Source organism: Pseudophryne corroboree, chromosome 9 (genome assembly GCF_028390025.1).
Source record: "Pseudophryne corroboree isolate aPseCor3 chromosome 9, aPseCor3.hap2, whole genome shotgun sequence".
Taxonomy (NCBI): Eukaryota; Metazoa; Chordata; class Amphibia; order Anura; family Myobatrachidae; genus Pseudophryne; species Pseudophryne corroboree.
Window position 1 is genome coordinate 135,684,661 of NC_086452.1, and position 144,179 is coordinate 135,828,839.

Here is a 144,179-nt window from a genome sequence, read left to right on the forward strand (position 1 = left end):
ACTTACATATCACCCACTTGCAATTTGCCTTGACCAACAGGCATTTGGGCATGAAAATGGTGGTAAAGCGGGCACAGATACCAGATTTCATCATTTTGAATAAGAAGCTGTAGCTGTGCAAGGGTTAAACAGCGTTGGTCAAAAGATTTGACACTTGAAACTCACACAGGGTGGTCACTTACATATCACCCACTTGCAAGTTGCCTTGACCAACAAGCATTTGGGCATGAAAATGGTGGTAAAGCGGGCACAGACACCAGATTTCATCATTTTGAATAAGAAGCTGTAGTTGTGCAAGGGTTAAACAGCGTTGGTCAAAAGATTTGACACTTGAACCTCACACAGGGTGGTCACTTACATATCACCCACTTGCAGTTTGTCTTGACCAACAAGCATTTGGGCATGAAAATGGTGGTAAAGCGGGCACAGACACCAGATTTCATCATTTTGAATAAGAAGCTGTAGTTGTGCAAGGGTTAAACAGCATTGGTCAAAAGATTTGACACTTGAACCTCACACAGGGTGGTCACTTACATATCACCCATTTGCAGTTTGTCTTGACCAACAAGCATTTGGGCATGAAAATGGTGGTAAAGCGGGCACAGACACCAGATTTCATCATTTTGAATAAGAAGCTGTAGCTGTGCAAGGGTTAAACAGCGTTGGTCAAAAGATTTGATACTTGAAACTCACACAGGGTGGTCACTTACATATCACCCACTTGCAATTTGCCTTGACCAACAAGGATTTGGGCATGAAAATAATGGTAAAGCGGGCACAGATACCAGATTTCATCATTTTGAATAAGAAGCTGTAGCTGTGCAAGGGTTAAACAGCGTTGATCAAAATATTTGACACTTGAAACTCACACAGGGTGGTCACTTACATATCACCCACTTGCAGTTTGTCTTGACCAACAAGCATTTGGGCATGAAAATGGTGGTAAAGCGGGCACAGACACCAGATTTCATCATTTTGAATAAGAAGCTGTAGCTGTGCAAGGGTTAAACAGCGTTGGTCAAAAGATTTGACACTTGAACCTCACACAGGGTGGTAACTTACATATCACCCATTTGCAGTTTGTCTTGACCAACAAGCATTTGGGCATGAAAATGGTGGTAAAGCGGGCACAGACACCAGATTTCATCATTTTGAATAAGAAGCTGTAGCTGTGCAAGGGTTAAACAGCGTTGGTCAAAAGATTTGACACTTGAAACTCACATAGGGTGGTCACTTACATATCACCCACTTGCAGTTTGTCTTGACCAACAAGCATTTGGGCATGAAAATGGTGGTAAAGCGGGCACAGACACCAGATTCCATCATTTTGAATAAGAAGCTGTAGTTGTGCAAGGGTTAAACAGCGTTGGTCAAAAGATTTGACACTTGAACCTCACACAGGGTGGTCACTTACATATCACCCACTTGCAGTTTGTCTTGACCAACAAGCATTTGGGCATGAAAATGGTGGCAAGGCGGGCACAGAACCAGATTTCATCATTTTGAATAAGAAGCTGTAATTGTGCAAGGGTTAAACAGCGTTGGTCAACAGATTTGACACTTGAAACTCACACAGGGTGGTCACTTACATATCACCCACTTGCAGTTTGTCTTGACCAACAAGCATTTGGGCATGAAAATGGTGGTAAAGCGGGCACAGACACCAGATTTCATCATTTTGAATAAGAAGCTGTAGCTGTACAAGGGTTAAACAGCGTTGGTCAAAAGATTTGATACTTGAAACTCACACAGGGTGGTCACTTACATATCACCCACTTGCAATTTGCCTTGACCAACAAGCATTTGGGCATGAAAATAATGGTAAAGCGGGCACAGATACCAGATTTCATCATTTTGAATAAGAAGCTGTAGCTGTGCAAGGGTTAAACAGCGTTGATCAAAATATTTGACACTTGAAACTCACACAGGGTGGAAACTTACATATCACCCACTTGCAATTTGCCTTGACCAATAAGCATTTGGGCATGAAAATGGTGCTAAAGCGGGCACAGACACCAGATTTCATCATTTTGAATAAGAAGCTGTAGTTGTGCAAGGGTTAAACAGCGTTAGTCAACAGATTTGATACTTGAAACTCACACAGGGTGGTCACTTACATATCACCCACTTGCAATTTGCCTTGACCAACAGGCATTTGGGCATGAAAATGGTGGTAAAGCGGGCACAGATACCAGATTTCATCATTTTGAATAAGAAGCTGTAGCTGTGCAAGGGTTAAACAGCGTTGGTCAAAAGATTTGACACTTGAAACTCACACAGGGTGGTCACTTACATATCACCCACTTGCAAATTGCCTTGACCAACAAGCATTTGGGCATGAAAATGGTGGTAAAGCGGGCACAGACACCAGATTTATCATTTTGAATAAGAAGCTGTAGTTGTGCAAGGGTTAAACAGCGTTGGTCAAAAGATTTGACACTTGAACCTCACACAGGGTGGTCACTTACATATCACCCACTTGCAGTTTGTCTTGACCAACAAGCATTTGGGCATGAAAATGGTGGTAAAGCGGGCACAGACACCAGATTTCATCATTTTGAATAAGAAGCTGTAGCTGTGCAAGGGTTAAACAGCATTGGTCAAAAGATTTGACACTTGAACCTCACACAGGGTGGTCACTTACATATCACCCATTTGCAGTTTGTCTTGACCAACAAGCATTTGGGCATGAAAATGGTGGTAAAGCGGGCACAGACACCAGATTTCATCATTTTGAATAAGAAGCTGTAGCTGTGCAAGGGTTAAACAGCGTTGGTCAAAAGATTTGAAACTTGAACCTCACACAAGGTGGTCACTTACATATCACCCACTTGCAGTTTGTCTTGACCAACAAGCATTTGGGCATGAAAATGGAGGTAAAGCGTGCACAGACACCAGATTTCATCATTTTGAATAAGAAGCTGTAGTTGTGCAAGGGTTAAACAGCGTTGGTCAAAAGATTTGACACTTGAACCTCACACAGGGTGGTCACTTACATATCATCCATTTGCAGTTTGTCTTGACCAACAAGCATTTGGGCATGAAAATGGTGGCAAGGCGGGCACAGAACCAGATTTCATCATTTTGAATAAGAAGCTGTAATTGTGCAAGGGTTAAACAGCTTTGGTCAACAGATTTGACACTTGAAACTCACAAAGGGTGGTCACTTACATATCACCCACTTGCAGTTTGTCTTGACCAACAAGCATTTGGGCATGAAAATGGTGGTAAAGCGGGCACAGACACCAGATTTCATCATTTTGAATAAGAAGCTGTAGCTGTACAAAGGTTAAACAGCGTTGGTCAAAAGATTTGATACTTGAAACTCACACAGGGTGGTCACTTACATATCACCCACTTGCAATTTGCCTTGACCAACAAGCGTTTGGGCATGAAAATAATGGTAAAGCGGGCACAGATACCAGATTTCATCATTTTGAATAAGAAGCTGTAGCTGTGCAAGGGTTAAACAGCGTTGGTCAACAGATTTGACACTTGAAACTCACACAGGGTTGAAACTTACATATCACCCACTTGCAATTTGCCTTGACCAGCAAGCATTTGGGCATGAAAATGGTGCTAAAGCGGGCACAGACACCAGATTTCATCATTTTGAATAAGAAGCTGTAGTTGTGCAAGGGTTAAACAGCGTTGGTCAACAGATTTGATACTTGAAACTCACACAGGGTGGTCACTTACATATCACCCACTTGCAATTTGCCTTGACCAACAGGCATTTGGGCATGAAAATGGTGGTAAAGCGGGCACAGATACCAGTTTTCATCATTTTGAATAAGAAGCTGTAGCTGTGCAAGGGTTAAACAGCGTTGGTCAAAAGATTTGACACTTGAAACTCACACAGGGTGGTCACTTACATATCACCCACTTGCAAGTTGCCTTGACCAACAAGCATTTGGGCATGAAAATGGTGGTAAAGCGGGCACAGACACCAGATTTCATCATTTTGAATAAGAAGCTGTAGTTGTGCAAGGGTTAAACAGCGTTGGTCAACAGATTTGACACTTGAAACTCACACAGGGTGGTAACTTACATATCACCCACTTGAAAGTTGCCTTGACCAACAAGCATTTGGGCATGAAAATGGTGGTAAAGCGGGCACAGACACCAGATTTCATCATTTTGAATAAGAAGCTGTAGCTGTGCAAGGGTTAAACAGCGTTGGTTAACAGATTTGACACTTGAAACTTACACAGGGTGGTCACTTACATATCACCCACTTGCAGTTTGTCTTGACCAACAAGCATTTGGGCATGAAAATGGTGGTAAAGCGGGCACAGACACCAGATTTCATCATTTTGAATAAGAAGCTGTAGCTGTGCAAAGGTTAAACAGCGTTGGTCAAAAGATTTGACACCTGAAACTCACACAGGGTGGTCACTTACATATCACCCACTTGCAATTTGCCTTGACCAACAAGCATTTGGGCATATAAATAGTGGTAAAGCGGGCACAGACACCAGATTTCATCATTTTGAATAAGAAGCTGTAGCTGTGCAAGGGTTAAACAGCGTTGGTCAAAAGATTTGACACTTGAATCTCACACAGGGTGGTCACTTACATATCACCCAATTGCAATTTGCCTTGACCAACAAGCATTTGGGCATGAAAATAGTGGTAAAGCGGGCACAGATACCAGATTTCATCATTTTGAATAAGAAGCTGTAGCTGTGCAAGGGTTAAACAGCGTTGGTCAAAAGATTTGACACTTGAAAATCCCACAGGGTGGACACTTACATATCACCCACTTGCAATTTGCCTTGACCAACAAGCATTTGGGCATGAAAATGGTGGTAAAGCGGGCACAGACACCAGAGGTCATCATTTTGAATAAGAAGCTGTAGTTGTGCAAGGGTTAAACAGCGTTGGTCAAAAGATTTGATAATTGAAACTCACACAGGGTGGTCACTTACATATCACCCACTTGCAATTTGCCTTGACCAAAAAGCATTTGGGCATGAAAATGGTGGCAAGGCGGGCACAGACACCAGATTTCATCATTTTGAATAAGAAGCTGTAGCTGTGCAAGGGTTAAACAGCGTTGGTCAAAAGATTTGATACTTGAAACTCACACAGGGTGGTCACTTACATATCACCTACTTGCAATTTGCCTTGACCAACAAGCATTTGGGCATGAAAATGGTGGTAAAGCGGGCACAGACACCAGAGGTCATCATTTTGAATAAGAAGCTGTAGTTGCGCAAGGGTTAAACAGCGTTGGTCAACAGATTTGACACTTGAAACTCACACAGGGTGGTCACTTACATATCACCCACTTGCAATTTGCCTTGACCAACAAGCATTTGGGCATGAAAATGGTGGTAAAGCGGGCACAGATACCAGATTTCATCATTTTGAATAAGAAGCTATAGTTGTGCAAGGGTTAAACAGCGTTGGTCAACAGATTTGACACTTGAAACTCACACAGGGTGGTCACTTACATATCACTCACTTGCAAGTTGCCTTGACCAACAAGCATTTGGGCATGAAAATGGTGGTAAAGCGGGCACAGACACCAGATTTCATCATTTTGAATAAGAAGCTGTAGTTCTGCATAGTGATGAGCGGGTTCGGTTCCTCGGAATCCGAAGCCCCCCGAACTTCACCCATTTTACACGGTTCCGAGGCAAACTCTGATCCTCCCGCCTTGCTCGGTTAACCCGAGCGCGCCCGAACGTCATCATCCCGCTGCCGGATTCTCGCGAGATTCGTATTCTATATAAGGAGCCGCGCGTCGCCGCCATTTTCACTCGTGCATTGGAGATGATAGGGAAAGGACGTGGCTAGCATTCTCTCAGTTTGTTCAGTGTGCTGCAAATATCTGTGCTCAGTGAGCTGCAAATATCTGTGCTCAGTGTGCTGCAAATATCTGTGCTCAGTGTGCTGCAAATATCTACGTTCTCTGCCTGAAAAACGCTCCATATCTGTGCTCAGTGTGCTGCAAATATCTGTGCTCAGTGTGCTGCAAATATCTGTGCTCAGTGTGCTGCAAATATCTACGTTCTCTGCCTGAAAAACGCTCCATATCTGTGCTCAGTGTGCTGCAAATATCTGTGCTCAGTGTGCTTTATTGTGGGACTGGGGACCACCAGTATTATATAGGAGGAGGACAGTGCAGAGTTTTGCTGACCAGTGACCACCAGTATTATACGTTCTCTGCCTGAAAAACGCTCCATATCTGTGCTGCATTGTAGTATATAGGAGTACAGTGCATCATTTTGCTGACCAGCAGTATATAATAGCAGTACGGTACAGTAGGCCACTGCTCTACCTACCTCTGTGTCGTCAAGTATACTATCCATCCATACCTGTGGTGCATTTAAGTTTTTGTGCGCAGTATATATATATATATATATATATATATATATATATAGTAGTAGGACAGTGCATAATTTTGCTAACCACCAGTATATAATATATAGCAGTACGGTACAATAGGCCACTGCTCTACCTACCTCTGTGTCGTCAAGTATACTAGCCATCCATACCTGTGGTGCATTTAAGTTTTTGTGCGCAGTATATATAGTAGTAGGCCATTGCTATTGATATATTACTGGCATATAATTCCACACATTAAAAATTGTAGAACAAAAATGTGGAGGGTAAAATAGGGAAAGATCAAGATCCACTTCTACCTCGTGCTGAAGCTGCTGCCACTAGTCATGGCCGAGACGATGAAATGCCATCAACGTCGTCTGCCAAGGCCGATGACCAATGTCATAGTAGAGAGCATGTAACATCCAAAAAAATAAAGTTCAGTAAAATGACCCAAAAATCTAAATCAAAATCGTCTGAGGAGAAGCGTAAACTTGCCAATGTGCCATTTACGACACGGAGTGGCAAGGAACGGCTGAGGGCCTGGCCTATGTTCATGGCTAGTGGTTCAACTTCACATGAGGATGGAAGCACTCATCCTCTCGCTAGAAAACTGCAGTGCCACTCCTAGATGGGCCAGGTGTTTGTGTCGGCCACTTGGGTCGCTTAGCTTAGCCATCCAGCGACCTTGGTGCACCTCTTTTTTTCTTTGCATCATGTGCTGTTTGGGGACAATTTTTTTAATCTGCCATCCTGTCTGACACTGCAGTGCCACTCCTAGATGGGCCAGGTGTTTGTGTCGGCCACTTGGGTCGCTTAGCTTAGTCACACAACTACCTCATTGCGCCTCTTTTTTTCTTTGCATCATGTGCTGTTTGGGGACAATTTTTATAATCTGCCATCCTGTCTGACACTGCAGTGCCACTCCTAGATGGGCCACGTGTTTGTGTCGGCCACTTGGGTCGCTTAGCTTAGCCATCCAGCGACCTTGGTGCACCTCTTTTTTTCTTTGCATCATGTGCTGTTTGGGGACTATTTTTTTAAGTGCCATCCTGTCTGACACTGCAGTGCCACTCCTAGATGGGCCAGGTGTTTGTGTCAGCCACTTGGGTCGTTTAGCTTAGTCACACAGCTACCTCATTGCGCCTCTTTTTTTCTTTGCATCATGTGCTGTTTGGGGACAATTTTTTTAATCTGCCATACTGTCTGACACTGCAGTTCCACTCCTAGATGGGCCAGGTATTTGTGTCGGCCACTTGGGTCGCTTAGCTTAGTCATCCAGCGACCTCGGTGCAAATTTTAGGACTAAAAATAATATTGTGAGGTGTGAGGTGTTCAGAATAGACTGGAAATGAGTGGAAATTAAGGTTATTGAGGTTAATAATACTATGGGATCGAAATTACCCCCAAATTTTATGATTTCAGCTGTTTTTCAGGGGTTTTTTTGTAAAAAAAAAAACACGAATCCAAAACACACCCGAATCCGACAAAAAAATTTCAGGGAGGTTTTGCCAAAACGCGTCCGATTCCAAAACACGGCCGCGGAACCGAATTCAAAGCCAAAACACAAAACCCGAAAAATGTCCGGTGCACATCACTATGCACAACAACAGCTTCTTATTCAAAATTATGAAATCTGGTGTCTGTGCCCGCTTTACCACCATTTTCATTCCCAAATGCTTGTTGGTCAAGGAAGATTGCAGGTGGGTGATATGTAAGTGACCACCCTGTGTGAGTTTCAAGTGTCAAATCTTTTGACCAACGCTGTTTAACCCTTGCGCAACTACAGCTTCTTATTCAAAATGATGAAATCTGGTGTCTGTGCCCGCTTTACCACCATTTTCATGCCCAAATGCTTGTTGGTCAAGGAAAATTGCAGGTGGGTGATATGTAACTGACCACCCTGTGTGAGTTTCAAGTGTCAAATCTTTTGACCAACGCTGTTTAACCCTTGCACAGCTACAGCTTCTTATTCAAAATGATGAAATCTGGTGTCTGTGTGCACTTTACCACCATTTCCATGCCCAAATGCTTGTTGGTCAAGGCAAATTGCATGTGGGTGATATGTAAGTGACCACCCTGTGTGGGTTTCAAGTGTCAAATCTGTTAACCAACACTGTTTAACCCTTGCAGAACTACAGCTTCTTATTCAAAATGATGAAATCTGGTGTCTGTGCCCGCTTTACCACCATTTCCATGCCCAAATGCTTGTTGGTCAAGACAAATTGCATGTGGATGATATGTAAGTGACCACCCTGTGTGGGTTTCAAGTGTCAAATCTGTTGACCAACGCTGTTTAACCCTTGCAGAACTACAGCTTCTTATTCAAAATGATGACATCTGGTGTCTGTGCCCGCTTTACCACCATTTTCATGCCCAAATGCTTGTTGGTCAAGGAAAATTGCAGGTGGGTAATATGTAAGTGACAACCCTGTGTGAGTTTCAAGTGTCAAATCTTTTGACCAACGCTGTTTAACCCTTGCGCAACTACAGCTTCTTATTCAAGATGATGAAATCTGGTGTCTGTGCCCGCTTTACCACCATTTCCATGCCCAAATGCTTGTTGGTCAAGGCAAATTGCATGTGGGTGATATGTAAGTGACCACCCTGTGTGAGTATCAAGTGTCAAATCTGTTGACCAACGCTGTTTAACCCTTGCAGAACTACAGCTTCTTATTCAAAATGATTAAATCTGGTGTCTGTGCCCGCTTTACCACCATTTCCATGCCCAAATGCTTGTTGGCCAAGGCAAATTGCATGAGGGTGATATGTAAGTGACCACCCTGTGTGGGTTTCAAGTGTCAAATCTGTTGACCAATGCTGTTTAACCGTTGCAGAACTACAGCTTCTTATTCAAAATGATGAAATCTGGTGTCTGTGCCCGCTTTACCACCATTTTCATGCCCAAATGCTTGTTGGTAAAGACAACTTGCAAGTGGGTGATATGTAAGTGATCACCCTGTGTGAGTTTCAAGTGTCAAATCTGTTGACCAATGCTGTTTAACCCTTGCACAACTACAGCTTCTTATTCAAAATGATGAAATCTGGTGTCTGTGCCCGCCTTGCCACCATTTTCATGCCCAAATGCTTGTTGGTCAAGGCAAATTGCAAGCGGGTGATATGTAAATGACCACCCTGTGTGAGTTTAATGTATCAAATCTTTTGACCAACGCTGTTTAACCCTTGCACAGCTACAGCTTCTTATTCAAAATGATGAAATCTGGTGTCTGTGCCCGCTTTACCACCATTTTCATGCCCAAATGCTTGTTGGTCAAGGCAAATTGCAAGTGGGTGATATGTAAGTGACCACCCTGTGTGAGATTCAAGTGTCAAATCTTTTGACCAACGCTGTTTAACCCTTGCAGAACTACAGCTTCTTATTCAAAATGATGAAATCTGGTGTCTGTGCCCGCCTTGCCACCATTTTCATGCCCAAATGCTTGTTGGTCAAGGCAAATTGCAAGTGGGTGATATGTAAGTGACCACCCTGTGTGAGTTTCAAGTGTCAAATCTTTTGACCAACGCTGTTTAACCCTTGCACAGCTACAGCTTCTTATTCAAAATGATGAAATCTGGTGTCTGTGCCCGCTTTACCACCATTTTCATGCCCAAATGCTTATTGATCAAGACAAACTGCAAGTGGGTGATATGTAAGTGACCACCCTGTGTGAGTTTCAAGTGTCAAATCTGTTGACCAACGCTGTTTAACCCTTGCACAACTACAGCTTCTTATTCAAAATGATGAAATCTGGTGTCTGTGCCCGCCTTGCCACCATTTTCATGCCCAAATGCTTGTTGGTCAAGGCAAATTGCAAGTGGGTGATATGTAAGTGACCCTGTGTGAGTTTCAAGTATCAAATCTTTTGACCAACGCTGTTTAACCCTTGCACAGCTACAGCTTCTTATTCAAAATGATGAAATCTGGTGTCTGTGCCCGCTTTACCACCATTTTCATGCCCAAATGCTTGTTGGTCAAGACAAACTGCAAGTGTGTGATATGTAAGTGACCACCCTGTGTGAGTTTCAAGTGTCAAATCTTTTGACCAACGCTTTTTAACCCTTGCACAGCTACAGCTTCTTATTCAAAATGATGAAATCTGGTGTCTGTGCCCGCTTTACCACCATTTTCATGCCCAAATGCTTGTTGGTCAAGACAAACTGCAAGTGGGTGATATGTAAGTGACCACCCTGTGTGAGTTTCAAGTATCAAATCTTTTGACCAACACTGTTTAACCCTTGCACAGCTACAGCTTCTTATTCAAAATGATGAAATCTGGTGTCTGTGCCCGCTTTACCATTATTTTCATGCCCAAATGCTTGTTGGTCAAGGCAAATTGCAAGTGGGTGATATGTAAGTGACCACCCTGTGCGAGATTCAAGTGTCAAATCTGTTGACCAACGCTGTTTAACCATTGCACAACTACAGCTTCTTATTCAAAATGATGAAATCTGGTGTCTGTGCCCGCTTTACCACCATTTTCATGCCCAAATGCTTGTTGGTCAAGACAAACTGCAAGTTGGTGATATGTAAGTGACCACCCTGTGTGAGTTTCAAGTATAAAATCTTTTGACCAACACTGTTTAACCCTTGCACAGCTACAGCTTCTTATTCAAAATGATGAAATCTGGTGTCTGTGCCCGCTTTACCACCATTTTCATGCCCAAATGCTTGTTGGTCAAGACAAACTGCAAGTGGGTGATATGTAAGTGACCACCCTGTGTGAGTTTCAAGTGTCAAATCTTTTGACCAACGCTGTTTAACCCTTGCACAGCTACAGCTTCTTATTCAAAATGATGAAATCTGGTGTCTGTGCCCGCTTTACCACCATTTTCATGCCCAAATGCTTGTTGGTCAAGGCAAAATGCAAGTGGGTGATATGTACGTGACCACCCTGTGTGAGATTCAAGTGTCAAATCTGTTGACCAACGCTGTTTAACCCTTGCAGAACTACAGCTTCTTATTCAAAATGATGAAATCTGGTGTCTGTGCCCGCCTTGCCACCATTTTCATGCCCAAATGCTTGTTGGTCAAGGCAAATTGCAAGTGGGTGATATGTAAGTGACCACCCTGTGTGAGTTTCAAGTGTCAAATCTTTTGACCAACGCTGTTTAACCCTTGCACAGCTACAGCTTCTTATTCCAAATGATGAAATCTGGTGTCTGTGCCCGCTTTACCACCATTTTCATGCCCAAATGCTTATTGGTCAAGACAAACTGCAAGTGGGTGATAAGTAAGTGACCACCCTGTGTGAGTTTCAAGTGTCAAATCTTTTGACCAACGCTGTTTAACCCTTGCACAACTACAGCTTCTTATTCAAAATGATGAAATCTGGTGTCTGTGCCCGCCTTGCCACCATTTTCATGCCCAAATGCTTGTTGGTCAAGGCAAATTGCAAGTGGGTGATATGTAAGTGACCCTGTGTGAGTTTCAAGTATCAAATCTTTTGACCAACGCTGTTTAACCCTTGCACAGCTACAGCTTCTTATTCAAAATGATTAAATCTGGTGTCTGTACCCGCTTTACCACCATTTTCATGCCCAAATGCTTGTTGGTCAAGACAAACTGCAAGTGGGTGATATGTAAGTGACCACCCTGTGTGAGTTTCAAGTGTCAAATCTTTTGACCAACGCTGTTTAACCCTTGCACAGCTACAGCTTCTTATTCAAAATGATGAAATCTGGTGTCTGTGCCCGCTTTACCACCATTTTCATGCCTAAATCATTTTTGTTTATTGCAAAATGTCATGTAAATTGGTGTAAGGGACACTATTTGAAGTTTATGCAATGTTAACTTAGTGATCTATCCTTATTTAATTTATTTTAATATAATAATTTCTGAATAAGAAGCTGGAGCCGAATAAGAAGTGAATAAGAAGCTGGAGCCGAATAAGAAGTGAATAAGAAGCTGGCCGAATAAGAAGCTAACTTCAGCCTCGTCATTCTTCAGACCATTACAGCTGATTGTGATTATTGAAAAGTATAGAGGGTTATGCTGTCTGTCTGAATTTGGTTAAAAAAAACACAATCATGAAGTCAGAACCGGTAATAAGATGAATATTCCTTCACCTCTAACCACATTATTCCTGTTTCAGAAACCAGGACAGTTTCAAATATGCTCCTGATGCACTCCAATAGGGAGATTTATCATATCTTGGAGAGAGATAAAATGGAGAAGTTGCCCATAGCAACCAATCATCTTTTAGCTATCATGTTACAGGCTGTCCTAGAAAGATGACAGAACTTGATTGTTTGCCTTGATTAACTTCTCCACAAGATTTGATAAATCTCCCTACAAATCTTGTTCCATTCTGACCATGTTACCACTGGTGTATCTACCATGGGTGCAGTGTGTGTTGTGCATATGGGCCGCTGGGTCCAGCAGGGTCCCACACTGCACACCGTGCACCCTTTTCTTCTCTACATACCTCTCCTCAGTCCAGCGTCCAGCTAGATCCCTGCAAAATCACAGTGGCAGTGTGTGCTAGTGCTCAGAGCACAGATCAGTGCTGTCAGCTAGAGGAGAGAGGAGGGGACTCAGATGAAGACTGCAAACGGACACCTTTCCCTCATGGTATGGGTGTGGATCATTGGCTCAACCTGGAAAAGGTTGAAAGGGTCTAGGTCATCCCCAAAATTTTGACATACACAATGTCAACATGGGAAAAAGGTCAACATGGACAAAAGGACACTTCGGAAATGTGGGATGTTTTAAAAGGGTTGCTGGATAGCAATATTCATAATTTTATTCCCATTGGCAGTAAATGCAGGAGTGTTAAACTCAAACCGATGTGGCTTAACAAGAAGGTAAAGGCAGAAATGGATAAAAAAAAGCTGGCTTTCAAAGCATTTAAATCTAATGGAAAGGAGGAGTCTTTCAAGTATTACATGGAATGTAATAAGAAATGCAAAAAAGCAATAAGAACAGCTAAAATGGAAAATGAAAATCAAATCACTATAGAGAGTAAAACCAATACTAAAAAGTTTTTTAAATACATAAACAGCAAAATGTTAAAAAGGAGAATATAGGTCCATTAAAAGATGAATTAGGAGAATTGATAAATGATGACGAAACAAAAGCGGAAATACTGAACAAATTCTTTTCATCAGTATTCACCAGTGAAGAACTGATGGTGGGAGTAGAGCATAACAATTGTGATAGTAATGTTTCATGGTTAGATACTTGTTTAAGTGAAGAAGTAGTCAGGGAGAGACTAAGCAAAATTAAGATTAATAAATAACCAGGTCCTGATGGACTTCACCGGAGGGTTCTTATGGAGCTTAGTTCACAACTAGCACGACCACTATACTTGATTTTCAATAGTTCAATTAGATCAGGCATGGTACAGAAGGATTGGTGCATAGCTGAGGTAGTGCCATTATTTAAAAAGGGATCCAAAAATCTTCCGGGAAACTACAGACCAGTTAGTTTAACATCTATAGTGGGGAAAATATTGGAAGGAATTCTAAGGGACGTCATACAGGAGTATCTAAAGTCCGCTAGGATTATTAGCAAGAACCAGCATGGGTTTGTGAGGGACAGGTCATGTCAGACTATCTTAATTAGCTTCTACGAGGAAGTGAGCAATAATCTTGATCAAGGAAAAGCAGTGGATGTGGTCTTGGTAGATTTTGCAAAAGCCTTCGATACAGTTCCTCAAAGGAGACTGTTGATCAAATTAAAGGAGATTGGCCTAGGACAGTGGTTTCCAAACATTTTTGAATCACGGCGCCCTAGAGTATCAGAATTTTTTTCAAGGCACCCCTAGGCCAAAAATGTCTTATTGAGAAATTTAGAAAGAAATATTAAATTAAGTAGATTGTGTTCATATGTCATCCTTAGGCTCAATTGTGTGGTGAAGGACAAGATTTGCTTCTGTTTGTCCCCATTTTTTTATGACTGACAATTACTAGCACTAGTTTTGCCTATTATATTGACCATAAATAATTTGAATTGGTCCTGGACCACCAATCCAAGGCACCCCTGCAAGTGTTGCGAGGCACCCCAGGGAGCCACGACACACAGTTTGGGAACCACTGGCCTAGGATATTTGCACATGGATAATCAGCTGGTTGGATAGCAGGGTACAGCGACTAGTGGTCAACGGGAAGTCCTCAACCTGGTACCCAGTAGTCAGCGGAATACCACAAGGGTCCGTACTCGGACCACTACTGTTCAACATATTTATAAATGACCTAGAAATAGGCCTGGAAAGCACAATGTCAATCTTTGCAGATGACACTAAACTGTGTAAGGTAAATAATTCAGAATTGGATGTGGAGTCCTTCCAGAATGATCTATCTAAACTTGAACTCTGGGCGTCTAAATGAAAAATGAGGGTCAATACAGACAAATGCAAGGTTATGCATTTTGGGACTAAAAACAAACTTGCATCCTACATATTAAATGGGGAACGCCTAGGGGAAACAGAGTCGGAAAAAGATTTGGGGGTATTCTTTGATAATAGACTTAATAACCATACACAATGTCAAAACGCAGTAAAGAAGGCAAGTAAGGTGCTAGCGTCCATGAAAAGGGGAATTGAGACAAGGGACTTGGATGTAATCATGCCGCTGTATAAGGCAATGGTACATCCGCACCTGGAATATTGTGTTCAGTTTTGGGCACCATTGTATAAAAAAGACATCAGTGAACTCGAAAGTGTTCAAAGGTGAGCTACTAAATTGATTAAAGGCCTAGAAGGACTGGACTATAAGGAAAGACTCCTTATAGTCCTGCAGCGACTATAAAGGTCCTGCAGCGAAACGCGTCAGCTGCCACCCTGATCACCGTTGCTTTGTTGCTGAACCAGTGCACGGACCATACTGGATGCCCAGAGTTTGCTATTTGGTGGATTTTAACAGGCGTACTTAGGACCATCTCGCAAGTCAAGCTCCGCATACCGGTGAGGATTGAAAATATGCTACCAACTCCCAATTGAAGGATCATCTATGGGATATTTCTCCCTCCAGCGGCCTAAGAAGCGGTAATAACCCTTTTCAGGACTGTGAAATCAGCTCCTAAGCCTGTATATTCTGCCTAAACTGGTGTCCAGTTATTTAAAAGGAACGGACATTTCTGGTTCACTTATTCTGCCGGTGGTCACATTGACTTTTAATTGGTTATTAATCAGAGTTATTAATAAATTTTTTAATCTGTTTTCATTCAATCCATCTAATTTTTTAATTTTTAGTATTAATTGAATTCAGCGCTGCTATTATTGGTTTTCTTTTTGTGTATGCTTAGGTATCAGGATTGACTAATCCTGTTATATAGCAGCAGCATTAGAACAACAGCCCATATTGCGCCCGAGCACCGTTCTTGGTATTTTCCAACGATGGGCAATTTGCCTCTATTCTACCCCAAATACTATGTTACTAAAAGTCAACATTAGTTTTTCCCCTTTTTGTGTCATTTACTCCAAAACAAGACCGGGAACACCAATTAGTTACAGCACAGGTTACTATTCCCAATTGTAGGCCACGTGGATGGTAAAGTATGAAAAAGTAGAGAAATAAATATATTGTGAAAAACTCACGTTGACCAAATGCTGTGTTGATCATTGACATATCGACCTTTTGACCATATTGACTTTTAGTGGTCGACCTATTGACTGTCGACCTTAGTACTGTTAACCTAACATTTGGATCCCTCATGGTACACCCCTGCATGTTACACTTATTCACCACTCAGACCATTCCCTTTTCCAGCAGGACACACCTTCTCTGACATCCACAAATGATGACTCTCCTATCTAAAATCAGTCGTTTTCAGAGATATGTATAATTATTTACAAATACTAAGTAGCCAATATCGCCAGTGACAAAATAAAGTTGCCAGATTTATATACAGTACAAAACACTGATAATTATCAAAACAAAACATAATTTGTAATGGGGCAAGACAAATTCAGGGCCATCTAAATGTATGGGTTTACTGCACAGCTGCCCAGGGCTATAAAATCTTGGGGCCTTCAAGCAGGAGTGGGCTGGTGCATAGCCAGATTAAGGAGGGAGGAAGGTGCATACTGTACCTTGGGGCTCCCTCTATCAGGGGGTCCCCCGACCAGAGTACACTGACATCACTAGCTCTCCCTCTTGTACAGCAGCAGAAGCAGGCAGCCTGAATGCAGTGCTTGCAGCAGAAATCTCAGGGCCCGCTACAGTGACATCTCTAGGGCCCAATCAGATTTTTTTTTATATATATATATACAATTTACTAGGTATTTAGACCTTACTGCGCTCAACCCCTAGGTGTTGTATGCTTTTATGTGAATGAACTAGTGATGTGCACCGGAAATTTTTCGGGTTTTGTGTTTTGGTTTTGGGTTCGGTTTCGCGGCCGTGTTTTGGGTTCGAACGCGTTTTGGCAAAACCTCACCGAATGTTTTTTGTCGGATTCGGGTGTGTTTTGGATTTGGGTGTTTTTTTTCAAAAAACCCTAAAAAACAGCTTTAATTCATTGAATTTGGGGGTCATTTTGATCCCATAGTATTATTAACCTCAATAACCATAATTTACACTCATTTTCAGTCTATTCTGAACACCTCACACCTCTCAATATTATTTTTAGTCCTAAAATTTGCACCGAGGTCGCTGGATGGCTAAGCTAAGCGACCCTAGTGGCCGACACAAACACCTGGCCCATCTAGGAGTGGCACTGCAGTGTCAGGCAGGATGGCCCTTCCAAAAAATACTTCCCAAACAGCACATGACGCAAAGAAAAAAAGAGGCGCAATGAGGTAGCTGTGTGAGTAAGCTAAGCGACCCTAGTGGCCGACACAAACACCTGGCCCATCTAGGAGTGGCACTGCAGTGTCACGCAGGATGGCCCTTCAAAAAAATACTCCCCAAACAGCACATGACGCAAAGAAAAAAAGAGGCGCAATGAGGTAGCTGTGTGAGTAAGCTAAGCGACCCTAGTGGCCGACACAAACACCTGGCCCATCTAGGAGTGGCACTGCAGTGTCAGGCAGGATGGCCCTTTCAAAAAATACTCTCCAAACAGCACATGACGCAAAGAAAAAAAGAGGCGCAATGAGGTAGCTGTGTGAGTAAGCTAAGCGACCCTAGTGGCCGACACAAACACCTGGCCCATCTAGGAGTGGCACTGCAGTGTCAGGCAGGATGGCCCTTCCAAAAAATACTCCCCAAACAGCACATGACGTAAAGAAAAAAAGAGGCGCAATGAGGTAGCTGTGTGAGTAAGCTAAGCGACCCTAGTGGCCGACACAAACACCTGGCCCATCTAGGAGTGGCACTGCAGTGTCACGCAGGATGGCCCTTCCAAAAAATACTCCCCAAACAGCACATGACGCAAAGAAAAAAAGAGGCGCAATGAGGTAGCTGTGTGAGTAAGCTAAGTGACCCTAGTGGCCGACACAAACACCTGGCCCATCTAGGAGTGGCACTGCAGTGTCAGGCAGGATGGCCCTTCCAAAAAATACTCCCCAAACAGCACATGACGCAAATAAAAATGAAAGAAAAAAGAGGTGCAAGATGGAATTGTCCTTGGGCCCTCCCACCCACCCTTATGTTGTATAAACAGGACATGCACACTTTAACCAACCCATCATTTCAGCGACAGGGTCTGCCACACGACTGTGACTGAAATGACTGGTTGGTTTGGGCCCCCACCAAAAAAGAAGCAATCTCTCCTTGCACAAACTGGCTCTACAGAGGCAAGATATCCACCTCATCCTCATCCTCCGATTCATCACCCCTTTCACTGTGTACATCCCCCTCCTCACAGATTATTAATTTGTACCCACTGGAATCCACCATCTCAGATCCCTGTGTACTTTCTGGAGGCAATTGCTGCTGGTGAATGTCTCCATGGAGGAATTGATTTAAATTCATTTTAATGAACATCATCTTCTCCACATTTTCTGGAAGTAACCTTGTACGCCGATTGCTGACAAGGTGAGCGGCGGCACTAAACACTCTTTCGGAGTACACACTGGAGGGAGGGCAACTTAGGTAGAATAAAGCCAGTTTATGCAATGGCCTCCAAATTGCCTCTTTTTCCTGCCAGTATACGTACGGACTGTCTGACGTGTCTACTTGGATGCGGTCACTCATATAATCCTCCACCATTCTTTCAATGGTGAGAGAATCATATGCAGTGACAGTAGACAACATGTCAGTAATCGTTGGCAGGTCCTTCAGTCCGAACCAGATGTCAGCATCAGCAGTCGCTCCAGACTGCCCTGCATCACCGCCAGCGGGTGGGCTCGGAATTCGTAGCCTTTTCCTCGCACCCCCAGTTGCAGGAGAATGTGAAGGAGGAGATGTTGACAGGTCGCGTTCCGCTTGACTTGACAATTTTCTCACCAGCAGTTCTTCGAACCTCTGCAGACTTGTGTCTGCCGGAAAGAGAGATCCAACGTAGGTTTTAAATCTAGGATCGAGCACAGTGGCCAAAATGTAGTGCTCTGATTTCAACAGATTGACCACACGTGAATCCTGGTTAAGCGAATTAAGGGCTCCATCCACAAGTCCCACATGCCTAGCGGAATCGCTCTGTTTTAGCTCCTCCTTCAATGCCTCCAGCTTCTTCTGCAAAAGCCTGATGAGGGGAATGACCTGACTCAGGCTGGCAGTGTCTGAACTGACTTCACGTGTGGCAAGTTCAAAGGGTTGCAGAACCTTGCACAACGTTGAAATCATTCTCCACTGCGCTTGAGACAGGTGCATTCCACCTCCTTTGCCTTTATTGTGGGCAGATGTATAGGCTTGAATGACCTTTTGCTGCTCCTCCATCCTCTGAAGCATATGGAGGGTTGAATTCCACCTCGTTACCACCTCTTGCTTCAGATGATGGCAGGGCAGGTTCAGGTTTTTTTGGTGGTGCTCCAGTCTTCTGTACGCGGTGCCTGTACGCCGAAAGTGGCCCGCAATTCTTCTGGCCACCGACAGCATCTCTTGCACGCCCCTGTCGTTTTTTAAATAATTCTGCACCACCAAATTCAAGGTATGTGCAAAACATGGGACGTGCTGGAATTTGCCCAGATGTAATGCACGCACATTATTGCTGGCGTTGTCCAATGTCACAAATCCCCAGGAGAGTCCAATTGGGGTAAGCCATTCAGCGATGATCTTCCTCAGTTGCCGCAAGAGGTTTTCAGCTGTGTGCGTATTCCGGAAAGCGGTGATACAAAGCGTAGCCTGCCTAGGAACGAGTTGGCGTTTGCGAGATGCTGCTACTGGTGCCGCCGCTGCTGTTCTTGCAGCGGGAGGCAATACATCTACCCAGTGGGCTGTCACAGTCATGTAGTCCTGAGTCTGCCCTGCTCCACTTGTCCACATGTCCGTGGTTAAGTGGACATTGGGTACAACTGCATTTTTTAGGACACTGGTGAGTCTTTTTCTGACGTCCGTGTACATTCTCGGTATCGCCTGCCTAGAGAAGTGGAACCTAGATGGTATTTGGTAACGGGGGCACACTACCTCAAGAAATTGTCTAGTTCCCTTTGAACTAACGGCGGATACCGGACGCACGTCTAACACCAACATAGTTGTCAAGGCCTCTGTTATCCGCTTTGCAACAGGATGACTGCTGTGATATTTCATCTTCCTCGCAAAGGACTGTTGGACAGTCAATTGCTTACTGGAAGTAGTACAAGTGGTCTTCCGACTTCCCCTCTGGGATGACGATCGACTCCCAGCAGCAACAACAGCAGCGCCAGCAGCAGTAGGCATTACACTCAAGGATACATCGGAGGAATCCCAGGCAGGAGAGGACTCGTCAGACTTGCCAGTGACATGGCCTGCAGGACTATTGGCTTTCCTTGGTAAGGAGGAAATTGACACTGAGGGAGTTGGTGGTGTGGTTTGCGCGAGCTTGGTTACAAGAGGAAGGGATTTACTGGTCAGTGGACTGCTTCCGCTGTCGCCCAAAGTTTTTGAACTTGTCACTGACTTATTATGAATGCGCTGCAGGTGACGTATAAGGGAGGATGTTCCGAGGTGGTTAACGTCCTTACCCCTACTTATTACAGCTTGACAAAGGCAACACACAGCTTGACACCTGTTGTCCGCATTTCTGTTGAAATACTTCCACACTGAAGAGCTGATTTTTTTGGTATTTTCACCAGGCATGTCAATGGCCATATTCCTCCCACGGACAACAGGTGTCTCCCCGGGTGCCTGACTTAAACAAACCACCTCACCATCAGAATCCTCCTTGTCAATTTCCTCCTCAGCGCCAGCAACACCCATATCCTCATCCTGGTGTACTTCAACACTGACATCTTCAATTTCACTATCAGGAACTGGACTGCGGGTGCTCCTTTCAACACTTGCAGGGGGCGTGCAAATGGTGGAAGGCGCAAGCTCTTTCCGTCTAGTGTTGGGAAGGTCAGGCATCGCAACCGACACAATTGGACTCTCCTTTGGGATTTGGGATTTCGAAGAACGCACAGTTCTTTGCTGTGCTTTTAACGCAAGTCTTTTCTTTTTTCTAGCGAGAGGATGAGTGCTTCCATCCTCATGTGAAGCTGAACCACTAGCCATGAACATAGGCCAGAGCCTCAGCCGTTCCTTGCCACTCCGTGTCGTAAATGGCATATTAGCAAGTTTACGCTTCTCCTCAGACGCTTTTAATTTTGATTTTTGGGTCATTTTTTTACTGATCTTTTGTGTTTTGGATTTTACATGCTCTGTACTATGACATTGGGCATCGGCCTTTGAAGACGACGTTGATGGCATTTCATCGTCTCGGCCATGACTAGTGGCAGCAGCTTCAGCACGAGGTGGAAGTGGATCTTGATCTTTCCCTATTTTTTTAACCTCCACATTTTTGTTCTCCATATTTTGCGTACAACTAAAAGCCACCACAGGTATACAATGTAGATGGGTGGATAGTATACTATTATTACTTATACTTATGGACGACGAGTGACGACACAGAGGTAGGTACAGCCGTGGCCTACCGTACTGCTGCTTATATATATAATATACTGTATAACGGACCTGGTGGACACTGTCAGCAGACTGCTAAACTAGTATGAAGAAAGAAAAAAAAAACACCACAGGTATACAATGTAGATGGATGGATAGTATAGTATTATATTACTTATGGACGACGAGTGCACTGACGACACAGAGGTAGGTACAGCCGTGGCCTACCGTACTGCTGCTTATATATATATAATATACTGCATAACGGACCTGGTGGACACTGTCAGCAGACTGCTAAACTAGTATGAAGACAGAAAAAAAAACACCACAGGTATACAATGTAGATGGATGGATAGTATAGTATTACTTATACTTATGGACGACGAGTGACGACACAGAGGTAGGTACAGCCGTGGCCTACCGTACTGCTGCTTATATATATATAATATACTGTATAACGGACCTGGTGGACACTGTCAGCAGACTGCTAAACTAGTATGAAGAAAGAAAAAAAAACACCACAGGTATACAATGTAGATGGATGGATGGATGGATAGTATAGTATTATATTACTTATGGACGACGAGTGCACTGACGACACAGAGGTAGGTACAGCCGTGGACTACCGTACTGCTGCTTATATATATATATAATATACTGTATAACGGACCTGGTGGACACTGTCAGCAGACTGCTAAACTAGTATAAAGAAAAAAAAAACCACCACAGGTATACAATGTAGATGGATGGATATACTATAGTAAGTATAGTATTATATTACTTATGGACGACGAGTGAACTGACGACACAGAGGTAGGTACAGCCGTGGCCTACCTTACTGCTGCTTATATATATATAATATACTGTATAACGGACCTGGTGGACACTGTCAGCAGACTGCTAAACTAGTATGAAGAAAGAAAAAAAAAACACCACAGGTATACAATGTAGATGGATGGATATACTATAGTAAGTATAGTATTATATTACTTATGGACGACGAGTGAACTGACGACACAGAGGTAGGTACAGCCGTGGCCTACCGTACTGCTTACATATATAATATACTGTATATAACGGACCTGGTGGACACTGTCAGCAGACTGCTAAACTAGTATGAAGAAAGAAAAAAAAAAACACCACAGGTATACAATGTAGATGGATGGATAGTATAGTATTATATTACTTATGGACGATGAGTGCACTGACGACACAGAGGTAGGTACAGCCGTGGCCTACCGTACTGCTGCTTATATATATATAATATACTGTATAACGGACCTGGTGGACACTGTCAGCAGACTGCTAAACTAGTATGAAGAAAGAAAAAAAAACACTACAGGTATACAATGTAGATGGATGGATAGTATAGTATTATATTACTTATGGACGACGAGTGCACTGACGACACAGAGGTAGGTACAGCCGTGGCCTACCGTACCGCTGCTTATATATATATAATATACTGTATAACGGACCTGGTGGACACTGTCAGCAGACTGCTAAACAAACTAGTATGAAGAAAAAAAAGTACACAGGAGTGTTTTTCAGGCAGACAAACGTATACTGGACTGGTGGTCACTGTCAGCAAAACTGTGCACTGTACTCCTGCTATAACTGCTCCCCAGACCCACAATTAGGCAGTGTGAGCAGAGCAGTGCACTCAGCACAGATATATCATGCAGCAGTGCAGCACACTGAGTGAGCACAGATATGGTGGAGCGTTTTTTTCAGGCAGAGAAACAAAGGATTAAACTCACTGGTGGTATAATCAAAACCCTGCACTGTACTCCCTAACAGCTGCTCCCCGTCCCCAATCCTCCCCACAATTATAAGTAACTAAGTTCTACTATAACGGAGAGGACGCCAGCCACGTCCTCTCCCTATCAATCTCAATGCACGTGTGAAAATGGCGGCGACGCGCGGCTCCTTATATAGAATCCGAGTCTCGCGAGAATCCGACAGCGGGATGATGACGTTCGGGCGCGCACGGGTTAACCAAGCAAGGCGGGAGGATCCGAGTCGCTCGGACCCGTGTAAAAAAAAGGTGAAGTTCGGGCGGGTTCGGATTCCGAGGAGCCGAACCCGCTCATCACTAGAATGAAAAAGGTTACTATCCCAGTGTGTAATTAGGAAGGATTCCCGTATGTAACTAAATACTTTTTATTTATATGGCAAGATAGTTCCGTATATTTCAATACCAGGATGAATTAATAACAAGTATGCATGCACAAACCAATTATAGTTCAACTAGAGGAGGATATTCCCTGAGTCCTCCGCTGTTAATACTGTCAGTCTGATACAAGTGCTGTATATATGAAAGATGTACTTTATGTACATTAATGATCACATTCTTGTAAATCCTGTTGTTTTATACAAAGTCTTAAATAGGTGATATTCTTTCACTCCTTAGATGATAATTGGTGCCAGTTAATGAAACAGAGAACAGTCTCCCGTAATTGTGTGGTGTCCTTTTAACAAATGAAGTCCATGTGCTTACCGTTGCAGCCGTGTAGATGAGAGGTCCGGGTGCGGGCAGATAGGATTTCACAGTGGCTCCGGACTGGTTCAGCTGCAGGGAACATGTAGGCTACCTTGGTTTGTCCTGGCACGGGGCTTCCTGGGGGCCTCCTTTGTCCGCTGTGCTGGCCATTTGTTTGGTGAGGGAATGCACTGATGCGGGCTCCAGAGAGCCCGTTAACAGACACACCTCTCCACTAACAGATACTCACCTGCAGTCTCCCTTCCGCTGCCCGTCCGACCTTCTCCCTCTCCAATTCTGGTCACATTGCTGCACACCCGACGCCGGGGCTTTGAAGTTGTTCCTGAGTTACTTAGTACCGCTTTTCCGTTGTTGTGTATATCTTTATGTCCCTCCAATGCGTTTAAGCCTGTTCGGACTTCCTCTAGGAGTCTGTGATTCTGCATACTGTACCTTGGGTCTCCCTCTGTCAGGGGGTCCCCCGAACGGAGTACACTGACATCACTAGCTATCCCTCTTGTACAACAGCAGAAGCAGGCAGCCTGAATGCAGGGCTGGCAACAGAAATCTCAGGGCCCAGTACAGTGATATCTCTTCTGGGGCCCCGTCAGATTATTTATAAATAAATATATACATATATTAGCTCAACAGAATTTTCTGTGCTAAGAAACTGTTAATAAATACATATATATTTATTTATCTATACATGTATATAAAAATGTATATCTCTCCTTCCTTTCCCACACACCCCACAGTCTGTCTCTCCCGTATGACTCCACGCTGCATTCCCAGCTCTCCCACCCCATTCCATAGCCCTGTATCCCCTCACAAATCCACTGTTACCCCGGGTAGATACTTCCTGCGCTGCACTTCCCAGTATCCAGACCTGAGCACTGCACAGTAGGTGCCATGTGTCCCTCACACCCCACCAGAAGAGGCCAGCGCAGAGCATGGGAATCCTGGCCAGTCGGACTGCTGCCATGTCCTATAACAGCCTGCAACAGAGCTGGGCCCGGAAGAGCGGGCGCACACTCACGCTGCACAGTCACTGTGTGTGAGAGGTTCCTGTCACTCTGAGGCTGTGCTCACACCGCCTACAGCTTGCTGCCCTATTTGAACATGACAGCTCACATCCCTGCCAGGCACTAAGTAGTGCATCCTTGGGGCCCCTCTGATCCTTGGGGCCTGCTACAGGGGTCCCCTTTGACCCCCCCAGTTGCCGGCCCTGCCTGAATGTGAGCAAGACCGTATGGAGTACAGGGAGAGACACAGGAGTATCAGGTTTCCTGAGGTACCAATGGAGCTTTCCGACCAGAGGAGAGATAGATACCAGGTTACACAGGACCCTGACACCTACTCCCTGCCATTGTGTATGGGTGATGTGTAACCTGTTATCTAATGAGAGCTTTTGGGTCTAGAGAGAGAGAGAGGTACACAGAGAGTCTTCCTGAGTCCTGTGCCAGTGTGTAAGAATTACAGAGGTTACTGCTATTGCATTTTTGCAAGATAAATTATAGCTTTTATTTCTCTGTGTATGGTAAGGTTGTTTAAGTTGTCTCTGTTCCACTACAGGAAAACTTTATATAATAGTTGTATCTCAATTAGGTTAAGATAAAGATGCTGTGCCTAGGCGCTCTCCTATTCTATGTATGGGAGAGTTTCTCTGTGCACTCCCTGCGTGACTAGGTGGACGGATCACCTAGTCACATGTCTGCGATGGAGCCACCTCAGATGAGCGCGGCTCCATCTGTATAAACATTGCCCAGGCATTATAAAACTATAAGTTTAAATATAATATACACCATTGGTTTAAATTTAATATACAACACAATCCATACATCCCAACATGGCCCATTCCAGGAGGGGTAAAATGCTCTCTACCCTCTTAATTTATGATTGCAATCACCTGTGTTGAAATACCTTTTTTATCAATTAAATAGTTCAACACAGGAGACGCCAATCATAATAAGAGGGATGTCTAGGTAGAGAGCATTTTGTCGCTCCTGAAATAGGTTATGTTGGGAGGTATACACAATCTAATAAACATTGTCCATGCCTCAGGCCCCCGCAAGGCTTAATCTGGTCATGAGCTGGTGCCTCCTGAGCTTCTTGGGAGGCAGGTGGAGAATGCTGCCCGGCCACTCAGTTTGTGAATTGTACACAATCAGAGTGGCAAGTGAGTGGCGGGCAACATACTGATTGGTGAATGACTGGAAGCATGTAGAGAGATGACGCCGGACCCACATGAATGGGTTGGTAGGAGCCCTAGGGTGTTGCTTTGTTCAGGGTCTACAATGCTGTTAAGACAGCCCTGGAAAATGTCTCAATCTTTCATTAATTAGAAACCAAGATATCCATATGGATTTTCCTGGTACTGTATAGGTAGCACAATACTGGTTATTGCTGCCAACTTGGAGCAGCTGAGACGTTAGATACAGACAGGGTTTGTGTACATGGTACACTAACCTTTCCAGTTCTTTGAATAAGGACATTTATGTATTGTAGGCAATATGTGCCAGAAGACAAGTCCTTGTTTGATGTTATTTTGTGCTATGTTTACTTTTAATTGAAGTTTTATGGTTGGAAAATTAAAATTAACTCTTCAGTACCACTGTCACACTTTTAACCATTCCAAGGCATGTGCATTGACTCTATGGCACTGCCTGCTATTATAATTAAACATAAATAACCCTACTTGGCAGTTTGCATACTTCACTATTTAATGTATAGCTTCTCATGGGATGGACTGTAGTTCTACTGTATGTTGTACAAGCAGCTTCCTCTGTTGTTCTAAAGTATACACTTTGCATCTCCAATGGGATCTGTGAAACTTTGGGATTTAGCCGTCTGTTTTCATGATTAATCCCTGATTACTGGTATAGAGACTCTTGCTTAGATGTAAACCTTAAAGATACAGTGTTTCTTCACTTATACCACTGCATCCTGTCCATTTTCACCAAACTTTAGAAACTGCTATTTTCAGTGGCGGATTTCTCACTAGGCATATGCTTTAGGTGGCCACCCCAACCCCTCACAGATACAGACTGAAGTAACCATATGCCCTGGGAGGAACAATTTCTTAAGAGATTCCCTGATGCAGAGAAACCACATATAAGTAAGGAAGACTCTCAGTAAACTGGCCTGTACCTTCTGGGGACCTGGGGATGGGGGAGCTCGGAAACATGACTGCTCTTGGCCGCATGATTTTTGTTACTGCACCTCACCCCTTTTTATATAGCAATAGCAGCACCAGCAGAGAAATGAGGGTGGAACAGAGGCACATTAATGTTGACCCCTTAATCTGCCACCAGGTGAGTTCTTTCACACTAAACCTTGCTTTTTGCACTGAGCATTGTTATGATGAAACAGTTAAAGACCTTCCCCAAACTTTTGTCACAAATTAAGAAGCACACAGATCTCCAGAGTGTTATTCTCTGCTGCAACTTTAAAATTTGCCTTCACTAGAACCAAGAGGCCCAGAGCAAACATGAAAAACTTTCCCAGTCCATTATTCTTCATCCACCAAGCTTTAAAGTTGCACAGTATGCATACTCTTCTGGTACCTGCCAAACCTAGATTCATCATAGACATTACTAATTAAAAAAAAAAAATCATTATTATGGTGTTGTGCAACATATCATCAAAGCTAGCCATGTTCTCTAACTAACTTTCACATATTCTTATGCTAATAATACAGTGAAAATTAAAATATATATATATTAAAAACATATTTAAGCTTCACTGATATGTTCATTTTAAATCTTTGGAATCTGCCACTTTGGCTGAGATACTCTACATACCTCTGTAAAACTACAGCAACATTTCCTATTCTTATTCCATAGATGCATCTTCCACTACTCTCTATCTCTCTCTCTCTCTCTTTCTCTCTCTCTCTCTACATGTTCCCATCTTGCCCACCTCCTCAATCTTTTCTTATCACCAGTAAATGTATCCCCTGTGTTCATGTACCGACCGATCTCTATCCTCCATTTTGCCTCCAAACTTTTTGAGCGTATGGTCTACAACTCACTTACTGCCTTTGTTTCCTCACACTCCCTGCTTGACCCATTTCAGTCTGGCTTACGTCATCTCCACCCCACTGAAACCGCTCTCATGAAAATCTACAATGACCTCCTTGCTGCCAAGTCCAAGGACCTCTACTCTCTGCTTATTCTCCTTGATCGCTCTTCTGCTTTTGACACTGTGGACCACCCTCTCCCTCTGCAAATTCTTTACTCCCTTGGGCTGCATGATACACATGATATCCAGGGTCTACAATGATTTAAAGATGGCCCTGGTAATAAGTGGAAATTGCAACTATGCTCTCTACATCAACAACCTCATTCACATGCACTATCTCCCACCCACTTTGCTCTGCCATAGACTGCTGCCTCTCCTCCTCCCATACACTCCTCCAGGATTTATATCATCATGTTTATTTCCTCTGGCAGGAGAGATAAATGTGGGTGTTATTGCCCTTTCAGACCTTCCAAAAGCCTCCAAAGTTTTAATTTAGTCTTAAAACCTACATCTTTATCAAGACATGGCAGTCTCTTCTTCCCCACCAGAATGTAGGCTTTCACAAGCAAGGCTCTCTCTCTCTCTTTGTCTTCATGTCCACTCCCATCTTTTTCACCTAATGGGGCAACATTGCAAATTTTGGCTCGCAGAACATAGAAGTGCGTAGGAAACAAGGCTCAAGACAGACTTATTCCCTGCCCACCTCCCACTGCAGAGAGGTGAAGTGCTTAAATAAGCGTCTCCAGGAAAGTGCACATGAGGTAAGTGCAGGTGGAGGATAGGAGAGATATCCGTACCAGTTAATGCCAAGTCCACTATGCTAGATGTTGATGATATTATTAATAACAATAATAACAGCAATAATAATAATAATAATAATAATAATAATCTATGAAAATAATGCATATTAAAATCTGCAAATATCTATGGGTCAGTGGCGTAAGTTCGCCTCAGGTCGCCTGGAGGCATGATAAAATGTTGGTGACCCCCCCCCCCCCGCTCTATACATATAGGAATATATATCTATATATATATATATATATATATATATATATACACATATATATGAAGAAGTGGCACTCACGGGACATGATTGATAAAAATAAGACTCAGGACATGGCTGTCAAAGATGGAAGATACACATACACACACACACACACACACACACACCACGCCTCATTCAATTACACACACACACACAAACACACACACACCTGGGGCAAACGCAGGATTTTTAGGGGGGGAAGGGGGGGTTCCAGAATATTTTATATATATATATATATATATATAAGGAATGGTTCTCTGGTTAGGATTGCTGCTCCTGTCCGTGTTGCAAAAAGAACCAGGCGGCACTCCGGGATTTTTAGAAAAGCCAAATGTGTAATAATCACAGCAAATACATCAAACAAGCATAGTGGTACACCGACGTTTCAACGCCCTGACGGCGTTTTCCTCAAGGTGCTATGCTGTACGTGAAACACAACAAACTAAACAAAAAAACACTGGTAAGTGACATGCCTTAAATAGGTGAACGGTGTGGTGTAAGACAGCCCCCGTCTGCCCCATGCTGGCGTCTCCCTGGGTCCGGACATCATCCTCCGCTGCATTTCCGGTCACGGCTGGCGGCGTGCTGACGTCACCCGCCCCGTATTTGCTCCATGTCTGGCTGCAGTTGTCTGTCCGTTGCCAGGGACGCCGTCACCTGGGGGAGGGCCGGAGGCTGAAAAAAGTAAACAACGACGTGTAACAGAGTACTGACATATGTGACTCGTGCGCGCTTCCTGCGCTATGGGTGAACGTGCCCTTTTACACTCTAAGGTTACTAACATGGGTACTAAAAGAGATTTCACCAAACCACTAACCAATGATGATTACAGGTCATAGTCGACATAAGGTGAAAGCTGTCCCTAACGCAAGGGGAAATACTTATCTTAGTTGTATGTATGTGAACGCTAGAAGCCTTACTGGTAAAAAGGGCGAACTAGAAATACTAGCAGCAAGCAATCAGTATGATATTATAGGCATTACTGAAACTTGGTGGGACGAATCTCATGATTGGACAGTCAATCTAGAGGGCTATACGCTGTTTAGGAGAGATAGACTAAATAAAAAGGTATGGAGGGGTGTGTCTTTACGTAAAGCCGTTTCTAAAACCTGATATACGGGAAGGTATTCTGGAAGGGACTGTAGACACTGTCGAGAAGTTATGGGTAGAAATTGCATCAGGGATAAATGAATTAAAAAGTTGGTATTGGGTGTATGCTGTAGGTCGTCTAGTATTAATGTATCTGATGAGGAATTGTTACTGAAGCAAATTGAAAGAGCAGCAGGAGTAGGTGACATAGTAGTGATGGAAGATTTTAACTATCCAGAGATAAACTGGAAAAATTATTCATGTGACACTGGTAGGGGTAATATGTTTTAAAATACACTAAATGATAACTACTTAGTTCAACTAATTGAGGAACCAACTCGGTACAATGTAATTTTAGACCTGGTATTAACAAACAATGGGGATTTAGTATCCGGTATTATAGTAGGGAAACCCATAGGAAACAGCAACCACAATATGGTCACATTCAATATCAGTTTTCATAAACAGTCCTATACTGGCTCTACTAGGACTCTAAACTTTAGCAAAGCAAATTTTGAAAATATGAGGGTATTTTTCAGAGATATTTAATGGGAAGGTTTGTTTCTAGGAAAAAATACTACGGAGAAATGGGACGTACTAAAATTCCTGCTAGCTAAAAATACTCTCAAATTTATTCCTACGAGCAGCAAAAAAAGGAATAAAAATCATAAACCGATGTGGCTTAACAAAAAGATAAAGGAACTTATGGGCAAGAAAAGTCGAGCATTTAAAAAATACAAATCTGACGGGGAAGCGGAGTCATTTCAGCACTACAAGGACTGTAACAAAATATGCAAAAAGGAAATAAGAGCAGCTAAAGTAGAAATTGAAACAATTAGTAGCAAAGGAAAGCAAAGCGAATCCCAAAAAATTATTTAAATACATTAATAGCAAGAGATTAAAAAAGGAGAGTATAGGCCTTTTAAAAGACAAGTTGGGAGTCTTAAGCAAAAATGATAATGACTTAGCTGACACACTAAATTAGTTTTTTTCAACAGTATTTACTAGAGAGGACCCAATTCAAGGACTAACACATAATCTCAATAATGAGAATATCCCACTTATAGGTACTTATTTAAGCGAGGAGGTAGTCTGTGACCGATGAAAACATTTAAAGATTAATAAGTCACCGGGTCTCGATGGAATTCATCCAAGGGTTCTAATGGAGCTCCACTCTGAACTTGCAATACCGCTATTTTTGATCTTTAAGGATTCAGTAATATCATGTATGGTTCCCAAAGACTGGCGTATAGCGGAAGTAGTGCCTATATTCAAAAAGGGAAGTAAAGCTGAACCAGGTAATTATAGACCAGTCAGTCTTACATCTGTAGTGGGGAAAGTATTGGAAGGTATCCTAAGAGATAGTATTCATAAGTTCCTTGAAGTCAATAAGGTCATTAAAATGAATCAACATGGATTTGTGAAGGACAGATTTTGTCAAACCAACTTACTTGGCTTTTATGAAACAGTAAGTGCAAACTTAGATCAGGGTAAAGGGGTGGATGTAATTTTTTTAGGATTTGCGAAAGCTTTCGACACAGTACCACACATGAGACTTATCTACAAGCTACAAGAAATAGGGCTAGGAAGCACAATATGCACTTGGATCAAAAATTAGTTAGATAACAGGGAGCAGCGTGTTGTGGTTAATGGATCTTTTTCAAATTGAACTGAAGTGTTAAGTGGTGTGCCCTCGGCCGGATTAACAATTAGGCGGATGGAGCTGCAGCTCCAGCCATTCCCCCCCCCCCCACACACACCAAAATAGGCCAACAGCATTCTGCTAAACTGGTGTATATCAAATTTTTTCCATGCTACAGCCGCTTCAAGTCCCCCCTCCCACCACCACAGCCATCGGAGGCACCCCGACCCTCCCCCCTTCCTCTGTCAGCGCATCCCCCGGAGAACTTCCTTCCTCCACTAGGGCAGCAGCCGCCAGTGCAGCAGACGGAGGCACCCCTGACCCTCCCCCCTTCCACTGTCAGCGCAGCCGCTACCGACCCCCATTCCTCCGCTAGGGCAGCCACGAACCACTCCTCCACCAGCTAGTGCAGCAGACTGAGGCCCCCTGACCCTGTCCTCTATCAGCGCAGCCGCCGGAGCCCTTCTTCCGCTAGGGCAGCCGCTGGAGCAAATTTCACCCCCCGCCAGTACAGCAGCCGGAGGCCCAGCAGAGATGCTGCCGCATGACCCAATAGAGCTCCATGGAGGCAGCCCAGCTCAGATGAGGTGACTCACTTATGAATTGGTAGCCTGTGTATGTGTGTGTGTGTATATATATATATATACATATATATATATATATATAGTGCAGACCAGGTTCAACACGCCTGTGGTGTTCAATAGTACTGTAGTTGCACTTAAAGAAGTCCCTGGATGCCTCCGGGGGGTGTATGTATATACACGGCATGTGTATATTAGTGATGTGCACCGGAAATTTTTCAGGCTTTTTGTTTTGGTTTTGGATTCGGGTCCGCGGCCGTGTTTCGGATTCGGACGCGTTTTGGCAAAACCTCCCTGAAATTTTTTTGTCGGATTCGGGTGTGTTTTGGATTCGGGTGTTTTTTTACAAAAAAACCTCAAAAACAGCTTAAATCATAGAATTTGGGGGTCATTTTGTTCCCATAGTATTATTAACCTCAATAACCATAATTTCCACTCATTTTCAATCTATTCTGAACACCTCACACCTCACAATATTATTTTTAGTCCTAAAATTTGCACCGAGGTCGCTGGATGGCTAAGCTAAGCGACACAAGTGGCCGACACAAACACCTGGCCCATCTAGGAGTGGCACTGCAGTGTCAGGCAGGATGGCACTTCAAAAAAATAGTCCACAAACAGCACATGATGCAAAGAATAAAAGAGGCGCACCAAGGTCGCTGTGTGACTAAGCTAAGCGACACAAGTGGCCGACACAAACACCTGGCCCATCTAGGAGTGGCACTGCAGTGTCAGACAGGATGGCACTTCAAAAAAATTGTCCCCAAACAGCACATGATGCAAAGAAAAAAAAGAGGTGCACCAAGGTCGCTGGATGGCTAAGCTAAGCGACACAAGTGGCCTGCCTCGAACACCTGGTCCATCTAGAAATAACACTGCAGATTCAGACAGGATGACACTTCAAAAAAATTGTCGCCAAACAGCACATGATGAACAGAAAAATGAAAGAAAAAAGAGGTGCAAGATGGAATTGTCCTTGGGCCCTCCCACCCACCCTTATGTTGTATAAACAGGACATGCACACTTTAATGAACCCATCATTTCAGCGACAGGCTCTGCCACATGACTGTAACTGAAATGACTGGTTGGTTTGGGCCCCCACCAAAAAAGAAGCAATCAATCTCTCCTTGCCCAAACTGTCTCTACAGAGGCAAGATGTCCACCTCATCAGCATCATCCGATTCCTCACCTCTTTCACTGTGTACATCCCCCTCCTCACAGATTATTAATTCGTCCTCACTGGAATCCACCATCTCAGGTCCCTGTGTACTTTCTGGAGGCAATTGCTGGTGAATGTCTCCACGGAGGAATTGATTATAATTCATTTTGATTAACATCATCTTCTCCACATTTTCTGGAAGTAACCTCGTACGCCGATTGCTGACAAGGTGAGTGGCTGCACTAAACACTCTTTCGGAGTACACACTAGAGGGTGGGCAACTTAGGTAAAATACAGCCAGTTTGTGCAAGGGCCTCCAAATTGCCTCTATTTCCTGCCAGTATACGTACGGACGGTCTCACGTGCCTACTTGGATGCGGTCACTCATATAATCCTCCACCATTCTTTCAATGGTGACAGAATCATATGCAGTGACAGTAGACGACATGTCAGTAATCGTTGGCAGGTCCTTCAGTCCAGGCCAGATGTCAGCACTCGCTCCAGACTGCCCTGCATCACCGCCAGCGGGTGGGCTCGGAATTCTTAGCCTTTTCCTCGCACCCCCAGTTGCGGGAGAATGTGAAGGAGGAGCTGTTGACGGGTCACGTTCCACTTGACTTGACAATTTTCTCACCAGTAGGTCTTTGAACCTCTGCAGACTTGTGTCTGCCAGAAAGAGAGATACAATGTAGGTTTTAAATCTAGGATCGAGCACGGTGGCCAAAATGTAGTGCTCTGATTTCAACAGATTGACCACCCGTGAATCCTGGTTTAGCGAATTAAGGGCTCCATCCACAAGTCCCACATGCCTAGCGGAATCGCTCTGTTTTAGCTCCTCCTTCAATGTCTCCAGCTTCTTCTGCAAAAGCCTGACTAAGGCTGGCAGTGTCTGAACTGAATTCACGTGTGGCAAGTTCAAAGGGTTGCAGGACCTTGCACAACATTGAAATCATTCTCCACTGCGCTTGAGTCAGGTACATTCCCCCTCCTTTGCCTATATCATTGGCAGATGTATAGGCTTGAATGGCCTTTTGCTGCTCCTCCATCCTCTGAAGCATATAGAGGGTTGAATTCCACCTCGTTACCACCTCTTGCTACAGATGATGGCAGGGCAGGTTCAGGACTGTTTGGTGGTGCTCCAGTCTTCGGCACACGGTGGCTGAATGCCGAAAGTGTCCCACAATTCTTCGGCCCACCGACAGCATCTCTTGCACGCCCCTGTCGTTTTTTAAATAAATCTGCACCACCAAATTTAATGTATGTGCAAAACATGGGACGTGCTGGAATTTGCCCAGATGTAATGCACGCACAATATTGCTGGCGTTGTCCGATGTCACAAATCCCTAGGAGAGTCCAATTGGGGTAAGCCATTCTGCGATGATGTTCCTCAGTTTCCGTAAGAGGTTGTCAGCTGTGTGCCTCTTATGTAAAGCAGTGATACAAAGCGTAGCCTGCCTAGGAACGAGTTGGCATTTGCGAGATGCTGCTACTGGTGCCGCCGCTGCTGTTCTTGCTGCGGGAGGCAATACATCTACCCAGTGGGCTGTCACTGTCATATAGTCCTGAGTCTGCCCTGCTCCACATGTCCATTGTTAAGTGGACATTGGGTACAACTGCATTTTTTAGGACACTGGTGACTCTTTTTCTGAGGTCTGTGTACATTTTCGGTATCGCCTGCCTAGAGAAATGGAACCTAGATGGTATTTGGTACTGGGGACACAGTACCTCAATCAAGTCTATAGTTGTCTCTGAATTAACGGTGGATACCGGAACCACGTTTCTCACCACCCAGGCTGACAAGACCTGAGTTATCCGCTTTGCAGCAGGATGACTGCCGTGATATTTCATCTTCCTCGTAAAGGACTGTTGGACAGTCAGTTGCTTACTGGAAGTAGTACAAGTAGTCTTCCGACTTCCCCTCTGGGATGCCGATCGACTCCCAGCAGCTACATCAGCAGCGCCAGCAGCAGTAGGCATTACACTCGGATGCATCGGAGGAATCCCAGGCAGGAGAGGACTCATCAGACTTGCCAGTGACATTGCCTGCAGGACTATTGGCTTTCATGTGTAAGGTGGAAATTGACACTGAGGAAGTTGGTGGTGTGGTTTGCAGGAGCTTGGGTACAAGAGGAAGGGATTTAGTGGTCAGTGGACTGCTTCCGCTGTCATCCAAAGTTTTTGAACTTGTCACTGACTTATGATGAATGCGCTGCAGGTGACGTATAAGGGAGGATGTTCCGAGGTGGTTAACGTCCTTACCCCTACTTATTACAGCTTGACAAAGGCAACACCGAAGAAGTGATTTTTTTTGGTATTTTGACCAGGCATGTCAATGGCCATATTCGTCCCACGGACAACGGTGTCTCCCCGGGTGCCTGACATAAACAAACCACCTCACCATCAGAATCCTCCTTGTCAATTTCCTCCCCAGTGCCAGCAACACCCATATCCTCATCCTAGTGTACTTCAACAGTGACATCTTCAATTTGACTATCAGGAACTGGACTGCGGGTGCTCCTTCCAGCACTTGCAGGGGGCGTGCAAATGCTGGAAGGCGCAAGCTCTTCCTGTCCAGTGTTGGGAAGGTCAGGCATCGCAACCGACACAATTGGACTCTCCTTGGGGATTTGTGATTTAGAAGAACGCACAGTTCTTTGCTTTTGCCAGCTTAAGTCTTTTCATTTTTCTAGCGAGAGGCTGAGTGCTTCCATCCTCATGTGAATCTGAACCACTAGCCATGAACATAGGCCAGGGCCTCAGCTGTTCCTTGCCACTTCATGTCGTAAGTGGCATATTGGCAAGTTTACGCTTCTCATCAGACGCTTTCAATTTTGATTTTTGGGACATTTTACTGAACTTTTGTTTTTTGGATTTTACATGCCCTCTACTATGACATTGGGCATCGGCCTTGGCAGATGATGTTGATGGCATTTCATCGTCTCCGCCATGACTAGTGGCAGCAGCTTCAGCACGAGGTGGAAGTGGATCTTGATCTTTCCCTATTTTAACCTCCACATTTTTGTTCTCCATTTTTTAATGTGTGGAATTATATGCCAGTATCAATAGCAATGGCCTACTACTATATATACTGCGCACAACTGAAATGCACCACAGGTATGGATGGATATTATACTTGACGACACAGAGGTAGGTAGAGCAGTGGCCTTCCGTACCGTACTGTTATATACAGTATACTGGTGGTCACTGTCAGCAAAACTCTGCACTGTACTCCTCCTATATAATATACTGGTGGTCCCCAGTGCCCACAATAAAGCAGTGTTAGCACAGATACAGTATATGCAGCACACTGAGCACAGATATGGAGTGTTTTTCAGGCAGACAACGTATACTCGTGGTCACTGGTCAGCAAAACTCTGCACTGTACTCCTCCTATATAATATACTGGTGGTCCCCAGTGCCCACAATAAAACAGTGTGAGCACAGATATATGCAGCACACTGAGCACAGATATGGAGTGTTTTTCAGGCAGACAACGTATACTGGTGGTCACTGTCAGCAAAACTCTGCACTGTACTCCTCCTATATAATACTGCTGCTCCCCAGTCCCCACAATTAAGCAGTGTGAGCACAGATATATGCAGCACACTGAGCACAGATATGGAGTGTTTTTCAGGCAAACAACGTATACTGGTGATCACTGTCAGCAAAACTCTGCACTGTACTCCTCCTATATAATATACTGGTGGTCCCCAGTGCCCACAATAAAGCAGTGTGAGCACAAATATATGCAACACACTGAGCACAGATACGGAGTATTTTTCAGGCAGACAACGTATACTGGTGGTCACTGTCAGCAACACTCTGCACTGTACTCCTCCTATATAATACAGCTGCTTCCCAATCCCCACAATTAAGCAGTGTGAGCACAGATATATGCAGCACACTGAGCACAGAAATTGAGTGTTTTTTAGGCAAACAACGTATACTGGTGGTCACTGGTCAGCAAAACTCTGCACTGTACTCCTCCTATATAATATACTAGTGGTCCCCAGTACCCACAATAAAGCAGTGTGAGCACAGATATATGCAGCCCACTGAGCACAGATATGGAGTGTTTTTCAGGCAGACAACATATACTGGTGGTCACTGGTCAGCAAAACTCTGCACTGTACTCCTCCTATATAATATACTGGTGGTCCCAAGTGCCCACAATAAAACAGTGTGAGCACAGATATATGCAGCACACTTAGCACAGATATGGAGTGTTTTTCAGGCAGACAACGTATACTGGTGGTCACTGTCAGCAAAACTCTGCACTGTACTCCTCCTATATAATATACTGGTGGTCCCAAGTGCCCACAAAAAAACAGTGTGAGCACAGATATATGCAGCACGCTTAGCACAGATATGGAGTGTTTTTCAGGCAGACAACGTATACTGGTGGTCACTGTCAGCAAAACTCTGCACTGTACTCCTCCTATATAATACTGCTGCTCCTTAGTGCCCACAATTAAGCAGTGTGAGCACAGATATATGCAGCACACTGAGCACAGATATGGAGTGTTTTTCAGGCAGACAACGTATACTGGTGGTCACTGTCAGCAAAACTCTGCACTGTACTCCTCCTATATAATATACTGGTGGTCCCAAGTGCCCACAATAAAACAGTGTGAGCACAGATATATGCAGTACGCTTAGCACAGATATGGAGTGTTTTTCAGGCAGACAACGTATACTGGTGTTCACTGTCAGCAAAACTCTGCACTGTACTCCTCCTATATAATACTGCTGCTCCCCAGTGCCCACAATTAAGCAGTGTGAGCACAGATATATGCAGCACACTGAGCACAGATATGGAGTGTTTTTCAGGCAGACAATGTATACTGGTGGTCACTGTCAGCAAAACTCTGCACTGTACTTCTCCTATATAATATACTGGTGGTCCCCACTGCCCACAATAAAGCAGTGTGAGCACAGATGTATGCAGCACACTGAGCACAGATATGGAGTGTTTTTCAGGCAGACAGCGTATACTGGTGGTCACTGTCAGCAAAACTCTGCACTGTACTCCTCCTATATAATACAGCTGCTTCCCAGTCCCCACAATTAAGCAGTGTGAGCACAGATATATGCAGCACACTGAGCACAGATATGGAGTGTTTTTCAGGCAAACAACGTATACTGGTGGTCACTGTCAACAAAACTCTGTACTGTACTCCTCCTATATAATATACTGGTGGTCCCCAGTGCCCACAATAAAGCAGTGTGAGCACAGATATATGCAGCACAATGAGCACAGAAATGGAGTGTTTTTCAAGCAGACAACGTATACTGGTGGTCACTGGTCAGCAAAACTCTGCACTGTACTCCTCCTATATAGTATACTGGTGGTCCCCAGTGCCCACAATAAAGCAGTGTGAGCACAGATATATGCAGCACACTGCGCACAGATATGGAGTGTTTTTCAGGCAGACAACGTATACTGGTGGTCACTGGTCAGCAAAACTCTGCACTGTACACCTCCTATATAATAAACTGGTGGTCCCCAGTGCCCACAATAAAGCAGTGTGAGCACAGATATATGCAGCACACTGAGCACAGATATGGAGTGTTTTTCAGGCAGACAACGTATACTGGTGGTCACTGGTCAGCAAAACTTTGCACTGTACTCCTCCTATATAATATACTGGTGGTCCCCAGTGCCCACAATAAAGCAGTGTGAGCACAGATATATGCAGCACACTGAGCACAGATATGGAGTGTTTTTCAGGCAGACAACGTATACTGGTGGTCACTGGTCAGCAAAACTTTGCACTGTACTCCTCCTATATAATATACTGGTGGTCCCCAGTGCCCACAATAAAGCAGTGTGAGCACAGATATATGCAGCACACTGAGCACAGATATGGAGTGTTTTTCAGGCAGACAACGTATACTGGTGGTCACTGTCAGCAAAACTCTGCACTGTACTCCTCTTATATAATACAGCTGCTCCCAAGTCCCCACAATTAAGGAATAAGCACAAATATTTTTGCATCAAGATTAATAAACGGAGAGGACGCCAGCCACGTCCTCTCCCTAACATTTCCAATGCACGAGTGAAAATGGCGGCGACGTGCGGCTGCTTATATAGAATCCGAATCTCGCGAGAATCCAACATCGGGATGATGACGTTCGGGCGCGCTCGGGTTAACTGAGCCATACGAGAGAATCCGAGAATGCCTCGGACCCGTGTAAAGTTGGTGAAGTTCGGGGATGTTTGGTTTCCGAGGAACCGAACCCGCTCATCACTAGTGTATATACAGTATGCACTGTATATTGGATGTCTATGTATGGAAGGGTATGTATATGTTTATTAGGCAGGGGTTGGTGTGCATATATGTATTTTAGTGGGTATGTGTATATACAGAATGTTGTATAAATCAGAATATGTGCATGTACAGAAGGAGTGCATATAAGTATATTGGGGTTATGTGCATATGGGAAGGTGTGTATATATGAGGGATATGTTAATGTACATATATTGTGTAAACACATATACACAGTATATTGGTTGTGCAGGATATGTTGATGGACCTCCAGCCCAAGCCCATATGACTGGGGGAGGTGGCGAGCAGGCTCTGGCCCACTGAGGGGAGGGAGAAGTTGAGCAGGGTATATAGGACTCAGGGCTTTGGTACCCAGGATGTGAGCTGGAGACTCTAATCCATGGTCGGCCAGCCCATTAGGCAATGTATGCATGTGTGTACAGTGCCAAGCCTGCAAGGGTGCTATCTCCCACTGCCGGTCGGATTATACACGGCACTGCTGGCTCCTGGGCCTCACAGACCACATAAAGTGGACACAAGCAGCGCAGAGGTACTTTTTCATCTGTGGGTGCAGGGGCTGCCATGCTGGCAGGTGTCTCAGATTGCTCTGGGCTGATGAGGAAGCAATGCTTTGTTAGCTGTGTGTGTTCGGATGTTCCCATGCACTTGCAGTAAGTCTCTTCCACAGCATCCTCCTGTAAACACACCACCATCTCAGTGTGAGAGCTGCTGTGCTACTGCTGCTGGAGCCCGGGCACTTATTCGCCCGCACATGCTGCCCTCACTGCTTCCAGGACCTGCACACACAGTGACCCCTCCGCTGCCAGGCTTCATTTATCTAGATACACTGGGACAGAGCTCCCTGACACTATCTCCCTGTCACCCCTGCCTTCCCAGTCGCCCACTATCTCCATGTCACCCTTGTCTCCTAGTCGCTTACTATCTCCATGTCACCCCTACCTTCCCAGTCGCCCATTATCTCCATGTCACCCCTTGCCTCCTAGTCGCCCACTATCTCCATGTCACCCCTACCTTCCCAGTTACCCACAATCTCAATGTCATCCGTCTCCCCAGTCATCCACTATCTCCATGTTACCCCTGTCTCCCCAGTCACCCACTATCTCCATTTCATCGCAGCCTCCCCTGTCACCCATATCTTACCAGTCACCCTCTATCTCCCTGTTACCCACTATCCCCCTGTCACCCCTGCCTCCCAAGTCACCCACAATCGCCATGTCACCCCAGCCTCCCCAGTCACCCACTATCGCCCTGTCACCTCTGCCTCCCCAGTTGCCCACTATCTGTACATCACCCCGTCCTCCCCAGTCTCCCACTACCCTGTCACCCAAGTCACCCAATATCTCCATGACACCCATATCTCCCCAGTCACTCGTATCTCCTTGTCACCCACTATCTCCATCACCTCTGCTTCCCGAGTCACTTACTATCTCCATATCAAACCAGCCTGCACCAATAATCTCTGATCCTGATTAGAAGAGACGCCAGGGCAGTGAATGTAACAGGTCCAGGTTTGTTATGTTGCAGATGTTCGGGGAAGGGGGAGCCAGGTGCAGCTGCCGATAATCATCTGTATGCAGCGGATTAGCGAGAGCTGCTGTCTGGGATGTTGATGGTGGAAGTTTGATAGTGGGGGTGGCAGGCCTTTGATTGTTGAATTGTAACTACATGCATGTGTGCCAAGAATGTAACATGTGTGTAATACGGTTTGATCATTGTATGTTTATTGGTGCTTTTGCAGTGCATATTGATGTGTTTAAGGTAGTTGCAGAACGCAATGGGGTACAGTCTATTAACATCATGGGGATGTAGCTCCCAGATAAAGTGCCTGGAGCTATTCATTACTTGTGCGGTAAGCCTGCATCAACTAATGCCTCTGGGCTAGTCGCGGTGTTTCCCATTTTTGTCTATTTTTATTCCGCACTTTCTTTTTCTCCTGCTACAGTCTTTATATACAGTACCCCCTTTCTCTCTTCTCCTTCTCTGTCTTGCTACTACCCTCCCCTATGTCCCACCTACCTCTCAGTCTTCTTCCCCTTCATTCAGTCTCAGTACCTCCTCCATTGGCCTGTGCTAATCAGATGTCATGCCCTAGTCGGACATTGCTTGAGACCAGTATTCTAATAGAGGAATACATTGTATAATAAGATTTTATGAAGCTTTTCAGTACAACATTGTTTTAGTGGTAATACATCATATAGTGAATAAATTTTTACCTCAAGTATATTTAAAATGGACTAATATTTGTCTGTATTGCAAGTGTATATAATGCACTGTGTGCCTGATCCTGAGTCACATGCAGTGGCGGAGTCAGAGCTGGGGATGCAGCACTGTCCAAAATTCAAATAGAGGAGCTGCACCAACTGCCAATGAATCTCGGCTGGTGGTGTTTGGCAGCGTTTGGGGTGGCAGTTGGTGTGACTCCCGTATTTGAATTTTGGACTGTCCTGCAGCCTCACATCTGGAGCTGCTACTGGGCGCACGCAATGCAGCTGTTCAGTGTGTACGCACAGAGGTACAGTTGGAGTTGAGACGCACAATATCAGAAATGTCTTGGAAATGTGCTGTGCGTTTCTGGGCAATGACTGGGAGGTGGTTATTAAAGTATTTGCATACACAGATGCTTTATTGTACACATGGAGGCTACACTCAGAATGAAAATCTGCATGGACTGGTGCAAGTTTAGATGGTGTGACCAATGGTGGCATCTAAAGAAGCACCAGGCAGTATTACAGAGTCTATAGACACTGACATTGGGTGACTCAGTCCTGCACACCTTAACACAGGGAAGGGCTTTGTAGAGGCATTTGCATACCGTTCAAACTACACATTTTATTTTTATTTAATATTTTATTATTATTATTATTATTATGTTTTCATGTTTTGCACCTTGCACTTTGTTCAATGCTAATTATTGGAAACATTTTACATGTTCAAGTATGTTTGTGGTAAAGCACTTTATAATAAAAAATAGTTGCATTTTATTAATAAACTATAGTTTGTGTTTTTTGTATGCAATGGTCAACAATATAACAGATTGTGTATACTTTATATAAGACAGGAGGGAGGGCGCTTGAGATGGCTGAAGGTACACAGTAGCTATGCCCTCTACTGTGCTATCCACACCCCACAGATGTCCTTGGAGTGTGTAGACCACACCCTAAAATCACTGGTCACCTTTTTCCCCATATCAGTAGTCACACCCCTGACATGCTGATCACAACTGCTGCAGAGTAGATACAATATAATAGGCCCTTCATAAATTTCAGCTCCAGGCCCATGTGAACCGTAATCTGGCACTGGGTGTGCTACAAGGCTCAGTATCACTATTGTTCAATATTTTCATAAATTACCTAACAGAAGCTCTAGAGAGCATAGTGTCAATTTTTGCAGATGACACCAAATTGTGTAAAATTATAAATACGGAGGGGGATGCTGAGTCGCTTCAGAACGACTTAGTTAAATTAGAAGCATGGGCAGCGAAATGGAGAATGCGCTTCAATACAGACAAGTGTAAGGTGATGTACTGTGGTAACAAGAACAAAAATAACACCTACATATTAAATGGGGTGAAATTAGGGGATTCTGTACTGAAAAAGGACTTAGGTGTCCTAATAGACAGCAAACTAAGCAGTAGTATCCAAAGTAGGATTGCAGCAAAGAAGGCTAATAAGATATTAGCATGCATAAAATGAGGAATTGATGCTAGGGACGAGAGTGTTATACTCTCGTTGTATAAATCACTAGTGAGGCCACACCTTGAATACTGTGTACAATTTTGGGCACCATACTACAAAAAGGATATCCTGGAGCTAGAAAAGGTTCAGAGGCGGGCGACCAAACTAATTAAGGGCATGGAGACGCTGGAATACAAGGAAAGGCTTGTAAGGCTAGTCATGTTTACACTGGAAAAGAGGAGACTGAGAGGGGACATGATCAACATCTACAAATATATAAGGGGACAATACACAGATCTTGCGCAGGACCTGTTTTTGGTTAGATTAACACAGAGAACTCGTGAACACTCGCTCAGGTTAGAGGAGAGGAGATTCCGCACAATACGGTGTAAAGGCTTTTTCACGGTAAGGACGATACATTTTTGGAATTCCCTGCCTGAGGGAGTTGAAATGGCGGACTCAGTCAACACCTTTAAGAATGGATTAGATAAATTCCTAATGGATAAGGATATCCAGGGTTATGGTGCATAGTCACGCACTATAGTTATTATAAAAAAGAGGGATAAAACGTAACGGTAGATATCAGCATCAGTCTAAATTTGATACCAAAAAATCCTGCATAGGAGACCACAAATAGATTGAACTCAATGGACAAATTGTCTTTTTTCAACCTTATATACTATGTTACTATATTACTATGGCTAGCGGGGTGGTGGTGGGTGGTATGGGCTGACTGCAGAGAGGGGGGTACTGGCTTGCGCCCGCATAGAATTGCAGGTGGTATGCTGTCTGCTGATACCAAGGGGGGTGGTCTGGCAGTAGTTTGCCCATTGCGAGTAGTGGGCTGGGGGTAGGTGTTGGCCAGCCTGCCACCCTGACGTGAGCGCCGTAATAAGCTGTCCCCACCTAGCGGCCAGCGCTCCCGCTAAGGTAGCTGATGCCTGTGGCTGCTGTGCTGTGGCAGCCTGTGTGGGATGAGTGGCGGGGGTATGGATGCTGCGAGTAAGCTGGGGTGGAAAGGGCTGGCCTAACCCCATGGTGTCCCCCAGTGCTGTGCTTGGCGGTGTGGGGATGTGGAGCTCCGGGCCCGGTGGGAGGAACAAGGTTGCCGGGGCCGAGGGGAGCGCTCGCTGCGGCAGGGGAAGTGCTGGAGCATTAGTGTGCCTGGGTTCCGGTGTGCTGAGCTCCTGCTCTGCCCCGCCGCACGCTAACCACGACTGCAGGGGGAGACCGAGGGACGCTCCGGCCGCCGCATTGAGTTGTGCCACGCGAGGGGGATGTTGGCCCGCGCTGGTGCATCGCAGGTGGAAGTGGACGGGGGGCTATCTGCTTGTATAAGGCACCTGAGAGGGGGAGCCTGCCGTCTTGGCCTGGGCCTGCTGGCTAGTATTGGCAGCAAGTGTATGTGAAGTGGTGCAACTGGGGGTTGTGCGGGATGGCCAGGGGCAACAGGGGCCTGGGATGGGTGTAAGAACATGTTTCTCTCCCCACAAGAATATTTTGCAGCTTCTCAAGATTTTTCAAGGCTAATGGCCCATATACATGGTGAGATTTGGGTTATACCCGAATCTCACTATGCGACAGGGGCTAGGTCAGCACATAGTCAGTATCACAAGCACACTCATTATGTGTTTGCAATACTGACTATGGCCCTCATTCCGAGTTGATAGCTCGCTAGTTGCTTTTAGCAGCATTGCACACGCTAGGCCGCCGCCCTCTGGGAGTGTATCTTAGCTTAGCAGAATTGCGAATGAAAGAATTAGCAGTTTCTGAGTAGCTCGAGACTTACTCCTACACTGCGATCAGCTCAGCCCGTTTCGTTCCTGGTTTGACGTCACAAACACACCCTGCATTCGGCCAGCCACTACTCCATTTCTCCAGACACTTCCGCGTTTTATCCTGGCACGCCTGCGTTTTTCCGCACTCTCCCAGAAAACATTCAGGTTCCACACAGAAACGCCCACTTTCTGTCAATCACACTCCAATCACTTCAACGATGAAAATTATTAGTTCGGACGTGAGTAAATCTACTAAGTTTTGTGCAAAATTACTTTGCGCATGCGCATTTTTGCCTTAATCGCTCCATTGCGAAAATCGGCAACGAGCGAACAACTCGGAATGACCCCCTATGTGCGATTTTGACTAAGTGTCAATTTTGACTATCTCTTCTATAGAGATAGTCAAAATTGACTTGCCTGCACAGTCTATCTATTCTTGAGATGCCGACCGCGTGGGACCGCGCATCGGGATTGCAGGGTAACTTTTACCTTGCGATCTGCACTTACTTTTCCTACGATTTTGACAATATAGTCAAAATTGTAAGAAAAATCTCAACGTGTATACACGCCATAAGGAATAGTACTAAACATTAAGCTCCATAGCTGAAGTAACCCACCAACCTGAACATTTCACCAGGGAGTATAATCACACAATTTAAGGAAAACAGTAGTAATGTTCCCTTTAATTGTTAGGATCAGACAATGCAGCAATCATTAATGGGGATTGTATTGCTCCAAAGACATTCCACGTAATCCTGATATCTACAATTTGCATTGTACTGTATCTGCAGCACAATTTGTGTAGTCCGTGGGACACAAGATTACAATTAAAGAATAGTCTGGCATAGATCAGAGTTTTTAGATCTTTAAAGACAAAGAACCATAAATATGTACCTTGCACAGCATGCTAAAGTCAGGACAGCACGGATAGCAAGCAATGTTTGTAATTGACTTAGGTATTCATTGTGTTCTTTTTGTTTGAATTTCAGGGTAGAAGTACATCTTGCACCACATAGTACTGTACACAATGCAAGTGATTGTCAGCACAGCAAAATCCACAGCATCTTATATACTGACACGTGGACATTTAAAAGAAGTTTCCAGTCCACTAGGAAGGGAAATGCTTATTTTAACCTTTTAATCACTGTAATTATGAGATATATGTTTGTCTATGTGAAGATAATTTAAACACATACAGGCATCTACTAGTTTATATTGCTTCACCACAACTATAGAGAATTGTTTTTGTATGCACCTTTATGCCCATACCTTTACATACTTGGGTAGCTTAGCTTAGTCATCCAGCGACATAGGTGCAAATTTTAGGACTAAAAATAATATTGTGAGGCGTGAGGTGTTCAGAATAGACTGGAAATGAGTGGAAATTATGGTTATTGAGGTTAATAATACTATGGGATCAAAATGACCCCCAAATTCTATGATTGAAGCTGTTTTTGAGGGTTTTTGAAAAAAAAAACTCAATCCAAAACACACCCGAATCCGACAAAATAATTTCAGGAAGGTTTTGACAAAGCGCGTCCGAATCCAAAACACGGCCGCGGAACCGTATCCAAAATCAAAACACAAAGCCCGAAAAATGTCCGGTGCACATCTCTAATACTAAGCTGGGGGAGGGACATGGGGCAAAATTTACTAATATTCGTGTTTGAGTCGGTTTGTGTAGTGTTTAAACTCGTTTTGTATCGGGTGCATTTTCATGCAACTTTTTGAATCCATATACGCAAAGTTACGAAGCAGTCGACTTTATGGTGTTCGTGTTTTCCGATGTCGATGCCAGTCTGTTTTTTTGGGCACATTTACGTCCGTCATTGTCGTTTGCGTTCGTGATTTTTTTTTTTTTTTGGGGGGGGGGGGGGTTTCTAAGTTAAACGCAGCAGGGTTTTTTTTTCCCGCGGCCGCATTTTCCCTTTTAGTTTCGTTTTTCATCCCCGTTCGTGATTAGTTGTGTTTCAAATGGTAGGAGTGTCTGTGCACAACCATATAAATACGCCCTAAACCGTCCGCACCTCGTGGGTTTAGTTAGTGGTGAGGAGGAGGGAGGTTGTGCTGTGGAGGTAGGTGAATTTGTGGTTTGGTGAGGAGTGTTGGTAGCGATTTCTGAGTGTGGTATTGTGTTTGAAAGTCATCTTGTCATTCTTGTTGTCTTGTATTTTGTGGTTTTGTCTCATTTTTAGTCCAAGTTATTTTTCTTTATAGTCCCTTGTCAGTGTTTGTGTGTGTGTGTGTGTGTGTGTGTGTGTGTGTGTGTGTATGTAGGTGTGTGTGTGTGTGAGTTGTGTAGTGGTAGTGGAGGAGTGTGTTGTTTGTCTATTTTTTTTCTGTGTTAACTGTTTAGACACACAATTATGTGTGATCAGAGGTGGGTGAGGTGGAGGGTGTGAGTGAGGGGGAGGAAGTCGGTCAGGTGGAGGAGGTGAGTGTTAGTGAGGTTAGTGAGGTGGAGGAGGTGGGTTAGGTTGCTGCAGCAGCCTCAAGTGATAGTGACAGTCAGAGTGCTACGCAGCCACGCACCACTACTACGACTGGGCGGAATGTAATGTTTAGTTTTGCTGAAAATGTGGCATTGGTGCGTGAGCTGATGAAGTATCAGAGGCAGCTATTTGGGCCTGAGTCTGCCAAGGTGCCAACACGAAGGAAGACGGTGTTGTGGTCGAAAGTTGTTGCTGCTGTCAATAGTGAGGGGGTGGTCAAGCGGACGGAGGACACGTGCCGCAAACGGTACTGTGACATAAAGCGACGTGTCAAGTCCAAAATGACCAAGGAGGCGAAGTCGGCTCGAAAAACCGGTAGTGGGCAGCCCTATATTGCAAGATATCTGGAGTATGAGGAGCCCATGCGGAGTGTCATACCTCCTGAAGTAGTCTCTGCAACCCATGTCCGGGATTCAGATAAGCCCAGGAAGAATGCTGAGCATGTGTATTTGCATTAACATTCTATGACCTTATTTTTTTTAACATTTTTTTTGGTAAAAATGTGTGTCATGTCACGTTGCATATTACTCCCATCTCCAGGTGTGTGTCAGCAAATAAATTGTTTTGGTTAATGTTTTATACAAAAACCAATGTAACATCTTACTTTATTGTATGTCATGTGTTTTTATGAAAGATATTTTGCATGTATAATTTGGACTTGGTGTGTCACTGAATTGTCCTGCAATAATGTTTTCCTTTTGGGCCTTTTTTTTTTAAATAATTGTGACTATGTTTTCTATTTATGTTATCCATGTGCAATGTTTCAAAAACAGTGGTTGTCATGTTAGAGGCTGGAGTACTGGAAAGTGGTTTGGAAACCACTTACATGTGTAATGTCATTATTACATAATGTTATTTTTTTTAAACACTATTTATTTGTTAATTTTTAGTTTGTATTTGTACCGTGACACCACACTGCAGTGTAATTTTTAAAATATTTTTACATTTTGGTTTGGCTCATATAGTGGTAATGTGTGTTTGGAGTGCCACATCACAGAGAAATTTATATATTGCATCTGTAATATTTTTCCTTTCAATACAAAATGAAGATGTGTGTGTTTTTGGTTGTTAATGTTTGTTTTTTTACTTGTGGCCTATGTCAGTGTCCTGTACATGTTTTCCTGTGTTGATTTTTCCATAGTGCATATGTCTATTGGACAATGTTTATTGTTTTATGTAATGTATTTTTTTGTTTCCGGCCCTTATGTTTTTATTAAAAATAAAGCAAGCATTTCTTAAAGAATAAATGTTTGTAAGCATAATGGGTGGATGTATCAACAATAGCATGAATATTTTTTTAATTATTTTTTTATACAGTGTTTGAAAAAAGCAGTACTACTCGTCGTCCAGTAACTCCTATCACATCTGATGATGATGACGCTGCGGAAGCAGGTAAAGTGTACATTGAAGTATAGGGTATGTTTGTAAAGGAATGGCCATAACAAAATTGCACTTTCATTAATAGTTCCATCAAAAGAAGTATGGAGCAGCAGAAGTGGGACTTCTGTAAGACATCACCACAAAAAACCTGTGGCCGAAAAGAAAGCAAGGACTGATGTCCAGGGCCAACCACAGCAGGCTACCCCTCCACGAAGATTATCGACAGTATGTTCTGTCCCCCCACTCCAAATTTTGGTCACACCTCCAAGATGTCATCCACACTCCCCTCATCTTGATTGTGAGTATCAAACTGAAAAAAATGTAAACAATTTCAGAATGTAATCAAACTTTTTCTTAACCGCATTAAGTCCAAACACATCAAAAACTTAGATACTTACCGCAGTAAGTAAAACCTGAAATGGAATAAAAGGAATATGGCCTTGACCAGTAAAGATATGTATGTCCACTTGAGCCATACAGTATCACATTGTGTGTAAGATGCTGCAACAAAAAATCATGTTTATTTTTAGAAAAAAGTAAGGTTGTTTTTCCAAATTTCACATGTGTGTTTGAGCTAACATTGCCAAATACATATAAAAACATTACTATGTTTGTTTTATCAAAGCTATAAGGTAACACATTATGGATTCCAATGTGTTTTTATGGTGGAGCATGTCTGAGCTACAATAAAACTAAAATGTTTGCTTTCACAATTAAGTAACCAGACACATTTGCCACAATCAGGCATATGTATGTATTTAAGTTATGAGTGATGATGTTGCTAGGCAGAATATTTGAAAGCAACAGTGAATGACATATGTTCCATGTGTAGTGATTTGTTTACATTTCTCAAACATATGGATAGCTAACAGAGATTTGTTTAACATTTCAGCTTCTAGTCCTGGTAACAGCATCCCTCCGCAACAACAGCAACACAGTGACATGGAGGAGACAATCATCTTAGAAATGCAGCCATTAAGCCAAGGAATCAGCCCCCCAGCACCTGTGAGTACACCACCACACCAAAGCACACCACCACCACAACACAGCCCAGCAACACCAGTAACACAAGGCCCTGATCAGGTGTTTTGGACCATTTGGGCTAGACAGCAGGCCACTAATGAAGATTGCCTGCGTAGGCAGACACAAATGTTTGCAAGCCTACCATGTCACCTCAGAAGAATAACCAGAAATATGAGTAGACAAAATAACCAAACAACCAGAATTGGCAATACAATGGAACTCATGCGTACAGACATTACACAGGTCATGGGCAACTTACAGTGCATAATGGAAGAACAGCACAGACTAATGGAAGAACAGCACAGACAACAGCAAAGGTATATGAACATTTTTCAAAACAATCAAAAGATTAATTAAACTTTATTCCGAATTGTAGACAATCAAAATGCTGCTACACGTGAACTCAATGCCACCCTCACTAACCTGAATGAAACACTCAGATCCATGCACCAACCGCAAACAAGCAGCAGTTCTGGTACGACTACTCCAAATATCACGCCAGACTCATCACCACCAAGATGCTCCACCAGAGCACGACAACATGACAGTGCTAAAGGCAAAGGGCAGGACAAGCAGCCACCCAAAAAAATTTGAAAAAAAAAACCCAAATTAGACATTTCTGATAAGTAACTCTAAATAGTTAGTAAGTGTATGTTTGACAAAATAAATATAACACTTAGCTCCTTGACAATTTATATAACATCATTAATTATAAGTGGTACAAACAACAACATAACATTTTGTACGCACAATTATTCGTTATCAACTGTTTTTGTATTGGAGGAGGGAAATGTTGATGGAGCCGCACATACATGTTAGCAGGAAGTAACCAGACCACTTGATTTTTTTCTAATCATTACTCTTTCTAGATTCCAATCATTCTCATATCCTGCACACACAATCATTGCCAGGCAGCCACATACATGTTAGCAGGAAGTAACCAGACCACTTGATTTTTTTCTAATCATTACTCTTTCTAGATTCCAATCATTCTCATATCCTGCAGACAATCCAAATTACAATGTTATTATTAACTCTTTTACCTTTCTTCTCTATACAACATTACAAGAATAACACAATTGAGTTGCGTAAAAAGCTTTCAATATGTTGGCATTGAATTTTTAAACAAACATTGACAAAATGAATGTCATTATTGTTGGGACATGTTTGTGTGTGTTAAAAATTAGTAAGAATGTTATTACACATGATGCAGAAACCAACAAATAAGAACTTTTTAACAAAAAAACAAAGAATGTGTATAATAATGTATATATGTGGTAAACTGTGTATTTACTTACAAATCAGCAAGTTTATGGCAGCAAACATTAGTAAATAAATTATTTTTGATGACAGTAAGTTTGTGTCCTTAAATATGATGGAGCATCACACATAGGGACACATGTATTCCTCAAGGCTAACATATTATATGTTGAGGAGTGTTTTTTTGGGACACAGGTTCTCAAACTCGACCCTCAGGACCCCACACAGTGCATGTTTTGCAGGTCTACTCACAGAATCTCAAGTGACATAATTAGCTCCACCTGTGAACCTTTTAACATATGTCTGTGAGTAATTCATACACATGTGCTTCTACTGGGTTACGTGAAAAACATGCACTGTGTGGGGTCCTGAGGGCCGAGTTTCTGAACCTGTGCATTAGGACGTTGCACACAATGATAAAGTAAAATACTAAATGGATTATGTGTGCTTGTAATAAATTAGCACTGCAAGTTTACGATCACATATCCAGACTTAATGCATGCCACTCAGAATCTGTTGTTTTGATTTTTAAATTACACACAATACACATGCCACATTTGTTTTGCATTGAGCGAGGGTATGTTTGTATGTGTCAAGGAGACAGACACATTCTGAGTAATGGTTTTGGCCAAAAAAAATGGCCAAACATCTATTTATGATTACACAACAAATGAAATAAGCAAACCATACTTACCTTAGAAATATCGAGTGATGAGCTCTTGCCTAACCTGCCTCCCTACATCTGTACTCCAAGTATCTCTAATTCCTCTGCTTGCTGGCTGCTTTCTTCATCCTCCTCCTCCTCCTCAACATGTGGCAGATGTTGTTGCAAACACATGTTATGAAGAAAGCTGCAGCAGAACACAATTTGAGTCACCTTCGAGGCAGAGCCGTCTTAACAGCCGTGTAGGCCCCTGGGCACAGCAATACACTGGGGCCCCTACCCACCCATCAGCGGTAGGTGTGGAGGTGCTATCAGCAGCAGCTTTGATGTCCCGCGGGGGTAGGGGGGTTCGATCTTTCGCTCAGCATGTAGGACCTGTAGAAATAATTTCTGCTACTTACTCATTTACTGCATAAATGGGGTGGGGAGGAGAACACTAAACTGTAGAAGGAGACATTGTGCTGAATGAAGGGGCCCTGGTACATGACTTCCAGGGTGGTAGGGGGTGTTTAATACACAGGGGAGGGGTGGATAGTGGAGTGGGCTTAATAATCATCATTTTCCGGGGGTCAGGGCAGCTTGCTTTACTGCAGACATCCTCAGTTCCTGGAAATAGATTTCTTAGCTTTAAAGGGATAAAAAAACTAGAGAGTCCCACCTTACAGCAGGTACTGGGTGCTTGGGGATCAGACTTCAGGAACCAGAGCAATCCACCAACAAATATATAAAACTGCATATTAGGCGTGTGGAGCTGGAGCAGGGACCAGCTGCTTGAAGGCTGATATCTCTGGTTCTGGGCATAGTAGAGAGAAGCTGCCTATGTCCACTGAAAGAAGAGAGTCCCAGCTTTTGGAGTGTTCAGAAAAACGCTAAGTCAGACAGAACCCAAGATATCTGGCTTGGAAGAACAATTAACAGGCTTGGATGGGGACCACTGCTTTGAAGTCGGATATCTCTGGTTCCCTAGGGCCGATTTTCAAAAATCTGGTATCCCTGGAAAGAGGGGACACTCAGCTATCAGCATAGGGCCCTTTTACTCCTGGGGCCCTTGGGCAAGAGCCCATTGAGCCCATACAAAAAGACGGCCCTGCTTCGAGGGACTATACAACAAAAGGCCACCAGACTTATCCAGACACCGAAACCTAGATTTCAGCACACCAAAACATCTTTCTATCACATTCCGCATGGACTTATGTGCATGATTGTAATTGTGTTCAGCAGGGGTATCAGGTCGGGACAATTGAGTTAGAAACCAAGAGAAACAGCCATATCCTCCAACACCTAAAAGACAGATATAGTAACGTGATTCATGTTAAGATACAGCAACACATAATTAACACACTGTGGGCCAGATGTATTAACCTGTAGAAGGCATAAGGAAGTGATAAACCAGTGATATATGCAAGGTAATAAAGGCAGCGGACAATATGTACCTAAATAGTCATTTACATATTGGAGCTGATTAGCTGGTGCCTTTATCACCTTGCACATATCACTGGTTTCTCACTTGCTAATGCCTACTACAGGTCAATACATCTGCCCGTGTATTTGGACAAACTATACACAGGCCTACACATATCAAATTACATACCCAGCAGCCATTCATCTGGCATTTGGCCGTCCTCAAACTTATCAAAGAGGGATGACTGACTGAGGATGAAGGAGTCATGGCAGCCCCCAGGGTAACCAGCAACAACACTCATTATTTTGAGATTTGCATCACAAACCACCTGCACATTTGTGGAGTGCTCTAGATGTCTATTTGTATATATGTGCTGCCTGCCCCTAGGTGGTCTCAGCTGAATGTGTGTGCAATCTATGGCTCCAAGCACATTGGGCATGCCAGCCAGCTCATAGAAATCTACCCTGACGGTATGCCACTGAGACTCCTGGGTAGGGAAGCAGATTGAGGCATCGATGTGGGGCTGCAAAAAAGCCAACACCTGTGTGTATATTTGAAAGAAAATTATACATGAGATTTTACGACAGAACTGGCCACCGAATAATTAAAACCAAGCAAAAACAGAGTGGGTAGTTAGGTATACATCACCTGTGTTAAGATTCTCGAAAATGAGGGCTGTGAGATTCCTATGACATCCCCAGACACAGCCTGAAAGCTGCCAGTAGCCATAAAGTGTAACACAGCCTGGAGTTTGTGCAGGCCTGAGACAGAGCGAGAGTGTGCTGTCTCAGCGTCTAGGCCCAGTTTAACAAGGTCATACAGACGGAAAATGTTGTTACAATTTAGACGGAACATCTGTATGACCTAATCATTGGAAAATGCGTTCAAGTTTAAATGCCCTCTAAAAAAACGAGGCCTGCGCAGCCTTCGCTGAACCTGTACAACCTGCTGACCATGTACAGTTTCTTGGCCCTGGGTACTTACAGGCTGATATCTGAGTCTGAGGAATCCCACAGCACACAAAAGATCACTGGCCCACAGTCCTGCTGCCATTTCTGAGTGTAGGTGTATTGACATGGGCCTAACATCCTTTTATAGGCATCCTAATTCAGGTGTGAGAGATTTTTTATTTGCAACACATGTAAACACGCCTGAAAAAAGCAGGTCTATTTTTTTGCCGCTTTTTTTATGAATCGCAAAAAAAATACGACCGCTTTTGAGCACTCAGAGACTAACACCCAAATACGAATGAATAGTAAATTCCCGTATTGTATAAAATAACAGCCGCGTTTGACCGATGGTCTATTCATTCGTATTTCGGAACGTTGTCATTCAAACCATTACAAATAGTCCAAACACTGCCAAGATTGGTGCTTAGTGAATTCACGGATTGGGACTTAGACAAAAAGACACAAATCGGCCAAACTCGGATTTTTAGTAAATACTGGCCATGGAGTGGTACTGTGGGGTGTTCTTTTCCAGCCATTTGAGATACCACTGCCCAAAAGCAATTATCTATCAAGAAAAGACTAATTGTTACAGATAAATCTTCTCTATTCAACGTCAAACCCTGTTTTTGGACTAAACAGAAAGATGGATTTAAAGAAATGGACACGTCATGACAGTTACATTGGATACATGTCAAGGATTCACAGTGCACAACTGTGAAAGACTGTACAACTGAGGTTGATAACAGAGGTACCAAGATCCAGCATTGATGGAAAAATGGATGATGACCAAAGCACTCACAAGCAGGGGTTAAAGTGAGCTGGCACGTTCTCCAGTTCCACTTGGAGATGGAATGCAGTTCAGCCTCCTCTGGTTCACCTAACCCGATGTGTGCCTGTCACCACAGGGAGATGCCGGGTGCCCGCCGAGATTAATTTACCAGCGGGTCCACAACTTCCTCTCCACAGTGGAAGCCAGCGTCAGGAGCTTACTACTGAGCTCCCTCTCCTACTCCGTGTGCGCTGTGGGAAAGACATCATGACATCTATCTCATAGTGCTGAGGAGCAGATGCCAGGAGGATCACAGCGGTCGTACGTGATAGCGGGGCTTGGTAAGTATGGTGTTTTTTTATTTTTAAGCATATTATATGTTTGAGTGATTAATTTGGTATCGGGTTATATCAGTTCAAGGTATAAAGACAGTATATAGGAATGAAACCTAACTGTGGTGATATATTAAGTAGAGATGAGTGGGTTCGGTTCCTCGGGATCCGAACTCCCCCGAACTTCACCTATTTTACACAGTTCCGAGGCAGCCTCGGATCTTCCCGCCTTGCTCGGTTAACCAGAACGCGCCCGAACTTCATCATCCCGCTGTCGGATTCTCGCGAGATTTGTATTCTATATAAGGAGCCGCGCGTCGCCGCCATTTTTACTCGTGCTTTGGAGATTGAACAGAGAGGACGTGGCTGCGTTCTCTCCCTGAAAAGCTCCGTAATCTGTGCTCAGTGTGCTGATAATATCTGTGCTCAGTGTGCTGCAAATAATCTGTGCTCAATTGGCTTAAAATATCTACGTTTTCTGCCTGAAAACGCTCCATATCTGTGCTCAGTGTGCTGCAAATATCTGATCAGTGTGCTGCATTGTGGGGACTGGGGACCACCAGTATATAATATATATACTTTTCTATAGCTTCTATACTGCTTGTCAGGACACATGTGTCACAGTTACACTGCTCTGTACTGATATATACAGTAATATATATACTTTTCTATAGCTTCTATACTGCTTGTCAGGACACACATGTGTCACAGTTACACCGCTCTGTACTACTACTGATATACAGTAATATATATACTTTTCTATAGCTTCTGTCAAAGTCAGAAAAATATCACGCTGCACGTTGCCATATATGCACCTCATGTGTGTGCACGCTACATATTTAATCAAAATAATGTATTTTATAAGTTAATATTCCCCTGAGTCCAGCAGGTATCAGTGGGTCTCAAATGGCTCTTTGACCTTAGAGATTCCCCAAACAATAGTTTGCATGTTGGGAGGGCTTCACATCTTCATATGCATAGTTAAGCACAGGAATAGTAATTGAAGATTAATTGTATTCCGAATCAGTATCTTTCCCGCAGACGGAGTACAATAGCCTTTAATTACACTGAGCTTTGAGACTCAATGAGGAGGGCCAACACCTGTGTTTACGAATGGGTTAGGGTTTGTCTCCAGAAGAATGATTGCTGAGATGTCATTGTCTCAACTGAAAGTGGACATCATGAATATCGAACAAAACCCAGAGACAGGGTTTTGTTTTGTATTCGCCAAACAATAGCTCTCCAGAAGATAGGAATGTGTTAGTCATCACCCAACATTTTGCATAACCAAGCTCACATGCTCAGCTCCCTGATACAAGACAGCCCACATACTGTGAAAGACACACTTCCTGTGGTTGACAAACCCCCACAGCTGGAATGCAGGTATGATATTATCCACTGGAAATCACAGGGCTCACTCACTCACACAGCTACCTGGCACCCAGCAGCATGGCGGCTACATCCCCAGGACTGACCTCCAAGCTAAAGGCTAAGTATTGAATTCACATGGCTAGATAAGGAAATATAGACAGATTGCTTTAAGGTCAATGGTGCTGGTTTAAATAGGATATTGTAACTTGTTTGTGTGATAGATCTGGGAATCTGTGATGGTAGCTGGGACATTAGACAACCTGTAGCATAGCATTTGTGGTATTTGTTTGCCTATGGCGATTTAAAATAGATTGTGCTGGTTTGTTATAATATATCTTGTTAATCAGGAATACCACCATGCAGTTACTTTTGAATATGTGCTTGTAGCAATGGCAGGCTGATACTTGTGGGTACCTGGTGGTCTGGTCTTGTGATAGCTCATATGCTCTGGTTATTGAGATACTGTGTTTGCTTGAAATTGTGAAAGGTGATTTAGATGGTTTGGAATTGTAAAATCAGAACATATGCATTGTTTTGAGGCTTGGACATTTTGGAATAAAATGGAGTCTTGTGTCTTCTGCTATGTGATTGTGGTGTAGCAGAGAGTGCCATGTGTTTGGACCTGCAAATCTAAAATGGCTGCTAGCATCCCCTTTTCAACCATGTGTTGCAGTCTTTGGAATCATTGGAGTTTTCCCAAAATGGAGTCTAGCTTCTGTCCCATGCGGTATTGTAGGGTTGTGTATATAGGGACAGCCAGTATGGGTAAGCTCAAGTATTTTCTCCACAAAGATTCTCAGCACTGACTAACATGCGCAGCGATTGTTCCTCACATGTGTAAGCTTCTCTGCAACCATATTGTCTTTATAGTTATTGTGAGCCATATCTCTCTCTCTCTCTCTCTTCTCCTCTTTCCCCCTCATTTTTTCTCTTAAACGTAATTGTATTGTATTGTATTTCCTGTGTAGTTATCTGGTTAGTTAGTCTATGTTATATTGTAGTGTGTGACTTGTATTGTATTATTCTTTTGCAAGTATAACATTCATATAAGGCGTTAGACCCTAAGCACGGTATTTGTGTATTTCTTATAGTGTTAAGTATTCTCAGAGCGTCGGTGACGCTCGAACAGCTTTTAAATTAATAAGGTTACACTGTGTTGCATCTACACTCTACCACTACACAGAGGTTTACAGTATAAGTACATTCCTTAAGGTATAGTTATTCTAGTTTAATTCTGTAAGTATCTGCAATGCCTGTGTTCACACCCTGTGCACAGCGTCTGCGCATACCCTTGCGGTACCTTTTGCGCCAATTGCGTACTGTGTTCTTTAACCTTTAACGTGTTTTTAATAGGACAAATATATTTAGCTTTGTCAAGTGGGGGCTCTCCTCCGGTCTTCACATATCTGCACTAGGTAACTTTAGCAGACATTATCGATCAGCAAAAGGCGGGAAGGTGCTATCCCTCGCAGTGCTGACCAGATAAGCGCCTGCTTCACTTGGTAAGGAGTGCTGAGGGAATTCGGGAACTGGAAGGTAGGAACAGTACGTTATTGTCTTTGAAAATCTGTTTTTTTTTTAATTTCTATTTGGTGCCAACTACACACGCAGATTGGATGGTTTGTCTGTTTAAATAGGTTTAAAATTATTTTTAATCGCCCTGCATAGCATGATAACTTTAGGAGTTTGAATGATGACTTTCTTTGTGACAAGAAGCAGCATGGTCTGTCCACCATTTTGTGTGACCCTCATGGAGGTAAAAGGGGGAGGAGCAGCGGCCATTTTGGGAAGGTCACATTTTTTTTTTTTTCCTAAGCAGATGATTTTCAGTTGACTCAGGAAATAATCAGCCATCCATTGTCAAAAAGAAATCATCATTTAATGAGTTTTTTTTTAATGCATTTATTTAATCTATATCATAGTCAATCATAAGTAATAGTGATTGGTACTTATATGTACTATCTATATGCGTGTGCTTACATCAATGTATGTTATTAGATTAAATTTAGAATTGCATGTTCATTTGTGTAATTTTCACATCTCACCTTCCTGTTTGCAATTTGCATTGATAACGTGCTAAGAAAGATTTGTTGCTATTAGTAGTTAAAAAGATAAAAAGTAATATTTAAGGGTATAATTGTAAAAAGCACACATGCAGCTCTACCTAAAGGTACAAGGAGAGATTGGTGTGGTGCTCGGTAGAGGATCGAGGATCATCTACATTGATAAACGTGTTAGTTGTGTTACGGTGGATAAAAGACTGGTGTACACGTGTCTCTAACAAAGGGTGAGACTCGCGTACGCAAAGGCCGATGCACGCAGCGTAAATTACGCAACGGAGCGTCTGGGTACGCCCACGTAACTCAAATCACACGATAAGTGTTATTTTAGCAGGCGAAGAGGTGGCAACGCGATAAGTAGCGCAAATCTATTTTTAGTGTCCGAGATTTAGATTAACAGATCCTTCTCCAAATTCACAACACATCTGGTCTAAAGAAAAATTTCTGCGCAGAAATAGAAATAGAAACAAAAGTGTACATGTGATGAGTGAGTGTTTTTAAGTTTATACAATTTTTGAGGTTGAACCACAAGAAGTCGAGTTATCGCAGGAGTACATACATGTAAGTGACGTGCATGGTGGCTAGGGAGGCATCTCTGGTTAAACATAAAATTTGAGCAGTAGAGTATAGTAGACCAGGAGGTCATACTGTAGCACAGACCAGGAGGTCCAGGTACAGCAGACAAAGAAGTCCGCTATAAATAAGAGAAAAAGGCACAACCCAGGGGGTTGGTGCAGAACCCATATAGGCCAATAAAGCTCTGGCTGAAGGAATTCGCAGCCGAAATTTTCGATTCCGTTGGTCGCTCCGTACATAAGATTAGTTGCTTATGTGCTGAACGATTGTACCGCACGTAATTGTGTACATTAGTTAGTAATCTGACCTAGTACCATTAGAGTAAAGGGGTCACAAACGCTATTTGTACATTCTAACGTGATTTGTGAATTTTTTTTATTTTAAGGGAGGTTCGCTGGTCACTCAGGAACTATCCAACAACCGATACTTGCTGGGGACTGGTAGTGCCAGCACGCCCCAGTAAATAAAGGTTCACAGGGGCCCTAGGTTGGGTACAACAGCTCTGGATACAGTGATTGCAGTACTGGCCAACGTGGGCGAGGAGTGAGTGGAGTACTCTGTAAACTTCGCCGCCGGCCTGCCCCGGACATCTTGGTTTTTGTAAGGGTTCGCTGAAGACCCTGATTAAGGTCAGAGGTAGTGAAAGCAACACCTGCAGGTATGGGGGCCAGTTGTTCAGGTAGGGGGCGATCAACCTCGGTTCGGGTTGATTTAGTAAACCGACCAATCGGGTCGGCAAGGTATGTAATGTGTGAAAAATACGGTTCACACACAGAGGTTTTATGTGATGAATGGGAGAGAATGACAGTACATGACGGGGAGAAATCCCCAAGAGTAGGCAGCTTCAGCCCAGAAGTGTTACTAAATCTAAGGAGAAGGATAGGTCTCATTAAATCAGTAAAGAGACGGATCAAACATTATGATTGTTTAAAATTATGGCAACAGGAAAGTGAAATGCAAAGAAATTTAACTTACATATCTGACCCTCATCTTGGGAAGAGAGACATGGCAATGGAGAGGATTATGGTTGCAGAGAAATGGCACAATGTTGTACGATAAAAATGCACTTAGTAACTGTATTAAGAACGAAAGTAACAAATGTAATAATGTTTATAAAAATGAAAGTGTAAAAATCACAAATGTTAACCTGTGCAAGTCGCACCCCATGTCAAACTTCCCTCAGGAATACAAACAAGAAAGTGAGCCCAGAACGATGTCGGCACCTCTTCCAGAAGCCATCCTACAAGACATCCAGGTGGACGCGACCAAATCGGTAAAGGCAATAATAAAAACCCCTAACGGAGGGTCAGGTGAGGTCGTGTCCACAGGTACGTACAATGTTTTATATCACGCACAAACAAATGTACCCTATATTGTAAGACCAAAACAAGGTGATGTAATTGAGTTTAGTCCTGTCATGGTGATCACAGTCCCCAATGGGAAGACTGACGATCAGGGAATCATTCCCGTCAAGGACAGTGCAATGTGCCATCCCTGGTCCCGGACAGAATTGAGATCAATCATGTCTGATTTCCCAGATCCTAGGAAAGATCTAAGTGTATGATCAAAGATTCACAGAAGGTATATCAACTCCCTAGACAACGACACAATCATGGTATCCAAGGAATCAGGGAGGTACAGGGAAAGCGGTTGATGGTGATGAGCATCCAAGCGTTTGAGGAGGCATCAAATCAACCAAGACCCCATTTCACTGACACTTGGAGGAAGCCCAGGGTTTGTGATCTTTGCAAAAGAGAAGGGCATTATGCCAGTAACTGCAACAGCCCACATAAAGTCAGACCCCCTAGACATGAATATGAGCATGAATATGACACACCAAATTATAATCAGGGATCACATAGGAAGAATTTTGGGCCACACCCATAATATATAGTCACGAAAGGGGATCACTAGGACTGATAGTAAGCCTGAGGTTACAGTTAATGAAATGGGAGGTCAGTTCCTTGCAGGCACAAGGACGGCCGGGTAGACGTTGTAATTTATCTGTAAATGTTCTTTTCCCCATCTCTGACGTTCATCGGCAGGACCCAAATATCACATAGCTATTTGGTCCTTGCAGAAGTCTACCACACCCCAGTATGACCTGCCAGCATCGATGTATCCTGGCCAGATACAGTGTAGGTATGGAAATGCTGGTGGGAGAGACTATGCAAGGATACCATTGGACATGTAGATGTGACAGCCTGATGGTGAACGGAAGATCTGACAATGTTTTTTTTTCTTTCCTGAAGAAAAAAAGAATGTTTGAAAAATGTTTTTTTTTCTGTTGTTGTTTATTGTTGATTTATGTGATGCATATATATATGAACGGTTCTCTCTCTCGTTGTTTTTTCTCTCTCTCTTTCTTCTTTCTCATGTTCTCATAACGTTACAGATGGTATGTCACACAGTAGTTGGACAAATGGTAATGCAAGATTTTTGCTCCTTACAGAAAGAGCGCTGAGCTAGAAGAAATATTGTATCACCAGAGTGTTTAGAAAACTGAGAGACAGCACCTTTGAGATGACAGCAGAACAAGAAGAACAACAAGACTAGAGTACTAATTATCGTAACAAGTTTCTCTCCCCCTCAAACTGTTTTCCCGTACCCCCATTACAAATCTCTCCTTTTCTCCTCCTGTAAGATGGACTTGCCCCAAGAGACTGTGATCCGTGTTTTCATGTTGACCCTGATGTTGACCAGAGCAGTCTGTTTCGGTGAGAGTACCAGTGAGGTCGAGAAAGGATCCAGAAAGGTTCTGATGACTGAGACGGAGGTGTAAATTTCCAATAGCAACACAACCACCAAGCAAAGGCGAGTACCGGAAACGATCTAGCAGCCATGTTATTTGTAAACATTGTTAGCTGAAAAGAGAACTGTATCTGTAGGCTCTGTGACAATGTAGTTGAGGATGGGTGCATTAAGAAATGCCAATCCAGTTTTAATATCCATATGGACCGGCATCCATTGAGTGACTATCACTCCTTAGTGGGTAGTGTGTTAAATCAAACAGATTGTTGGGTATGCTCTCAAGTACCTCAAGGTCATAGCAAATCAGGGCTAGTACCATTTCCTTTAACGGTAGGGGAGGTACTTGAGCTAAAGGGTGGGAGACCGGTGGACAGGAGGTTTAATATCTCCAGTCCTCCTAGTTTGAAGCTCCACTAATATCATGTGGATAGATCCCTAATATGTTTTAACATTACCAATCCCCGAAAGACGGGAAATTGGGAAGTGTCATGGAGTAACCAAACCATGACCTTTTCATATAGAGCAGATAGAATGCCGACAGATACAGAGCTTATACGCCACATAGCCAGTAGAGAAAAATCTTTCCGATATAGGTATACCCTAGGAAGTAGGATTACGAGAGTTGGAGAGGTATCACCAGGATACTGTGCACATATCGTACAAACAGATACGTGTACTAGACAGATGGGAGAATTAGGGTTAGGAGATTTCACATGGAAGATGTGTAATATGGTTATGTCCTACTATGTCCCATATGTTCTCCCCGATGATGCATATTTCACATGCGGGAGAAAGGCGTATGAGCGGCTTGCCCCAAACTCTGAAGGATTGTGTTATATTGGAAAAGTACTACCTGAGGTAATGAGTCTAAGGAGTGAGGAAATTGTAATTCCAATAGATTTGATTTATGACCCAACGGTAGAGACAATGATGTGATGAAAATGCGATTATACGGTCCGTTTCTTTCACCTGTTTTTCCGTTTTCTCCAAGGTAAAAATACCCACTTGGACGAGGAATTTGATGATCCAGTATACAGACAACTGATGGATTAAAGAAGAAGTTATGACAACCTTATACACAGATATTTGATGAACTATGCCATAGACCCCCAGTTTCCCTAGAAATTTTAAAATTACGCTAGCCCAACACTTTTGTAAGTCTATGGACATTGACAAAGCTTTTGCTCGCACCTTTTGGGCAAAAGCACAAAGAAGACTGCATTCAACAGACACCGAACAAGACTTCAACCGACAAATGTTCATTAACCTGACATAGAATACCACTGTATTTACCATAATTGTTCTTTATCTTCATTTCTACAACCTTCAGGTAATGCCACACATAGTCGATAGGGAATACAGGCACAGATATCAGCAATCACATATCCCCCCATTCATGTATCATCAACTAAAATGTGCTCCCCCATTTTGTCGCAAAACGCCGAAATGAGCTCGGTAGAGTTTGACAGCCCATCCACAGACCCTTGATACGGGATAAGAAGGAATTCAAATGTATACTTCGCAATACCTCGAAGCTTGATTTACAACACGTACGGCACGGTGATTCATGACCCCCCAAACATGGATTCATACACACATGCTTCTGCTATCTCACTAGGTCATACCCTTCTTCACACCTTCCCCTCTCTCCTCCCTTACCCAACCATGGAAATGTATTAACCCCTGACATATATTTTTCTCTTTTTGAAATGTTTTAGGAAGTGGCAGTTATTGTTGACTGCCAAAGGGTGGACTGTCAAAGTCAGAAAAATATCACGCTGCACGTTGCCATATATGCACCTCATGTGTGTGCACGCTACATATTTAATCAAAATAATGTATTTTATAAGTTAATATTCCCCTGAGTCCAGCAGGTATCAGTGGGTCTCAAATGGCTCTTTGACCTTAGAGATTCCCCAAACAATAGTTTGCATGTTGGGAGGGCTTCACATCTTCATATGCATAGTTAAGCACAGGAATAGTAATTGAAGATTAATTGTATTCCGAATCAGTATCTTTCCCGCAGACGGAGTACAATAGCCTTTAATTACACTGAGCTTTGAGACTCAATGAGGAGGGCCAACACCTGTGTTTACGAATGGGTTAGGGTTTGTCTCCAGAAGAATGATTGCTGAGATGTCATTGTCTCAACTGAAAGTGGACATCATGAAATCGAACAAAACCCAGAGACAGGGTTTTGTTTTGTATTCGCCAAACAATAGCTCTCCAGAAGATAGGAATGTGTTAGTCATCACCCAACATTTTGCATAACCAAGCTCACATGCTCAGCTCCCTGATACAAGACAGCCCACATACTGTGAAAGACACACTTCCTGTGGTTGACACACCCCCACAGCTGGAATGCAGGTATGATATTATCCACTGGAAATCACAGGGCTCACTCACTCACACAGCTACCTGGCACCCAGCAGCATGGCGGCTACATCCCCAGGACTGACCTCCAAGCTAAAGGCTAAGTATTGAATTCACATGGCTAGATAAGGAAATATAGACAGATTGCTTTAAGGTCAATGGTGCTGGTTTAAATAGGATATTGTAACTTGTTTGTGTGATAGATCTGGGAATCTGTGATGGTAGCTGGGACATTAGACAACCTGTAGCATAGCATTTGTGGTATTTGTTTGCCTATGGTGATTTAAAATAGATTGTGCTGGTTTGTTATAATATATCTTGTTAATCAGGAATACCACCATGCAGTTACTTTTGAATATGTGCTTGTAGCAATGGCAGGCTGATACTTGTGGGTACCTGGTGGTCTGGTCTTGTGATAGCTCATATGCTCTGGTTATTGAGATACTGTGTTTGCTTGAAATTGTGAAAGGTGATTTAGATGGTTTGGAATTGTAAAATCAGAACATATGCATTGTTTTGAGGCTTGGACATTTTGGAATAAAATGGAGTCTTGTGTCTTCTGCTATGTGATTGTGGTGTAGCAGAGAGTGCCATGTGTTTGGACCTGCAAATCTAAAATGGCTGCTAGCATCCCCTTTTCAACCATGTGTTGCAGTCTTTGGAATCATTGGAGTTTTCCCAAAATGGAGTCTAGCTTCTGTCCCATGCGGTATTGTAGGGTTGTGTATATAGGGACAGCCAGTATGGGTAAGCTCAAGTATTTTCTCCACAAAGATTCTCAGCACTGACTAACATGCGCAGCGATTGTTCCTCACATGTGTAAGCTTCTCTGCAACCATATTGTCTTTATAGTTATTGTGTGCCATATCTCTCTCTCTCTCTCTCTCTCTCTCTTCTCCTCTTTCTCCCTCATTTTTTCCCTTAAACGTAATTGTATTGTATTGTATTTCCTGTGTAGTTATCTGGTTAGTTAGTCTATGTTATATTGTAGTGTGTGACTTGTATTGTATTATTCTTTTGCAAGTATAACATTCATATAAGGCGTTAGACCCTAAGCACGGTATTTGTGTATTTCTTATAGTGTTAAGTATTCTCAGAGCGTCGGTGACGCTCGAACAGCTTTTAAATTAATAAGGTCACACTGTGTTGCATCTACACTCTACCACTACACAGAGGTTTACAGTATAAGTACATTCCTTAAGGTATAGTTATTCTAGTTTAATTCTGTAAGTATCTGCAATGCCTGTGTTCACACCCTGTGCACAGCGTCTGCGCATACCCTTGCGGTACCTTTTGCGCCAATTGCGTACTGTGTTCTTTAACCTTTAACGTGTTTTTAATAGGACAAATATATTCAGCTTTGTCACTTCTATACTGCTTGTCAGGACTAGTGATGAGCGGGTTCGGTTTCTCGGAAACCAAACCCCCCCGAACTTCACCCTTTTTACACGGGTCCGAGCCATACTCGGATTCTCCCGTACGGCTCGGTTAACCCGAGCGCGCCCGAACGTCATCATACCGCTGTCGGATTCTCTCGAGATTCGGATTCTATATAAGCAGCCGCGCGTCGCCGCCATTTTCACTCATGCATTGGAAATGTTAGGGAGAGGATGTGGCTGGCGTCCTCTCCGTTATTGTTGAGCTTGATTGTGCTTTATTGCTTAATTGTGGGGAGGACTGGGGAGCAGCTGTACAATATAGGAGGAGTACAGTGCAGAGTTTTGCTGATCAGTGACCACCAGTTTTATCCGTTCTCTGCCTGAAAAAACGCTCCTTATCTGTGCTCAGTGTGCTGCATATATCTGTACTCACACTGCTTAATTGTGGGGACTGGTGAGCAGCTGTATTATATAGCAGGATAACAGTGCAGAGTTTTGCTGACAGTGACCACCAATATACGTTGTCTGCCTGAAAAACACTCCATATCTGTGCTCAGTGTGCGGCTTTATTGTGGGGACTGGGGACCACCAGTGTAATATTATATAGGAGGAGTACAGTGCAGAGTTTTGCTGACCAGTGACCACCAGTATATAATATATAGCATTACGGTACAGTAGGCCACTGCTGTACCTACCTCTGTGTTGTCAAGTATACTATCCATCTAGATTCTATACCTGTGGTGCATTTTAGTTTTGCAGTTTGCTGACACAGTGAAAACCAGTATACATAGCAGTACGGTACGGAAGGCCACTGCTGTACCTACCTCTGTGTCATCACGTATACTATCCATCTAGATTCTATACCTGTGGTGCATTTCAGTTGTGCAGTTTGCTGACACAGTGACCAGCAGTATATATAGCAGTATGGTACGAAAGGCCACTGCTGTACCTACCTCTGTGTCATCATTAAGTATACTATCCATCTACATTCTCTACCTGTGGTGCAATTTAGTTTTGCAGTTTGCTGACACAGTGACCACCAGTATACTATATATAGCAGTACGGTACGGAAGGCCACTGCTGTACCTACCTCTGTGTCGTCATTAAGTATACTATCCATCTACATTCTATACCTGTGGTGCATTTTAGTTTTGCAGTTTGCTGACACAGTGACCACCAGTATATATAGCAGTACGGTACGGAAGGCCGCTGCTGTACCTACCTCTGTGTCGTCATTAAGTATACTATCCATCTACATTCTATACCTGTGGTGCATTTTAGTTTTGCAGTTTGCTGACACAGTGACCACCAGTATATATTGCAGTACGGTACGGAAGGCCACTGCTGTACCTACCTCTGTGTCATCATTAAGTATACTATCCATCTACATTCTATACCTGTGGTGCATTTCAGTTTTGCAGTTTGCTGACACAGTGACCACCAGTATACTATATATAGCAGTACGGTACGGAAGGCCACTGCTGTACCTACCTCTGTGTCGTCATTAAGTATACTATCCATCTACATTCTATACCTGTGGTGCATTAGTTTTGCAGTTTGCTGACACAGTGACCACCAGCATAAATAGCAGTACGGTACGGAAGGCCACTGCTGTACCTACCTCTGTATCGTCATTAAGTATACTATCCATCTACATTCTATACCTGTGGTACATTTTAGTTTTGCAGTTTGCTGACACAGTGACCACCAGTATATATAGCAGTACGGTACGGAAGGCCACTGCTGTACCTACCTCTGTGTCGTCATTAAGTATACTAATCATCTACATTCTATACCTGTGGTGCATTTCAGTTTTGCAGTTTGCTGACACAGTGACCACCAGTATATATAGCAGTATGGTACGGAAGGCCACTGCTGTACCTACCTCTATGTTGTCATTAAGTATACTATCCATCTACATTCTATACCTGTGGTGCATTTTAGTTTTGCAGTTTGCTGACACAGTGACCACCAGTATACATAGCAGTACGGTACGGAAGGCCACTGCTGTACCTACCTCTGTGTCATCACGTATACTATCCATCTAGATTCTATACCTGTGGTGCATTTCAGTTATGCAGTTTGCTGACACAGTGACCACCAGTATACTATATATAGCAGTACGGTACGGAAGGCCAATGCTGTACCTACCTCTGTGTCGTCATTAGGTATACTATCCATCTACATTCTCTACCTGTGGTGCATTTTAGTTTTGCAGTTTGCTGACACAGTGACCACCAGTATACATAGCAGTACGGTACGGAAGGCCACTGCTGTACCTACCTCTGTGTCGTCACGTATACTATCCATCTACATTCTATAACTGTGGTGCATTTCAGTTGTGCAGTTTGCTGACACAGTGACCACCAGTATACTATATATAGCAGTACGTTACAGAAGGCCACTGCTGTACCTACCTCTGTGTCGTCATTAAGTATACTATCCATCTACATTATATACCTGTGGTGCATTTTAGTTTTGCAGTTTGCTGACACAGTGACCACCAGTATATATAGCAGTATGGTACGGAAGGCCGCTGCTGTACCTACCTCTGTGTCGTCATTAAGTATACTATCCATCTACATTCTATACCTGTGGTGCATTTTAGTTTTGCAGTTTGCTGACACAGTGACCACCAGTATATTTAGCAGTACGGTATGGAAGGTCACTGCTTTACCTACCTCTATGTCGTCATTAAGTATACTATCCATCTACATTCTATACCTGTGGTGCATTTTAGTTTTGCAGTTTGCTGACACAGTGACCACCAGTATACTATATATAGCAGTACGGTACGGAAGGCAACTGCTGTACCTACCTCTGTGTCGTCATTAAGTATACTATCCATCTACATTCTATACCTGTGGTGCATTTTCGTTTTGCATTTTGCTGACACAGTGACCACCAGTATACTATATATAGCAGTACGGTACGGAAGGCCACTGCTGTACCTACCTCTGTGTCGTCATTAAGTATACTATCCATCTACATTCTATACCTGTGGTGCATTTTAGTTTTGCAGTTTGCTGACACAGTGACCACCAGTATACATAGCAGTACGGTACGGAAGGCCACTGCTGTACCTACCTCTGTGTCGTCACGTATACTATCCATCTACATTCTATAACTGTGGTGCATTTCAGTTGTGCAGTTTGCTGACACAGTGACCACCAGTATACTATATATAGCAGTACGGTACGGAAGGCCACTGCTGTACCTACCTCTGTGTTGTCATTAGGTATACTATCCATCTACATTCTCTACCTGTTGTGCATTTTAGTTTTGCAGTTTGCTGACACAGTAACCACCAGTATACTATATATAGCAGTACGGTACGGAAGGCCACTGCTGTACCTACCTCTGTGTCATCATTAAGTATACTATCCATCTACATTATATACCTGTGGTGCATTTTAGTTTTGCAGTTTGCTGACACAGTGACCACCAGTATACTATATAAAGCAGTACGTTACAGAAGGCCACTGCTGTACCTACCTCTGTGTCGTCATTAAGTATAATATCCATCTACATTATATACCTGTGGTGCATTTTAGTTTTGCAGTTTGCTGACACAGTGACCACCAGTATAAATAGCAGTATGGTACAGAAGGCCGCTGCTGTACCTACCTCTGTGTCGTCATTAAGTATACTATCCATCTACATTCTATACCTGTGGTGCATTTTAGTTTTGCAGTTTGCTGACACAGTGACCACCAGTATATATAGCAGTACGGTACGGAAGGCCACTGCTGTACCTACCTCTGTGTCGTCATTAAGTATACTATCCATCTACATTCTATAACTGTGGTGCATTTTAGTTTTGCAGTTTGCTAACACAGTGACCACCAGTATAAATAGCAGTTCGGTACGGAAGGCCACTGCTGTACCTATCTCTGTGTCATCATTAAGTATACTATTCATCTACATTCTATACCTGTGGTGCATTTTAGTTGTGCGCAGTATATATAGTAGTAGGCCATTGCTATTGATACTGGCATATAATTCCACACATTAAAAAATGGAGAACAAAAATGTGGAGGTTAAAATAGGGAAAGATCAAGATCCACTTCCACCTCGTGCTGAAGCTGCTGCCACTAGTCATGGCCGAGACGATGAAATGCCATCAACGTCGTCTGCCAAGGCCGATGCCCAATGTCATAGTAAAGAGCATGTAAAATCCAAAAAACAAAAGTTTAGTAAAATGACCCAAAAATCTAAATTGAAAGCGTCTGATGAGAAGCGTAAACTTGCCAATATGCCATTTATGATACGGAGTGGCAAGGAACGGCTGAGGCCCTGGCCTAGGTTTATGGCTAGTGGTTCAGATTCACATGAGGATGGAAGCACTCATCCTCTCGCTAGAAAAATGAAAAGACTTACTGTAAGCTGGCAAAAGCATAGCAAAGAACTGTGCGTTCTTCTAAATCACAAATCCCCAAGGAGAGTCCAATTGTGTCAGTTGCGATGCCTGATCTTCCCAACACTGGATGGAAAGAGGTGGCGCATTCCACCATTTGCACCCCCCCCTGCAAGTGCTGGAAGGAGCACCCGCAGTCCAGTTCCTGATACTCAAATTGAAGATGTCACTGTTGAAGTACACCAGGATGAGGATATTGGTGTTGCTGGCGCTGGGGAGGAAATTGACAAGGAGGATTCTGATGGTGAGGTGGTTTGTTTAAGTCAGGCACCCGGGGAGACACCTGTTGTCCGTGGGACGAATATGGCCATTGACATGCCTGGTCAAAATACAAAATAAATCAGCTCTTCGGTGTGGAATTATTTCAACACAAATGCGGACAACAGGTTTCAAGCCATGTGTTGCCTTTGTCAAGCTGTAATATGTAGGGGTAAGGACGTTAACCACCTCGGAACATCCTCCGTTATACGTCACCTGCAGTGCATTCATCATAAGTCAGTGACAAGTTCAAAAACTTTGGATGACAGCGGAAGCAGTCCACTGACCACTAAATCCCTTCCTTTTGTAACCAAGCTCCTGCAAACCACACCACCAACTCCCTCAGTGTCAATTTCCTCCTTACCCAGGAAAGCCAATAGTACTGCAGGCCATGTCACTGGCAAGTCTGAAGAGTCTTCTCCTGCCTGGGATTCCTCCAAAGCATCCTTGAGTGTAACGCCTACTGCTGCTGGCGCTGCTGTTGTTGCTGCTGGGAGTTGATCGTAATCCCAGAGGGAAATTCGGAAGACCACTTGTACTACTTCCAGTAAGCAATTGACTGTCCAACAGTCCTTTGCGAGGAAGATGAAATATCACTGCAGTCATCCTGCTGCAAAGCAGATAACTCAGGCCTTGGCAGCCTGGGCGGTGAGAAACGTGGTTCCGGTATCCATCGTTAATTCAGAGCCAACTATAGACTTGATTGAGGTACTGTGTCCCCGGTACCAAATACCATCTAGGTTCAATTTCTCTAGGCAGGTGATACCGAAAATGTACACAGACCTCAGAAAAAGACTCACCAGTGTCCTAAAAAATGCAGTTGTACCCAATGTCCACTTAACCACGGACATGTGGACAAGTGGAGCTGGGCAGACTCAGGACTATATGACTGTGACAGCCCACTGGGTAGATGTATTGCCTCCCGCAGCAAGAACAGCAGCGGCGGCACCAGTAGCAGCATCTCGCAAACGCCAACTTGTTCCTAGGCAGGCTACGCTTTGTATCACCGCTTTCCATAAGAGGCACACAGCTGAAAACCTCTTACTGGAACTGAGGAAGATCATCGCAGAATGGCTTACCCCAATTGGACTCTCCTGGGGATTTGTGACATCAGACAATGCCAGCAATATTGTGCGTGCATTACATCTGGGCAAATTCCAGCACGTCCCATGTTTTGCACATACATTGAATTTGGTGGTGCAGAATTATTTAAAAAACGACAGGGGCGTGCAAGAGATGCTGTCTGTGGCCCGAAGAATTGCGGGCCACTTTCGGCATTCAGGCACCGCGTACAGAAGACTGGAGCACCACCAAAAATTCCTGAACCTGCCCTGCCATCATCTGAAGCAAGAGGTGGTAACGAGGTGGAATTCAACCGTCTATATGCTTCAGAGGATGGAGGAGCAGCAAAAGGCCATTCAAGCCTATACATCTGGCCACAATATAGGCAAAGGAGGGGTAATGCACCTGACTCAAGAGCAGTGGAGAATGATTTCAACGTTGTGCAAGGTTCTGCAACCCTTTGAACTTGCCACACGTGAAGTCAGTTCAGACAATGCCAGCCTAAGTCAGGTCATTCCCCTCATCAGGCTTTTGCAGAAGAAGCTGGAGACATTGAAGGAGGAGCTAAAACAGAGCGATTCCACTAGGCATGTGGGACTTGTGGATGGAGCCCTTAATTCGCTTTACCAGGATTCACGGGTGGTCAATCTGTTGAAATCAGAGCACTACATTTTGGCCACCGTGCTCGATCCTAGATTTAAAACCTACGTTGTATCTCTCTTTCCGGCAGACACAAGTCTGCAGAGGTTCAAAGACCTGCTGGTGAGAAAATTGTCAAGTCAAGCGGAACGTGACCCATCAACATCTCCTCCTTTACATTCTCCCGCAACTGGGGGTGCGAGGAAAAGGCTAAGAATTTCGAGCCCACCCGCTGGCGGTGATGTAGGGCAGTCTGGAGCGAGTGCTGACATCTGGTCCGGATTGAAAGACCTGCCAACGATTACTGACATGTCGTCTACTGTCACTGCATATAATTCTCTCACCATTGAAAGAATGGTGGAGGATTATATGAGTGACCGCATCCAAGTAGGCACGTCAGACAGTCCGTACGTATACTGGCAGGAAAAAGAGGCAATTTGGAGGCCCTTGCACAAACTGGCTTTATTCTACCTAAGTTGCCCTCCCTACAGTGTGTACTCCGAAAGAGTGTTTAGTGCAGCCGCTCACCTTGTCAGCCATCGGCGTACGAGGTTACATCCAGAAAATGTGGAGAAGATGATGTTCATTAAAATGAATTATAATCAATTCCTCCGTGGAGACATTCACCAGCAGCAATTGCCTCCAGAAAGTACACGGGGACCTGAGATTGTGGATTCCAGTGGGGACGAATTAATAATCTGTGAGGAGGGGGATGGTCACAGTGAAAGGGGTGAGGAATCGGAGGATGATGATGAGATGGACATCTTGCCTCTGTAGAGCCAGTTTGTGCAAGAAGAGATTGATTGCTTATTTTTTGGTGGGGGCCCAAACCAACCAGTCATTTCACTCACAGTCGTGTGGCAGACCCTGCCACTGAAATGATGGGTTCGTTAAAGTGTGCATGTCCTGTTTATACAACATAAGGGTGGGTGGGAGGGCCCAAGGACAATTCCATCTTGCACCTCTTTTTTTCTTTCATTTTTCTTTGCATCATGTGCTGTTTGGGGACAATTTTTTTTAAGTGCCATCCTGCCTGACACTGCAGTGCCACTCCTAGATGGGCCAGGTGTTTGTGTCGGCCACTTGTGTCGCTTAGCTTAGTCACACAGCGACCTTGGTGCACCTCTTTTTTTCTTTGCATCATGTGCTGTTTGGGGACAATTTTTTTGAAGGGCCTCCCTGCCTGACACAGCAGTGCCACTCCTAGATGGGCCAGGTGTTTGTATTGGCCACTTGTGTTGCTTAGCTTAGCCATCCAGCGACCTCAGTGCAAATTGTAGGACAAAAAATAATATTGTGAGGTGTTCAGAATAGACTGGAAATGAGTGGAAATTATGGAAATTGAGGTTAATAATACTATGGGATCAAAATGACCCCCAAATTCTATGATTTAAGCTGTTTTTGAGGGTTTTTTGAAAAAAACACCCGAATCCAAAACACACCCGAATCCGACAAAAAAATTTCGGTGAGGTTTTGCCAAAACGCGTACGAATCCAAAACATGGCCGCGGAACTGAACCCAAAACCAAAACACAAAACTCAAAAAATGTCTGGTGCACATCACTAATTACAATATGTTTTTTTTTTTAATTCAGTTGATCTCCATTTTAGAATACCTTGGCTAAATAGGAGATGGGAAACAGCTGGTGATGAATAATAGTATAATCTGTCATTTACAGTATAAGCAATATATCTCAGGAGCAAGTGCAGGATCTTAGGTGGTGGGAGATTTCCTGTGTAAAATGTTTAGTAACAATACATGAACACAAATGTCTGGCGCTATTACAATGGCTAAAAAACTGTGTTTAGTAAATTACCAATATACTATTATTTTAGCAGCAGTGACATATTTGGGCTTGTGCATACCTCCCAACATGACCCTCTCCAGGAAGGACACAATGCTCTGCTTCTGGACTTTTCTCTTCATTTATGATTGCCGGCACCTGTTTTGAACAGGTAAATGAACAAAGAAAGGTGTTTCAGCACAGGTGATGGCAATCATAAATTAAGAGGGAAGTCCAGGAGCAGAGGATTGTGTCCCTCCTGGAGAGGGTCATGTTGGGAGGTATGGCTTGTGGTTAAAAGCCAAAACTAAAAGCAGCTGAATAAATCAGGCATACCCAACAAGTGAAAACAAAGCTTTCTCCCTGCACTATTTATCTATAAGAAGCAGTAGGGCACACATTCATTTGACTCACACACTTGTGTAATAAAGTAATTAGTTTTAATCAATAATGACAAGTCAAACACACATTAAAAAAAGTCAAATTGACATATAACGAACGATATAATACACTTAGGGGGTGATTCAGACTTGACCGTACGCAGGTTTTTTTAGCAGTGCTTCGAAAAGGTAGTTGCCGCCTACAAGGGCGAGGGGTAGTTGATGTGCAGGGATGCGAACGCTTTTGCAGAGAGCTGCACAAACAAAAGTTTGTGCAGTCTCTGCATAGCTCAGGACTTACTCAGCCTTGGTGATAATCCGTCCGGGAGCTGACGTCAGGAATTCTCACTCCAAATGGCTGGGCATGCCTGCGTTTATCCAGACACTCCCTAGAAATGGTCAGTTGACACCCACAAACGGCCTGTTCCTGTCAATCTTCTTGCGATCGCCGGTGCGATCGCTTCCTTTGTAAAATCTGTCGCTGTCCACCGATCCCCGTCACCAGCAGCTGACGCGCCTGTGCATTGTGGTGCATATGCATGCGTAGTTCATACCCGATTGCACCGCTGCAAAAAACGCTAGCATGCGATCGGGTCTGAATAACCCCATAAATTAGGTGGATCATATCTCAAAAAGTAAAAAAATGAATAAAAAATTAAAAATCAATAAAAATAGTGCAATCGAGGTGGAGGACGTTACACACAGCACTGCTAGGATTATTCAGCTACAGGCACCTATGTTTTGCCGAGTTCCGTTGCTGGATCTAATCCTCCAAGGTCTGAGGATGGCTCTTTCCCCTCTTCCTGATACAATACCTCCCTGGGAATACACGTAATGTTTCCGCAGTGGAGAACTTTAATTTCTATTACAATGTGTCGCTTACGTAATCATTGCACAGGTAACAATCCTAAATGACTTTGCCGGTGATAACACCAATTAAATCGGGATTAATTCATTTATTTTGCATTCTTGGTAGAGATGAGCAGGTTCGGTTTTACTCAGATTTACCTGAATCTCCTTATTGGCTCACGGACATCACGTGTTTTGGTTAGCCAATAAGAAAAATTCAGAAAAAAAGTACTTGCAATAATTCTGGCGTTAAGAACCGAGTAAATCCGAACCCACTCATCTCTAATTCTTGGCTACCAGTAAAGTCTTATATGGACAGCTATTTTTATTGATTTTTCATTTTTTATTAATTTTTTATTTTTTTGAGATAGGAGCCACCTCTCTTAGTAATTAAGTGTATTATATCATTATATGTAAATTTTACTTTTTTAATGTGTGTTTGACTAGTCATTATTGAAACTAATTACTTTATTACATAGGTGTGTGAGTCAAATTAATTGTGCCCTACTGCTTCTTACAGATAAATTGCGCAGGGAATAAGCCGTCCATTGGTGCTTGCCGAGCCTGCTGGACCTCCCTTATCAAGTGATAATTAAACTCCGAAATGGCCTGACGGTGCCTCCATCAAAAATAAAACGTAATTCCAAAATTCCAGTTAACCAACTTTTGCACGGTGATAATTAACTCTGAAATGGCCTGACGGTGCCTCGTAGAAAAAATGTAATAAAATGAATCTCAAATTTCCGGTTAACCAACTTTTGAACTGTCAAAGTCGAAAAATATCATGACTCACTATTGCTTTGTACTAACCCCAATGCACGTGCCCGCTGCTCGTGCACCGACTCCCCCGTGGGTACGCATCCCCTCAGGTTGCGTAGGGGACGCTCTGACGTCGCCTGCGCATGGAGATGGGTATTTACGGCAGTGTTTGTGTGCGACTAGCGAGCGACTCGATCGCTACATATTTAACCAATATAATGCGTTTTATAGGTAATATTCCCCTTAACAATGTCAGCAAGTATGGTAAGTTTAAAACTTCTTGGACAGAGAGATTCCTCTTTGCATGCTGGGAGGGCTCAGACAAAGGTTGGAGGGTAGTGTTTGGTGTCCAGCTGTGGGGTATTGAAGGGGTGTTGTGCCCATGATAGTTGGGAGGGATTCACATGTTCTTACGCATAGTTATGCACAGAAGTAGAAAATAAGATTAATTGTATTCCGAATAAATTACACATAAGTGCAGGGTAGGTGAATGGAATTCAGTCATTTCTTTCCCACAGACTGAATAGAATAGCCTTATTTACACTAAGCTTTGAGATTCTATGAAGAGGGCTTACACCTTTGTTTATGAATAGGACCAGGTTTCTCTCCAGAATAATGAGGGCTGCGTTGTCAATTGTCTCAACTGAAGGAGGGGACAGTGGGGTGAACAAAGCCCAGAGACAGGGTTTGTTTGGAAGATCCAAAACAATAGCTTTCCTCAATATAACCAGACAAAGAGGAATTTAGAATACTAACAAGTCCTAGCCATCGCCCACTTCTTGAACTAACCAATGATCCCAGGTGCAGTACATGTCCCACCCCCTAACCAATGGAAAGAGAGCACACAGTATCTATTGTAGTATGTCTTGAGTTAGTAAATAAATATAGCTTGCAATAGGCTTGTCACACAAGACTCTGCAAGGTTTTCACACTGAAGGTTGGGTCCCTGGTCCAGGACTGCGCTTGCGATTCATCCCCACGTGTGTAAGTTTCTCTGTGACCATCTTGTTCTCCGCCTGTGTTAGCCATTTACTCTTTCTCTTTGTATGTTATTGTTTGCGATTGTGCCGCTATTGTATATTTATGTATAGTTATTCTGTTTAGGTATTAATGTTAGTTTTGTAGTGTATAAGCTGTAACTGTTTTCCCCTTTTACATACTAAAATCATCTAGATAAAGGTTTTGGAACCTTACAAGGTATTGTGTGTTTATCATTACATTGCTAAGGGTACTCTGAGCATCTCAATCGGTCAAGCAGCTTTTATATTAACAAGGTTAAGAAGCGTTATATCATTACAGTATTAAGGTTTACTGTATAAGCATAGCCTTTCAGTGTGTTGCATACAAGGTTTACTGTGTGTCATTCTGTGAGTGTCTGCGCCGCTCGTGTTCTTTTCGTGGGCACAGCGTCCGCTACGCTAATAGCGTAGCATTACGGTAGTCGGCCGCCTATAGCGTGCTCGATACCAAGCGTAAACCCGCGAGCATACGTGTCGCTCGAGCGTCGCGCTCACTGTCTAGCGTCTGCTACGCTAAGTGCGTACCCTTACGGTACCCCGTACGCCAATTGCGTACTGAGTCTCTTACCAATATATAGTGAATGTTATAAGGTAAATAATAGGCTTTATCAATTGGGGGCTCATCCGTCCTCCTCATATCCGCACTAGCGAAACTAAGCAGACTTTATCTATCAGCTAAGGGCGGGAAGGTAGTATCCCTTTGTATCCGTGTTGGTGGTTGGGGATACGGTAGTGCTGATCAGATAAGCGTCTGCTTCGCTTAGTTGTAGGAGTGCTGGTGGAATCTGGAACCGGAAGGTAAGAACAGTACGCTATTATCTTTTAAAACTGTTTATTTCCGTTTGATACACATTGCGTACGCAACACACGCACACACCTGCATTTTTCATTTGTGTACTTTCACATCTCACTTTCCTGTTTGCCATTTATCATTGATAACGTGCTGAGAAAGATTTGTTGCTATTGGTAGTTAAAAGTAAAAATAATACGTAAGGGAGTAATTTGTAAAACACGCACACGGCTTTGCCTAAGATACAAGGGAGATCTGTGTGGTGCTCGGTAAATGATTACAGTTAAATATAATTTGCATTGTTAGAAACGTGTTACTTGTGTTACTGTGGACGTGTCTGGCCTGTGTACACGTGTCCCTAACAAAGGGCGGGACAAGCGTACGCGATGCAAGGGTCGACGCATGGAGCGTATATTACGCAACGAAGCTTACGGGCACGCCCACTTGATACAAATCACACGATAGTATTGTTTTAGTAGGCAATACGGAGGCAACGCGATAATAGCACAAGTCAATCTCAGTGTCCTAAATTTTAGCGTAATAGATCCTTCTCTAGTTGCAACTCCTCTGGGACTAGCCTGTGTTACCTGAGTGAAAGGAATTTTCTGTACAGAAAAGAAAGTAAAGAGTATATGAGGTGAAAGAGTGTGTACATATATATAAGTTTCTCATTTTGGTTGGAACCTAGGAAATCGAGTTCTCGTGGAGGTACATCCGTGCGAGTGATAGCGCGTGGTGGCTTGGGAGGCATCCCTTGTTAGTATTGTAGTAAGAGCATTAGAATATAGCAGATTAGGAGGTCTACTGTAGACATAGACCAGGAGGTCACAGACCAGGAGGTCCAGAGAGACAGACCAGGAGGTCAAGGTACAGCAGACTAGGAAGTCCGCTATAGATAGAATATACCCATATAGGCCATCAAGCTCTAGCTGAAAGGAATTCGCAGCCGCAATTATCGATTCCGTTGGTCATTCTGCGCATAAGATTAGTTGATTGTACCGCATGTAATTGTGTGCATTAGTTTGTAACTTGACCCAGTACCATTTGCGTACGCTAGTGGGGTCATAAACTCTATTTGTACATTCTAACGTGATTTGTGTACATTTTTTTATTTTAAGGGAGGTTTGCTGATCACTCAGGAATTCTCCAACAACCGATACTTGATGGGAAAAGGGGAAGGGTAGCATACTCCCACGCGCCCCAGTAAATAAAGGCTCATAGGGGCCCTAGGTTGGGTACCCAGCTCTGGGACAGTGATTGTGGTATTGGCCAACGTGGGCGAGAGTGAGTGAACGGCACTCGGTAGAACCTTCACCGTCGGCCTACCCCGGATAGCTTGGTTTTTGTAAGGGTTCGCTGAAGACCCTGATTTGAAGGTCAGAGGTAGTGAAAGCAACACCTGCAAAGATGGGGGCCAGTTGTTCAGGTAGGGGGCGATCAACCCAGGTTCAGGTTGATTTAGTAAACCGGCCCATAAGGTCGGCAAGGTTTATAATGTGTGATACAGACCAGGAGGTCCGAAATGGATCACACACAGATGTTTTCAATGAATGGGAAAGAATGACTGTGCATGACGGGGATAAGTTCCCAAGAGAAGGCAGTTTTAGTCCTGAGGTGTTACAAAATTTAAAGAAAAGGATATGTCTAATAACATCTGCAATACAGAGGATTAGGCATTATGATTGTTTACAGTTATGGCAACGGGAAGGGGAGATACAAGGAGGATTAGCTTACACAGCTGACTCTTACTTTGGTAAGATAAATATGGCAACAGGAGAACAAATGGCTGCAGAGAATGGCACACTGGTATATGATAAAAATGCACTTAGTAACTGTATTAATAATTATGATAGTAGTAAATGTAACAATGATAAAAGCAAAACTGTTAAATGTACAACTGTTAACCCGTGCAAGTTGCACCCTATGTTAAACTCTCCTCAGGATTACAAGCAAGAAAGTGATGCCAACACGATGATGGCACCTTTTCCAGCAGCCATCATACGAGACACCCAGGTGGGCATGACCCAATCGGTAAAGGCAGTAGACAAACCCCCTAACGGAGGGTCAGGTGAGGTCGTGTCAACAGGTAAGTACGGTATTGTATATTACGCACAGACAAATGCACCTCACATTGTAGAACCAACACAAGATGATGTAGTTGAACTTAATCCTGTCAGGGTGATCACAGTCCCCAATGAGAAGACTGACGCTCAGGGAATCATTCCCGCCAGGAACAGTGCAATGCCCTGCCCCTGGTCCCGGACAGAATTAAGGACAATTATGTCTGAATTTCCTGATCCTAGGAGACATCTAGCCGCATGTCAGAGGTTTATTAAAGAACTAGGAAACTCCGCCGAACCCACCAACAAAGGTTGGCGGACAGTGCTGAGGGCATGTTTGCCCTCCAGTGTTGACCCTGCGAAATGTATTACTGATTGTAAATTAGACACAGAAGTACCTCGTACGGAGGAATACAATCAGGAAAATATTAAGCAGATCAACCTACAGTTAGGAGTATATTTCCCATCTGTTGTCGAGTGGAACAAAATCTTCTCCATAAGACAAAGAGAGGGGGAAAGTACTTCTAATTATATCAATCAAGCACTGCAAGTAATGGCTAGAGACACTGGGATCACGGACATTGAGAAAAATGCACAGCATAGAGATATAGCGGTTAAGGTATTAATGGATGGTTTAAAGGAAGTGTTGAGAACAAGGGTACAAACCTCTCTACCTAACTGGAGAGGTATCTCGGTGGCTGTTTTGAGAGAGTCTGCTATTGACCATGAATGGAACATCAAAAGACACCTGGAGTCACAGGGCAGTAAGCAAATGACAATCAGTAGACAAGCCCTGACAACGAAGCCACACCAGCTTAAGCCCCAAACCCCTGTGAGTAATTCAAATGTGTTAGCTTGTTATAACTGTCACAAAAAGGGACATTTTGCAAGAGATTGTAGATTAAGAGATATACATAAAGTCAGACCCCCTAGACAACGACATGAAAAATGAAATTGTAATCAGGTACCACATATGTAAAATTTTGAGCTACACCTATAATTTATGATCAGGAAAGTTGGTCATTAACCTTGATAGTAAGTCTGAGGTTACAGTCAATGTAATTAGGAGGTCATTTCTTGAAGACACAGGGACGGCCGGGTAAGTTTTGTAATTTATCTGTAAATGTTTCTTTTTCCCATCTCTGACATTCACCAAGACAGCTCCAACGTCACATGACTACTTGGTCTTTTCAGAGGTCTACCCAACCCCAGTATGTCCTACCAGCATCGTTGTGTCCTGGCCAGGCACAAAAGGGTGTAGTATGGAAATACTGGTGGGGGAGACTGTGCAAAGATACCAATGGATGTGTTGATGTGACAGCCTGATGGTGAACGGAAGATCTGACAATGTTTTTTTTGTTGTTGTTGTTTTATGTAACATATATATATTGTTATCTCTCTCTCTTTAGTTTTTCTCATGTTCTCATGCTTTACAGATGGTATGTCACACATCAGTTAGACAAATGTTAATGCAAGATTTTTGCTCCTTACAGAAAGATCGCTGATTTGAAAGGAATATTGTATCACCAGAATGTTTGTTTTGGGAAGACTGAGAGACAGCACCTTTGAGATGACAACAGAGCAAGAAGAACAACAAGACTAGAGGACAAAAGCATCGTAACATTTTTCTTTTCCCTCAAATTATTTTCTGTACCCCCATTACAAATTTCTCTTTCTCCTCCTGTAAGATGGACTCACCCAAAGAGACTGCAGTCCGTGTTTTCCTGTTGACCCTGTTGTCGACCAGAGCAGTCTGTTTCGGTGAGAGTACCAGTGAGGTCGAGAAAGGATCTGGAATGGGTTCTGATGATCAGGATGGATTCATAGAATTCCAATAGCAACACAATCACCGAGCAAAGGCGAGTACCAGAAAACGATCTAGTAGCCTTGTTATTGATAGACAATTGTGAAGGATTGTTAGCTGAAGAGAACTGCATCTGTAGGCATTGTGACAATATAGTTGAGGATGGGTGCATCAAGAAATGTCAGTCCAGTTTTAATATCAACATGGACCGGCATCCATTGGGTGATTATCACTCATAAGTGGGTAAAGTGTTAAACCAGACAGACTGTTGGGTGTGCTCTCAAGTACCTCAAGGTCATAGCAAATCAGGACTAGTACCATTCCCTTTAACTGTAGGAGAGGTACTTGAGTTAAGTGGTGAGAGGCCGGTGGACAAGAGGTTAATATCTCTAGTCCTCCTAGTTTGAAGCTCCACCAATATCATGTGGATATGTCCTTAGTATGTTTTAACATTTCCAATCCCCGAAAGCCGGGAAATTGGGAAGTGTCATGGAACAACCAAACCATGACATTTTCACACAGAACCGACAGAATGCCCATAGATTCAGAGCTTATACGCCAGATAGCCGACAATGGAAAATATTTCCGGTATAGGTACACTCTAGGAAGTAGGATCATGCGAGTTGGAGAAGTATCACCAGGATACTGTGCACATATCATACAATCGGATACGTGTACTAGACAGATGGGAGAATTAGGGTTAGGAGATTTCACATGGAAAGTTTGTAACATGGTTATGTCATACTCCGTCCCATATGTTCTCCCCGATGATGCATATTTCATATGCGGGAGGAAGGCGTATAAGTGGCTTGCCCCAAACTCAGAGGGATTGTGTTACATTGGAAAAGTACTGCCTGAAGAAATTACTGTATCCCATAACAAAATGAAAGACATTCACCGCAGTGCCCAAGCTCCTTATACTCACACTCACTACGAGCACTTCGTTAAACGGCACCTGATAGAAAGGACAGAGCATCCAGCCTCTGATTTGATCCATGAATCCACCGGGATTCAATTCCTCCTCACGTTAGATATCACTCGTACAGCCAGAGGAGTGATAAACTTTAGGTATATAAACGCACTTGCGAACCTGATAGATAATATCACTGAAATGTATGACGACACGTTCAGGTATAATGGGAGAGAGTCACCCTAGCAACTCAGTATGGTGTAAAGTGCTGCACGTACATTACAAACAGCACTGATGACTCGGTCGAGGTCATAGACCAAAAGATGGATGACATTTTGCAATTAAAGTGGGAGTTCCAAAGGAGGCACAATCTCACACTTGCTGCTGTGAGTAATGAGCTGACCGGCTGGGTGTCATGGTTGAACCCACGAAATTGGTTCTCTGGTTTAGGAGAATGGGCCCAAGGCATTATTATGGATGTAGGGAAAATTTCTCTTGTGTATTCTGGGAGTCATCATATTGATTGGTCTGATATTTAGATGCGTTCGGACTTTAATGAAGTGTAAACGTAGTACCAGAGTGATGAGTCTGAGGAGCGAGGACACTGTAATACCAATTGGTTTAATTTATTACCCAACGATTGAGACAATGTTGTGATGAAAATGTGATTCCACGATCCGTTTCTTTCACCCGTTTCTCCTTTGTTTTCCTCCAAGGTACAAAGACATCCGCTTGGAAGAAGAATTTGACAACCTCTTTTATACAGACCATTGATGAACTGTGTCACAGACACTCAATACTTTTAGTGACTTTAACTATCTACTGGAAACCCAATACTTTAGAGACTGTAATTTTATGGACACTGGAAAAGCTTTTGTTCGCCACTTACAGCAAAAGCACCGCGAGACATCAGACAACATGTACATCAGACAAGACATCAACAAGACCTCAATCGGCGACTGTCTACTAAAACTCACATAGTTATATGACTGCATTTATAATGCTTGTTTCTTATCTTCATCTCTACAACCTCCAGGTATTATCCCACATAGTCGACAGATGATTCTCACATACTAGCATCCACATATTCTCCCCTTTCATGTATCATCAACTAATGTGCACCCCATTTGTTGTAACAAAAAGCCGAAAAGAGCTCGGTAGAGTTTGACAGCCCATCCACAGACCCTTAATACGGGATAAGAAGGATTCAAATGTATACTTCGCAATACCTCAAAGCTTGATTTAGAACACGTACGGCACGATGATACATGACCCCTCATACATGGATTTCATACACACATGCTGTTACTGTCTCACTAGGTCACACCTTTCCCACCTTCTCCTCTCCTCCCTTTACCCAATCATAAAAAGGTATTTACATGATGACATATATTTTTCTGTTTGAATTGTTTCGGAAGTGGCAGTTATTGGTGACTGCCAAAGGGTGGACTGTCAAAGTCGAAAAATATCATGATTCACTATTGCCTTGTACTAACCCCAATGCACGTGCCCGCTGCTCGTGCACCAACTCCCCCGTGCGTACGCATCCCCTCAGGTTGCGTAGGGGACACTCTGACGTCGCCTGCGCATGGAGATGGGTATTTACGGCAGTGTTTGTGTGCGACTAGCGAGCGACTCGATCGCTACATATTTAACCAATATAATGCGTTTTATAGGTAATATTCCCCTTAACAATGTCAGCAAGTATGGTAAGTTTAAAACTTCTTGGACAGAGAGATTCCTCTTTGCATGCTGGGAGGGCTCAGACAAAGGTTGGAGGGTAGTGTTTGGTGTCCAGCTGTGGGGTATTGAAGGGGTGTTGTGCCTATGATAGTTGGGAGGGATTCACATGTTCTTACGCATAATTATGCACAGAAGTAGAAAATAAGATTAATTGTATTCCGAATAAATTACACATAAGTGCAGGGTAGGTGAATGGAATTCAGTCATTTCTTTCCCACAGACTGAATACAATAGCCTTATTTACACTAAGCTTTGAGATTCTATGAAGAGGGCTTACACATTTGTTTATGAATTGGACCAGGGTTCTCTCCAGAATAATGAGGGCAGAGTTGTCAATTGTCTCAACTAAAGGAGGGGACAGTGGGGGTGAACAAAGCCCAGAGACAGAGTTTGTTTGGAAGATCCAAAACAATAGCTTTCCTCAAAATAACCAGACAAAGAGGAATTTAGAATACTAACAAGTCCTAGCCATCGCCCACTTCTTGAACTAACCAATGATCCCAGGTGCAGTACATGTCCCACCCCCTAACCAATGGAAAGAGAGCACACAGTATCTATTGTAGTATGTCTTGAGTTAGTAAATAAATATAGCTTGCAATAGGCTTGGTCACACAAGACTCTGCAAGGTTTTCACACTGAAGGCTGGGTCCCTGGTCCAGGACTGCGCTTGCGATTCATCCCCACGTGTGTAAGTTTCTCTGTGACCATCTTGTTCTCTGCCTGTGTTAGCCATTTACTCTTTCTCTTTGTATGTTATTGTTTGCGATTGTGCCGCTATTGTATATTTATGTATAGTTATTCTGTTTAGGTATTAATGTTAGTTTTGTAGTGTATAAGCTGTAACTGTTTTCCCCTTTTACATACTAAAATCATCTAGATAAAGGTTTTGGAACCTTACAAGGTATTGTGTGTTTATCATTACATTGCTAAGGGTACTCTGAGCGTCTCAATCGCTCAAGCAGCTTTTATATTAACAAGGTTAAGAAGCGTTATATCATTACAGTATTAAGGTTTACTGTATAAGCATAGCCTTTCAGTGTGTTGCATACAAGGTTTACTGTGTGTCATTCTGTGAGTGTCTGCGCCGCTCGTGTTCTTCTCGTGGGCACAGCGTCCGCTACCCTAATAGCGTAGCATTACGGTAGTCGGCCGCCTATAGCGTGCTCGATACCAAGCGTAAACCAACGAGCATACGTGTCGCTCGTGCGTCGCGCTCACTGTCTAGCGTCTGCTACGCTAAGTGCGTACCCTTACGGTACCCCGTACGCCAATTGCGTACTGAGTCTCTTACCAATATATAGTGAATGTTATAAGGTAAAGAATAGGCTTTATCAATTGGGGGCTCATCCGTCCTCCTCATATCCGCACTAGCGAAACTAAGCAGACTTTATCTATCAGCAAAGGGCGGGAAGGTAGTATCCCTTTGTATCCGTGTTGGTGGTTGGGGATACGGTAGTGCTGATCAGATAAGCGTCTGCTTCGCTTAGTTGTAGGAGTGCTGGTGGAATCCGGAACCGGAAGGTAAGAACAGTACTCTATTATCTTTTAAAACTGTTTATTTCCGTTTGATACACATTGCGTACGCAACACACGCACACACCTGCATTTTTCATTTGTGTACTTTCACATCTCACTTTCCTGTTTGCCATTTATCATTGATAACGTGCTGAGAAAGATTTGTTGCTATTGGTAGTTAAAAGTAAAATTAATACGTAAGGGAGTAATTTGTAAAACACGCACACAGCTTTGCCTAAGATACAAGGGAGATCTGTGTGGTGCTCGGTAAATGATTACAGTTAAATATCATTTGCATTGTTAGAAACGTGTTACTTGTGTTACTGTGGACGTGTCTGGCCTTTGTACATGTGTCCCTAACAAAGGGCGGGACAAGCGTACGCGACGCAAGGGTCGACGCACGGAGCGTATATTACGCAACGAAGCTTACGGGAACGCCCACTTGATACAAATCACACGATAGTATTGTTTTAGTAGGCAATACGGAGGCAACGTGATAATAGCACAAGTCAATCTCAGTGTCCTAAATTTTAGCGTAATAGATCCTTCTCTAGTTGCAACTCCTCTGGGACTAGCCTGTGTTACCTGAGTGAAAGGAATTTTCTGTACAGAAAAGAAAGTAAAGAGTATATGAGGTAAAAGAGTGTGTACATATATATATAAGTTTCTCATTTTGGTTGGAACCTAGGAAATCGAGTTCTCGTGGAGGTACATCCGTGTGAGTGATAGCGCGTGGTGGCTTGGGAGGCATCCCTTGTTAGTATTGTAGTAAGAGCATTAGAATATAGCAGATTAGGAGGTCTACTGTAGACATAGACCAGGAGGTCACAGACCAGGAGGTCCAGAGAGACAAACCAGGAGGTCAAGGTACAGCAGACTAGGAAGTCCGCTAGAGATAGAATATACCCATATAGGCCATCAAGCTCTAGCTGAAAGGAATTCGCAGCCGCAATTATCGATTCCGTTGGTCATTCTGCGCATAAGATTAGTTGCTTATACGCAGTACGATTGCACCGCATGTAATTGTGTGCATTAGTTTGTAACTTGACCCAGTACCATTTGCGTACGCTAGTGGGGTCATAAACGCTATTTGTACATTCTAACGTGATTTGTGTAAATTTTTTTATTTTAAGGGAGGTTTGCTGATCACTCAGGAATTCTCCAACAACCGATACTTGATGGGAAAGGGTAGCATACTCCTACGCGCCCCAGTAAATAAAGGCTCATAGGGGCCCTAGGTTGGGTACCCAGCTCTGGGACAGTGATTGTGGTATTGGCCAACGTGGGCGAGAGTGAGTGAACGGCACTCGGTAGAACCTTCACCGTCGGCCTACCCCGGATAGCTTGGTTTTTGTAAGGGTTCGCTGAAGACCCTGATTTGAAGGTCAGAGGTAGTGAAAGCAACACCTGCAAAGATGGGGGCCAGTTGTTCAGGTAGGGGGCGATCAACCCAGGTTCAGGTTGATTTAGTAAACCGGCCCATAAGGTCGGCAAGGTATATAACGTGTGATACAGACCAGGAGGTCCGAAATGGATCACACACAGATGTTTTCAATGAATGGGAAAGAATGACTGTGCATGACGGGGATAAGTTCCCAAGAGAAGGCAGTTTTAGTCCTGAGGTGTTACAAAATTTAAAGAAAAGGATATGTCTAATAACATCTGCAATACAGAGGATTAGGCATTATGATTGTTTACAGTTATGGCAACGGGAAGGGGAGATACAAGGAGGATTAGCTTACACAGCTGACTCTCACTTTGGTAAGATAAATATGGCAACAGGAGAACAAATGGCTGCAGAGAATGGCACACTGGTATATGATAAAAATGCACTTAGTAACTGTATTAATAATTATGATAGTAGTAAATGTAACAATGATAAAAGCAAAACTGTTAAATGTACAACTGTTAACCCATGCAAGTTGCACCCCATGTTAAACTCTCCTCAGGATTACAAGCAAGAAAGTGATGCCAACACGATGACGGCACCTTTTCCAGCAGCCATCATACGAGACACCCAGGTGGGCATGACCCAATCGGTAAAGGCAGTAGACAAACCCCCTAACGGAGGGTCAGGTGAGGTCGTGTCAACAGGTAAGTACGGTATTGTATATTACGCACAGACAAATGCTCCTCACATTGTAGACCCAACACAAGATGATGTAGTTGAACTTAATCCTGTCAGGGTGATCACAGTCCCCAATGGGAAGACTGACGGTCAGGGAATCATTCCCGCCATGAACAGTGCAATGCCCTGCCCCTGGTCCCGGACAGAATTAAGGACAATTATGTCTGAATTTCCTGATCCTAGGAGAGATCTAGCCGCATGTCAGAGGTTTATTAAAGAACTAGGAAACTCCGCCGAACCCACCAACAAAGGTTGGCGGACAGTGCTGAGGGCATGTTTGCCCTCCAGTGTTGACCCTGCGAAATGTATTACTGATTGTAAATTAGACACAGAAGTACCTCGTACGGAGGAATACAATCAGGAAAATATTAAGTAGATCAACCTACAGTTAGGAGTATATTTCCCATCTGTTGTCGAGTGGAACAAAATCTTCTCAATAAGACAAAGAGAGGGGGAAAGTAGTTCTAATTATATCAATCGAGCACTGCAAGTAATGGCTAGAGACACTGGGATCACGGACATTGAGAAAAATGCACAGCATAGAGATATAGCGGTTAAGGTATTAATGGATGGTTTAAAGGAAGTGTTGAGAACAAGGGTACAAACCTCTCTACCTAACTGGAGAGGTATCTCGGTGGCTGTTTTGAGAGAGTCTGCTATTGACCATGAATGGAACATCAAAAGACACCTGGAGTCACAGGGCAGTAAGCAAATGACAATCAGTAGACAAGCCCTGACAACGAAGCCACACCAGCTTAAGCCCCAAACCCCTGTGAGTAATTCAAATGTGTTAGCTTGTTATAACTGTCACAAAAAGGGACATTTTGCAAGAGATTGTAGATTAAGAGATATACATAAAGTCAGACCCCCTAGACAACGACATGAAAAATGAAATTGTAATCAGGTACCACATATGTAAAATTTTGAGCTACACCTATAATTTATGATCAGGAAAATTGGTCATTAACCTTGATAGTAAGTCTGAGGTTACAGTCAATGTAATTAGGAGGTCATTTCTTGAAGACACAGGGACGGCCGGGTAAGTTTTGTAATTTATCTGTAAATGTTTCTTTTTCCCATCTCTGACATTCACCAAGACAGCTCCAACGTCACATGACTACTTGGTCTTTTCAGAGGTCTACCCAACCCCAGTATGTCCTACCAGCATCGTTGTGTCCTGGCCAGGCACAAAAGGGTGTAGTATGGAAATACTGGTGGGGGAGACTGTGCAAAGATACCAATGGATGTGTTGATGTGACAGCCTGATGGTGAACGGAAGATCTGACAATGTTTTTTTTGTTGTTGTTGTTTTATGTAACATATATATATTGTTCTCTCTTTCTCTTTAGTTTTTCTCATGTTCTCATGCTTTACAGATGGTATGTCACACATCAGTTAGACAAATGGTAATGCAAGATTTTTTCTCCTTACAGAAAGATCGCTGATTTGAAAGGAATATTGTATCACCAGAATGTTTGTTTTGGGAAGACTGAGAGACAGCACCTTTGATATGACAACAGAGCAAGAAGAACAACAAGACTAGAGGACAAAAGCATTGTAACATTTTTATCTCCCATCAAATTATTTTCTGTACCCCCATTACAAATTTCTCTTTCTCCTCCTGTAAGATGGACTCACCCCAAGAGACTGCAGTCCGTGTTTTCCTGTTGACCCTTTTGTTGACCAGAGCAGTCTGTTTCGGTGAGAGTACCAGTGAGGTCGAGAAAGGATCTGGAATGGGTTCTGATGATCAGGATGGATTCATAGAATTCCAATAGCAACACAATCACGAGCAAAGGCGAGTACCAGAAAACGATCTAGTAGCCTTGTTATTGATAGACAATTGTGAAGGATTGTTAGCTGAAGAGAACTGCATCTGTAGGCATTGTGACAATATAGTTGAGGATGGGTGCATCAAGAAATGTATGTCCAGTTTTAATATCAACATGGACCGGCATCCATTGGGTGATTATCACTCATAAGTGGGTAAAGTGTTAAACCAGACAGACTGTTGGGTGTGCTCTCAAGTACCTCAAGGTCATAGCAAATCAGTACTAGTACCATTCCCTTTAACTGTAGGAGAGGTACTTGAGTTAAGTGGTGAGAGGCCGGTGGACAAGAGGTTAATATCTCTAGTCCTCCTAGTTTAGAAGCTCCACCAATATCATGTGGATATGTCCTTAGTATGTTTTAACATTTCCAATCCCCGAAAGCCGGGAAATTGGGAAGTGTCATAGAACAACCAAACCATGACATTTTCACACAGAACCGACAGAATGCCCATAGATTCAGAGCTTATACGCCAGATAGCCGACAATGGAAAATATTTCCGGTATAGGTACACTCTAGGAAGTAGGATCATGCGAGTTGGAGAAGAATCACCAGGATACTGTGCACATATCATACAATCGGATACGTGTACTAGACAGATGGGAGAATTAGGGTTAGGAGATTTCACATGGAAAGTTTGTAACATGGTTATGTCATACTCCGTCCCATATGTTCTCCCCGATGATGCATATTTCCTATGCAGGAGGAAGGCGTATAAGTGGCTTGCCCCAAACTCAGAGGGATTGTGTTACATTGGAAAAGTACTGCCTGAAGAAATTACTGTATTCCATAACAAAATGAAAGACATTCACCGCAGTGCCCAAGCTCCTTATACTCACACTCACTACGAGCACGTCGTTAAACGGCACCTGATAGAAAGGACAGAGCATCCAGCCTCTGATTTGATTCATGATCCCACCGGGATTCAATTCCTCCTCACGTTAGATATCACTTGTACAGCCAGAGGAGTGATAAACTTTAGGTATATAAACGCACTTGCGTACCTGATAGATAATATCACTGAAATGTATGACGACACGTTCAGGTATACTGGGAGATAGCTACAAACCTACAAAACAGAGCTGGTTCAGCATAGGATGATTCTCAATTATCTCACAGCAGTGACAGGCGGGTATTGAGTCACCCTAGCAACTCAGTATGGTGTAAAGTGCTGCACGTACATTACAAACAGCACTGAGGACTCGGTCGAGGTCATAGACCAAAAGATGGATGACATTTTGCAATTAAAGTGGGAGTTCCAAAGGAGGCACAATCTCACACTTGCTGCTGTGGGTAATGAGCTGACCGGCTGGGTGTCATGGTTGAACCCACAAAATTGGTTCTCTGATTTAGGAGAATGGGCCCAAGGCATTATTATGGATGTAGGGAAAATTTCTCTTGTGTATTCTGGGAGTCATCATATTGATTGGTCTGATATTTAGATGTGTTCGGACTTTAATGAAGTGTAAACGTAGTACCAGAGTGATGAGTCTGAGGAGCGAGGACACTGTAATACCAATTGGATTAATTTATGACCCAACGACTGAGACAATGTTGTGATGAAAATGTGATTCCACGATCCGTTTCTTTCATCCGTTTCTCCTTTGTTTTCCTCCAAGGTACAAAGACATCCGCTTGGAAGAAGAATTTGACAACCTCTTTTATACAGACCATTGATGAACTGTGTCACAGACACCCAATACTTTTAGTGACTTTAACTATCTACTGGAAACCCAATATTTTAGAGACTGTAATTTTATGGACACTGGAAAAGCTTTTGTTCGCCACTTACAGCAAAAGCACCGCGAGACATCAGACAACATGTACATCAGACAAGACATCAACAAGACCTCAATCGGCGACTGTCTACTAAAACTCACATAGTTATATGACTGCATTTATAATGCTTGTTTCTTATCTTCATCTCTACAACCTCCAGGTATTATCCCACATAGTCGACAGATGATTCTCACATACTAGCATCCACATATTCTCCCCTTTCATGTATCATCAACTAATGTGCACCCTATTTGTTGTAACCAAAAGCTGAAAAGAGCTCGGTAGAGTTTGACAGCCCATCCACAGACCCTTAATACGGGATAAGAAGGATTCAAATGTATACTTCGCAATACCTCGAAGCTTGATTTAGAACACGTACGGCACGATGATACATGACCCCTCATACATGGATTTCATACACACATGCTTTTACTGTCTCACTAGGTCACACCTTTCCCACCTTCTCCTTTCCTCCCTTTACCCAATCATAAAAAGGTATTTACATGATGACATATATTTTTCTGTTTGAATTGTTTCGGAAGTGGCAGTTATTGGTGACTGCCAAAGGGTGGACTGTCAAAGTCGAAAAATATCATGATTCACTATTGCCTTGTACTAACCCCAATGCACGTGCCCGCTGCTCGTGCACCGACTCCCCCGTGCGTACGCTTCCCCTCAGGTTGCGTAGGGGACACTCTGACGTCGCCTGCGCATGGAGATGGGTATTTACGGCAGTGTTTGTGTGCGACTAGCGAGCGACTCGATCGCTACATATTTAACCAATATAATGCGTTTTATAGGTAATATTCCCCTTAACAATGTCAGCAAGTATGGTAAGTTTAAAACTTCTTTGACAGAGAGATTCCTCTTTGCATGCTGGGAGGGCTCAGACAAAGGTTGGAGGGTAGTGTTTGGTGTCCAGCTGTGGGGTATTGAAGGGGTGTTGTGCCTATGATAGTTGGGAGAGATTCACATGTTCTTACGCATAGTTATGCACAGAAGTAGAAAATAAGATTAATTGTATTCCGAATAAATTACACATAAGTGCAGGGTAGGTGAATGGAATTCAGTCATTCCTTTCCCACAGACTGAATACAATAGCCTTATTTACACTAAGCTTTGAGATTCTACGAAGAGGGCTTACACATTTGTTTATGAATTGGACCAGGGTTCTCTCCAGAATAATGAGGGCAGAGTTGTCAATTGTCTCAACTAAAGGAGGGGACAGTGGGGGTGAACAAAGCCCAGAGACAGAGTTTGTTTGGAAGATCCAAAACAATAGCTTTCCTCAAAATAACCAGACAAAGAGGAATTTAGAATACTAACAAGTCCTAGCCATCGCCCACTTCTTGAACTAACCAATGATCCCAGGTGCAGTACATGTCCCACCCCCTAACCAATGGAAAGAGAGCACACAGTATCTATTGTAGTATGTCTTGAGTTAGTAAATAAATATAGCTTGCAATAGGCTTGGTCACACAAGACTCTGCAAGGTTTTCACACTGAAGGCTGGGTCCCTGGTCCAGGACTGCGCTTGCGATTCATCCCCACGTATTACAGTATTAAGGTTTACAGTATAAGCATAGACTTTCAGTGTTTTGCATACAAAGTTTACTGTGTGTCATTCTGTGAGCGTCTTCGCCGCTCGTGTTCTTTTCGTGGGCACAGCGTCCGCTACGCTAATAGCGTAGCATTCCGGTAGTCGGCCGCCTATAGAGTGCTCGATACCAAGCGTAAACAAGTGAGCGAACATGTCGCTCGTGCGTCGCGCTCATGGTCTAGCGTCTGCTATGCTAAGTGCGTACCCTTACGGTACCCCGTACGCCAATTGCGTACTGAGTCTCTTACCAATATATAGTGAATGTTATAAGATAAAGAATAGGTTTTATCAGCACGGTGATAATTAAACTCTGCAATGGCCTGATGGTGCCTCCACCGAAAAAATAAATAAATCCTAAATTCAAGTTAACCAACTTCTGCACTGCTTACGTGCCAAAACTGCCCTACCACATGGGCGGGAGGGTGGGTGCATTCTTGGATCCTTGTCCAGCGTGAAAGAAGAAGCCTGCCTGCCCTTCCTGACCTTTTGTACCTCACAGGTAACTCTCCTCCCCCTGTCCCTGCAGGATGTGCTCTGGAATCTCTCTGCTCTATACTCCCCTTCTCTACCCCCTCCCCCCTTCTCCAATTCCCAGCCCCAGACTACCTTCCTTAAAAAACCAGGACGCTTATTTATTCTTCAGGCCTATTTGGCCCTTGAATTCTTTAAGCCGTCCTTTGGTTTTATTAATTCACTCGCCCCTAACCCCCTACCACCTTTTCCGCCAATTATCACTCAGACAACTGAATTGTGATTTAAAAGGCCACAGACAAATTTATTGATCAAATTAGAATTGGTACTCTATAAGTGGGTGGCAAGAAAGCAGTGCATGCCCCCGGCTACAGTCTCAATATTAAGTTTCTCTTAAATTAAACAATGGACAGAACCAAAGTCCCGCCCTTGCACAAATTAGCTGAGTGGTACCACTTGGCATAGCACCGGTCCACCCTTAACATGACTGTGTCGGCCCTTGAGGACACAACAAATTTGCCGAGTATCTGGAGGAGGTGTCGGCCAACCGATGTTGCGCTACTACAGACCGTCGAGGAGCACTGCTTGCCAGGCCTGCCACCTGCTGCGACCACCAGCCACCTACTAATGCTTTTTGTAATGTCCTCCAAGAATATCGCTAAACCCCTTTCTGTCTGGTTCACTCCATCTCGCCTGAACACGCCTTCCTCCCCTGACCATAAAGACGGGTGCCGGCGATTGTATCGCCTTCTCCCGTCAAGAGCCGGGCTACGGCCTTGTTAACTTTTCTTCTGACCCTTTGTAATCCTTGACCCCCTTGCGCCCTTGGGACTATATCTGACCATGTGATCCCTGTACTAGGCCACCACCCCTTCATCCATTGTATCTCGGTTTGGATTGCTATAATTAGCTTGCTCCCTTTGCCTTTTCCTAGATCGTTGCCCTCTAGGTGTACGACCACCCTATCCGGTATCCCTTTTTCCTGCTCGTTCCTTAGCAACAGCTGCCATAGCCTGTTCCACCTCAAACCCCTGATGCCCATCCACTCTAACTTTGCCCCTCACCCTTGCGCCAAACTCCCTGCTGATTTATGCCTACTGGCCCAGTAAATATATGAGTGGCCGACCATTCACACCCGCAAGGCCTTCGCTTGCCTTCCTGAAAAGCAAAATTACACATAGCCATTACCCCATGTTCTACACGGACCTATAGTGCAAACTTTTGCGTGACCCTTATGAAGGTGAAAACCACAAAACCTCTTTTGTTTGAGGGTAAAATTGGAAAGTCCTTCATTCCCCCAGTTATGGCGGGCAGCTTAAGGCCTTGGGTTTCGCGAAAGCTGCCAAGTGCCTGCACCATATTCTTGTTTTTCAGCACGCAGGTAAACCTTGTACACTTCTGACTTCCACCTGCCTACATTTTTTATCTCACCTGCCGATAACCCCTCGGCTGCCGCCAAGTTGCTGCCCCTATCCTAAAAGAATGGGTCCCGTATTGCCCGGTCTCTTGCTGACTTAAATTTTTTCTTAGCTACTGCTGACACTGTCCTCACTAGCGGCAACGGTGAACCCCCCTCCCTAAAAATGCTGCCTCCCCTCTTAGTGGGTAGCGGCCTAGCCATTGCCCTAGGGCTTCAGTATTTATTGGGGAGGATGACCTGCTTATCCGCCCCTTTCCCTTGGGCTTGACTGCAGTCCTTGGCTGGGTGAGTTGCGCTGCAGCACATGCATGAGTGTCTGTAGCGGCAACCTGCTCCTCTGGTGCACAGTGCAAAATTAAATGCATAGCACTTCACTTTTGCTTCGAAGCCTCTGCCTGGCTTTGGGAGAAAGGGCTGCCTGCGCCACCTGATTTGTGACTTCTAGCCACACTTCCACTTCTTTTACCCCAAAGCTAATAACCTTCAGCCCGTCCTGTTTCTTTCTAAATTTCTCGTCATAGTGCCTCCAAACCCATGGTCTGGCCGTCATGTACATGCTATGAATCATGTGCATGTAACGGAGGATGTTTATGGCTTCGCTTGGCCTTGACTCGATGTAGCATGCCGCAAAAACATGCATACCTTCCGCCCAATGTGCCTAAATCTCGTCGCGCCTCCTCGGCCACGGGGCCCACTGCCTTAACTGCACCTAGGCTGTGCTTCGCGTCCTCCATCATTGCGCAGACGTCCACAAAATTCCCCTTGCATATGCCATCCTTTATTTTTGGCCTAATACCCCTCAATATTGCTGTATTGGTGCAGTGCACCATATTTTCTTGAGACTCTGGCCCTGCTTCCCCTTTCTTCCCTGCATCTCTGCTACGCTTTTTGCTGCTACGTTTGCGCTTCAAATATTTTCTGAACTGCCGCCGCCTTTCGGCAGAGCTAGATGAATTTGCTAGATTCTGTATATGAAGCGCTGCTGCTGGAAGAAGATTTTTGCTCACCTGTTGCTGAAGACGAGGGTGCCTGGCTGACCTTCTCCACAGCTCCCTTCTGTCCCTCGTCATGCGACACGCCTGCCGCTACTTAATCCGATGATGCCCCTTCCACCGTTTGGCTACATCCTTCGCTGACTGGGACCTGTAAACTTGCAGAGGGAACATGTAAAGTATCCACCGTTTGTGCCTGAGGCTGCTCTGCGGAGGGCTGCTGTTGCTAAGGAGCCCGTGGAGTGGGGGTTTGTGTTCCGCGGTTTTGCTCACGGATGCCTGACCCGGACACTCCGCCGGCCTCTGCATGCACTGCCTGACCTTGCTATGGCTGCAGGCCGAGCTCTAAGGGGGTAGACGGTATGCTTGGCTGGAGGGGGGTTGGGTTGGGTTGGTCTGGCTGCAGAATGGGTATGGGTATTGGTATTGGTTAGTGCCCGCGCAGCCTGGGGGGCATGAGGGGGGCTGGTACCAGGTGGGGTGGGCAGCAGTGGGCCAGCAGTTATCCCATTGCAAGTAATGGGCTGGGGGAGGTACTGCCCTGCCTGCCACCAGGGGGAAAAGGGCTGTAAGCTGCTGCCCCCATCCCACTTGAGGTGCTTCTGCTCCTGCTGGCTGCGCAACGTAAGTTGCGGGGGAAACGCTTGACTAAGTTGCGCCAAGCTAGGTGGCGTGGGGATTGGATGCGCAGGCTCCAGCAGGGGGAGGAAGTCCCGCTGTAGCTAGGGTATGTGGCTGCTGCTGGCCGGCGCCGAGCGTGAAGTGATCGCCCGGCACCGGGTGGGAGGGACCGAGGTATGTGGCTGCCAATGGCCAGCGCTGAGCGTGACGCGATCGCCCGGTGCCAGGTGGGGGGGGCCAAGGTAAGTGGCTGCCGCTGGCCGGCGCCGAGCGTGACACTATCGCCTGGTACCGGGAGGGGGGCCGAGGTGTCCGGTGTGCTGTGGACTAGTGCGCCGGAGCCTGGCTCAGGCCCGCCGCGCGCTACCCATGTGTGGAGGGGGGAACTGGGCTCTGGTCCCGCCGATGCCGACCGGAGCCCACGAGGGGGAGCCGAGCCGTGCGCTGGCGTGGACAGCTCGGTGTCCGCTTGGATGATCCGCCAGGGGGGGAGAAAGCCTCCTGGGCCTGGGCATGGTGGGGATGAGCCACTGAAGGTAATCAAGGGGCGGGTGTGGGGATGCTGGGCCGGCCTGTGGTGGAGGGTACTGAACCTGAGGGGGGGGGGGCAAGGCCAAAACGTGGCTTATCCTAGTGGTGCAGGAGAGGGGGTGGGGGGGATTATAGGTAAAGTTGTACTTAATCCTTCCTTGAATCCGGGAGCTGAGATGCCTTCTGCCTTCTTGCATCCTTGTCCGGCGTGAAAGAGGAAGCCTGCCTTCCCTTCCCTTCCTGACATTTTGTACCTCACAGGTAACTCTCCTCCCCCTTTTCCTGCAGGATGTGCTCTGGTATCTTTCTGCTCTATACTCCCCTTACCTCCCCCCCTCCCCCTTTTCCCATTCCCAGACCCAGGCTCCCTTCCTTAAAAATTAAGGACGCTTATTTATTCTTCAGGCCTATTTGGCCCTCGAATTCTTAAAGCTTTGTTAATAAAATGTTTAGTAGAACAGGTGAACAATTTGATTAAAAAGTTCATAGCGTGCAAATAGTGTCTGATTTTGATTTGGAAGTCAGGCAAAAATAGTATGTAAATTTGTATCTGGAACAAACCATTTTGCAATGCAAAGGGGGAAATACATTTATATGTTTTCTGTGCAAGGTAATTACTGGCTGCTTTTAAATGTAGCCACAAATCTTAGACGGGTTGGGGCTGAAATGTCAGCAAGTGGGATGCTGGTGGTCGATTGCGGCATCCAGCTGTTAAGAATCCTGATAGGGGTCAGGAAGCATGCTACTCCTTACCCTCTTACCCCCTAACCCTCCTTTACTGCAGCTTAAACCTAACCCTCCCCCCAAAGCCTAACCCTAACCATCCCTGGTGGTGCTAAAACCTAACCCCCATCCCTGCAGCATAAATCTAACCCTCCCCCCCACAACCTAACCATCTAACCCCCCCCCACAACCTAACCCTGACCGGGGGTGCTTTACCCTAGCCTTCCTACCTGCAGTGTAAACCTAACATCCCTTCCCCCAGGGGGTTTACTTCTACGGCTATGCAGCAATCACTCAATCAGGATCCTGGCAGCCGGTGCTGGCATTTGGATCCTATTTGTGATGCCGGCCTCGGCATTCTGATCAGTGTCAGTATTTCGGCATTGGTATTTTGACGGCCCGGATCCCGACGTCAGGATCCTAACCGGATCCCTCTTAAACTGCTTTATTTTTACACTGCAATTTACAGTAGATTGTATGGAAACACAGTACATATTGCACCATGGGGGTCATTCCGAGTTGTTCGCTAGCTGTTTTCAATCGCAGTGCAGCGATTAGGTAAAAAAGTGGCATTTCTGTGCATGCGTATGCGCCGCAATGCGCACGCGCAATGTACTTTAACAACAGCTGATGCAGTTTCACACAACTTCTAGCAACGCTTTTCAGTCGCACTGCTGGCCGCAGAGTGATTGACAGGAAGTGGGTCTTTCTGGGAGGTAACGGACCATTTTCATGGAGTGTGTGTAAAAATGTAGGAGTGTCAGATACAGGCGCAGGTGTGCCTGGGGAAACGCATGCGTGGCTGGCGGAACGCAGGGCATGGTCGTGACGTCAAAACAGGAACTAAACAGTCTGAAGTGATCGTAAGCAAGGAGTAGGTCTGGAGCTACTCAGAAACTGAACAATCTTTTTTTGTAGCCGCACTGCGATCCTTTCGTTCACACTTCTGCTAAGCTAAGATACACTCCCAGAGGGCAGCGGTTTAGCGTTTGCACGGCTGCTAAAAGCAGCTAGCGAGCGAACAACTCGAAATGAGGGCCCTTGTGTATAAGTTCGTGATGCTGATGCACGGTCCTACGGGTTCGGCATCGCAATAAAATATAGTGGATGCAGGCAGGGCCAATACTGACTACATGCCCCCGGGCACAATATACAGTAGTCAGTATCGGCCATGGAACCCAGTCATTCTGTTATTTTCTAAACTGTGTTTTTAGAGGCCTGATTGTTCTGGCTGCATAATATTGAGGGCAATCACATTGTTGCAAATAGATCACAAACTCAGAGTTAACTTTTTTTTACTTATTATTGCATTGCTATAGAATAGCATTCTCTGCTACATAATATGCATCCTATTCACATAACTGATGTGATATAAGTACAATGCACAGGTACCCTGGATATTGGTGCTGGCATTGCTTACAGCTGCTGTGTGTTAACCTGGGTAAAAAGGAAAATTGACTGATGAGAGATACAATGCCATTCTTCATTGTGCGGAATCTGTGGCTTTACACAAATTCATTTGTGACACAATTACTAATCCTAAATTCTAGGGACACTATAAGCAACTTTGTATGCAGCTGTGATGCGACTAAGTTGTCAATTTCAGGAAATACTGTGATTGTCTGGGATTTGCTACCAATGGTGGAGATTGTAAGTGGTGCCAAATGGCCCAAACAAGGATGAGTGCTTGAGGAAACATCTGTACATATGGAATTTGAGATGTGGCCACATGACTAGTGATCACAATCCCAGCGGGCAGGATAGCAACGCCAGGGTCCTGAGTGCTGGCAATGCCAACGGTCATCATATCAACACACAGGGACTATTCCCACTCATGGGTGTCCACGAGTTCCATAGAGTGGGAATAAAACCTGTGGCAAGTACAGCGAGCCACCATCTAGCTGCGTGGTGACTACAGTGAGCCTGAAAGGGGCTCCACTGCACTCGCCTTCACAGGCATTCTGTCAGCTGGGATCCCGAGGTCAATATGCTGCCCTCCGGTATCCCGAACACCACAAAACAATCCCAACCCTGGAATTTAACCTACTATAATCATACACTAAGTATTGTTATGGTCCAGTTGCCCATCCATTGTGTGAGAAAATGCCACCACTAAGAATGCTCTATTGTCTCATATGAAATCATCCTTTTTTGTATTACAATACATTGCATGGGCATCTTCAGGCTCATTTATTCATATGAGCTACAGTATATTTTAAATGACAAATAATTTATTTGTCATTTAAGTAAGACCTGTCCCATGAACCTCAGACATTATTTCTCTGTCAGTGCTGATGGATGTACAGTAGTATGGTCAGCACCTAACAGAGGCTGACCTGTCATATATAGATTAGAGATGTGCAGTGGGTATTTTTTTGGTTTTGTGTTTTGGTTTTAGATTCGGTTCTGCGGTCGTGTTTTGGATTCGGACGCATTTTGGCAAATCCTCCCCTTCGAATTTTTGTCGGATTCGGGTGCGTGTTGGATTTGGGTGTTTTTAAAAAAAAAAAACAGCTTAAATCATAGAATATGGGCGTAATTTTGATCCTATAGTATTATTAACCTCAATAACCATAATTTCCACTCATTTCCTTGCTAATCTGAACACTTCACACCTCACAATATTATTTTTACTCCTAAAATTGGCACCAAGGGGACTGGATGACTAAGCTAAGCGACACAATTGGGCGGCACAAACACCTGGCCCATCTAGGAGTGGCACTGCAGTGTCAGACAGAAGGGCAGATATTACAAAAATGGCCCTTAATAGCACATGATGCAAAGAAAAAAAAAGGTGCATCGAGGTTGCTGTAGGCCTAAGCTAAGCAACACAACCACCTGGCCCATCTAGTAGTGTCACGCAGTGACTGAATGTCAAGACTGGGCCGCAATTGTTCGGTCCACTCACAGCATCTCCAGCATGCTCCAGTCACTTTTAAAAAAATCTGCAATTGGTGGACTTATACGGCAGTACCCCAGGACTCATATGGCAGTGTCACACAGGATGGCACTTTTCAAAAACTAGGCCCCAAACAGCACCTCATGCAAAGATGTCGAAGAGGTGCAATGAGGTAGCTGTATGACTAAGCCAAGTGACATAAACAATTCCAACTGGAATTATACGTCAAAATCACTGGAATTAAATGGCAAGATCACTGTAATTAATAATTATAAATTACTGGAATTAATTGGCAAGATCAGTGTAATTAATAATTATAAATCACTGGAATTAATTGGCAAAATAACTGTAATTATACATCCAAATCACTGTAATTAAATGGCAAGATCACTGTAATTAATAATTATAAATCATTGGAATTAATTGGCAAGATCACTATAATTAATAATTATAAATCACTGGAATTAATTGGCAAAATCTTGCTATCACCTGCCTAGTGAAGTGGAATCTTGATGGGATTTGTTACCGGGGACAGAATAATTGAATATTTTGTCTAAATCCCACTGCAATAATGGCAGATAACGGGCGCACGTCTAACAGCGCACTGATTATACAGAGCACTGATTATACTGAGAACTGATTTTACTGAGCACTGATTATACTGAGCACTGATGATACTAAGGAGAACTGACACTGAGCAGCACGATGCAGCACAAGACTCTGTACTAGTATTAGTGAGCAGCACAAAAGCCCTCTGGAATTGTCACCCCACAGATACCACTGTGACTGTAATGATGATGACCTATGCACAGTGACAGGTCACTAACACAGCACCCTACAGCAGCAAGATGCAGCACAAGACACTGGACTATTAATTATGTACTGTAGTATACTGGTCACCACAATGCAGCACTAGACAATGAGCAGTTATACTGAGCACTGATGAGGACACTAGAACTGACACTGAGCAGCAAGATGCAGCACTGGACTATTGTACTGTAGTATACTAGTCACCACAATGCATAACAAGACAATGAGCAGTGATACTGAGCACTGATGAGGATACTAGAACTGACACTGAGCAGCAAGATGCAGCACTGGACTATTGTACTGTAGTATACTGGTCACCACAATGCAGCACAAGACAATGAGCAGTGATACTGAGCACTGATGAGGATACTAGAACTGACACTGAGCAGCAAGATGCAGCACTGGACTATTGTACTGTAGTATACTGGTCACCACAATGCAGCACAAGACAATGAGCAGTGATACTGAGCACTGATGAGGATACTAGAACTGACACTGAGCAGCAAGATGCAGCACTGGACTATGGTACTGTAGTATACTGGTCACTACAATGCAGCACAAGACAATGAGCAGTGATCCTGAGCACTGATGAGAATACTAGAACTGACACTGTGCAGCAAGATGCAGCACTGAACTATTGCACTGTAGTATACTGGTCACTACAATGCAGCACAACACAATGAACAGTGATACTGAGCACTGATGAGGATACTAGAATTGACACTGAGCAGCAAGATGCAGCACTGGACTATTGTACTGTATTATACTGGTCACCACAATGCAGCACAAGACAATGAGCAGTGACACTGAGCACAGATGAGGATACTAGAACTGACACTGAGCAGGAGAGACACACTACTAGTATTACTGAGCAGCAATAAGTAAGCACTGATACTGACAACTGATATTGAGATTTCCACTGAGAGAACGTAGCCACGTCCTCTCCGCTCTCTCTACATTGCACGAGTGAAAATGGCGGTGACGTGCGGCTCTTTATATGGAATCCGAATCTCATGAGAATACAACAGTGGGATGATAACGTTTTGCCTCGTTCGGGTTTTTCCGAGTCAAGCGGGAATAACCGAGTCTGGCTTGGACCCGTGTAAACCACATGGAGTTCATCTCTAATATAGATATAGATCATCCTGAAGCTGTACTCATAACATTGGGACAATATGTTTGTAGAAATTTACTACATTTCATTGGGGAATATCTAGTGCATGATTAAGTGATAAAATGCCCCTACAGAAACCCTCATTCATCCATTAAAATAAATCCCTATATTACCACATGTACCAGTTATAGTATTCTTCATGTTAATAGGTTTTTATGCAGAAACATTTACTTACAAGAGCTACTTTCAACTGATCATATATAGCTTTAAAATTCTGTAAATTGAAATCATCACCCTGTAATAAATATGAAAAATAACTAAATTCTTAAGTAGAACTTGTTGGTTGCATTAATATTCAAAGGGATATATATATATATAGAGAGAGAGAGAGAGAGAGAGAGAGAGAGAGAGAGAGAGAGAGAGATTTTGATATTGCAAGTTATAGAAATAAGTACAGAGCTTTCCATTTAATGACTGTGTAAAAGTAAATTTTATTAATGTTCGAGTCCATAGATAATTTTGGCAAATTGCATATTTTGTGTTTTGTTTATGACATAGTTTAAATTTGTCATTTTGGAAATTCCTTATTTTCAATTTTCTTATTCTGTGTAAAAAAAAAGAGGTGTGATCTCATCCTGAGATAGGTATGGTTTAGGGAAATCATGGGGATTGGCTACATTATATTAATCTTCCAATGGGACATGCTGGTAGGAATGCAGGTGCTACATGTGTGTGCTGGATTCTGTATTTGTGTTCATCTACATTCAGCACTGCTATTGTAAAACATAGAAATCAGCTTATATACTGTACCGCAATGTCAGGAGCTGCACAGAGGAATGCTGCTAGTGCTGGAAGGAAGTCTGTAGATTTCTAATGAAAAATATAAGAAATTAAACATAAGCAACTACATTATATTTAGAAAAAGATGAAGTGACAAAATAAAAGAAAAAATATTATTTCAACAAACATTAGAGCTCAATTACAATATGATGAGATACTGCAGAGGCAAGAGTATAGAATATGCTAAAGCTAATGAACTAAAATTCATCTTATAAGGTGGATGTTTCATAAGTTTGATGAAGAAGAAAGTTACTAATATGAAACAATGGGGGTAATTCCAAGTTGATCGCAGCAGGAATTTAGTTAGCAACTGGGCAAAACCATGTGCACTGCAGGGGAGGCAGATTTAACATGTGCAGAGAGAGTTAGATGTGGGTGGGGTGTGTTCAATCTGCAATCTAATTTGCAATGTAAAAATAAAGCAGCAAGGATTTACCCTGTACAGAAATAAAATAACCCACCCAAATCTAACTCTCTCTGCACATGTTAAATCTGCCTCCCCTGCAGTGCACATGGTTTTGCCCAGTTGCTAACTAAATTCCTGCTGCGATCAACTTGGAATTACCCCCAATATTTCTAGATTTTTACACACGTGAAATGCAGAGAAAGAGAGAGAGAGAGAGAGAGGGAGAGAGAGAGAGAGAGAGAATAGATGGAAAGGAGGATCTACAGGAAAGCATGAAAAGACATAAATAATGTGCATGAGATAACTGGGGGCAGATGATAAGTGCAAGAAGGGAGAGAGAGTGAGAAGAGGGAATAAAGACTGAAGCAATGTATATATTTCATATAAATACAATACTACTTACTGTCAATGTAGTTATCAGGCATCCATCAGCAGTTGGTGTTACACACCCTGCACCTAATATGTAGTTAAACAGAAAATAGCATTTAGAGACTGTAGCAGTTTATAAGAAGATATTTAATATCGACAATTTTAGATATGTAACCCTAGTTTGGAGTGTTAATATGAATGGATTACAATAATTGTGCCTCCACCCAAGCTTTATCAAAATGTGTATAGGCTTGCTTGGGTAAGCCCAATTAATACCTATATGGGATATGGTATCAATTATATACAATTTATCCTATTTTATCTGTTTTCTCTTCTAGTCATCAAGTCTCCTTTCCTCAACTACCAAGATCAGGATAAGTGGTAAGTATGTAAAATGTAATATTATACTTTATTCAATATCACTTGTTGCATTCACAATGTCTATGAATCTTATATAGAATTATACTAGATTTATTTTCTACCAACATATATAATGCATATATTACATCTTATAATAAAGATATTTAAAACCAAAGAGTGACCCGGGTACTCAGAAGTCAATGATGAGCTCGTTGGGGCCCTTAATTTTAACGAGTGTGGCTATTGTTGTGAAATAAATTGGAATCACAAACCTTTCCGTGAATCTCTATAACAGTCATATATTCCCTTTTCCTTCCTTATAGCCCAATCCTCGATTGGTATGTTTCAATCAGTATTAATGTTGTCCCTCCGTTTCACTATGTTTATAATTCACAGGTGTGTTTAGTATAGTTGCAACGAATATAAAAGTCACAATCTTCCACTATTAGTCTTAATTCGGGTTATCTTAAATGAAAGATTTACCTGTGCATACTCAAGTATTTCTCCCGAGTGATAGTGGGTCTCAATTTTGTAGTATTGTAGTCAGTCGTTCTTCTTGTTAGTGATAATACAGAATTTTAAAGCTATCCCCTCTCTTTGTCCTCCTAAGTTATTTCTGAATTAAAGATACAGTACGGGATTCTTAGATTTAGTAGGCTTACTGTTATCTAATTCAAGTACATACTCGACTCTCCACTTAGCTTCTCCAGTGTATTAAATATAGAAAAGATGCTATAGTCTATTATGCCTCTTATAGTTGTTTCTGTATTCTTTATTTTATTTTATACAGAGTTCCCACTAGAGGGAGCCTGTGATCCATCCATATAATAATGAGCTGTATAAGTTCATGGGAGGGAAGGCTATTGGAGATTGAGGAGTGATTGACAGGTGTATGAAGCAATCACACCTCATTTGATGAATATTCACTCCCCCGACTCCTCCATTGGTGGGTGACTACTTCTCCGGGTCTGTTTCTTAGCTGCCGTCCCGGAGCCCTATCTCTTTTTGCTACCGGCCCCTCTCACCTCTGACGCACTATTTAAGCTGCAGTGGTCATACGGGGATCCGCACCGATGGCCGGACAATCAGGTAAGGGCCATTACTCTCCGGCATTTGTTGCTTCTCCGCAAGCCGGCGCCTTTCACAGCCTTGGTGCTCCCCGCTCCGTTTCTCCTCGTAGTCGCGTCTGGGGTCTCTCCATGTCCCGACCTCCTCCGGTGCTACCTCTCAGTCCGGGCTCTCCTACGCAGTGTCTCTCGGTCCGACCGTTTTACCCTCCCAACGGTTGTCGGCTACCTCCTCACTTTCAGCTCGCGGTCCTCCTCCCCTGCGCGAGGGGCTTCTAGCATGTTCTCCCCCCGTAAGTCTCTCCCTATAGGCATGTTCCCAGTCCTTGTCACTAGTGCATAGCATTCCTATATATATTATATACGTATCCATCTTCCCAGTCCATGCTACATGTACATAGTAATCTCATATAAATATATTATATACACATTCATTTATTACATTTTTATACCTATTTTATTCTTATTTAACTAGCGGGTTACAGATATATACTGTATATAGTTTCCACAGACTTCATAATCATTCAGTATGGCCAAGCAAATTCATTCATTAATGGAATATGTTAAATGAATAGATAATTCTGTTAACCAGTTTGTATGTATATGTATATATAGATGCATGTGTGCTTTAAGGTTGCTTCTATTTAGCTTTGATAAAGATTGTCAGGGCCGGTTCGAGGGCCCTCGGTGCCCCGGACAGGGAATGGGGGTGTGGTTTAATACAGGGGGCGTGGCCAGTTACGCCCCTGTACAGTAGAAGCGCCGTTTAAATGCTGAGCGGTGCGCGATGACGTCATCGCGCACCGCACAGCAAAAGGTCCTCTCCACGAAGGGAAAATAAATGCGTAGTGTCTAGTTCCCTTCGCGGAGAGGACCTTTGCTGTGCGGTGCGCGATTACGTCATCGCGCACCGCTCAGCAAAGGTCCTCTCCGCGAAGGGAAACTAGACGCTACGCATCTAGTTCCCTTCACAGGGGACCACAGCTGCAGAGCCGGGGGACACAGCGGGCAGCGGAGGGCACAGCAGTGGTGGATCTTGTCATGGTGCGGCGCCCTCCAGATGGCGCCAGCGCCCTCCGGAAGGTGGCGCCGGGCAAAAGTCCTGCTTGCCCGTGGCAAGATCCGCTACTGAAGATTGTCTTTGAATAGACTAGCATGTATGCAAATATACAGCAGGAATGCAAGTCAGAATAGAACTGTATGTTGATCAGAACTGGTTGACATTTGTTCTACACTAAAGGCCCATATAGACGGGCCGATGCACACATCTTCCCCGCCGCTCAGCACAGCGCGATCTGTGCTGAGTGTGTCGGGGGAGACGGGGGGGTCGCTCACTTCACCCAGCGGGTGAAGTGAGTGACCCGCTAGATTGGCCTGCATGCTATCGCTGTAGGGGGTATACACGGAGCGATAATGCTGAAATTCGAAGCAATCTAGTCAGATTGCTTAGAATATCGCTCGGTGAGTACCTCCCTTAAGGGACAGACAATAGGTCCATTTGTTGACAAGAACTGACTAACTGTGATTAACTGTGACTGTCATCTAGAGGAAGATAAATAATTTTAAAAGAAATCTGGCAAGATTGCACTACAAAGACGTGAAGACGATAATAATAATAATCATAGAGACTGAGTATAGACTATAAATATAATCATAGAGCCTTCATCTAATCTAAATTAGGATTTCCTGTACTGACAGGATACCAGTTTGGGAAATTTACATGACTGTCAATAGCCAGAGAATACTGATTATTTCTGGATCTCAACACACACTCAAAATATGAGGTATAAATATAAAGGGGGGTACACACGGAGAGATCCGTGTTTAAAATCTAAGCAATCTGACTAGATTGCTAAGATTTTAAGCAAAGATCTGCTGTGTGTATCTCCAGGGCTGTTTCTAGGCAATTTGGCTCCCAGTGCGAGATTTAAAATGCGCCCCCCCCCCCCCCCGATCTAAAAACAAAAAATGCGTGCGCGCTCCCGACAAGGGGGTGTGACCTCATTAAATGGGCGTGGTCTCATTAAAATGGCCGTGGCCTCATCTGATATCACGGCCACCACAGGGGGGGGGGGGGGGGAAGACCCCATTTTACACACTATGGCAGGCACATGTCCCCATTTTACACAGTAGGCAGGCAAGAGTCCCCATTTTACACAGTAGGCAGGCAAGAGTCCCCATTTTACACATTGCGGCAGGCACGTGTCCCCATTTTACACAGTACGAAGTCAAGAGTCCCCATTTTACATATTGCGGCAGGCAAGAGTCCCCATTTTACACATTGCGGTAGGCAAGAGTCCCCATTTTACACATTATGGCAGGCAAGTGTCCCCGATTACACAGTGCAGCAGGCAAGTTTCCTCAATTACACAGTGCAGCAGGCAAGTGTCCCCAATTACACAGTGCAGCAGACAAGTGTCCCCAATTACACAGTGCAGCAGACAAGTGTCACCAATTACACAGTGCAGCAGACAAGTTTCCCCAATTACACAGTGCAGCAGACAAGTGTCCCCAATTACACAGTGCAGCAGACAAGTTTCCCCAATTACACAGTGCAGCAGACAAGTGTCCCCAATTACACAGTGCAGCAGACAAGTTTCCCCAATTACACAGTGCAGCAGACAAGTGTCCCCAATTACACAGTGCAGCAGACAAGTGTCCCCAATTACACAGTGCAGCAGAAAAGTGTCCCCAATTATACAGTGCAGCAGACAAGTTTCCCCAATTACACAGGGCAGCAGACAAGTGTCCCCAATTACACAGTGCAGAAGGCAAGTGTCCCCAATTACACAGTGCAGCAGGCAAGTGTCCCCAATTACACAGTGCAGCAGACAAATGTCCCCAATTACACAGTGCAGAAGACAAGTGTCCCCAATTACACAGTGCAGCAGGCAAGTGTCCCCAATTACACAGTGCAGCAGACAAGTGTCCCCAATTGCACAGTGCAGCAGACAAGTGTCCCCAGTTACACAGTGCAGCAGACAAGTGTCCCCAATTACACAGTGCAGCAGACAAGTGTCCCCAATTACACAGTGCAGCAGGCAAGAGTCCAAATTTTACACAGTGTGGCAGCTTGCAGGCAAGTGTCACGTGGGGGGGAGGAAGGGAGAGAGAGAGACAACTTACAGATGAAGGATCTTCCCGCTCTTCGGGTTGGCCGTGTCTCCTTCCTCGCGCCTCCTCCTTCCAGCCCCCCTCCGTATTCTCGAGTACTCCTGCTCGGGGGGCGGAGTTTCGCAGAATGACCCGATTGCTTCATGACGTCACGGCGCAACCACGTCATTCCGCAAAACTTCCCCCCCCCCCCGAGCATGAGTACTCGGAAAGACGGAGAACAGGGAAACCGGGACCTGCAAAGTGCCGCGGCGGGCGCCCCGTGCGGTTGCACGGCTCGCCCGCCACAAGAAATGGCACTGTGTATGTCCCCCCAGCGATAGCGATGCGCGGCCCTGCACATCGCTATCGCCGCTGATAGATTGAGCCTGCATGCAGGCTCAATCTAGCGTGTCGCTCACTTCAGCGCTGTGTGAAATCAGCGCCCCCCCTCGCTCAGCACACATTGCGCTGTGCTGAGCGAGAGAAGTGTGCTGAGCGGTCTGTATTAAGATCGCTCAGCACACATCTCTCCCATCAGTACTGGCCTTTAGGCTGTACTGTGCAATATAGTTAGGATAGTACTGAATGTAGGGTGAAGATGGAAGAGACACACAAGGCTGTGGAGATGGAAGTCAGGGGGACTCGCAGCCAGTATCCTCACACATATGTTTCCCCTATATGGTGTAATTTCATTTCTGTAGTAGTTATCTAATGCATGTAATATGTATCTTATCTCACTCTCTCTACTCTATCTCTCTATCTCTCTCACACACACACACACACGTATATTCCAAAATCTGTATTTCCCATAGATGTTCCTTCAGATAGGTGCCGTCCAGCATTTATTAATGAGTCTAGAGTTTGAAAAAGTCTGTGGTTTGCTGAGCGGATGAAGTGATATTTCCCCAGTAATATATATATTATACACACACAAATACATACACTTCTTTCATACTCTCCGGTGTTTCTTTCTTATATAGTTTAAACATATTGTATGGTGATTTACAATGTACAAATACTGTTTTATGATATATGTGAACTTTGTTGAGCATCAGTTGTATGAAAAAATACATTCTTTCTAATCATGTGTACAAATCTATCTTGAATATAATTATCCTGGTGACTTTAGAGGTAACCTTGCAAACACATTAATAAAAGGTATATAGTTGGTGATTATTATTAAGAGCAGGGCCGTTTCTAGACAAATTGGCTCCCAGTGCGAGATTTCAAAATGCGCCCCCCCTCCCCATTGCTATAAAAAAAATTGCGTGCCCCCCCATATAGCTATAAAAAGAAAAAGCAAGGGTGTGTGGCCTGATTGAAATGGGCGTGGTCTCATTAAAGTGGGTGTGGCCTAGTCTGATATCATCACATCCACCACAGGAAAAAATAAATAAAAATAAAAAAGTCACCATTTTACACATTACAGCAGGCAAGTGTCCCCATTTTACACAGCGCGGCAGGCAGGTGTCCCCATTTTCCAAAGTGCGGCAGGCAGGTATCCCCATTTTACACAGTGCGGCAGGCAGGTATCCCCATTTTACACAGTGAGGCAGAGAGATATCCCAATTTTACACAGTACGTAGGCATGTGCCCCCATTTTACAAAGTACGGCAGGCAGGTATCCCCATTTTACACAGTGCGGCAGGCAGGTATCCCCATTTTACACAGTGCGGCAGGCACGTGCCCCATTTTACACAGTACAGCAGGCAGGTGTCCCCATTTTACACAGTGCAGTAGACAAGTGTCCCCAGTTACACAGTGCAGCAGACAAGTGTCCCCAATTACACAGTGCAGCAGACAAGTGTCCCCAATTACACAGTGCAGCAGGCAAGAGTCCAAATTTTACACAGTGTGGCAGCTTGCAGGCAAGTGTCACGTGGGGGGGAGGAAGGGAGAGAGAGAGACAACTTACAGATGAAGGATCTTCCCGCTCTTCGGGTTGGCCGTGTCTCCTTCCTCGCGCCTCCTCCTTCCAGCCCTCCTCCGTATTCTCGAGTACTCCTGCTCGGGGGGCGGAGTTTCGCAGAATGACCCGATTGCTTCATGACGTCACGGCGCAACCACGTCATTCCGCAAAACTCCGCCCCCCGAGCATGAGTACTCGGAAAGACGGAGAACAGGGAAACCGGGACCTGCAAAGTGCCGCGGCGGGCGCCCCGTGCGGTTGCACGGCTCGCCAGCCACAAGAAATGGCACTGTGTATGTCCCCCCAGCGATAGCGATGCGCGGCCCTGCACATCGCTATCGCCGCTGATAGATTGAGCCTGCATGCAGGCTCAATCTAGCGTGTCGCTCACTTCAGCGCTGTGTGAAATCAGCGCCCCCCCTCGCTCAGCACACATTGCGCTGTGCTGAGCGAGAGAAGTGTGCTGAGCGGTCTGTATTAAGATCGCTCAGCACACATCTCTCCCGTCAGTACTGGCCTTTAGGCTGTACTGTGCAATATAGTTAGGATAGTACTGAATGTAGGGTGAAGATGGAAGAGACACACAAGGCTGTGGAGATGGAAGTCAGGGGGACTCGCAGCCAGTATCCTCACACATATGTTTCCCCTATATGGTGTAATTTCATTTCTGTAGTAGTTATCTAATGCATGTAATATGTATCTTATCTCACTCTTTCTACTCTATCTCTCTTTCTCTCACACACACACACACACACACACACACACGTATATTCCAAAATCTGTATTTCCCATAGATGTTCCTTCAGATAGGTGCCGTCCAGCATTTATTAATGAGTCTAGAGTTTGAAAAAGTCTGTGGTTTGCTGAGCGGATGAAGTGATATTTCCCCAGTAATATATATATTATACACACACAAATACATACACTTCTTTCATACTCTCCGGTGTTTCTTTCTTATATAGTTTAAACATATTGTATGGTGATTTACAATGTACAAATACTGTTTTATGATATATGTGAACTTTGTTGAGCATCAGTTGTAGGAAAAAATACATTCTTTCTAATCATGTGTACAAATCTATCTTGAATATAATTATCCTGGTGACTTTAGAGGTAACCTTGCAAACACATTAATAAAAGGTATATAGTTGGTGATTATTATTAAGAGCAGGGCCGTTTCTAGACAAATTGGCTCCCAGTGCGAGATTTCAAAATGCGCCCCCCCCTCCCCATTGCTATAAAAAAAATTGCGTGCCCCCCCCCATATAGCTATAAAAAGAAAAAGCAAGGGTGTGTGGCCTGATTGAAATGGGCGTGGTCTCATTAAAGTGGGTGTGGCCTAGTCTGATATCATCACGTCCACCACAGGAAAAAATAAATAAAAATAAAAAAGTCCCCATTTTACACATTACAGCAGGCAAGTGTCCCCATTTTACACAGCGCGGCAGGCAGGTGTCCCCATTTTCCAAAGTGCGGCAGGCAGGTATCCCCATTTTACACAGTGCGGCAGGCAGGTATCCTCATTTTACACAGTGAGGCAGAGAGATATCCCAATTTTACACAGTACGTAGGCATGTGCCCCCATTTTACAAAGTACGGCAGGCAGGTATCCCCATTTTACACAGTGCGGCAGGCAGGTATCCCCATTTTACACAGTGCGGCAGGCACGTGCCCCATTTTACACAGTACAGCAGGCAGGTGTCCCCATTTTACACAGTGCGGAAGGCAGAAATCCCTATTTTACACAGTGCGGCAGGCAGATATCCCCATTTTACACAGTACGCAGGCAGTTGCCTCCATTTTACACAGTGCGGAAGGCAGATATCCCCATTTTACACAGTACGCAGGCAGGTGCCCCCATTTTACACAGTGCGGCAGGCAGGTATCCCCATTTTACACAGTGCGGCAGGCACGTGCCCTCATTTTACACAGTACGGCAGGCAGGTGTCACCATTTTACACAGTATGCAGACAGGTGCCCCCATTTTACACAGTGCGACAGGCAGATATCCCCATTTTACACAGTACGCAGGCAGGTGCCCCCATTTTACACAGTGCGGAAGGCAGGTATCTCCATTTTACACAGTACACAGGCAGGTGCCCCCATTTAGACAGTGCGGAAGGCAGGTGTCCCCATTTTACACAGAACGCAGGCAGGTGCCCTAATTTTACACAGTGCGGCAGGCAGGTGTCCCCATTTTACACAGTGCGGCAGGCAGGTATCCCCATTTTACACAGTGCGGCAGGCACGTGCCCCCATTTTACACAGTACGGCAGGCAGATATCCCCATTTTACACAGTACGCAGACAGGTGCCCCCATTTTACACAGTGCGACAGGCAGATATCCCCATTTTACACAGTACGCAGGCAGGTGCCCCCATTTTACACAGTGCGACAGGCAGATATCCCCATTTTACACAGTACGCAGGCAGGTGCCCCCATTTTACACAGTGCGGCAGGCAGGTATCTCCATTTTACACAGTACACAGGCAGGTGCCCCCATTTAGACAGTGCGGCAGGCAGGTGTCCCCATTTTACACAGAACGCAGGCAGGTGCCCTAATTTTACACAGTGCGGCAGGCAGGTGTCCCCATTTTACACAGTGTGGCAGGCAGGTATCCCCATTTTACACAGTGCAGCAGGCAGGTATCCCCATTTTACACAGTGCGGCAGGCAGGAATCCCCATTTTACACAGTGCGGAAGGTAGGTATCCCCATTTTACACAGTGCGGCAGGCAGGTGTAAAGTGGGGGGGGGAAGGAAGGGGGAGAGAGAGAGAGATAGAGATAATACTTATATCTTCCCGCTCTTCGGGGTCCGGCCGCCTCACGTCCCTCGCTCCGGCCGCCTCCTCCTTCCAGGCTTATCTCCTCTCCTCCCTCTTCCCTGCTCGGGGGGCGGGGCTTTGTGGAATGACACGTTTGCGTCGTGACGTCACGACGCAAATGCGTCATTCCGCGAAACTCCGCCCCCCAAGCAGGAGCGCTCGGGAAGAGGGAGGAGAGGAGATAAGGACACACAAAGTGCCGCGGCAGGCGCCCCGTGCGGTTGCACGGCTCGCCCGCCGCTAGAAACGAAAAGAGTCTCAAAATGGTATAAGAATAATACATTTGGTTTAGGAATATGAGGTTAATAAGAGGAGGGAAAATAAACTCCTTTTCAATGGAGAATCAGGACAAACTGCTTTGGTTATGATTCTCAAAGGCCTAGAGAATTCATAATTAAATGCAGTGAACCTAAATATGAATTAATATTTTGATAAATATTGTTGGTTATTTTTCATATTTCTGAAGCAAATTAATGTAATTGGAAATTAATTTAGCGATGGTATGTTTCTTTGTTGAAATGAACTGCATTGTAAATATGTTCAAAATTTTGTGTGCTGATGTAATGACACAAATTTTCTAATGCTTGTTGGTAAAATAATGCTTCACATAGGAACTGGTATATAGAACCAATGTGAAACATGATTTACATTTTTCAGCTTCTGTTGTTGTGCTCAATGGGGGTAATTCCAAGTTGATCGCAGCAGGACATTTTTTAGCAGTTGGGCAAAACCATGTGCACTGCAGGGGGGACAGATATAACATGTGCAGAGAGAGTAAGATTTGGGTGGGTTATTTTGTTTCTGTGCAGGGTAAATACTGGCTGCTTTATTTTTACACTGCAATTTAGATTGCAGATTTAACACACCCCACCCAAATCTAACTCTCTCTGCACATGTTATATCTGCCTCCCCTGCAGTGCACATGGTTTTGCCCAATTGCTAACAGAATTTCTGCTGCGATCAACTTGGAATTACCCCCAATGTACCAACATAAAGGTTTTTTTTTTCCTTGTACAAGATCCCAGATAATAGGGCTTTTGTCTTAAGGGGGGTAATCACGGAGCGATTGCTGCTTAAAATCTAAGCAATCTGACTAGATTGCTTAGAATTTAAGCAAGAGCTGTCCGTGTGTACCCACACATTGATAGTGATGCACAGCCCCGAGCATCGCTATCGCTGGTGCTAGATTGGCCTGCATGCAGGCTCAATCTAGCAAATCTCTAATTTCACCCGCTGGGTGAAATGAGCGTCCCCCGTCTCCCCCCGCACGCTCAGCACACATCGCGCTGTACTGAACGAGGGGAGATATGTATGCTGAGTGGTTCACCCAGCACGCATCTCTCCCCAAATCGGGGCGTGAATACAGCCCTTTACAATATCATTACTGAGCACACACACACACTGGATTTACTTGAAATACTATAGACTGTTGAAAGTGACTGAGAATACAATATGAACCTGATTTAAGAAGTAAAAATAGGAAAAATCTGCTATGGTTAATGGGGGTCATTATGACCCATTCGTTCGCTGCTTTTTTTCGTAGCCGAGCTAACGGGTCTGTAATGCACATGAGCCGGCGCATGCCAGACGGCCGAAGGCCGTAGCAGGGCTGCGATCACCTCTGCCTGATTGACAGGCAGAGGCGGTCACTGGGTGGGAGGGGGCGAAATGGCGGTGTTTGCCCACCATTTCGTAGGCGTGGTCCGGCCAACGCAGGCGTGGCTGGACCGAATGGGGAGCGGCCGCAGCGGCTGCGTGACATCACATGCAGCCGCTGAGGGCCGGGGAGCGATGAGTAGCTCCTGGCCAGCACGCTAAAGCTGCACTGGCCGGGGAGCTACTCTTGAAGTGCAAAGGTACCGCCACTGTGCCAGCACTGACATGTCAGGGAAGATAATCGTAGCTGTGCTAAATTTAGAATTTAGCACGATCAACTCGGAATGACCCCCCAATGTTCTATTGGGGGTACACTTGGAGAGATCGGTGCTTAGATTATAAGCAATCTGACAATATTGCTTAGAACTTAAGCATGGCTCTCTCCTTGTGTATGCCCCACAGCGATAGCGATGCGCAACCCCGCACATTGCTATCGCCGTTGCTAGATTGGCCTGCATGCAGGCACAATCTAGCAGGTTGCTTATTTCACCGCTGGGTGTAATGAGCGCCCACCCCCATCCATCCCCTTCACTTAGCACAAATCGAGCTGTGCTGAGCAGGGGGAGAGATGTGTGCTGAGCAGTCACTGATAGATCGCTCAGCACACATCTCTCCCCGTGTATACGGGGCTTAACACTTTATCCAGATGGGCTAAGTGTTGTGCAGTAGTAGGTGTGATTGTGTACTAAATTGTGATTTTTTTTATTTTGGAAATGCATATTTTTATTTTTAAATGGATATATGTGCTTATCAAGTTAGCAACACATTGACCGTAAATAGCACAGAATCCATTAAAGGCAGAAACTCATCTTTGAGAGTTGTCAGTCAGGTACGTGTTTCGGAGACGCCTTGGAATTCTGAGTAGACGGCGCACTCTTGTCACCTCATAAAGTCATTATTCACTCTTTTGGCTGTGTGCATTCAGGTCTACAAGATGAATTTCTTACTTCATTTCCTCGCAGCAAACTAGGGAGTATTTACACAGGTATAAATGTGTAATACTTGGGTGGTATAGAATAGAGATGAGCGCCAAAATTTTTCGGGTTTTGTGTTTTGGTTTTGGGTTCGGTTCCGCGGCCGTGTTTTGGGTTCGAACGCGTTTTGGCAAAACCTCACCGAATTTTTTTTGTTGGATTCGGGTGTGTTTTGGATTCGGGTGTTTTTTTTAAAAAACACTAAAAAACAGCTTAAATCATAGAATTTGGGGGTCATTTTGATCCCAAAGTATTATTAACCACAAAAACCATAATTTACACTCATTTTCAGTCTATTCTGAATACCTCACACCTCACAATATTATTTTTAGTCCTAAAATTTGCACCTAGGTCGCTGGATGACTAAGCTGGGCGACCCTAGTGGCCGACACAAACACCGGGCCCATCTAGGAGTGGCACTGCAGTGTCACGCAGGATGTCCCTTCCAAAAAACCCTCCCCAAACAGCACATGACGCAAAGAAAAAAAGAGGCGCAATGAGGTAGCTGACTGTGTGAGTAAGATAAGCGACCCTAGTGGCCGACACAAACACCGGGCCCATCTAGGAGTGGCACTGCAGTGTCACGCAGGATGTCCCTTCCAAAAAACCCTCCCCAAACAGCACATGACGCAAAGAAAAAAAGAGGCGCAATGAGGTAGCTGACTGTGTGAGTAAGATAAGCGACCCTAGTGGCCGACACAAACACCGGGCCCATCTAGGAGTGGCACTGCAGTGTCACGCAGGATGTCCCTTCCAAAAAACCCTCCCCAAACAGCACATGACGCAAAGAAAAAAAGAGGCGCAATGAGGTAGCTGACTGTGTGAGTAAGATAAGCGACCCTAGTGGCCGACACAAACACCGGGCCCATCTAGGAGTGGCACTGCAGTGTCACGCAGGATGTCCCTTCCAAAAAACCCTCCCCAAACAGCACATGACACAAAGAAAAAAAGAGGCGCAATGAGGTAGCTGACTGTGTGAGTAAGATAAGCGACCCTAGTGGCCGACACAAACACCGGGCCCATCTAGGAGTGGCACTGCAGTGTCACGCAGGATGTCCCTTCCAAAAAACCCTCCCCAAACAGCACATGACGCAAAGAAAAAAAGAGGCGCAATGAGGTAGCTGACTGTGTGAGTAAGATAAGCGACGCTAGTGGCCGACACAAACACCGGGCCCATCTAGGAGTGGCACTGCAGTGTCACGCAGGATGTCCCTTCCAAAAAACCCTCCCCAAACAGCACATGACGCAAAGAAAAATTAAAGAAAAAAGAGGTGCAAGATGGAATTGTCCTTGGGCCCTCCCACCCACCCTTATGTTGTATAAACAGGACATGCACACTTTAACCAACCCATCATTTCAGTGACAGGGTCTGCCACACGACTGTGACTGATATGACGGGTTGGTTTGGACCCCCACCAAAAAAGAAGCAATTAATCTCTCCTTGCACAAACTGGCTCTACAGAGGCAAGATGTCCACCTCATCATCATCCTCTGATATATCACCGTGTACATCCCCCTCCTCACAGATTATCAATTCGTCCCCACTGGAATCCACCATCTCAGCTCCCTGTGTACTTTGTGGAGGCAATTGCTGCTGGTCAATGTCTCCGCGGAGGAATTGATTATAATTCATTTTAATGAACATCATCTTCTCCACATTTTCTGGATGTAACCTCGTACGCCGATTGCTGACAAGGTGAGCGGCGGCACTAAACACTCTTTCGGAGTACACACTTGTGGGAGGGCAACTTAGGTAGAATAAAGCCAGTTTGTGCAAGGGCCTCCAAATTGCCTCTTTTTCCTGCCAGTATAAGTACGGACTGTGTGACGTGCCTACTTGGATGCGGTCACTCATATAATCCTCCACCATTCTTTCAATGGTGAGAGAATCATATGCAGTGACAGTAGACGACATGTCCGTAATTGTTGTCAGGTCCTTCAGTCCGGACCAGATGTCAGCATCAGCAGTCGCTCCAGACTGCCGTGCATCACCGCCAGCGGGTGGGCTCGGAATTCTGAGCCTTTTCCTCGCACCCCCAGTTGCGGGAGAATGTGAAGGAGGAGATGTTGACAGGTCGCGTTCCGCTTGACTTGACAATTTTCTCACCAGCAGGTCTTTCAACCCCAGCAGACTTGTGTCTGCCGGAAAGAGAGATCCAAGGTAGGTTTTAAATCTAGGATCGAGCACGGTGGCCAAAATGTAGTGCTCTGATTTCAACAGATTGACCACCCATGAATCCTGGTTAAGCGAATTAAGGGCTCCATCCACAAGTCCCACATGCCTAGCGGAATCGCTCCGTGTTAGCTCCTCCTTCAATGTCTCCAGCTTCTTCTGCAAAAGCCTGATGAGGGGAATGACCTGACTCAGGCTGGCAGTGTCTGAACTGACTTCACGTGTGGCAAGTTCAAAGGGCATCAGAACCTTGCACAACGTTGAAATCATTCTCCACTGCGCTTGAGACAGGTGCATTCCACCTCCTATATCGTGGTCAGATGTATAGGCTTGAATGGCCTTTTGCTGCTCCTCCAACCTCTGAAGCATATAGAGGGTTGAATTTCACCTCGTTACCACTTCTTGCTTCAGATGATGGCAGGGCAGGTTCAGGCGTTTTTGGTGTTGCTCCAGTCTTCTGTACGTGGTGCCTGTACGCCGAAAGTGTCCCGCAATTCTTCTGGCCACCGACAGCATCTCTTGCACGCCCCTGTCGTTTTTTAAAAAATTCTGCACCACCAAATTCAAGGTATGTGCAAAACATGGGACGTGCTGGAATTTGCCCATATTTAATGCACACACAATATTGCTGGCGTTGTCAGATGCCACAAATCCACAGGAGAGTCCAATTGGGGTAAGCCATTCCGCGATGATCTTCCTCAGTTGCCGTAAGAGGTTTTCAGCTGTGTGCGTATTCTGGAAACCGGTGATACAAAGCGTAGCCTGCCTAGGAAAGAGTTGGCGTTTGCGAGATGCTGCTACTGGTGCCGCCGCTGCTGTTCTTGCGGCGGGAGTCCATACATCTACCCAGTGGGCTGTCACAGTCATATAGTCCTGACCCTGCCCTTCTCCACTTGTCCACATGTCCGTGGTTAAGTGGACATTGGGTACAACTGCATTTTTTAGGACACTGGTGAGTCTTTTTCTGACGTCCGTGTACATTCTCGGTATCGCCTGCCTAGAGAAGTGGAACCTAGATGGTATTTGGTAACGGGGGCACACTGCCTCAATAAATTGTCTAGTTCCCTGTGAACTAACGGCGGATACCGGACGCACGTCTAACACCAACATAGTTGTCAAGGCCTCAGTTATCCGCTTTGCAGCAGGATGACTGCTGTGATATTTCATCTTCCTCGCAAAGGACTGTTGGACAGTCAATTGTTTACTGGAAGTAGTACAAGTGGGCTTACGACTTCCCCTCTGGGATGACCATCGACTCCCAGCAGCAACAACAGCAGCGCCAGCAGCAGTAGGCGTTACATGCAAGGATGCATCGGAGGAATCCCAGGCAGGAGAGGAATCATCAGAATTGCCAGTGACATGGCCTGCAGGACTATTGGCATTCCTGGGGAAGGAGGAAATTGACACTGAGGGAGTTGGTGGGGTGGTTTGCGGGAGCTTGGTTACAAGAGGAAGGGATTTACTGGTCAGTGGACTGCTTCCGCTGTCACCCAAAGTTTTTGAACTTGTCACTGACTTATTATGAATGCGCTGCAGGTGACGTATAAGGGAGGATGTTCCGAGGTGGTTAACGTCCTTACCCCTACTTATTACAGCTTGACAAAGGCAACACACGGCTTGATACCTGTTGTCCGCATTTCTGTTGAAATACCTCCACACCGAAGAGCTGATTTTTTTGGTATTTTCACCAGGCATGTCAACGGCCATATTCCTCACACGGACAACAGGTGTCTCCCCGGGTGCCTGACTTAAACAAACCACCTCACCATCAGAATCCTCCTGGTCAATTTCCTCCCCAGCGCCAGCAACACCCATATCCTCCTCATCTTGGTGTACTTCAACACTGACATCTTCAATCTGACTATCAGGAACTGGACTGCGGGTGCTCCTTCCAGCACTTGCAGGGGGCGTGCAAATGGTGGAAGGCGCATGCTCTTCACGTCCAGTGTTGGGAAGGTCAGGCATCGCAACCGACACAATTGGACTCTCCTTGTGGATTTGGGATTTCGAAGAACGCACAGTTCTTTGCGGTGCTACTGCTTTTGCCAGCTTGAGTCTTTTCATTTTTCTAGCGGGAGGCTGAGTGCTTCCATCCTCATGTGAAGCTGAACCACTAGCCATGAACATAGGCCAGGGCCTCAGCCGTTCCTTGCCACTCCGTGTGGTAAATGGCATATTGGCAAGTTTACGCTTCTCCTCCGACAATTTTATTTTAGGTTTTGGAGTCATTTTTTTACTGATATTTGGTGATTTGGATTTGACATGCTCTGTACTATTTCATCGTCTCGGCCATGACTAGTGGCAGCAGCTTCAGCACGAGGTGGAAGTGGATCTTGATCTTTCCCTAATTTTGGAACCTCAACATTTTTGTTCTCCATATTTTAATAGGCACAACTAAAAGGCACCTCAGGTAAACAATGGAGATGGATGGATACTAGTACTAGCTAATAATACTAGTACTAATACTAGCTAATAATAATAGTACTAGCTAATAATACTAGCTAGATACTAGCTGCTAATATAGACTGGTTGATAATGAGATGTAGTATGTATAAAGAAGAAAGAAAAAAAAAACCACGGGTAGGTGGTATACAATTATGGATGGACTGCCGAGTGCCGACACAGAGGTAGCTACAGCCGTGAACTACCGTACTGTGTCTGCTGCTAGTATAGACTGGATGATAAATAATGATATAAAAAATATATCACTACTGCAGCCGGACAGGTGTATATAATATTATATAATGACGGACCTGCTGGACACTGTCTGTCAGCAGAATGAGTTTTTTAAAGAAGAAAAAAACACCACACAAGTCACACGAGTCCACGACGAGTGTACTTTTTCAGGCAGACAATCAATAAATATAGTACTATAGTACTGGTGGTCAGTGTGGTCAGGTCACTGGTCACAGTGGTCAGTCACACTGGCAGTGGCACTAGTCTCTGGCAGCAAAAGTGTGCACTGTTTAATATGTACTCCTGGCTCCTGCTATAACCTATAACTGCTCCCCAGTCTCCCCCACAATTAAGCTGTGTGAGCACAGTCAGATATTAATGACGGACCTGCTGGACACTGTCTGTCAGCAGAATGAGTTTTTTAAAGAAGAAAAAAACACCACACAAGTCACACGAGTCCACGACAAGTGTACTTTTTCAGGCAGACAATCAATAAATATAGTACTATAGTACTGGTGGTCAGTGTGGTCAGGTCACTGGTCACAGTGGTCAGTCACACTGGCAGTGGCACTAGTCTCTGGCAGCAAAAGTGTGCACTGTTTAATATGTACTCCTGGCTCCTGCTATAACCTATAACTGCTCCCCAGTCTCCCCCACAATTAAGCTGTGTGAGCACAGTCAGATATTAATGACGGACCTGCTGGACACTGTCTGTCAGCAGAATGAGTTTTTTTAAAGAAGAAAAAAACACCACACAAGTCACACGAGTCCACGACGAGTGTACTTTTTCAGGCAGACAATCAATAAATATAGTACTATAGTACTGGTGGTCAGTGTGGTCAGGTCACTGGTCACAGTGGTCAGTCACACTGGCAGTGGCATTAGTCTCTGGCAGCAAAAGTGTGCACTGTTTAATATGTACTCCTGGCTCCTGCTATAACCTATAACTGCTCCCCAGTCTCCCCCACAATTAAGCTGTGTATCGTTTTTTTCAGGCAGAGAACAAGAACAGAACGGATTATTATTTAAATATTAATAAATTATAAAACTGCACTGGTGGTCAGCTCACTGGTCATCAGTCACTAGTAGTATAATATAATAACTCCTCCTAAGCTCCAGTAAGTATAGTAATGAACGTGTCTCACTCTCACTCTCCTATTTTAATTTCTAAACGGAGAGGACGCCAGCCACGTCCTCTCCCTATCAATCTCAATGCACGTGTGAAAATGGCGGCGACGCGCGGCTCCTTATATAGAATCCGAGTCTCGCGATAGAATCCGAGCCTCGCGAGAATCCGACAGTGTGATGTTGAAGTTCGTGCGCGCTCAGGTTAACCGAGCAAGGCGGGAAGATCCGAGTCGCTCGGACCCGTGTAAAAAAACATGAAGTTCGGGCGGGTTCGGATTCAGAGGAACCGAACCCGCTCATCTCTAGTATAGAACCTGATCAAACAAAGGAATTGCATAAGTAGCTGTTATGGATTTCTAGTTGTGATGCATTAGCAAAAAAATAGGAAGATGGTATTAAAGTCCTGCTCATTATAAAAGGGTATATAAGGGTATATGCATGTATATTGGAGTAAAATAATCTATAACCCTCAAATGTTTGAGGTTTCATTCACCAAAACATGGGGATGACCATAGGTTATAGAAATGTGAACATTCTGATCAGGGCCATCTTAACAGCAGTGTAGGCCCCTGGGCACAGCAATGCACTGGGCCCCCTACCCATCCTCCAGCGATAGGGGTAGGGTGTGCTATCAGCAGCAGCATTGATGTCCTGTGGGCAGTAGGGGGTGTTCTATCTGCCACTCAGTATGTAGGACCTGGAGCAGTAATTTCTGCTAATTACTCCTTTACTGCATAGATAGTGGAAGATGAGGCAGGAGGGAGAACACTAAACTGTAGAAGAGGCATTGGTATGAATGATGGGGCCCCGGTACATAACTTCCAGTTTGGTAGGATGTGTGTAATACACAGCGGAGAGGTGGATAGTGGAGTGGACTTAATATTCATCATTTTCTGTTGGGAGAGCAGCTTGGTTGACTGCAGATATTTCCAGTTCCTGGAAATAGATTTCTTATTTTGAATGTGATAAAAAAAAATAGAGAGTCTAACCTTTCAGGAGATACTGGGGACTTGGGGATAAGAGTTCAGGAGCCAGAGCAATCCACCGGAAAATATATAAAACTGCAAACCAGATGTGTTGAGCTGGAGAAAGGACCAGCTGCTTGAAGGCTTATATCTCCTGTTCTGGGCATAGTAGAGGCAAGCAGCCAGTGTCCCACCTTTTGGAGTGTCCCATCTTTTGGAGAATACCCTTAAAACAACTTTACGTTAGACAGAACCCAAGATATATGGCTGGGAACAGCAATAAACAGTCTTAGATAGGGACCACTGTTTGAAGTCAGATATCTCCGGTTCCCCAGGGCCGGTTTTAAAAAATCTGGTACCCCTGGAAAGAGGGGACACTCATCTATCATCCTATGGTCCTTAGACTCCAGGGGCCCTTGGGCAAGAGCCCATTGAGCCCATACGAGAAGACGGCACTGTTTCTGATGATTGAAACAGCAAGAATGTATATTTTGCTTTAAACACCTATGGTGATTTTTATGTTTTTATCTCTGATAGGGGCTCTCACGTTCCTTAGTGGTGGATATACACATCTACTACCCAGCAGAGGTGGTAAAGCCTGGAATTTCTTAGGGTTTTAAATTAAATAAATAATCAACTTTAAATGTTTCCTGGTGCCCTAACTATTGTCTTGCAATATCAGATAATCCTACAAAAGTTATTTTGCCCAGTTTAACATGTTTCTCTCCCCACAAGAATATTTTGCAGGGTCTCAAGAGTTTTCAAGGCTAATGGCCAATACACATGATGATATTCGGGCTATTCCCAATTCTCACTATGCGACAGGGGCTAGGTCGGCACATAGTATCGCAAGCACACTCATTATGTGCTTGCGATACTGACTATGTGCGATTTTGGCTAAGTGTCAGTTTTGACTATGTCTTCTATAGAGATAGTCAAAATTGAATTGCCTGCACAGTCTATCTATTCTAGCAATGCCGACCATGCGGGACTGCGCATCTTCATCGAATCGGGATCACAAGGTGACTTTCACCTTGCGATCTGCACTAACTTTTCTTACGATTTTGACTATATAGTCAAAATCGTAAGAAAAAATCTCACCGTGTGTACACGCCATAAGGAATAGTACTAAACGTCAAGCTCCACAGCTGAAGTAACCCACCAACCTGAACATTTCACCAGGGAGTATTATCACTAATTTAAGGGAAACAGTAGTAATGTTCCCTTTACTTGTTAGGATCAGACAATGCAGCTATTATTAATGGGGATTGAAACTGTATTGCTCCAAAGACATTCCACGTAATACTGATATCTACAACTTGCATTGTACTGTATCTGCAGCACAATTTGTGTAGTCGGTGGGACACAAGATTACAATTAAAGAATAGTCTGGCATAGGTTAGAGTTTTTGTTCTTTAAAGATAAAGAACCATAAATATGTACCAGTGGCGTAACTAGAAATTTTTCTCCCCCAAGCCAAAAAATCCTTCGGCGCCCCCCCCATACCCCCCATAATTGGCAATAGTAAAGGGACAAATATGCGCGCACTGCAGGCTCGCGCTGCCAAAAAGGGTGTGTGGCTTCGTTGAAATGGGCGTGGCTTCACATAAAGGGGCATGTCATTGCAGGAAAAGACTACCTTATACCCCAGTTTTGCAACCTGCACGCCCAGACGTTAGCCACCACAGGAAAGAAAAATAATCCTGATTCATGCCCCTTACATTATTTGTCATTTTTCCTACTTATAGTAATGCCCAGTATACATTATGCCACATACTGCAATGGCCCTCAGACATTATTCCACACACAATAATGCACATGACACAATATGCACACACTTTAATGCCCCCGACACATTATGCCACACACCGTAATGCCTGTGACACATTATGACAGGAATCGCAATGCCCGTTATACATTATGCTACACACTGCAATGCCCCTGATACATTATAGCACATACAATGTCTGTGACACATTATGACACACACCACAATGATCCTGAGACATTATACCACATACCACAATGCCCGTGATATAGTATACAATACACTGTAATGCCTGACACATTATGGCACACACCGCAATGTCCGTGATACATTATGCCAAACACTGCAGTGACCCTGAGACATTATACCACATACCATACAATGCCCGTGATATAGTATACCACACCGTAATGCCCATTACACATTAAGTTCTACAGTAAGGCTTCCAATTACTTTTAAATTACCTGCTCGTTGCCAGGGGTTTCATGCTCTTGGTTCCATGCACGGTGCGAGGGGTTTTCATGCTCAGGGTGTCATGCTCGTTGCCAGGGGTTTCATGCACTGGGTGTCATGCTCGTTGCTAGGGGGTAGTGCTTGTTGCTAGGGCCGTGCTCCCAGTGCCACATATGCTCCTAGTGCCAGATATTCCCCCACAGTGCCAGGTATATGCACCCAGTGCCAGATATTCTCCCACAGTGCAAGGTATATGCACCCAGTGCCAGATATTCCCCCACAGTGCCAGGTATATGCCCCCCCCCCAGTGCCAGATATTCCCCCCCAGTGCCTGCTTCCCCCCCCAGTGCCAGATATTCCCCCCCAGTGCCAGGTATATGCCCCCAGTGCCAGATATTCCCCCCCCCCAGTGCCAGGTATATGCCCCCAGTGCCAGGTATATGCCCCCCCCAGTGCCAGATATTCCACCCCCCAGTGCCAGGTATATGCCCCCAGTGCCAGATATTCCCCCCCAGTGCCAGGTATATGCCCCCAGTGCCAGATATCCCCCCCAGTGCCAGGTATATGCCCCCAGTGCCAGGTATATGCCCCCCCAGTGCCAGATATTCCCCCCCCCCAGTGCCAGGTATATGCCCCCAGTGCCAGATATTCCCCCACAGTGCCAGGCATATGCCCCCAGTGCCAGATATTCCCTCCCAGTGCCTGCTTCCCCCCCAGTGCCGGGTATATGCCCCCAGTGCCGGGTATATGCCCCCCCCAGTGCCAGGTATATTCCCCCAGTGCCAGGTATATGCCCCCAGTGCCAGGTATATGCCCCCCAGTGCCAGATATCCCCCCCCCCAGTGCCAGATATATGCCCCCAGTGCCAGATATTCCCCCACAGTGCCAGGCATATGCCCCCAGTGCCAGATATTCCCTCCCAGTGCCTGCTTCCCCCCCAGTGCCGGGTATATGCCCCCAGTGCCGGGTACATGCCCCCCCAGTGCCAGGTATATGCCCCCCCCAGTGCCAGGTATATGCCCCCCCCAGTGCCAGGTATATGCCCCCAGTGCCAGGTATATACCCCCAGTGCCAGGTATATACCCCCCCAGTGCCAGATATTCTCCCCCAGTGCCAGATATTCCCCCCCAGTGCCAGGTATATGCCCCCAGTGCCAGGTACATGCTCTCAGTGCCGGGTATATGCCCCCCCAGTGCCAGGTATATGTCCCCAGTGCCAGATCTGCCCCCCCAGTGCCAGGTATATGTCCCCAGTGCCTGCTCCCCCGCCCCCCCCTATGTGTTGGAGGGACACGGAGCGCATCGTGCGTCTCTCCTGTGTCCCTCCTGGCTCTCCCCCGGGTAGATGCTTAAAGGAAGTGCCGTTCGTGAGCCAATCAGAGCTCACGAACGGCACTTCCTTCCTTAGACCGGCCGGGGGAGAGCCAGGAGGGACACAGGAGAGACACGCGCGATGCGCTCCGTGTCCCTCCAACACCGCAGGGAGGGAGAGGAGACCGCAGATTGACATGCGGACGCTCGTCCGCATGTCAATCTGCTCTAAGTCAGTGGCGCCCCCGCAGACCCTCGCCACCAAGCCACCGCGAGGACTGCGGGGGCAGTAGTTACGCCACTGATATGTACCTTGCACAGCATGCTAAAGTCAGGACAGAATGGATAGCAAGCAATTTTTGTAAATGGCTTTGATATTCATTGTGTTCTTTTTGTTTGAATTTCAGGGTAGAAGTACAGCTTGCACCACATAGTACTGTACACAATGCAAGTGATTGTCAGCACAACAAAATCCACAGCATCTTAACCACTTAACTGACGATTTTTTTGCCGGCAAAACCGGTCAGAAATTGTGTTTTTTTTTTTTTTTATGTAATATAGCTTAAAAAGCACTTTTAAAACTATATTTAATTTTATTATTTTTTTTAAATATGCTTAGGTGGTGTCTTACACCACCCCTTGTCCATTGGCTCCCATAATAAAATGACTTGCTATTCCCTTTTTTTTTCTGCACACCCCTCCTGCTGTCGCCAGTGTATTTTTTTTTTATTATTTTAAAACACCCCCCCCCCCCAGCGTCATATTACTATTCCCCCCCACCACCCACCACCTCCATAGGCATTACTCCCCCCCACCCATCCAAATATGCAAAGTGTGTTCCCTGCGGCTGCTGCTTTCTGCATCCGCCGGATACATTCAATCAAGCGGCGCTGATATACCGACGGCTTCTGCTCTCTGCAGCCACCGGGTACATTCAATCAAGTGGCACTGATATTCCGGCGGCCGGGTACATTCAGGTGAGCGGCGCTGATAGTCCGCCGGCTGCTGCTCTCTGCAGCCGCCGGGTACATTCAGTCAAGTGGCACTGATATTCCGGCGGCCGGGTACATTCAGGTTAGCGGCGCTGATAGTCTGGCGGCTGCTGCTCTCTGCAGCCGCCGTGTACATTCAATCAAGTGGCACTGATATTCCAGCTGCTGACCTATCAGCGGCTGCTGCTCTCAGTAGCCACCGGTTGGGAGGGGGTGAAGCCGGGGTGATCGGAACAGTCTAGAGATGGAGCCATAAGCTCCATAGGTGCCGGGAGGTCCTTCTTACTTTGGCGGCTGTGGGAAGAATCTCTTACCACAGCAGCCCACAGATGCGACCATGTCAGGGAAAGCCCATCCTGGTGTGATGCGACCATGCCAGTTAAGTAGTTAAATACTGAAACGTGGACATTTAAAGGAAGTTTCCAGATCACTAGGAAGGGAAATGCTTCTATTAAACTTTTAATCACTGCAATTATGAGATATATGTTTGTATACATTGTATCACCACAACTACAGAGAATTGTTTTTGTATGTACCTTTATGCACATAACTTTACATATTGATTATTGTGAAAATATACCTTGTAAACATGTTACACGTATGCTTCCTTTGTAAGGGCTTCAAACAGAATTAAATATCTGATAAAGGATGGTATAACCTTTTTAACAAAATGGGACAAATTTATTAATTGGGTGAAATTATCCTCTTACTACAAACTGCAACAAGTCTAAAAGGAGTAATGGTAGCTCAAAAGGGGTTAAATATAAGCACATTGCATAATGTTAGTTAAGGGGGGTACTGACGGAGCGATCGCTGCCTAAAATCTAAGCAATCTGACTAGATTGCTTAGATTTTAAGCATGATCGCTCCGTGCGTGCCCCCTACAGCGATAGCGATGCGCAGCACCACGCATCGCTATCGCTGGTGCTAGATTGGCCTGCATGCAGGCCAATCTAGCAGGTCGCTCATTTCTCCTGCTGGGTGAAATGAACGCCCCCCCCCCCCCCCCGTCTCCCCCCGCATGCTCAGCACACATCGCGCTGTGCTGAGCGGCGGGAGAGATGTGTGCTGAGCGGTTTGCTTAGCACACATCTCTACCACATCGGCCAGTGAGCACTGGCCTTTAGGCTACATATATTGTATACCATTCCTAAAAGATATTAAGTATATGTTTGGAGCATATATATATATATATATATATATTCATTATTTTTTTTATAGGATTTTGCCATAGAAGCCCCTTTGTACTTTAAATAGAGAAAACTTTTATATGGGATTAAATTGGTATCGGGTTATATCAGTTCAAGGTATAAAGACAGTATATAGGAATGATACCTAACTGTGGTGAAATATTTAGTGGGGGGAGGGACATGGAGTGGTACTGTGGGGTTTTCTTTCCCAGCCATTTGAGATACCACTGACCAAAAGCAATTATCTATCAAGAAAAGACTAATTGTTACAGATAACTCTTCTCTATTCAACATCAAACCCTGTTTTTGGATTAAACAGAAAGATGGATTTAAAGAAATGGACACTTGTAATGACAGTTACATTGGATAAATATCAAGGATTCACAGTGCACAACTGCAAAAGACTGCATAACTGAGGTTGATAACAGAGGTACCAAGATCCAGCATTGATGGAAAAATGGATGATGACCAAAGCACTCACAAGCAGGGGTTAAAGTAAGCTGGCACGTTCTCCAGTTCCACTTGGAGATGGAATGCAGTTCTGCCTCCTCTGGTTCACCTAACCCAATGTGTGCCTTTCACCGCAGGGAGATACCGGGTGCCCACCAAGATTGATTTACCAGCGGGTGCCCGGCTCCCTCTCCACAGTGGAAGCCGGCGGCAGGAGCTTACTACTGAGCTCCCTCTTCCGACTCAGTGCGCACTATGGGAGCAGGGCCGAAACTAGGGGAGGGCTAAGGGGTCACGCGCCCCGGGCGCCGGATTTCCGGAGGCGCAGGAACCTCCACCAGTCTGTCAGCGATCATCCCGATCCCTCCCGCCGCGATCATCTCCATCAGCTGAGTGACCGGCGCGGTGCTGCCGCAGCTGCACGTCTCCCTGTACTAGGGTACAGCCTCCCACTGCAGCTGCTTGTCCAACTCTCGGCCACAGCGATCATGTCCTGCAGCTGAGTATGGAGGCGCCGCGGTCCCGACGCTTTTTCAGGTGACCTCTGTATTCCGTCCTAGCAGCGCCTTCTGCAAACCTGGCTCCAGCCAGTTGCCTGCCTGCCTGTGCCTCCGGAGGTACGCTGAGAGAAGACAAGCCAGCGACAAGTTCAATGAACTCCCCACTCTGGGCTAAGGCAAGCGGGCATTATGTGAGGGGGGAGTCCAGGCAGGAGGAGCAGCCTGTGCAATATATGTATAGAGCATATATGCTTATACTGTGTCTGCTGTGTGTGTGTGTGTCGGTACATATATATATATATATATATATATATATATATATATATATATATATATATATATATATATACTGTGTGTTTAAAAATAAATAAATATATATATTCCCTTGGAATTCATTTTTATATATTGTATTTTTGCTTTATTTTTATTTTTTTTATTTATTTATAAACATTTTTTTTTAATCTATCTATCTATCTATCTATCTATCTATCTATCTGTAGTTGATCACCTTGACAAAGGGGCGTGCCAGCCCCGAAACGTTGGTATGGCGTGATATTTGATACACGTTGTCGCTGTGATTTTCATTTCTTTATTATATATATATAACGTGGCAGTGACCTCATACCAAGTTAAGCAAAATCTTTATATCTTTTAAACTGGTATTATATTGTATTGTGTATATTGTTTTTATCCCAATTTTTAAAAAAGTTTTTTCTGCTTAAATTTATCTTAAATTCAACTTTTATGTTTTAAAATTGTACTCAATAAATTTTATATTGTTTTATATAGCTCTACCCTTTCTGATTATTCTTTTAACACAGATATTATATTAGATATTTGAATCCAACTATTTTTACTGCATCTCTCTTAGACACCACTGGTCGCTATATCCCCCCCCCTCCTGTGTGATAGATATATATATATATATATATATATATATATATATATATATATATATATATATATATATATATATATATATATATATATATATATATATATAAACTTTCGGCGCCACTCAGAGCATCAAAGAAGGAGACAAGACTGTGTCTAATAGTCAATGTTTCAATGTTACATTATAACATTTTCGTCAGGACAATACACTGTGAGCAACAACATACCTTTATACCCGCCAGACCGACCGTGGCACCTAGCGACAGTTCATTTATATATGGGGAGCCTGTGTGTTGCTCATGAAAGGCACTGGCTATCATGCTGTTTTGTATTTAGGAGAAGAGTGCCGCTGACTGCACTTGTGTGTATGTATGTATAATTCATTGTTTTTATTATTATTATTATTATTATTATTATTATTATTATTATTATTTTGTATGTGTGTGTGCGGTGGTGGCTGTGGTGGGGGAAGGGGGGGCACTAAATTTCTGCCTTGCCCCAGGTGTCGAAAATCCTAGTTTCGGCCCTGATGGGAGAGACATCATGACCTCTCTCTCATAGTACTGAGTAGCAGATGCCAGGAGGATCACAGCAGTCGGACGTGGGAGCGTGGCTTGGTAAGTATGGTGTTTTTTTTAAACATACTATATGTTTAAGTGATTGAATTAGCAGCGCGTCTACTGGGGGCAAGCTACTGGGGGCAAACTACTGGATGCAAACTACTGGGGGCAAGCTACAGGGACAATCTACTGGGGGCAAGCTACAGGGACAATCTACTGGGGGCAAACTACAAGGGGGAAATGTACAAGGGTGCAAGCTACTTGGGGCAAACTACAAGTGGGAAGATACTGGGGGCAAACTACAAGTGGGAAGATACTGGGGGCAAACTACAAGGGGGCAAGCTACTAGCAGCAAGCTACTGGGGCAAACTACAAGGGAGCTAACTACTGGGGGCAAACTACAAGGGAGCAAGCTACTGGGGGCTAACTACAAGGGGTAAACTTTTGGGGGCGAAAATACAAGGCGCATTACTACTGGAGGCATAACTACAGGGGTGCATTATTACCGGGGGCATAACTACAGAGGGGCATTACTACTGGGGGCATTACTACTTTGGGCAAACTACTGGGGGCATAACTACAGGGGCTAAACTACTCGGGGCATTACTACTTGTGGGCTAAACTACAGGCAGGCTAAACTACAGGGGAGCTAAACTACTAGGGAGCAACTTCAGGGGGCATTACTACTGGGGGCTAAACTAAAAGGGGGCAAACTACATGGGGGCTAAACTAATGGGGGCTAAACTACTAGGGCATTACTACTTGGGGCAAACTACATAGGACTGAACTACAGGGGCTAATTACTGGGGGCTAACTACAAGGGGGCAAGCTACTGGGGGCAAGCTAAAGGGGCACATTACTACTGGAAGCATAACTACAGGGGCACATTACTACTGGGGGCATAACTACGGGGGCATTACTACTGGGAGCATAACTACAGGGTCATTACAATAAGGTGGCATAACTACAGGGGCTAAACTACTGGAGGCATTACTACTTGGGGGCACTACTACTTAGGTTCATGTGTGCCTGTCGCCGCAGGGAGATGCCGGATGCCCGCTGAGATTAATTTACCAGTGGTTGCTCGGCTCCCTCTCCACAGTGGAAGCCGCCGGCAGGAGCTCACTACTGAGCTCCCTTTTCCGACTCAGTGTGCGCTATAGGAGAGACATCATGATGTCTCTCTCATAGTACTGAGGAGCAGATGCCAGGAGGATCACAGCAGTCGGACGTGGGAGAGGGGCTTGATAAGTATGGTGTTTTGATTTTTTAAACATACTATATGTTTGAGTGATTGTATTAGCGGCACGTCTACTGGGGGCAAGCTACAGGGGGCAAACTACTGGGGGGGGAAACTACTGCAAATGCACCAGATATCTGCAAAAATGCTCACGTACTGCTGAGTGACACTGGAGGAAATCACGCTCTAAGGCAGACTTCCTCCATTTCAAACTTACACTCTCATCCTTCAGTGCTGCCTTTTCTCTTGCTAAACTGTCATACTTCAAGAACCTCATCTCCTCCCAGTCTTCCAACCCCCGGTGCCTCTTTGCCACTCTCAACTCACTCCTCTGCCCACCTCCACCTCGTCTCCCCTCTTCACTCTCTGCTCTTGACTTTGCCACTTACTTCACATCCAAAATTGACTACATACGTCAGGATATCATATCACACCAGACCATCAGTAACCAGCCTCCTCATATCCTTTACCACCCCTCCCCATCCCTCCCACTAACTCTTACATCTTTCTCCCATGCATATGGAGGGGAAGTCATGGCCCTCATTTGTTCCTGTCCCCTCACCACCTCCCCAGTTGACCCTATCCCCTTCTGCCTCCTCCGCTACCTCTCTCCTTCTGCCTTTCTGGCTTATGCTGGTGTTTTGGGGTGCCACACCCTGCACCTAGATATAGCGCTATGGATCCCAAATATACAGAGACGCCTTGATGCGGCTTTGGGGCTTATTCACACATTTGCGCAAATATGTGTAACGAAGATCTCTGAATTCTATTATTATGTGGGATTTATATCTGGTTACTGTTGTCATTCAGGGTGCTGGGGGGAAACCAATTGCCTCTTTCTTTCTTCCTACCTACCCCTCTGACCGTTCATTCTCTGTCTCTTCTCATGACTCCACCTCCCCCTCACTTCCACTAACTGTAGGTGTACTCCAAGTTTCTGTCCTTGGTCCTCTTCTTTTCTCTCTCTATATGTCCTCACTAGGTAAGCTCATTAGTTCTTTTGGTTTCCAATATTATCTCTATGCTGATGACACTCAAATCTATCTATTCTCTCCAGACCTCTCCACTGCGCTCCTCACTTGTATCTCCAACTCTCTGCTATCTCTGTTTGGATATCACAGCACTTTCTTAAACTTAACATGTCTAAGACCGAGCTGATCATCTTCCCTCCCTCCTGCATAACCTCACCTCCTACAATCTCATTATCTATTGATGGCACTACTATCTCCTCTAGCCCCCAAGTGCACTGTCTTGGAGTAATCCTTGACTCCTCCCTCTCCTTCAAACCACACATTCAGGACCTCTCACAAACCTGCCGTTTTCATCTAAAAAATATTTCCAGGATCAGACTCTATCTGACCCATAATGCTAATAAGACTCTTATCCACTCACTGGTCATCTTATGACTGGACTACTGTAATCTCCTCCTGACTGGCATTCCTGACAAGTACCTCTCTCCACTCTAATCTATACTCCATGCTATTGCCCGGCTCATTTTCCTCACTAAACGCACTACGTCCACCTCTCCTCTCCTACAAGACCTTCACTGGCTTACCTTCCCTTCCAGAATCCATTTCAAGCTTCTCACACTCACTTACAAAGCCCTCACCCACTCCTCTCCCATCTACATCTCTGACCTTATATCCCTTTACATTCCCACCCATCCTCTTCGCTCGGCTAATGCACGCCGACTCTCCTGCCTACGGATTACTTCCTCCCACTCCTACCTCCAAGATTTTTCACATGCTGCACCACTTCTCTGGAATTCCCTACCTCTCCCCCTCAGCCTCTCGTCCTCTCTACAAAACTTTAAACGGGCTCTCAAAACCCACTTCTTCACCAAACCCAGCCAAATCTCATCCTAAGTCTCAGTTCCATGCTCTCTATGTACCCCATCTGTGTCACCACTGTCTGTCTAACCCTCCCCTTTAGAATGTAAGCTTTCATGAGCAGGGTCCTCTTCCCTCATGTGCTTATCCTTTTTCTTACTTTAATAATCTCCAACTGTACCAAATCAAGCAGTCTTCTGCCACCTGATACTTATTTCAGTGTCATCTGCTGATGAAGCTATATTTATTTACCCTATACTTGTCCTATATTGTTGTCAACTGTAAGTTGCTGTTTTCCTGTTTTGATTATTTGTTTATGTACTCTGTATTGGGTGCTGCGGAACCCTTGTTGTGCCATATAAATAAAGGATAATAATAATAAAAATACTGGGGGCAAGCTACAGGGGCAATCTACTGGGGGCAAACTACAAGGGGGCAAGCTAAAAGTGGCAAACTACAATGGTGCAAGCTACAGGGGCAAACTACAAGTGGGAAGATACAGGGAGAAAACTACAAGAGGGCTAACTATTGGGGGCAAACTACAAGGGGGCAAGCTACCTGGGGCAAACTACAAGAGGGCCAGATACTGGGGTAAACTACAAGGGGGAAGCTACTAGCAGCAAGCTACTGAGGGCAAACTACAAGGGGGCTAACTACTGGGGCAAACTACAAGGGAGCAAGCTACTGGGGGCAAACTACTGGAGGCAAACTACAGGGCACATTATTACTGGGGGCATAACTACAGGGGTGCATTATTACTGGGGGCATAACTACAGAGGGGCATTACTACTGGTGGCATTACTACTTGGGGCAAACTACTGGGGGCATAATTACAGGGGCTAAACTACTGGGAGCATTACTACTTGTGGGCTAAACTACAGGCAGGATAAACTACAGGGGGGCTAAACTACTAGGGAGTAACTACAGGGGACATTACTACTGGGGGCTAAACTACAAGGGGCCAAACTACATGGGGGCTAAACTACTGGGGCATTACTACTTGGGGCAAACTACATGGGGCTAAACAACAGGGGCTAACTACTGGGGCAAGCTACAAGGGGGAAAGCTACAAGGGGGCAAGCTACAAGGGGCAAGCTACAATGGGGCAAGCTACTAGGGGCAAGCTAAAGGGGCACATTACTACTGGAGGCATAACTACAGGGGTGCATAACTACTCGGGCATAACTACAGTGGCATTACTACTGGGAGCATAACTACAGGGTCATTACAATAAGGGGGAATAACGACAGGGGCTAAACTACCGGAAGCATTACTACTTGGGGCATTACTATTTAGGGGATAAACTACAGGGGGGCTAAACTACAAGGGGCAAACTACAGGGGTTATTACTACTGGGGGGAAAAACTACTGTGGGATAAAATACTTGGGGCATTACTACTTGGTGACATTACTACTTGGGAAAAACTACTTTGGGCAAACTACAGGGGCTAAACTACAGTGCTAAACTACTGGGGGCATTACTACTTGTGGGCTAAACTACTGGGGGCATTACCACTGGGAGGCTAACTAAAGTGGGTGTAAACTACTGGTGTCATAACTGCAGGGGCATTACCACTGGGGGTATAACTACTGGGGCTAAACTACAGGTGGACAAACGACTGAGGGCATTACTACAGGCAACATTACTACTGGGGGCAATACTACACAAGGGCATTACCATTAAGGACATTACTAATGATGGCACTACTAATGAGGGCATTGTAAAAGGGGCACTTCATAAGGGGCATCACTCCAGGGGACATAAGGTGCATTACTGCTGGGTCATTGCATAAGGGTCTCCACTACTATGGGCTCTATGTAAGGGGCACTACTACTGTGGGCACTACCAGTACAGTGGACATTGCATAAGGAGCACTACTACTGTGGGCATTGTAAAAGGGGTGCTACTGCTGTGGTTATTGTGTATTATAGGGTGCTACTACTGTGGGCATTATGTGTATTAGGGGTGCTATGACTGTGGGCATTATTAATATTGGTGTAACCACGCCCCTTTCTTTTAGAGACCATGCCCCTTTTTTGGGGTGTGCGCAATACCTTTTTTGCATGGGCACCAGGGGAGGGGTGTGAGTTCCACCACTTCTCTACGCAGTGGCGGAACAAGCAAGCGGTGGGCCCAGGTGCAACAAAATGCTTTGGGCCCCCCCCCCCATCCCATCCAAGTCCACCCCATAGGCAGTGCGCGCCGTAGGCGCGCGCAAAAATACATAGTGGCGTGGCATCGTGGGGGAGGGGGTTTATCCACAAAATAATACCAATTCATAAAACCGTGCACAGTAGTCTCCATTCTTCAAATTACGCCGCACAGTAGCGCCACTACACCAGGTAGAGACCCTTTTACTCCTTACAGCGAACCGATTCCCCTTTTTACACATAACGGCAGACAGCGTGCACTTTTTACACATAACGGCAGACAGCGTGCCCTCGTTACACATAGCGGCAGACAGCATACACTTTTTACACAATGGCAGACAGCGTGCCCTCGTTACACATAGCGGCAGACAGCGTGCCCTCGTTACACATAGCGGCAGACAGCGTGCACTTTTTACACATTACGGCAGACAGCGTCCCCATTTTACACATTACGGCAGACAGCGTCCCCATTTTACACATTACGGCAGACACCATACACTTTTACACATAACGGCAGATAGCGTGCCCTTTTTACACATTACGGCAGGCAGATTCTACCTTTTTACACATAGCGGCAGGCAGATTCCCCATTTGTATACATAGCGGCAGGCAGATTCCCCATTTTTATACATAGCGGCAGGCAGATTCCCCATTTTTATACATAGCGGCAGGCAGATTCCCCATTTTTATACATAGCGGCAGGCAGATTCCCCATTTTTATACATAGCGGCAGGCAGATTCCCCATTTTTATACATAGCGGCTGGCAGATTCCCCATTTTTACATTGCGGCAGGCAGATTCCCCATTTTTACACATTGCGGCAGGCAGATTCCCCATTTTTACATTGCGGCAGGCAGATTCCCCATTTTTACACATTGCGGCAGGCAGATTCCCCATTTTTACATTGCGGCAGGCAGATTCCCCATTTTTACATTGCGGCAGGCAGATTCCCCATTTTTATACATAGCGGCAGGCAGTCCCCCCTTTTTACACATTGCGGCAGGCAGTCCCAACAAATAAAAAAAGAAAGAGACAGAAAGAAAGAAAGAAAGAAAGAAAGAAAGAAAGAAAGAAGAATTATACTTACCCTCTCTGTTGGCTCAGGCTCCTCGGTGCAGCTTCCCGGGCAGTAGAGAAGAAGGAGGAGGGAGGTGAAGGAGAGAGCCGCAGCAGCGCTTTGTTACTGGTGGAGGCGCTGCTGCTGCTGCCCCTCTGCTTCCCTATAGGCTGTTCTCAGAGACAGCCTATAGTGAAGCAGAGGAGCAGCAGCAGCAGCGCCTCCACCAGTAACAAAGCGCTGCTGCGGCTCTCTCCTTCACTGAGAGACTGTCACTGTGACCTGTTTGTATATGAGGGAGGGAGGGACGGACCCTCCTCCCTCCTTCGTGTGCGGATGACGGGCGGGTCACGGGAGCGCTGGTGTGCGGCTGCGGCATGACATACAATGAGTCATTGTGACTCATTCATGTAATGCCGGCCGGCGCCGGCGGCTGTGGGCCCTTGAGTGCGGCGGGGCCCAGTGCAATGCACTGCCTGCCCCGCCAGTAGTTCCGCCCCTGTCTCTACGACCACTTTAAGCAATGCTCACAAGTTTCCCAGCAAATTGGCTGCTTCTGCAAAGAATCCAACTGCCTCCATATTGCAAATTTAACACGTCTCCAACAGCAAAGCACACTGATGATAGTCCTACTACACCAAATTACTGCTAGAACAGTACAGATGATGGACACAGATAAACAACAGTATAACTATAATTCAGCTGTGGTACAGTGTTTCGGATGTCAGGGTGGGGAAGGTCTGTGGTGTTGCTTGGTACCACTTTTCTCATGAATACAGAACCATAAGCAATGGCCATAATAAATTAACAAAAACATATGCTGAATTGAAAAAAATACCTATACATATCAGTTTCTCTGTCAAATGCCATATCACTGACAAAGGGGCATTTGTAAGAGGATATTTAATATAGACGATTTTAGATATATAAGACTACAAGATATGAAGACTATAATCATAGAGCCTTGATCTAATCTAAATTAGGGTTCCCTGTAGTGACAGGAAACTATAGGGTGATTCAAAAGTCACAGTACTCCCTTTTGTTTCAAAAGCTGTGCAGAAAATGGGAAAAATGACTTAGAATCAAGATGGCGCCCATGTTCGGTACATACCCTAAAAGATAGCCCACCTCACCCAAACCTTACTGGAGTATTCAGTTTTCCCATTTCCTGCACAGTTTTGGAAACAGAAGCAGTGGCGCACCCAGGGGGGGGGGGGTTCTGAGCACCCAGAAACCCCCCTCCACCCAAAAAAAGTTTTTTTGTTTTTTTTTGGCTGCATGAGTATTATTAATGGCTGTCCAGTGTCCTCTGCAGCCTGCTATCCTCCTGGTGGCACTTGTAAGTGCTTAATAAAAGTTTACTTTATTTTAATTATAGTACATATATATCCATGTGCATACATATATACACAGGTATATACATACATACATACATACATACATACATACATACATACATACATACATACATACATTCATGACTGGCGCCCAAGATGGCTGCCTCACCTTTTGTATGCTCCTGATCATCTCCATAAAACAGCTTAAATTCACCACAACTGACCTATGAATCATCATAAATATCCATGGACTTACCTTTAACTTGTACTACTCTACGTGGACATTTCATCAAAACCAACGGATTGCATTCCTGCGCTGAGATACACACTGGATTGAATCCTGGACTGAATCCTCTGCATATCTCCACTGAGAAATCCTTCAGTTTAGCGGCTGCTGTACTCTGCATTGGACATTACCCAGATAAGGTAATGTGGATTACAACCTATCTTTGGCTACATCCAGCCCCTCACTTAGACATCATCCACCTCTGTTGTCTGAGCAACAAATAACTGACTTATTGCATTAATCTATTAATATCAGCATATTCAGGCTCTGAATTGCTGAAGGCTCACTGTTTAAAATCAGGATCCATTTCCAGGACACGTTATCACCACTACCCCCACAAAAAAAAAAAAAAAATCTACTTCAAAGGCCTCTCACACTGAGACTTTTCACACCTACACAGTAGGAATTTGCTTCTAACACCTTCCAAAAGTCTGCCTATCCTAGGATAATTGACTAAATCAGCAGTTATTTTATTTATTACTTGCTTCAAATATACCCAATAGGTTATAGCAATAACTTTGTTCATAATCCCATTATAATTTTGGATCACATACCGAATTGGGGGAAAACAAAACACAAAAAAAAACAAAAAAAAAAAAACACTGCTTTCTCTCCCTCTCTCATCATATGAAGCTCAAACTTATAGTAATCTGTCATTTTTGACCAAATGTATACGTATTGCTCCAGCTTCATTCTTTCACTCCGCCCACCACGTTCTGCAGTTCCTATCACACCATCACAGGCTTCTATTCTCCAATCCCTTGGCATTTTAAAAAGAAAACACTGGCGCATTCGTGGGAAGCGAGCAGGCCGGAAATGTATTTCCCCCGGTAACCATCTAAGTCCTTTGCCCACCTGCTCACCCCCATACTCAAAGAACAATCAAATAGAAGTGATACCCAAAAGACGGCCCTGTGTTTGGAAGGACAGAACTGTCAACTCTCACTTTGTGACACCCATACCCAGAGCTCCTGCACTTAACATAAAGAAAACTGAAGGCCCTCTGGTATGTCCAATCAGGTCAGTCCTTTGTAATGCCAGATCTATAAGAAACAAGACTGCAACAATTGCTGACCTTATTGAATCTGCAGATCTAGCCTGTATTACAGAGACCTGGCTAGATGAAAATGCAGCACCTATATTGGAGGCTGCAGTACCAACAAACTTCTCTGTCATCCACAACCCAAGACTGGACCGCAGGGGTGGCGGGGTGGCTATCTGCTTCAAAAAAGAACTTAAACTTAGGGTCCACTCTATTGAAACTACTCGCTCATTCGAGTGCATTGCTGCCCGGAGTTCGACAGGATTAGGTTTCAGAGTACTTCTCATTTACCGACCACCTGGAGATGGAAAGATATTTCTACAAGAAATTGCAGACACTGTTGCTGGCCTGGTTCTGGAACATCAAAGATGGCTCATCCTCGGGGATTTCAATGCATGGGTGGATGATGAGCTCTCATACCTTGGCCAAGACCTCCTGTGCACAATGAATGGTCTGGGCTTCACACAGGTCGTTCCCTCTGCCACACATAAAAGTGGTCACACCCTCGACCTTGTCTTTCAGATTGGATTAGAAGTCACTGACCTAAAAATAAACCCAGTCATCTGGTCATACCACTACTCCCCCTGGTTCTCAGTTGCAACTCCTCAAATAAAATCTCTGCCCATGGAGTTGACCAGGTATCGTCCAAGGAGGGGAATGACTCCCCAGGCTCTTGCAGCAAATCTGGATCTCTCTGCTATACTGGATGCCTGTGAAGATCCCTGTTCCCTAGTCCGTTATTATAATAGGGATGTTATGGCTGCAATTGATATTATCGCCCCTGTGCGTTTAAGACCTCGTAAACCACAACGTCAAGCTCCATGGTTCGACAACAGTGTTAGTGAGCTCAAGAAAAGGGGGCGTAGACTGGAAAGACGATGGAGGAAGACTAACCTAGTGGATGACAAAATAAAACTAATAAAGCATAACGAAGAATATCAATCGACAATCACTCGTAAGAAAGCACAGTTCCTGTCAAATGAGATCACAGCAGCAAACAATAGGCCAGCTCAACTTTTCCGCACAGTGGAGATGCTTTGCAAGCCAGCATGCCTGCAGATTGATGAGACCCTCTCCCAGGCAAGATGCAACGAGTTTGCAAACTTCTTTGCAGATAAAATATCCACCATCCGGGCTGGAATCTCCACAGTGCCATCAAAGGAGTGCCAAACTACAAAGCCTACCAATATAAGCTACCTGCCTTCATGGACCAGCTTTGACCCAGTGGATGTAAAGGACACTGCTGAAATTGCTCGGATTTTGCGTCCCACCACCTGTGATCTGGACCCAGCCTCAACCAAGCTTCTAATCGGTTGTATGGATATAATTGGTCCTGTCTTTACAAAAATTGTTCAATGCTCTTTGCAGACAGGCATTTTTCCTGGACCACTAAAGGAAGCAATTGTTAGACCGCTTCTTAAAAAACCTAATTTAGATCCCGACTGCATGACCAACTACAGACCGGTATCAAACCTTCCTTTCCTAGGAAAGGTTATTGAGAAAGTCGTTGCAAATCAACTGGAAACCCGCCTGACAACCCATGATATTTATGATCCATTTCAATCAGGATTCAGGAGAAGACATAGCACTGAAACAGCCCTGGTGTGTGTGTTAAATGATCTTCTGATGGCAAAAGACAGAGGTGACTGTTCAATATTAATCCTTCTGGATCTCTCGGCAGCATTTGATACCATGGACCATGGGCTTCTGATTGAGCGATTGATACATTTCTGTGGTCTGGATGGCACAGTCCTAAGCTGGTTCAAATCATTTCTCACAGGCAGGTCACAGAGAGTATCATCTGGATTATACTCATCACCACCAGTGCCATTGCAATGTGGTGTCCCACAAGGTTCTATACTATCCCCCATGCTTTTTGCAGTATACATGCTCCCATTGGGCGAAATAATCAGGCGCCATGGCCTGGTCTACCACTGCTATGTAGATGATACACAACTGTACTTGTCCTTTGCTCCGGGCACTGATAACCCAATAGCCACCCTAAATGGCTATCTAGCTGAACTACAGGAGTGGATGAGCGCCAGTTGGCTGCGACTGAACCCGGATAAAACAGAGGTCCTTTTGATACGACCGCAACATCAAAGGACAAGACTGCAGCATAGCCAACCAACTGGACTTACACTCGGGGATTCAGAATTACAGACCAGTGATCGTGTGCGGAATCTTGGCGTTGTCCTGGATGGTGGCTTGACACTTAAACATCAGATATCAGCCACAATCAAATCCTCATTCTTTCACCTGAGGAACATAGCCAGAATCAAGCACTTAATTCCCTCAGATGACATGCCAAAAGTCATACATGCATTTGTATCATCTCGTTTAGACTACTGTAATGCCCTCTACCTTGGTCTACCAGCAAAAGAATTGCAACGCTTACAGCTGGTGCAAAACACAGCTGCCAGGCTATTAACCAACCAGCCCCGTTCTAGCCACATAACACCCATCCTCTACTCCCTTCACTGGCTGCCTGTAAGATGGCGAATCATCTTCAAGATTGGCTTACTGAGTTTCAAAGCATTACATGACCAAGGCCCAAGGTACCTGAAACAGCTGCTGACCCCATACTGCCCCACTCGATTACTGCGATCTGTACATGAAGGACTTTTAGCAGTACCTAGAATCTACCGTAATTCATCTGGGGGTCGAGCTTTTAGTCATGCGGCTCCAACTCTATGGAACTCACTTCCCCGCACAGTGCGAGAGGCCCCAACTATAGAATCCTTCAAAAGTAGACTCAAGACTTTTCTGTTTACTCAAGCATTTCCATAGTGTCCCTTTTAGTATCTTCATGCTTCTGTATTTTATGAAAATGTACTTCATTATTTTCTGTACTATATTATGCTATGTATCTGTTAAGCGCCTTGAGTCCTATTGGAGAAAGAGCGCTATATAAATAAAATTATTATTATTATTATTATTACATACATACATACATATCAACACACACATATATGATATATATACATGTGTGTATATATACGTGTACTGTATATATATATATATATATATATATATATATATATATGTATGCATGTTTAATATGCTATGTATATGTGTATATGTATGTGTGTATGTGTGTGTGTGTATGTGTATATATATATATATATATATATATATATATATATGTATATACGGTATAGATATGTATATATATATATATATATATATATATATACACACACAGACACACTAGTTTTATGGACCCAGAATATACTGGGTCACCTCAGTCCCCACCCCCGTGATTGGCTCCACCCAGTTCTGGAACCCCCCCCCTCCCATGGAAATCCTGCGTTTGCCACTGAGAAGGGTGTACTGCGACTTTTGAATCACTCTGTAGTTTAGGGTATTTTACAAGGCTGTCAATAGCCAGAGAATACTGGTTATTTCTAGATCTCAACACACTGAGAAAAAGTTAGATATATATGGTATGGGGTATAAATATTAGGCTGTACTGTGCAAAATAGTTAGGTGAGTACTGAGTGTAGGGTGAAGATGGAGGAGACACACAAGGCTGTGGAGATGGAAGTCAGAGGATCTCGCAGGGTGGTAGATATGTATCATATGTTTCAACAATATGGTATATTTTCCTTACTGTAGTAGTTATGTAATGCATATAATATGTATCTTACCTCCTTCTCTCCCTCTCTATCTCTCTCTCTCACACACACACACACACACACACAGTGGCAAATGCAGGATTTGCAAGGGGGGGTTTCCAGAACTGGGCGGAGCCAATCACGGGGGTGGGGACTGAGGTGACCCAGTATATGCTGGGTCCGTAAAACTAGTGTGTCTGTGTGTGTGTGTGTATGTATACATATATCTACACATATATATATATATATATATATATATACATACACACACACATACATATACACGGGTGGTCTTCAGTATGCCGGTGGTCGGGCTCCCGGCGACCAGCAAACCGGCGCTGGGAGCCCGACCGCTGGCATACCGACACTTATTCTCCC

The 144,179-nt window shown here is 44.5% G+C and overlaps 1 long non-coding RNA gene across 5 annotated transcripts; it reads right to left on the minus strand.

The window, feature by feature from the left end:
* Positions 1–29,093: 29,093 nt before the first annotated feature.
* LOC134956814 (uncharacterized) lies at positions 29,094–105,982 on the minus strand. 5 transcript variants are annotated; one of them, XR_010186194.1, is made up of 6 exons: positions 105,680–105,982; positions 104,329–104,381; positions 103,490–103,549; positions 102,915–102,974; positions 41,556–41,656; positions 29,094–29,453 (listed from the first exon to the last, which is right to left on the minus strand). It is a non-coding gene; the product is annotated as an uncharacterized LOC134956814 (long non-coding RNA). The 5 variants fall into 5 exon arrangements; XR_010186196.1 differs by lacking the exon at positions 102,915–102,974 and having other exon boundaries at positions 105,680–105,980; XR_010186198.1 differs by lacking the exons at positions 41,556–41,656; positions 102,915–102,974 and adding an exon at positions 49,126–49,173 and having other exon boundaries at positions 105,680–105,980.
* Positions 105,983–144,179: the final 38,197 nt, after the last annotated feature.